Source organism: Equus quagga, chromosome 5 (genome assembly GCF_021613505.1).
Source record: "Equus quagga isolate Etosha38 chromosome 5, UCLA_HA_Equagga_1.0, whole genome shotgun sequence".
Classification (NCBI taxonomy): Eukaryota; Metazoa; Chordata; class Mammalia; order Perissodactyla; family Equidae; genus Equus; species Equus quagga.
The window spans coordinates 118,003,364-118,147,542 of NC_060271.1; the positions used below are offsets into that span (position 1 = coordinate 118,003,364).

At 40.7% G+C, this 144,179-nt stretch overlaps 1 protein-coding gene across 1 annotated transcript; it reads right to left on the reverse strand.

Moving 5' to 3' along the window:
• Positions 1-30,721: 30,721 nt before the first annotated feature.
• Positions 30,722-104,081, reverse strand: RAB10 (RAB10, member RAS oncogene family). Its single transcript, XM_046661372.1, has 6 exons — positions 103,952-104,081; positions 55,371-55,431; positions 41,586-41,724; positions 36,693-36,782; positions 35,949-36,050; positions 30,722-33,229 (listed from the first exon to the last, which is right to left on the reverse strand). Exons 1-6 carry the CDS (start codon positions 104,076-104,078, stop codon positions 33,146-33,148), a joined length of 603 nt encoding a protein of 200 aa, XP_046517328.1. The 5' UTR covers positions 104,079-104,081; the 3' UTR covers positions 30,722-33,145.
• Positions 104,082-144,179: the final 40,098 nt, after the last annotated feature.

The following is a 144,179-nucleotide window of genomic DNA, read 5'->3' on the forward strand; positions in this document are numbered from 1 at the left end:
CGAGCGCCAGGTGACAGCCGGGGACCGAGGCCGACGCGAAGCGGGATCTGCAGAGTCGGGGTGGGGGTCGGCCTCCGCGCCCCCCCGCCCCGGTCCCTCGCCGCGAGCGTGTCGAGACTCCCTTCCCCGCGGAGCGGCGCCTCCTCGCCGGCTCGTGCCTGGCCTCCGGGAGTCGCCGCCCGCCCCGCGCGGTCCTCCTCCGCTTCCCAAAGCTCCTGCCTCGACTCAGTGCTGCGATTTCAGCAGCGGTCGCTACCTCTACGACGTTTGTCACCTCCGGCTTCACACAGCCCAGCGAGACCGCCTCATTCACCCCATTAACTGGTGAGGCTCAGAGAGGTCAAGTGGCAGCCTGGACTCTAACCCGTGTTTAACTACGAATCCTACTGCCGTGCCTGGTTGTCACTGCGGCCTAATACCACCCTCTCGGCCCCCACTCTGGAGCACTTCCCAAATTCCCAGCACCCTCTTACCGATTGTCACAAGTCCTGTGAGCCGTAGCTGCAGCATGTACACGGCACACGGTACGTGGTCGCTCTCATCCTGCACATGAGGACCCTGAGGTTCTGGCACGTAACCGGCGGTGGAGTCCTCTCTCTCTCACTCTCTCTCTCTCTCTCTCTCTCCCTCCCTCTCATTCTCTCTCTCAAGCGGTCCCTTCTGTCATTACCTTCTCCTCATTCGCTCTTCCTTTTCTGTTCTCCTCACCTCCTCCTTCCAACCCCTCCGGCTCCTACTCCGGAGCTTCTCTTGGGAAGCCCTTCCCAGAAGCTGCGGTGGCCTCAGGCGGGCCTCCCGGCCGGAGGGCTCCCTTCGCCCCAGATGGGTCTGCAGCGCCTTCTGCAGGTGATCAGGGGCTAGTGCAGGCCTGTCGAGGGGCCATCTGGCCGCCAAGAAGTGAGCCTTCGCCCCCAGGCCGGTCCTTAAAGGACTCTGGGCTTCAGCGGCTACCTCAGTGAGACCCTCACACACCTACAGACAAAACCGTCTCTTCCCAGATGACTGACACCCCCATCGTATGACCTGAACGCCAAGAGAAACGGCACCAGATGAGATGAGCTGAACTTCTCAGCAGGAAGAGACATTTCAGATCACTTGTTCCATCTCCAGCTTTTGCAGAGGAAAGAAACGCAGACTCCAAGAGCAGAAACGCTTTGCTCCAAGGTCACACAGCAGGGAAGAAGCGGGGCTGTGATTAGAACGCAGGCCTCCTGCCTCCAGCCAGTGCCAACTCCACAACCCACCCTGGCCCAGCACACAGAATTCCTCACCCCCGTCCCCTGGGGAAGGCTGGGCGGCCAGCCCTCAGGCTTTCTCTTCCTTCAGCCACCACAGAGGTCTGACTCCGGGTAACCCAGATGGACAGGCTCACTTGGGTCTGTGGGGTGAGGCTGGGTTCTTCTCTAGAAACGTGGGAGAGAGAAACGTGGCAGAAGGGAAGGACAGAGAAAGGTGAAAATATAGGAGTCTGAGGAAGGAATGGAGGGTCTGAGGTAGGAGGATGGGGAGGCGGGGAGAGGCAAATGATTGAAAAAGGAAGGGCCTGACTTAGAGTCAATTTTCTTTCCCTCTCCTGCGGTCTCTCTCTTGAGTGGGTGACCATATAATTTGTCATCCAAACTGGGACACTCTTGAGAGTGAAGGAGGTGTTAACTGGGACAACAAGCGTAAACCAGATACTAGGACAGCAGATGTAAACCCAGGCTGGGCCCCATGGCCACCCGACCTCTGAGAGACGCCTCTGTGCCCTGGACGTAGGCGCCGCATCTACAGCGGTTTCTCCTAGTCAGCGTCTCCGGCTCACCTCAGCTCTGGAGCCCAGTTTCCAGCTATGCCCCTCCACCCGCACCGAGGCACTCACAGAGAGTTCACTTCAACGATCGCACTTGAATTTGGTCCTCTTTTATTTTCTATCCCAGCTAAAGATATCGCCTTTCACCTGGTCCCCCAATCTGGAAATCTTCTAACCCGTACATGCAACTGGTCACCAAGTCCTTGTAATTCTGCTTCCACATGTGTCAACCCTGCTGTCCCAACCTGGCTTCACTTCCTCCTCCGATCTTCTCTCCCCCAGGCCACCCTTCATTTCATACCAAAATCCCTTTACCGCTGGATTTCGGCTGAGCCAGGGACCACACAGGTGTGAGACATCAGGCAGAGCCACCTAATTGGTTAGACCCACTCCTAACTGTTGTAGAATATTCCAGAGCTTCTCCAGGGCTTTTTAACTGTTCACAAATCTCCAGGGACCTGACACAAGTGCCCAGACACATTCATCGCTTGATTTGCTTGGGGCTCAGGAGCCACACAGGAGGGAACTCATCTTCACTGAGAGTCAGAACCGCTGAGAGCGGTGCTTGGGCTGGGATTGCTGGAGAATGGCTGGCAGGACAGAGAGCCAGGAAGCACCATGAGGGAGGAGGATGTTCAGCATTGAGGCCAGACTGAGCAGCTGGGTCTGGAAAGGAAAGAGTCAGGGGGCCTAAGTGTGCATGAGGGTGCACCTGAGCTTCCCACTTGAGGGAGTCTGTATGGGGGAAAGAGAGGGCTGAGGGGCAGAGGCAAGAGTGGGTCACTGGGGGGCCGGCCCGGTGGCGCAGCAGTTAAGTTCGCACGTTCCACTTCTCAGCGGCCCAGGGTTCGCCAGTTCGCATCCCGGGTGCAGACATGGCACCACTGGGCAAAAGCCATGCTGTGGTAGGCGTCCCACATGTAAAGTAGAGGAAGATGGGCATGGTATGCCTCAGGATCAGTCTTCCTCAGGAAAATGAGGAGGATTGGCAGCAGTTAGCTCAGGACTAATTTTCCTCAGGAAAAAAAAACAAAGAGTGTGTCACTGGGATCTCAGCTGTTCTGCTGTGGTTTCCACCTCCAACAGGATTGGTAGTGACAAGTAGAAGGTGGTTCCCTACTGGCTGGAGGGGAAGACACACAAGAGGTCAGTGGTCTGGAGGAGGGGGCCATAGCCCTGGCAGAGGTGCACTGTTGGCCCAGAGGCCAGGCTGTGGCAGAGGTTGGCCAGTTGCTCGTGAGTGGGCAGAGTGGTCAATGGAGTAGAAAGATGGTGGAAGATGCCAGCAGTGGCTCGGGTTGTGTGTAAAACAACCCCCACCCCACCCCCCACCCCATCTAGGGGACAGATGGCCTTCTCTGAGCCCATGAACAGGGAGAGGCCAGAAAGGACTTGAGCAAACACCTCTAGGTATCCAATTTTTCTTTCAGGAAATTCTAAATGTAAACAAAAGTAGAGATAACAATATTATGAATCCCTATGTACTCATCTCCCATCTTCAGCGGTTATCAGTCCATGGCTGATCTTATTTCTGTTTACTTCCCCTTCTCATAGAAGTTTTTTTTTTAAACATCAACTTTATCGAGATATAATTCACATACTATACAACTCATCCACTTAAAGTATACGATTCACTGTTTTTAGTAAATTCTCTGTCTTGTGCAACCATCACCATGATCTAATTCTCAAACATGTTCCTCCCTCCCTGAAAGAAAGTCTGTCCCAGTTAGCAGTCAGTCCCTCTCCCCAGCCCGCCCTCTATCTGTACACAACAACCGGGCTACTTCCTGTCTCTATAAATTTGCTGATTTCGTACATTTTCATATGACTAGAATAATCAAATATGTGGCCTTCTGTGACTGGCTTCTCTCACTTAGCGTAAATTTCAAGGTTCACCCGTGTTGTAGCGTGTATCAGTGCTTCGTTCCTTTTACCACTGAGGAACAGTCCAGTGTAGGGGTATATCACGTTTTATTTATTCACTAACAAGTTGATGAACATTTGGGTTGTTTCTACTTTTTTGGCATCATGAACAATGCTGCTGTGAAGATTTGTGTACAAGTTTTTGTGTGAACGTATGTTTTCATTTCTCACCTGGTGGTAGAATTGCCAGGTCCTATGGTAACTCGATGTGTAGCTTTTTGGAGAACTGCCAGACTGTTTTCCAAAGTGACTGCAGCATTTAACATTCCCGCCAGCAATACATGACAGTTCCGATTTCTCCACATCCTTGCCAACACATTGTCTGTCTTTTTAATTATAGCCATCCTCGTGGATATGAAGTGCTATTTCATTGTGGTTTTGATTTACTTTTCCTTAGTGACTAATGGTGCTGAGTATCTTTTCATGTGTTTATTGGACATTTGTATACTTTCTTTAGAGAAATGTCTATTCAAATCCTTTGGCTATTTTTAAACTCAGTTATTTGTCATCTTATTGTTGAGTTGCAAAAGTTCTTTGTATATTCTGAATGTAAGTCTTTTATCAGAGAGAGAATTTGCAGCTATTTTCTCCCGCTCTGTGGGTTGTGTTTTCACTCGATGGTATTATGTGCAGCACAAAAGTTTTTAATTTTGACGAAGTCTATTTTTTTTTCTTTTTTGCCTGTGCTTTTGGTGTCATATCTAAGAAACTATTGTCTAACTCAAGGCCACATTTACTCCTACGTTTCCTTTTAGCTCTTCCATTTGGGTCTATGACCCGCTGAGGTAATTCTTGTGTACAGTGTGAGGGAAGACTCCAACGTCATGCTTCTGCACGTGGATGTCCAGTTGTCTCAACACCATTTGTTGAAAAGCCTATTCTTCCTCCCATTTAATCGTCTTGGCATCCTTGTCAAAGATCAGTTGAATATAAACCTCCTCACAGAACTTTGAACAGATCTTGGATATCATTTCATCTATAAATATTTTAATATGTGTCTCCAGACAGGAACTTTTTTTTTCTTACAAAATATGACTACAGTAATATTACACAACTGAAAAACGAACAATATTTTCCCCATATCATAAAATATTTAGTCAGTATTCATATTTCCCCAACTGTCTTGTTGGGGAATTTATTTACAACTTATTTGAATCAAGGTCCCAATAAGATCCATACATTCTTTTCCTTGCAATTTATTTGTAGAAGAAACTGGAATGTTTGTCCTGTAGTGTTTCCCACAGACTGGATTTTGTTGATTCAGTCCCTTAGGGTAGTTTAATATGTTGCATTTGGTAGTAGAATGTAGGTAGTCAATCAAATCCAGAGTGAGTCCTGTTTTTTCGTCATAACTACATTCTAGGAGGAGGTGGGTCTTCTCTCAAGAGGCACACAATGTCAGGTTGTCTCCATTTCGTGATGTCAGCAGCCATTGCTGATCATTGCCTAAGTGTCACCCTCCCTTTAAAACACCTAATTTCCCGAGATAGGACTGACTCATCCTTTCTAAGTGTGCACACCACACGCTAGCATAGAATTTATTATATTGTCTTATGGTCATTTACTTATATACCCCTCCCCCATTGCATCTATTCACATTTCATTCTCCACAGGAGCCGACACAGTATCTGGCCTACAGCAGACATCCACAGACAAGGTGACACGGCCCTGGGGCTCAGAGGATGGCGCTTGAAGTCCAATGGCTGTGCAAGTTACTTCGCCTTTTTCCAGTGGGGGCAGGAACCAATTCTCAAAATTTCAGGAACTTCACAAGTGTGTTATTAAGCACAGCGATTATTAAAAATTACATTATAAAAAGTTACAAATAAATTATATTAAACAACCATAATAAATACTTAAAACTCGTCACTTCCCCATTATTTCATTACGTTTTACTGTTTTCTGTGCTCTTGAGGTTCTTTATGTCTCTTGTGTCTGTAAGGTGGGAAAACCACACAATGGTGTGCTGCTGTCCATCTCTTCCTAACTCCGTGTGCAGTGACGTCATGTTGACAACTTGAAATCAGCCGTGATGGGAATATTTACACCACAGAAATTGGCAAATGCTATGAATCAAGATTTTTTTTTTTCTGGAGAGTGGTTTTAAAACATTTACCAGTATACCATTGTCTCCCGTTGTTAGATGGGGATAAAAATAGTGCCCACTTCATGTAGGATGTGTATAAAGCACTTAGCACAGTGTCAGATACACATTTTAATAAATAGTGGTCATAAATATTATTATTTGTATCTCCTCATCTCTGGGCTGTACTGTCATTAGGCATTTCTAAGGCAAATGCACCATGAAATACTATGTACCCATTGGAAATGATGCCTACAAAAGAATTGTAGTTATTTGACAAAATTCTCATGGTGTTATGTAGAAAAGTCAGGCTATAACGTTTTTTTAAACAGATTTATTTTTTACTCACAATTCTTTTTTTTGGTGAGGAAAATTGGCCCTGAACTAACATCTGTTGCCAATCTTCCTCGTTTTGGGGGTTTTTTCCTCCCCGAAGCCCCAGTATGTAGTTGTATATCCTAGATGTAAGTCATTCTAATTCCTCTAGATGGGAGGCCACCACAGCATGGCTTGATGAGCAGTGCGTAGGTCCACACCAGGATCCCAACCGGCAAACCCCGGGCCTCCGAAGGGGAGCAGGGGAACTTAACCACCCGGCCCCAGGCTATAACATTTCACAAATGACCCAATGAACTGTAAGAAAAGGAACAATCAAGGGAAACATGCTCTAATGTTAAAAGTGTTGGTCTGGGTCATGGAAGAGGTGATTTTGTTTCCCTGCTTTCTAAATGTTTTCCAAAGATTTATACAGTGGAGAGGCATTTATTCGATAATTAAAAGCCAGTTCAAACTTTACAAATGAGGGAATGGGGCTTGGTATCGAGGCCCTGCCGGCCCCCAATATTCTGATTTAGGAACATTGTCCAAGCAGGCGTTTTGCTGCCCAGGGGACAGAGCAGCCAGGCCTCCCAGCAAAGCTGGGCCCCTCTGGGGTAAAGGCCTGTCGGGCCCTGGGGGTGGCAGGTACTCCACAGCGGGGTGCAGCCAGCTTGCCCCCTCATACCTCATAGGGCGCCAGGGAGAGTACCACCCTGTGTCCTCATTCAGCCTGTTTCTTTGATAAAAGAAATTCTTTCACGACCTCTTTATTTCAGGTTTATTACTTGCATTAAACATACATAACCACTTGATTTATTTGGAGCTGTCTTTCATTTCACTCACAATCACTAAATAATTTCCAGAGATAGAGTTCAACGTTTTGTCCAAACTGTGGTTACTGCTCTCCCTCAGACTGTCTTTTGCAATATTAAGGGTCAGACAACTTACGGGGCATGCGACTTAAACAATAGAACCATTTCTCTCAACGAGCAGCTCAGCCAGACATGATACAGACTCAGAATTGTGACCGTGCCCTCAGGTGTCTCTCAGCCGAATGCTCTCAGGGTCAGCAGCAGGGCTGTGGTCACACCATCCCCATGGGCGTCGCCTGCGATGTGCAGTGGAAATAGGTATCAGTTTTATATGGAATCGCATGTGGACATCAGCTTAAGTGGCATCATGGTTCTTATTTATTCCAGCGATATTTTAGCATCCATATAGAGGATATCTTCTATTTATTCCCTATTGGGCAATTGGATAATATATATCAGGAGCCTTTAAAATGTGTATATCTTTCAGAATGGGCTAGGTTAGGGTGGAATTGCAAATAACATCAAAATCTCAATGGCGTAAATCAACAAAGTTTTATTTTTCACTTACACTACATCTTCACTGCAAGTCACCTGGGGATCTGACCTGAGACATCTTCCCTCCTGGACCCAGGCTGATAGAGGAGCCACAATCTAGAACATTACTGATCAGGGTGCAATGGGAATGTGGCCATGGGATTCCTAGCAAGCAGGGAAGTTCAATCCTACCACGTGTCTGGAAGGAGAGCTGGAAATGTTGGTGAGCGGCATTAACAACTATGACAATGTACTTCACCTTTGACCCCTCCAAAATCAAGAATTTATGCTGAATATATAATGACGAATTGGCTCAAAGATTTAATTACGTGATGTTGATAACAATGTTGCTTGTGATGATTGAACTTCAGAAACAATCTAAGTGTCAATCAACAGGGAAATGGTTATAGGACCTCCATCCAGCAGAGCACTATGCAGCTGTTAAAAGTGATATTGCAACAGTAAATATGAGTTGAAGTCCTAAGAAAAAAAATAGTGAACAAAAATATTTTCACAATATGAGGCCGGCCCTGTGGCCGAGTGGTTAAGTACACACACTCCACTGGCGGCCCAGGGTTTCACTGGTTCAAATCCTGGGTGTGGACATGGCACCACTCATCAAGCCATGCTGAAGTGGTGTCCCATGTGCCACCACTAGAAGGACCCACAACTACAATATACAACTATGTACTGGGGGGATTTGGGGAGAAAAAAGGGGGTAAATGTTGAATAAGAGGTGAAAGTGACATCCTTGCCTTGTCGCTATCTTAGAAGGAGCGTCTTTGGTCTTTCACCATTGAGTGTGACGTCAGTTGTAGGTTTTTCGTAGATGACCTTTACCAGGTTGAGGAAGTTCCTTTATACACCTACTATTTTGTTGTTTTCTCTTCATCTCTTCCGTTTTTCGTTCCTCTGGTTCTTCCTTTCCTGTTTCCTTTTTCTTTGTAAAGAAATCTATTTTATTTTTTCTATCAGCTTTTTAGCTACACTGTGTTCCACTATTTTATTTTTTATTTACTTACTATTTTTTCGGTGGTTGCTCTAGGGAGTACGTTATTCATTCCTAAATTTTCACAGTCTGGGTAGAGTTAATGTTGTACCGCTTCATATTAAACGTAGGAAACATGTAACATACAGATCCATTTATCCCCTCTCCAATATACTATAGTGCTCTCTGTATTACATCTATATGTATTTTATTAACCAAGCAAGACAATGTTGTCCTTATTCCTTCAAAGAGTCATATATGTCATAATGAAATGAAGAGGAAAAAAAGAGACCTTTACATTTACCCATATATTTACCATTCCTGATACCCTGTTCCTCTCTGAGGATTCAAGTTTCTATCTGGTCTTATAACCCTGCAGCCTGTAGGACTACTAGCATTTATTGTAGTGCAAATCTGCTGGCAATGAATTCTGTCTTTTCTTTTATCTCAGAACGTCTATTTTGGGGCCGGCCCGTGGCCGAGTGGTTAAGTTCGCACGCTCTGCTTCGGCTGCCCAGGTTTGGCTGGTTCGGATCCTGGATGCAGACACGGCACCGCTCATCATGAGGCGGCATCCCACATGCCACAACTAGAAGGACTCACAACTAAGAATATACAACTATGTACTGGAGGGATTTGAGGAGAAAAAGGCGGGAGGGGGGAGAAGATTGGCAACAGTTGGTAGCTCAGGTGACAATGTTTTTTTTAAAAAAAAAAGAATGTCTATTTTACCTTTATTCTTGAAAAATATTTTCACTGGCTATAGAATTCTGGGCTGACAACTTTTCATTTCGGCCTTTACAAACTTAGTCTCACTTGTATCTGGTATCTGTGGTTCACGCTCAGGGGCTTCATTTATCTGCTTCTTTGCATCAAGGCCGGAGTTTATCTTTCTTCCTCTGGGGAGTTGCTCTGGTGGCATCTCATTCAACCATCACCAGAAGCAGAAGTGTCCTGATTTTATCTTTCAATTAAACTTTTTCTTTTGAAAAAAGCTAAACCTCTAGAAAAGTTGCAAGGATATTAAAACAAACTCCCACATGTCCTACACCTAGATTCATAATATGATACATATTATTCTTTTTTCTCTGAATCATTTGAAAGTAAGCTCCAGACATCATGCCCCTTTGCCCGTAAACACTCATTCAGTGTGTGTTTCCTGAGAACTAGGACATTGCCATGCAGCCAGAGTTCAATTATTAACTTCAGGAGACTTAATATTGATACATAATATTCAGTCTATTTTTTTTTTTTTTTGAGGAAGATTAGCCCTGAGCTAACATCTGCTGCCAATCCTCTTCTTTTTGCTGAGGAAGACTGGCCCTGAGCTAACATCCGTGCCCATCTTCCTCTACTTTATATGTGGGATGTCTACCACAGCATGGCTTTTACCAAGCGGTGCCATGTCCGCACCCGGGATCTGAACCGGCAAACCCCAGGCCACCGAGAAGCAGAACATGCACACTTAACCGCTGTGCCACCGGGCTGGCCCCTATATTCAATTTTTTATTATCCCAATATTGTCCTTTATAAAATCTTTTCCCAAGATTTAATCTAGGATCATGCATTGTATTTAGTTGTCATGTCTCTAATCTAGAACAGTTCGTCAGCCTTTTTTTAATCTTTTAAGAAATTGATGTTTTTGAAGAGTGCAGACCACTTGTTCTGTAGAATGACCGGTTTGGGCTGATGCATCACTGTCAGAAATATTCAGCACATCACATCAGGGGACATGCGATGTCAGCTTGTCCCATTTTTTGTGATGTTAAGTTGGATCAGTTGGTTAAGTTGGCATCTACCAGGTGTCCTCACCGTAAAGGCACCCTTTTTCCCTTTGTGATTAATAAAGAATCGGTGGGAAGATGTTTGTGACTGGGGACACAGCCTGCTCCCCAGCACACTTGCATCCAATGATGGCATCCATTGCTGATTCCTGCCTGAGTCAGTTATCACCGTGATGGTTGTGAAATGTTGATTTTCTAACTCCATCATTCCACACACATGTATTAGTTGGCATTCTACTGTAAAGAGGAGCTTGCCCTCCCCTTCCCCTTATTTATTATCAATTCATGAATTCTTTCAAATTCTTTATTTTTTTTGATGCTCAAACTGTCCTGTATTTGACCAACAGGAACACCTTTCAGCTAGTTCCTGTGTCCCGACTGCATGGTCCCGTAATTCTTCAGAATTTTCCTTACTTTCTGGAACAGTAGGATAGTCCAGGCCCATTCTGCACTTTGCTGGCCAGGCCTGGAGTCAGCCACCTCTTCCAGGACTGCCGCTTCCTTTGGGTGATTTGTGGACTGTGCTCTGGGCAGCACCACCTGTCGAGTCCCGGGGAGAGATGCCTGTCGTAGTTGAAAACAACTAGGAGATTGTGTTGTCGTCTGAGGGAACCGTGTCCACAATTCTGTCTCATTTCTGCCTATCTCTGTGGATGGAACACGACAGTCACTGCCCTCTCTGCTGGCAGACTGGATAGACCAAAGGACAGTCTGGAAGTCCTTCTTACTGCTGAAGTTTGAGCGCCATATGGATATTGTCATCATATGTTCTCATAAAGGGCTGGCACATTCATAAGAACGTTTGAAAAAATGAGCTCATTTTGTTGCCTTTCAACCCTCATTAAAGTCCGGGCACAACATTTGTTTGTTTCCTTTTCTTAAGTGCCCTACAATGAGGAGCAGTTCATTTAAGACCTTCCTTCTTATTTCTGTGATGTGAATTATAAAATGTCTTAGAATCCTGCAAAGTAGGAAGGAACCAGAATTTGATTGATCTTTGTGATTTACCCACCTTAGTTCATTATGCAAGAAAAAGTAGAAATGAGTCTATTCAAGAAGATTTTTTTCTGGCATAAAAAAAGAAAGCGTTATAGGGATAAAGAAGAATTGAAACCCAATCCTTATCTATAGATTGTTCCTGAAATGCTCCTTCCTAAAAATAAATAACTCATAAAATATTTATTTCAGGAAGCTAGAATTTTAACTTTTGGTCAATAGTGCTGAATACAGTAAATCAAACTATGCCTCTTACAAATTGGGGTTTTTTAATGGATTTGCTTTATTTTCACAAAAATCATGCATGTTTATCCAAAACAAATAAAAAGTTTTGACTCTAAATAGTACTTTAAACTTAAGAAAAAGTAATAAATAATCAATATGTTTTATTGTTTTCATTATTCCCTACTTTTTATTTTGTAAAATTTCTTCTAAGTAAGCTTCACAATCGCTAAGACATTCTTGAACTGAAGCTTCATTATGCTTTTCATCTCCTGCGTTTAAATGGTGTGTGTTTAGTTTCACAACATAACAAGTTTTAGAATCCTTTAAAAATGACTTCATTCAAATTGTTGTCCAAAAGAGAGATATTGTGCTAGCTGTCTTGCATACCATTCAGAGCCACACTTGCCTGAATGAACATTTCAGAAGGACTTGGTATCATCTGGACCCAAGTGACAGCAAACGAGGAAGCAAAGCTGTAGAAATTATCCAACATCTTTTGTGCAAATCAAGTCAATGAATTAGCTAAGCATCTGACAGCTTTGCCTTTGTCTGCCAAGACACATTGTCCAATAATTCCGCTGAAATTCCAATCCGAGCAATAAGACAAATAAACCAATGGAAGAGAATAGAGGGCCCAGAAATAGACACACACAAATACAGTCAGCTGATCTTTGGCAAAGGAGCAAAGGCAATTCAGTGGTGAAAGACAGAATAGTCTTTTCCACAAATGGTGCCGGGACAACAAGACATCCACATGCAAAAAATAAATAAGTAAATCTAGACCCAGACCTCACACCCTTCACAAAAATTAAGTCCAATTTGACCAAAAAATTATCGTCAAAATGGACCATAGACCTAAATCTAAAATACAAAACTATAAAACTTATAGAAGATAACATAGGAGAAAACCTAAGTGACCTTGGGTGGAGCGAAGAGTTTTTAGATACAACACCAAAAGTATGATCCATGAAAGAAAAAATTGATAAGTTGGACTTCATTAAAATTAAGAACTTCTGCTCTACCAAGCTCGGCAGTAGATAGAGCCTGGACAAAATTCATCTTTCTGAAAGACTGTTAGCTTCCTTCTTCAGGTTTAAGAGGTGACATTTTGAAGATGATAACAGATCCTAGGGGTTAATGTACTCACATACCATCTGAACCAGGACAAGAAAAGGAGAGATCCCCATTTCCTTGGGCAATAGAATTATTCCCAGCACAAAGAGCACACCATGGCTGACATTGTTATAATCAGGCAAGCTGACTGATCCTAAACCACAAACTTACCCTGACCACTGCTTTGCTGCTCTTTGCGCTAGCTTTCCCACGACCAACCAGGCAGCAGGGATGGAAGTCAACAACTGAGAGCCCTGGACTTCTGCTGCAATCAAGCCAAGAAGTTTCCAGAACTTGTGAGAGAGTTCCCAGCCAGTCCCTTCATGGTAACTGAGCAGCTGGTAGGAATGCCTTCTTGGTAAGTTGGATTCTTGACCATACACGGGAGGGTTTATTTCTAGGCTCCCGTTTCAGACGTACAACATAATGATTCATTATTTGTAGACATTGCAAAATGATCACCACAATAAGTCTAGTTAACATGCATCGCCATACATAGTTACAAAAAAATTTTTTTCTTGTGATGAGAACTTTTAAGGTCTACTCTCTTAGCAACTTTCAAATATGCAATACAGTTTTTACATTCCACATATAAGTGAGACCAAGCAGTATTTGTCTTTCTCTGTCTGACTTATTTCACTTAGCATAATACCCTCAAGGTCCATCCATATTGTTACAAATGGCAGGATTTCCTTCTTTTTTATGGCTGAATAATATTCCTCCATGTGTGTGTGTATCACATTTTCTTTATTCGTTTATCCATCAATGGACACTTAGGTTATTTCCATATCTTGGCTATTGTAAATAATGCTGCAATGAACACGGGGGCGAATACATCTTTTCGAGCTAGTATTTTCATTTCCTTCAGATAAATACCCAGAAGTGGAATTGCTGGATCATACAGTTGTTCTATTTTTTATCTTTTGAGGAACCTTCATACTGTTTTCCACAGTGGCTGCAACAATTTACAATCCCACCAACAGTGCACAAGGATTCCCTCTTCTCTACATCCTTGCCAGCACTTGTGATTTCTAGTCTTTTTGATAACAGCCATTCTAACAGGTGTGAGGTGATATCTCACTTTGGTTTTGATTTGCATTTCCCTGATGATTAGTGATGCTGAGCATCTTTCATGTACCTGTTGGCCATCTGTATGGCTTCTTTGGAAAAATGTCTATTCAGATCTTCTGTCTATTTTTTTAATCGGATTGTGTGGGTTTTTTGCTATTGAGTCATACGAGTTTATGTATTTTGGATATTAACACTTCATCAGATATATGATTTGTAAATATTTTCTCCCATTCAGTAGGCTGCCTTTTCATTTTGTTGATGGTTTCCTATGCTATGCAGAAGCTTTTTAGTATGATGTAGTCCCACTTATTTATTTCTTCTTTTTTTTCTTGAGGAAGATTTGCCCTGAGCTAACATTTGTGCCAATCTTCCTCTATTTTGTATGTGGGTGACCGCCACAGCATGGCTGCCAACGAGTGGTATAGGTCCACATCCAGGAACCAAATCCGGGCTGCTGAAGTGGAGCATGCTGCACTTAATCACTAGGCCACAGGGCCAGCCCCAATTTCATTCTTTTGCATGTGGCTGTGCAGTTTTCCCAGCACCATTTATTGAAGGGACTGTCCTTTCTCCATTGTATATTCTTGGCTCCTTTGTTGTGAACAACATACTCTTAAATAATCAATGGATCAAAGAATAAATCACAAGAAAAATCAGGAAATATCTTGAGACAAATGAAACAAAAATACAACATCCCAAAACTCGTGTGATATAATGAAAGCAGTGCTAAGAGGGGAATTCACGTACATGCTTATATTTAAAAAGAAGAAAGATCTCAAGTCAATAAACTAACTTTATGCCTAAGGAGCTAGAAAAAGAAGAGCAAACTAGACCCAAAGCTAGCAGAAGGAAGGAAATAAAAAAAATTAAGATAAACAAAACAGAGAATAGAGAAAATCAATGAAACAAAATGTTGGTTTCTTTGGGGGCTGGCCCAGTGGCACAGTAGTTAAGTTTACATGCTCTGCTTTGGTGGCACAGGGTTGACAGGTTCGGATCCCAGGCACCGACCTAGCACCACTCATCAAGCCATGCTGTGGCAGCATCCCACATGAAATAGAGGAAGATTAGCACAGATGTTAGCTCAACAACAATCTTCCTCAAGCAAAAAGAGGAAGATTGGCAACAGATGTTAGCTCAGGGCCAATCTTCCTCAGACACACAAAGAAATGTTGGTTCTTTGAAAAGATCAACAAAACTGACAAATCTTTAGCTAGATTGACCAGGGCAAAAAGAGAAGACTCAAATTACTAAAATCAGAAAGGAAAGTCAGGGGGCCAGCCCTGTGGCCTAGTGGTTAAGTTTGCATGCTCTGTGTCGGCGGCCCAGGGTTTCACCAGTTTGCATCCTGGGCAGGGACGTGGCACCGCTCATCAGGCCATGCTGAGGCAGCGTCACATAGCTCAACCAGATGGACCTACAACTAGAATACACAACTTTGGGGAGAAGAAGGAAGGAAAAAAAAGAAGGCTGGCAATAGATGTTAGCTCAGGTGCCAATCATGAAAAAAATTTAAAACGAAGAAAGAAAGGAAAATGGGGTCATTACTACCGATTTTACAGAAATGAAAAGGATTATAAGAGAATGCTATGAACAATTATATGCCAACAAGTTACATAACCCAGATGAAATGGACAAGTTCCTAGAAGTGCACAAACCCAAAACTGTCTCGAGAAGAAATAGGGGCTGGCCCAGTCAAGCAGCGGTTAAGTTCGCACATTCCACTTCGGCAGCCCAGGGTTCACTGGTTTGGATCCCAGGTGTGGACATGGCACCGCTTGGTAAGCCATGCTGTGGCAGGTGTCCCACATATAAAGTAGAGGAAGATGGGCATGGATGTTAGCTCAGAGCCAGTCTTGCTCAGGAAAAAGAGGAGGATTGGTGGCAGATGTTAGCTCAGGGCTAATCTTCCTCAAAACAAAAGAAGAAGAAGAAGAAGAGGAAGAAGAAGAAGAAAAGAAGAAGGAGGAGGAGGAGGAGAAGGAGGAGAAGAAGAAGAAGAAGAAATAGCAGCCTAAACAAGCCTGCAACAAGTAAAGAGATTGAACCAGTAATCAAAAGCCTCCCAACAAAGAGGAGCCCAGGGCCATATGGCTTCACTGGAGAATTCTACCAAACATTTAAAGAAGAATTACATGCCAACTCTACTAAAACTCTTCCAAAAAACCGAAGAGGAGGAAACCTCAAATTCATTTTATGAGGTCAATATTACTCTCATACCAAAGCCAGACAAAGGTACTACAAGAAAAGAAAGCTATAGACCAGTTTCCCTGATGAATATTGATGCAAAAATCCTCAACAAAATACTAGCAAGCCAAATTCAACAGCACATCAAAAAGATTATATGCCAAGATTATGACCAAGTGGGATTTATCCCTGGGATGCAAGGATGGTTCAACATACAAAAAAATCAATCAATGTGATACATCACATTAAAAGAATGAAGGACAAAAATCACATGATCATTTCGGTTGATGCAGAGAAAGCATTTGACAAAATTCAACACCCTTCTATGATAAAAACCCTCAATGAACGAGGAATAGAAGGAAATTACTTCAACATAATAAAGGTCATATATGAAAAGCCCATAGATGACATTATACTCAATGACGAAAAACTGGAAGCTTTTCCTCTAAGATCAGGAACAAAGCAAAGATGCCCATTCTTGCCGCTTCTATTCGACATAGTACTGGAAGTTCTAGTCAGAGCAATTAGGCAAGAAAAAGAAATGAAAGGCATCCAGATTGGGAAGGAAGAAGTGAAATTATCTGTTCCCAGATGACACGATCTTATATGTAGAAAACACTAAAGATTCCACACACAAAAAAAACCCAAAACTGCAAGAATAAACAAATTCTGTAAAGATATAAAATTAACACTCAAAAATCAGTTGCATTTCTATACACTAAAAATAAACCATCTAAAAAGGAAATTAAGGGCCAGACCCAGTGGCCTACCGGTTGAGTTTGGTGCCCTCTGCTTCAACGGCCCAGGTTGGGTTCCCAGGTGTGGACCTACACCACTTGTCTGTTAGTGGCCATGCTGTGGCGGTGGCCCATATACAAAAAGTGAAGCTGAGTGAATCTTCTTCAGCAAGAAAAAGAATAAAATACTTAGGAATAAACTTAACTAGGATGGCAAAAAACTTGTACAGTGAAAACCACAAAACATTGCTGAAAGAAATTAAAAAAGACACAAATAAATGAAAAGACATCATGCATTCATGAGTTGGAAGACTTAATATTGTTAAAATATCCATAGGACCCAAAGTAATCTACAGATTCAATGCAATCCCTATCAAAATTCCAATGGCATTTTTTGCATAAATATAAAAAGAAATCCTAAAATTCATGTGGAATATCAAAGGACTCTGAATAGAAAAAAAAAAAAACCTTGAGAAAGGACAAAGCTGGAGACCTCACACTCCCTGATTTCAAACATATCACAATGCTACAGTAATCAAAACAGCATGGAATTCTCACTTATATGTGGAACCTAAAAAAACTGAGCTCATAGATACAGAGAACAGGTTGGTGGTTGCCGGGGCGGGGTAGGCAAAATGGGTGAATGGGGGGTCAAAAGACACAAACTTCCAGCTATAAAATAAATAAGTCCTGGGGATGGAATTGTAGGGGAAGAAGACATTTCCTCTACCCTCTCTGGGTTCGTCTGGCCAGAGAACGAATTAAATTCACATGAGACAGAATAGCAGGAGAAAATTAAACAAAGCTTTATAACATGTATACATGGGAGAGGTCAGGCAAGCTGAGCAACTCGCCAAAAGGGCTGAAGCCCCCACCTTAAATATCATCTTCAGCTAACTACAAAGGAGGATGCTGGGGGTGGAGGAGGAGTTGATCTTGGGAGATTACCACACAAGTACAGTAAACAAAATGCAGATTTAAGCCCTTGTCTTTGGCATTGATTAAAAGTTTCTAGAGATAAGGTCATGCCCCCTTCTTCCTGGTACAGAAAGGGAGGCAACTTTACACATGGAGATCTCCTTTACAATGTAAATGTCTCTTAACAAAGGGTAAGTAAATTCTACTCCTCAGAGCCTCCTTTCCTGTCTGCAGTTTATTAAAAGTAACCAGACTAAAATAATCCTCAAGCCAAAGAGACATATCTTGGGGTGGCTAATTCCAGTCCCCCACAGAATGTATGGCATGGGGACTGTAGTTAATACTCCTGAGTTGTATGTTTGAATGTTGCTAAGAGAGTAAATCTTAAAAGTTCTCATCATAAGAAAAAGAAAATGTGTAACTATGTATGGTGATGGAAGTTAACTAGACTTCCTGTGGAGATCATTCTGCAATACGCACCCACATCGAATCATTACGGTGTATACCCAAAATGAATATAATGTTATATGTCAATTAGCCTCATTTTAAAAAAAGAATAAATGAAAAAAAACAGTAGGTTGTTTAATTTCCACATATTTGTAAAATTTCCACTTCTCCTTCTGTCCACTGTGGTTGGAGAAGATGCTTTCTATGATTTCCATCTTCTTAAATTGACTGAGACGTGTTTCATATAACGCTCTTTTATAAATGGCAAAGTGTATTCTATTTCATTTTTATGTAAACACATTATGACAATATTATGAGGAATTAAACATTAATAAAGACATTCAGTTCTGAAAAAAGCAGCTGTAAACTCTACTCAGGTGTGTACAATACGCCCCTGTGTGGTGCAGGGCACGTCCCATATTTAGCAATAAGATCATAGGATACACACTTCTTAGGTTACTTTCTAAAGTTCTGCCTCATTTTTACTGCAAATGTCAGAGTGAAAGCGGCCCTGCATCAGGGCTTGGACTCCACAGGGGAGGGCAGCCCCCGGGTCTGGGAAGCACACTCATGGGGCACTGGGCCTGCGTTTTCCTTCCCGCCAGCTGTGGGGTCCTGGCAAGTCAGGAAACTTTGCTGAGCTCGTGTTTATTCATTTGCCAAATGAGGACAACACCACTTACCTCACGGAGTGCGCGTCCTCAGTCAGGATTAGCTGAGGTCAGATTGTGAAAGTGGGTGGCACGGCAGGGGACTAGGCTGCATTTTGTGCTGCCCCTTCCCTGTGAGGGTTCAGACAAGCATCTTTGGGGACACTAGGAATTCCTCCATCACCCTGAGAAAATGCAGCAAGAAAGCCTGCTTTGCTCTCCCCTTTGCTAGTGGAGAATTTCCCATAGGAGGTAGGGGCGGAGACAGCTGGTTCATTCACTCAGCAGGACTTACTGAGTACCTGCGGTGTGCCAGGTGCCATTCTGGGTGCTGGAGACACAGCGGTGACTAAGGCAGAGCCCCTGCCCATGTGGAGCTTCTATCCCAGCAGGGAGACAGGCAACAAACTACTGAACAAGTAAGTTTTAATATGTTAGATGGTGGGAAGAAGTACGGAGGCAAAAAGAAAGTAAGGGGAGGATGGGGACCAGGGCTGGGGTGGTGTGGCTGCCCTCCCACGTAGAGTGGCCCGAGAAGGCCTGCATGATAAGGGACATTTGGGCAGAGATCACAAGGAAGTGACAGTGTGAGCTGCCCTGATATATGGTGGATGAGTACGTCAAACAGAAAGAACAGTAAGTGCAAAAGCCCTGAGGCAGAGCTTGGCCTTTTTGAGATCAGAATGGGAATGGGGGCAACGGGAACGTTTTAAGGACTTTAGTTTTTCTTCTGAGTGAGATAGGAAGCCTTTGGAGTATTTTCAGAAGAACCGTGACATGGTCTAAACGTTTTCACAGGTCGTTCTGTAGGCTGTGTTGAGGAGCCTGTGGGCGAGGGAGGAAGCCGACCCCTTAGGGCTCTGCCGTCATGCCTTTTCTGGAAATGACGGGCGCCCGCCTGGGGAGAGCTGTGGTGGTGGTGAGATGTGGCGGGTTCTCCGTGTATTTGGAAGGTACAACCAAGGGGATTAGCTGACGGATTGGACGTGAGGTGTGAGAGAAGGACGGGGTTAGAGCAACGGGAAGGATGGCGCTGCCCCTCTCCGCGCGGGGAGGGCTGTGCGAAGCGGGGCGGGCTGTCAGGAGTTTTCGGACAGCTCGGCAGCGGGTGGGGCTGAGCAGGCGCGGGCTGAGCGTGGAGCCGCGGAGTCCTCGGGACGCGCGTGGTGTGTAAGCCATGAGCTCGCATGAAGTTCCCTGGGGCACGAGTGTAGATATAGGGGAGGGAAGCGCTCTGAAAAGCGGGTTCTGGGACACGCTAACACCTAGAGGTCGGGAAGACGAAGACGACAGCGAGACGGAGGAGGGCTGGGGAGGCAGGGAGAGCGGAGCCGCAAGCCAGGCGAAGACAGCGCTCAGGAAGGAGAGACGCGGGAGCCCACACCTCGACACTCTGACCCGGACGAGAGCGCCCCTGGTGCGCGGTGGGGACGGAGCCCCGCGTCCGGTGGATTCGGGAGGGCAGCAAGAAGGCCTGGCGAGGAGCACAGAGAGCCCTCCCAGAAGTTTTGCTGGAAAAGGGGGCAGAAATGGGCGGGAGCTGGAGGGGGATGTGGAGCCTGCCATCAACGGCGGTGGCTTGTATTTTTGGTAAGTATTAGAGATATTTCAGCATTTTCCAAGTTGTTTCTCCTGCTCTTGTGTGAAACACTGTGCCCTTAAAAGAGATTTCCCCTATTCTAAATGATCTGAAACCGCTTCTCTAGAAGGCGTTTGCTTTCAGAATGATCCAGTTTTGCCAACACTAAAGATTTGCTTGGAGTAACAACTTCCTCTGTAATTGTTGCAGCCGGTTTAAAAAGGGAAACTCAAGGGGCGGTTCCACCCCTGCTTAATGCATCTCATTTAGGGCAGGATGTATGGCCGCCCTGAAGTGAAGGTTCTAGTTCACCACGATGCCTGGACTTTGTTCCGTTAGTTCTCATGTAAGTGGAGAGGCGCCAGGGTACGGTCGAAACAGCCCGGAGCGGAGGCGAGCAACCTGGGCTCCCCCAGCTCAGTCACTATCAGCCGTGTGACCGTGAGCATGTCATGTTGCATCTCTGGGCATCTGTAAATCACAGCCCTGCCATATGATTTCTAAGTGACCTAGCTGTCCCTCAGATTGTCCTTGCTTTCTTGAGAACTCAGCTATGCATTTAAAATTATATTTATCCTGCGTTTCGAGGTGTCTACATGGGGAAGGGGAGCTGACCTGTTTATCGTGGGGCTTAAAGCAGGGACATGAAGCTTGATCAGCTCTCGCCCGTGCAATCATTCACTCACTCATTTAACATTATGTCCTGGGCACCTACTGTGTGCCAGGACCAGTTAGGCACTGGGCATCAGTGGTCAACAAGGCAGACTTTATCCCTGCTCTCAGAGAGCCTGCTCCCTGGCTGGCAAGAGGGCTTTCCTCCTTATTTTCACGTGGCGCATTAGATACGCAACACACCTGTCGACATGATTTCTCCTGCTCGTCCTCCTGGAGACCAGGCCTAGGGTTCTGCTCGAGGTTGGCGCTTCCTGGGCCAGCTGCATGGCCTGCTGGGCTGCTTTCCTGGGGCTCAGGCCTCCCTCCTTCTCTGCGCACGTTTCCATTTTGCTAGAGGATGTCCTCTAATAGATTCCTGAAGAGGGGAGCATGGAAGGAAAAGATCGACCTCTTTCCCTGTCTGAATAGGTCATTTCATATTTGACAGGTAATTTGAACGACTGTAGAATTCTTCCGAGAACGTCCTTCTCACTCAGAATTGTGAAGATATTGCCCATTGTTCTCTAGGGCTCTGCATTACTTTAAGAAAATTTGCATCTTTCAGATTCTTGATTCTTTTTATGTAACTGTTGACACAAATAATCCATAACCAACCTATAAATCAAAATTGGGGTGAGTTTATTATGAGCCAAAGTGAGGATTAAAACCTGGGAAGGCCTTAGAAGGTGTTCCAGAGAAGCATGAGTTTCAGTACAGTCTTATATCTTTTTAGAACAAAGAAGATACATTAGACACATCCAGGATATATTTTCAAAGAGGTATTCAGTTGCAAATTAGCAGATCAACATGACCTTGATGCCAGGAAAAGGACTAATCCGGGCGTTACCAATAGGGTGTTGTTACCGATAGGGCGATAGGGCATAGGAGGGGAAGTCTGCATTCTTTATCTCAAGAGAGATTCTTTAATGGATAAGCAGATGTACAATGTATGGTAGGCCATAAGTCAGGCTTTCTAGTTCAAGCTGAATCAGTTTTGAACTCGAATAGTTACCATATACCTCAATATGTGACAATCTCTTGTCATGACTATTTTTTCCCTCTGGATGCTTTTTTAAATCCTTTATCTTTGGAGTTCTGAAATGCCATGAGGCATGAGTTCCTTGGCGCAGGTAAGTTTTTGTTCTTTTGTGCTGGGCGCTTTCCACCTGGAGACTAACATCTCTCAGTCCTGGAAGCTTGCTTGTCCTCTCTCTAACAATGTTCCTTTCTTCTACTTTCCTCTAGTTTCTTTTTCTGCGCCTCCTTTAATCAAATTCTGGCCTTTGGATTGGCCTTCTAAATTTCTTATCATCCCCTCCTCTTTTCCATCCCTGTCTTTCTTTTTCTTGTTGGCTTGTGTGTTTCACTTTCTGGGAGATTTCCTTGACTTTTGTATTTTATTTCAGTTGACAGTTTTTATTTTAGTGAATTCCATCTGATTCTTTGTTTCTCTTTTTTATAGCATCCTATTCTTGCTTTGTGGATTCAATATCATGTCATAACCAAGATTATTAAAGTGAGTTTGGGATTTTTCTTTGGTTTTCTGCATTTTTTTTGGTTTCCTTTTTCTGTTTTTTTGTTCGTTGTTTTACTCTCTTTTTTGGTTAACATGAAGAACTGACTATCTGCTTGAATGCAAATATGTGTTAAACCTGGGTGTCGGGTATGTGGATTTTTATTAATTTTTCTTTACTTCCCTATATGTTAGAATGATTTCATATATATGTATGTTCAGGTAGGTTGGAAACTTCATGTGTACTCATCTGTCTTGATGATTGGAGACCTTCGACACAGAATAATCTGCAACGAGCTGGCCTTTTAGTTGGTAAACCTCCAACTGACAGTATTTGTGAGTCTTTTCTCTTGGGCCGGGTTTTCCAGAGAAGATGTTTCTAATCCTCTGCCTGGGTGCATATGTCTGGCTGCCAGAATTCTGGGGACGGGAGGGGAGGAAAGAGTCTAGGAGCCCACTGCGCAGGTGTTCACCGACCGCCTTGTTTTTGATGCTATGGCTCATCTCCACCCTTCCCTCTGCCCGGGGTCCCCAGCCTGGGGGCTGTGTGGTCCCATTTCTGCAGATCATAAACCTCTAGGAGGGGTGGGCAGGGACACCTGGAGATCCTGCTATTTCTTAGACTTTCTACTCACACCGATTTTTAACCTACTGCCACAAGCCTGACTTCCGAGGGCACTTGGTGCCTCCAAATCTTGGGACCCTTGAGCTTCAGGGACAGTCTGCTCGCTCTTTATTGGCCTCCCCCTTTGAAAGCTTCAGGCCGGAACTCCTGCTCTAGGACACTTACCTCTGTTTGCCATCTCCCATTTTTAAAAGACTTACTTCAATATTTGCAAAAACAAAAATTTTAATTCTCACAAATGTCTCGCCTTTTTTTTTTTTTTGTCTTTGTAGTCTTATACTTTTTAAAATTCCCTTCTTCCATTTCAGTAGCGGTTGGGAGAGAGAATTTAATTTTGTGCGGCTTGTTTACTGTAAGTTCATGACAATGGCCCTCAGACTCATGGGCTCTGGGGAAGTTTCTTGAGACACACTGAAGAAATGCAGGGGCCACCCCGGGTCCCGAGTGGTTAAGTTCATGCGCTCCGCTTCGGCAGCCCAGTGTTTCGTTGGTTCAGATCCTGGGTGTGGACCTGGCACTGCTCATCAGGCCATGCTGAGGCAGCGTCCCACATGCCACAACTAGAAGGGCCCACAACTAGAATATACAACTATGTACCGGGGGGCTTTGTGGAGAAGAAGAAGAAAAAGGAGGGGAGAGAGGGAGGAGGAGGAGGAGAAAGATTGGCAATGGATGTTAGCTGAGGTGCCAATCTTTAAGAGGAAAAAAAAAAAAGAAATGCAGTTCCCAGGAATGGTCACAAGGTGGCTCAGTGACTCCGTTTAATTTATAGTTTCTCCACACCCACCCCCGCCAGTTCACAAGAGGGAGAGTATGGCTGTCTTGGTTAATCCTGCAGAGGGGAACCACAGAACCCCAGGATATTTACATTGGACTAGTCTTCGAGGGCTTGCTGGTCCACTTCCTTTTAGAGACAAGGGAATGGAGATCCACAGGAGTCAACCAATTTATCCTGTACCTGGAGGGGGTCAGTAGGAATAGACCTGGACTTGAATTTTAAAGTTAAACTTGAAGTTGTCTTTAAGTTGGAATACAGATGTGAGGGCGTGAAAGTGGAGGTGGGAACAAGGAGGCCAGTGCAGCCCCTGCTGAATGTGGAGGAGAGAAAAAAGCAGAAGGAAAGTCATGGGCTCACTTACCACGCCCCTGAGCTCCTGCCGGGTGGGCAGCAGTGTGCTAAGTGCTGTGAAGACACAAAGGGGACAAGATAGGGTCCCTGCCCACCAGAGCTTACAAGCTGGTAAGGAGATGAGCCAACGGAAGACAATTAACCACAAGCAAGGAAGTCTGCAACAAATGCTCCAGGAGATGTAGGTGAAAAGTGCTCTTCTCGGTGTGAAGGGAGAGCTCACTTCCTTGCTCAGCAGTGGGGCATCTCCTTGCTGGTGGGACTTGGCTGGCCTTGGAAGAAGAGTGTAGAGGAGCCCATCTCAAATTAGAATGTGCATACGCATCGCCTAGTGCTCTTGTTTAAAGAAAGATTCTAATTCAGCAGGGGGGTGTGTGCTGCGATTCTGCATTTCTAACAAGCTTCCAGGGAACTCCAGTGCTGCTCATCTGAAGACCACACTCGGAGTGGGAAGGGTGTAGGCATTGGCTCATGAACTTGGCTGCACATGGGAATCACATGGGAAGTTAAAAACAAACCAAAACTCACTAACACTCCAGTCTTACCCTAGGGATTCTGTGTTAAGTGGGCTGGGGTGCAACCTTGGCGCTGGGATTTTTAAAAGCACTTCCAAGGTGATTCTAACACGCAGTAGAGTTGGAGCATCTCTGGCATGGGGGAGCTTGGTTGTTTTTTTTGTCCACCCAGCACCTGAATCCTCCGCGTTAGAGCCAGAGCCCACCCCCACTATTGAAGCTGAAGACAACAGACTCCCTTTCCCCGGCTTCCCTGGCTTCTGGGGCACGGGCACGGACTTGGGGCTTCACCACCAACCTGCCACCCGACTTTGCAGCAGAAGCTACTGAAACAAAGGGGTGGAGGCCGCACAGGATCGATCTGAGCAAAGGTTTCTCATTGGTGGCGGCTCTATTGTTTCCAGAGGCAGCAGTGACAATTCTTGGGGCACAGTGTTCAGTGGTAGCGACCGATTCTGCTGAGCCTGATTTCGAGCGCTGGTCTTGGCTGCACAGCCTCTGAAACTGGTTCTGTGGTCCTGGAGACTGTGAGCTACCCAATATAATTTTATACACACACACAGAGCCCTTTGTGGTTAAATATAATACACACTTTAAAACCTACATAAGACAAATTGTAGATAATCGATTGTTATAAGGCAAACATCTTTGTAAACAACATCCAAGTCTGAAGATAGGATTTCGCTATCCTCGAAACTCTCCATGTGCCTCCCACCATTTATAGCTCCTCCCTCTCTGCTAAGAATCTCCCTACCCTGACTTTTGGGTTAGTCATTTCTTCAATTTTCTTTACAGTATATTACCTCTCTACTTCCCTAAACACCTTATGGTTCAGTTTTGGCTGCTTTTTTTCCCTTTCAGTCTTTTGTTAATTTACAGTCTCTCCCCACTGAAATATAATTGTTGAAGAGACTGGATCAGTTGTCCTGTAAAATATACCAGCCTGGATTTTGTTGACTAATGTAGTTTAATTTAATGTTCCTCTGTCCTCAGATTTCCTATAAATTGGCAGTTGGATCTAGACCAGAGGTTTGATCTGTCCGAGGTTTGATATTTTTTGGCATGGCCTCCTCATAGCAAGTATTGTGTTCGTGGTCAGAAGGTACATAAATGGATGTCTCTATTTTCTTAGATCTCTCTCTTTGTGATCTTAGTAGCCACTGATCATCCCTAGATCCATTTAATTCACTAGAGGCTGCAAAACAGTAAAATTCTATCATTTCTTCTTTATTTCTTTGTTGTAATACTTCTCTATAGAAAAATTTTAATTTATTTACTATTGTTGGGGATTAAAACTTTTGCCACTTTCTTAGGTGCAGTGTTTGGAGGCTGGCAAATTAAAGTGACAAAACATAGATTAGCAAGAGAAAAACAAATTTTTATTCACTATATATCTGGGAATTCAAGAAGAATGTGTCTCCAGAATTTGGGGCTTATATCCACCTTCATAGGAGATGGGGAAGGGCAGAGAGGCACTCGTGAGAGAATAAAAAGACTTCTTAAAGAGGGAAGGGAGAGAAAGAACACATAAAGCAAACGGCTTTTTGGAAAAATAAGTGGACCCTTGGGAGAATAGATGGAAGATGGAGTTTTGTGACAATGTTTTAGGGTGGTACAAATCTCTCCAAGAAGAGATTAGAGTTGCTCCCTAGGGGGTTTTTATGACGTATTCTTTTGGGAAGCTGTGCTTTTAGGCAGATAAAGGATTTCAGGAACTCAAACGCCTTCAGCTCAAAATCATTTTTAAGCCACAGTGGCTTATTCTGGCCCGCTTCACTGTTTAGTTACCCAGTGGTGTAGTTTGCATAGGGAAGCCAAGGCCAATTCTTGATTTTTTTATTACGTGGAGAGGGGTCAAGATAGAGGTTTCCCAGGCATCCTCCAATAGTGACCAATTGGGGGGTGTGTGTGTGTGAGTGCACGTGTGTGGCATTATGGACTCGTGGATTTAAACATATTTGATGTGTTCATCATGTCCTCTCTTTGGCCAGAGTGGGCCTGTGCGATTTGGCTCCCAAGCCCTATTGACACAGCCTTAGATTTTGAGAATTTCTGTCCAATGTGACAAGATATTTCTGGCTCCTCCTATACATTTCCAGCCACAAATGTGGAATCTGTCATTTCTTCAAGAAGCCTTGGTTTCTTTGTGGGAAAAGGGAAGTTCTTAGGGGCCCAACTGCTGGTCTTCACGGAGCGTATGTCGGATCCTCTGCACGCACTTGCTACTGGAGTGTGCGAACCCCTTTGGGTTTCGGCCGCTCTCTAATTGGCTTGGAGAGCCATCAAGTACCTGCTGGTTATTTCAGAGTCTCAGATCCATCAGATGCCCATTTCTTCCGTTTCCTTCTGCACAGATGCTGGTATCACGCAGCTCCCGTTTCTGTTAGAGGTTTGTCCCTACCTGCTTGTGTTTGGGCATTTGTGGGGCCACCTTGTCAACTAATTTTGCTGTACACGTTGCTCATGGGTTTTGCTATCCTAGTTGCTGTGTTTTTATGGAGAGATTTGTGGAAAATGAAAAATTATGCCACTACTGCCACCTTCTTATAAAAATCCAATTTTAATATCTTTTGACTAATATCTTTAGCCAAAGTTGGTTTTTACTGTCTGCAGCTAAGCACCAAAACTGATACAGAGGGGTGTCAATCCAGCAAAGGGGTGTCAGAAGCACCGATTTTTTTGCCTGACCCGTTGCGAGGGCTGCGAATGGCTGAGTAGATTTGTGCAGCACTTCAGTGGAGAGTTAAGGCTGTAGCAATGGGCTGGGGCCTGGAGGTCTTCAAATGTCGGGTCAGGTCAACGCATTGCTTTACTTCCCTGGAAGTTTGGACAGTGACCAGCTATGCTCAAACTGTGACAGATCCTTGCTGTAGGCAATGGGGCCACTGTTGATTCTTGAGCAGGAAGTGGAGCATTCAGAAGATGGACCTTCTCATCTGTGCAAGATGGACGAGGGGTGTGTGAGCGAGACCGACACTAGCTGATCAAACTAATGCAGTGGTCTAGAAGAGAGGTACAAGAGCCAAAACTAGGGCAGCAGGAATGTAAAGGGAAGACAGGACACAACGTACAAAAAGTGAACAGTCCTGGGTGATAGCCAAAGGAAGAGTCATCAGCAGTTGAGGTCTCAAAGCTGGGTGATTAGAAAATAAGTAAGTAAAAGAACGTTCATGTAACCTCCCACGAGTGACCCAGACTTTAAAGTGGAAAAGTGACCCCTATCCTAGGGCGTTATTCTTTAAACAATTCTCATTTATTTCCCAGGCAGTACTTAAGTGGCCTGTTAGGAGGAGGAACAGCGGAGGCAGTGTTGGTGGGGAGGGCGGAGTGAACGGCCCCTGCTGTGTTCTCAGCCTGCAGGCATGTGGAGGACGCAGAGAGGCACAGGCAGCAGCCCCAGGCACCCTACAGAATGACCTACATCTGTCTCCCCCATCCCAGTGAGCTCGCCTGGAGGAAGCGCTCCTGTTAGCATCTTCATCACACAGGTGGTTTCTGCCTTTGAAATCTTCCAAACCTAAGTTGTTCCTGTGATGGACACCGTGAAACTTAGGAGGCTTTACTGGAATACTTCAGGGACCTCGAAGGCGGCACAGGTGAAACGGCCTCTCCTTCGAGCCCTGTCATTTCCAAAGCAGTATCAGCTCTGCTACCTGCACATCTGGCGTCTGAAGCAAACGGACCTTTTTCATTTCACACTAAAAACCTGCACGTCAAGCACTCACCAGAGCTTCATCTTGGACTGACTACTCTCCAGCTTCAGTCAAAAGACCAAGTGACACCACCTTACAATCTAATGAGACTGTGAGCTACATTTCTTTAAGAAGCATTAAACGGTCCACAGCCAAGTCAAATCACCATAAGGCTACAAACCGAGACTTTATTACTTAAGATCCCTGTAGAAACGTCACCATCGACTTACCATTTGCTCTTGCATTTTACTAAAACTTTTTTAAAAGATAGAGGCATACAGGCAAATTTATGCATTTTATGAACTTGCGTTGGAGACATTTTTCCTTTGTAGTCCAACGACCTTTAAATAGAAGTTTCTGGATTTTGTGCTAGAGATTTTCTTTAGCAACTGTTATGTTCTCTTTAACCAGATACAACAGGAACACACCAGCTCTCTTTTCGTCTTGGTGCTGAAAATCTCAGGCCTAAATTCAGTGTCTCACCAGAACACTCTCCAGCTTGGGGCAATCATGTCCCCTACGTGGCTCTTGATGTCCTACCAAGCAATACCGCACTACTCATTTACTATAAACTGTCCCAAATCCAGCTGGTACGTTGGCATTTCCCTTCCCCTATGTTTTTAGTTCTCCCATTACTCATTGCTGTAGCCATCAATAAGCAACGAAAGTCCGCCTCAAAGTAAATAGCCTCAGAAAGCCCATTAAGAAAATTGTGAAAAGCCTCATTTACTTTCAGCCAAAAGATGGTCTGAAGCAGGAGTAAACACAAAATCAGCAGGTGGTGAGAGGTTAATACAGGTTAGCAAAAATAAGTAGTAAACCGAGCCAAGTACTTTTCAAGGGCACTACTCTTTGTTAGAAGGTACCAAGGCTGGGCTAAATGGTTACATTAACTAGATTAAGACCACACTCTACCATTCTATCTTCCTACTGGCTCTGGCACATGTTTATTACCCCATGATCATCATCATAACCAAACCATACGAACTTACCCCAAGAAACTGACATGGTGAAGGTGGAAACAGAATGAATGGGCACTGGCCTCAAGCTTGGTTTCAAAATCCAACTCCAGCACCAAGTGGCTGTGAAACCTTAAGCAAATTACTTCATCTGAAACAGTTTACTTTGTAAACTGGGTAAAATGGGTAGTTCTTCACCAGGTTGTTGATATCAAGAACCTAGACTACTGCCACAAGCACCCAGGAGACTTCCTACCAGGCAAGAAATATTCTTTCCCCTTCACATATTCTCCTGAACTTTAGATCTCCATTGCCCTTCGCTATCATTTTAGTCGGGTCCTATCAAATCTAAATTAATGCCAACAACTTCCTAGGTGATCTCCACAACCCTTGTTTCTCGTCTTCCAACCTGTCTAGGCTTCGCTTTCTCCAGCACCCTGCTCTCACCACTCTCAAGGGCTGGGCTTCCTAGGACTCCCCACTGCCGACGGCATGGTCCAGTTGGACTTGCCATTCCTCACACAAGCAAAGCTTGTTTCTGATTTGCCCGTGCTCCCTTCTTACCCTCCACTTAGCCCTGGCCAACTGCTCTACGTATCTAAGAACCAACGCATGTCCCCACTCCCTTAAAAAGCCACCCCAACTGTTCTCACCAACTCAACTTCCTCTTTTATTAACACAGCACTTAAAATCTGGACCACAACTATTTGTCTCTTGTGTATGTTTAGTTGATTATTAATGGCTTTTTTGCTTTCTAAACTAGACCATAAATCCACAGGGAGAGAACATGGTCTATTTTCCTACACCGATCTCAAAAGCAGAATCAAAGGCCCCATTCTAGACACACAAAACAGAAACATGTTGGAGGGGAGGGAATGGGGAGGCATTAAAAACACTCCAGGTGATTCCTATAAACACCACAGTGTGAGAAAACCTCTACATATCTCTCCAGCAGAGATAATCCTGTCAACAAATCTTTATTTATTGACTAATACAGCCTTAATATGGGATTGAACATTTTTTTCACCATACTACACATAAAACCAAAGCTGTTACTTACGGTTCACAAAAAAGTAGGAAATAACTTGACATTTTTCTGATAATAGGACAGTCACTGCTAAAATCAGGAGTCATCCTCCAGTATGGCTGGCCCACCTTGGTGCCCCTGGGTAATCAGCTGACTCCAGTTGTAGTTGGCCTTTGGCACATTCTAGTATTGTTAGCTGGGGAGTGACTAGGATCGTGCTCTTTTGACACGAGAACGATTCTGCTTTGGTGTCCTAGAGATAATTCTATTTTTCTATGTAGTTTCTTACCAAAGAGAGTTCTTGAAATTGCCTCCCCAGTTTTCCCGAGGTTGAGAGGGTATCTCCCTTTTAGTTCTGCCCCTCTCATACTCAGTTTGCTACTCTGCATTATTTTCAGAAGCACTCCTCCGTCTTCAACCCTATAAATAAATGAAAACCAAGCCACACAGTTGCAAATCAAGTTTTGTTTTTATATGAACAGAAGTAGACCATCTAGAAATATTTCAGTTTATTTAAATTGTTAAGTAGAATATGAAACCGAATTTGTAGCTAGTACCAGAGAATGGACTTAACTGTTTGGTGTTTAATGAGAACAGCTTCTACACAGGATCCCAAGAGACTTACAGAAAAAGGGGCAAGGCCCTAATATTAAGCAAATAAAACTCATGTTTCAAACAGGTTATACAAAAATTGATTTATACTCCATTTCCCTTTTTTTTGATATTTAGAAAGTGCAGATTTAACAAAAGGTAGCCATATCCTTTCTATGTACAATGCCGATTATAATTATGCAAACAACAAAACTGTCTGTTACCCAAAATCCCAGTGTTTAGCTCTCAAACCTTAAGTCACTGAATTGAATAAGGATTAAAGAGGTTTAAAAATAAAAAAGCTACTGCCACATTCCAGATAAAGGAAAGCAACAAGACAGTAAAATTAATCTAACAACAGTAGGTTTAACCTAAAACTTTTCGAGAAGCTTAACATCATTTCATTATTATTTTTAGTGGAAAATTAGGGATTATTTGGCAATGCTGCTTTTACTAGTAGTAAACAATGATAAAGTCAAGTGAGGGAAAAACCTAAGAACAACCACCAGTGAGGCATATAAAATCATTTTTAGGGCACTATCTGAAAAATTCATGGATGTTCATAGCAGATTCGTCCCTATGTTGTTTGTTTATGTGAGCCAAGAGGGCATTAAAATGCTATCCACGACACAGAAAGACTTTTCAATGGAAGCTGCTGTCCTAAACTCAGCCTCTGCTAGAAATGAATCATGCTATTCACAATTATTTCAACAAAGGTATCATCTTAGGATGCTAGCAGCGTAGCAAACTTAACTCACCCTATCCTAATGATAAGGAATGAAGCAAAACTAGAAAAACAAAGTGAAAAAGGACAGGGTTAGACATAGCTAGAGGTCTTAGCTTTACATGAAAAGCCTTTGTTGTCTTTTTTCCAAATCCATGGTAATACAAGTTTTCCAAAGAGATGTGAAGACAGAACTTAAAATTAATAATAGTCAAAAACATTTCAAAATCTTAAGGTAAAGACAACTTAACACTGAAAAAGTGTTCTTCAAAGGCCAAATTTCAATATATTTGGCAAACCTGTTAATCAATGTCACTCCTCCTTCCCACCTCGCTTGAAACGACCTTACTGGGCTACCAAACTGCTAGAGGAGTTGCCAGAATGGAGACTACTCAAATTTAGGGTAAGAGATTTATTCTAGGAAAGTGAATAGGCAATACACCTACTTAGAAAGACAAACCACAACACCCTCCAAACACTAGTGCATGCAATTAACTCTTCCATTTCATAAACTCAATGGCTAGACAGGAAGGGAACAAAGAGGGGAGGAGAAGAGGAACACGAAGTCAAACAGCCAAGGAAGGGGTCTGGGACAGAAGATCCAGGGGAGAGAAAAGGAGGGGAGACACAATTGACTATTTGATAGTAGGCAGTTAGGACTCATCTTTCAGTTTACTTAGCAAGTTAAATCAGTGCTTTATGTTAAACTTGACAAACCTACCAGTTTGTCCCTTTTGTTTTTAAATAACTCATAACATGGGGTGGGGGGAGGGAGAAGCAAATAAAGCAGCATGCAGAAGACAGACACGAGGAGAAAGTGGCCGAGGAGAAGAAATGGCGGCAGGAGCAGTTTGAAATATCAAGGCCACTTAAAATGAGACTCAGCAAACCAAAGCTATCATTTCTGCATTACCCTTCATCCTCAGTTAACTACTTTGAAAATTACAGCCAAGCAAACCACAAACATGTTAATGGTTTATGTTTGGATGATATGTCTCCTGCACATGCTTCCACCAAACAAAAAAGGAAAAACCAAAAAAGTTCCTTTCCACATAAGGCACAGGACAAAATTAACCCCATTTACATATTCAAGGCGGAAATGAGTGTTTTCCTGGCTTTTGTTTCTTTTGCTATCACATGTCTATAGATTATAGGGACTCAAGCACATTATCCATGACAGAAAATTCCACTGTTGTACAAAATAAAATTGTTAATTCTAACTTTTATTCTTATACAATTTGCAGAATAGAGTTGAAATGATTGCTATAGGTTTTAATGTTGATAAGAAGAACTGGACTATAATACAACTGAAATGCAGTGGTGAGCTGAGCAAGTACATTAAAAATGAAGTCACAGACATGATTTTTCTATACATTTTTTTCTTTGAAGAAAATTATAAAGTCAGCAAGCAGAGATGAAAGAACAAATAAAACAGGTGAATTGGATAGTTAAGATGAGGAACAAAAATATCTGTTTAGAGTTAAAAATGGACAGAGTGGTTTATTTTGCAGCAAGAAGAGAAAACAGGGTGGATGGCAACTGATGGAACAGGAGAGCGCTCAGCAACATTTGCTCTTCCAGCCTGTCACGCCGCCTCCACTGCTGATATCTACATTTTCACTGTTGGGCTCTTTTACAGGGGTCTGGAACAAACACACAAGAAAAGCGACCCATGAAAACACATTGCCATGGATTAACCAAGATTCAACAGAGAGATTCTCTTAAACGTTAATTTAAGTAACAAAATGCAATTACAGTACAAGAGATAGGTTTTCTCCCCCGTGCGAAGCAAAGATTTGGAAGCTTTGTTTTTGATCTTCATTTTGCCTGCTTTCTCCAAGCTGTGAAACGTCTAGAGGCCTCCTGGCGTCCCTTTATAAAAGCTTCTGAACTCTCTCTGCCCTAACTCTTTGGAACAGACGTTTATTATCTCCTAGCCCTGAGCCCTGAGTACTCAGTACTTACAAAGCATTATCAAACATCTGTATGAAACCAATGCTGGGTCGGGTCTAACTTCAGGGAACTGGAACGGCCCTCTTCTGCTTAGTTACTTGCTTTTTGAGACTGAAGCTTGTATTACGTACCAGAACTTCCAAAAGGTCATCTCAACCATGATATAGTGACACTAAGTGAAGGAAAAAGGGTGGGGCAGAATGCAAAGTTGTGTAATTAATGTTAAAAATGGATACAGAAAAAGTCAAAAGGAGAGACACCAAAATGTTACCAGCAGTAACCTGTAGGTGGTGGGTTTGTAAGAGATTTTATTATCTTCTCTGTATAATCCTCTGTTCCCCCCAACACCCTAAATATTACTTTTAAAATCGGAAGAATATACTTGTTTTGGTGAGGAAGATTGGTGCCGAGCTAACACCTGTGCCAATCTTCCTCTATTTTATGTGGGATGGTGCCACAGCACGGCTAGATGAGCGTTACTAGGTCGGTGCCCAGGATCTGAACCTGCAAAGCCCAGGCCAACGAAACAGAGCACACAAACTTAACCACTATCCCATCAGATATACACTATTTTAAATGGATAACCTTTACTCTATGTATGAAAGGAAAATTGTGTTTTAGAGACAGCTTACGTACTGTAGAGTATACATATCTTAACTGTACTTGATGGATTTCAGACACATACTGTGGAACCATCAGATCAAAACATAGAACATAATACCCCCAGAAGGTTCCCTTATGCCCCTTTTCAGTCCATACCTGCCTCCAGAAGATCAGCAATACTCTGGGTCCTATCACCATAGATTCATTTTTTTCTGTTGATGACCTTCACATACATGGAACCATATGTTATGTATTCTTTTGTGTCTGACTTCTTTCACTCAGTATCAGTCTGTAAGATTTAGCCAGGCTGTTGTGTGCAACAGCAGTTCATCACAAATTAAATTTTAAAAGCTAGGATGTAACTGAGAACTTATTCTCTCATGGAAACAATATAAAGTTGAAGTAGCCCAAGGCGGGGCTGGCCCCGGGGCCTAGTGGTTAAGTTTACGTGCTCTGCTTCAGTGGCCCCGGGTTTTGCTGGTTCGGGTCCTGGGGGCAGACACAGCACGGCTCAACAGGCCATGCTGAGGTGGCATCCCACATGCCACAACTAGAAGGACCCACAACTAAAATATACAAATAGGTACCGGGGTGCTTTGGGGAAGAGAAAGGAAAAATAAAATCTTAAAAAGAAAAAACAAAAGTAGCCCAATGGAAAAAAAGTTAACATATTTAAAAACCTTGTTTAACCCAAGAGAAGCCTGCTTAACTCTCTACCTGCACTCTGAGCTCACCTCCCTACTCTCACTGCCTTCTGGGATTCCTCTCTTCACCATATGGTAAAGATCAAGCTTCACATCAAAAAGATGTCTGTGAGTTTTCCTGAACAATTAACTTCGCTCCTAAAACACATCTTTAAGAAAAATGTACAGAAGAGAAAGAGGGAGCTTGGCACGCAGCCCATAGCAAGGATAGAATACGGTTGCACAGGAAATACTCCCTCTCTTGGAAACTTCCAGGTGTGGGCCAGTTAAAGCTATATGGTGCTTGTAACCAAGGGGGCAACTTAGCACTTACTCACTTAGCACCTTACTCAGAGTCCATCCTTTTACAATTTAACTCAGATCCTTGAAAGAGACTCTCTCAGAATTATCTCATGCAGACTAAAATGTTTTAGAACCAGAGTATTAATCAAGTTTATTAAATACGACTTTAAGCTGGTTCCTCGCCAAGAAGAAAAAAGCCAGGGACCAGCCCCATGGCAGAGTGGTTAAATTTGCGCACTCCGCTTCAGTGGCCCGGGGTTCGCAGGTTCAGATCCCGGGCATGGACCTAGCACCACGCATCAAGCCATGCTGTGGCGGCATCCCACAAAAAATAGAGGAAGATTGGCACAGGTGTTAGCTCAGCGACAATCTACCTCAAGCAAAAGGAGGGAGATTGGCAGCAGATATTAGCTCAGGGCCAATCTTCCTCACCAAATAAACAAACAAACAAACAAACAAACAATCTACGGGAATGCAAAAGATGTGTAAGAGAAATGAAGACAAAAGTAAACAGAAGAGCCACAACACAATGGACCAGGCAAAAAGCTAGAAAAAGGGGTACAAAACAGGGGGCCAGAGAGTGAGTGTGGAAGCTCAGAATACTGTTAGCAAGGACTAGATCCTACAGATTTCTAGATAGCTTTCTGTTCCCCTCAGTTCCTTACTTCACTTTGGAGGATTAGATATTCGTGATGGGCAAACATTTAGGAACAATACCACCCAAGCTCAGTTTCTGTATGTAAATCCAGTACTTCAGAAAAGACTAAGTGTTCAACTGCGCCAGTGGGCACCTTAGCAGTAAGTCAAAACAGGAACTTACCTTTCGAAGGATATCTTCAGCTAATGTGAGGAACGCCTTTTCGATGTTTATATTTGCTTTTGCACTAGTCTCAAAAAATCTAATACCATGCTCCCTTGCAATCTAAAATAGAAGCAAAACATCACAAAATTATGAAGTACAGGTTGCCAAGTGATGACTTTAGCGTCTCAGAGGAAAGAGTAATATTCTGCTAAAGGCAGCACTCTCAACTAGATTATATAAAGCAAACAGATTACTTTTTAAGTGGGTCAAGATTCAAAGTGTCAAGCTCTTTCAAAAATACATACATAAATAAATAAAGCAAAGTAATAAAAGAATCCTCTCCTCACTCCAAGAGTTTACTTCAGATATTCAAAATGAGGCATTTACTTAGGAGCAAACGTAGGAGAAGTTCAAAGTGACTCAGCAGTATCTAAAGTGGTGTGTCACAGGCGACTGATTCTCAAACTATGGAATCAGAGTAACTGATACATTTCTTTAAAGTCTCAAGTTAAAAAATCGAGAAGCACTGATTTTATTTTCCCCTCTTTATATTTAAATAAGACTAAAAATACTACTGCCACCGATTTGATTCTCCCATACCTACTGGATATACACTGAAAAAATTCACTCAAATGATAAGCTATTGTTTCCGACAGCATTTCTAAAGCATGACGAGCGCAGCCCCCTCCCTGACCACTACCGTAACAAGGAAGCGCAGCCTCTGCACAAAGGACAGCACGTTAGTTTCATTCAGGCTTTTACCTGTTCTCCTTTTCCTTTAGGTACAACTCTTTTATCATCCATATCACACTTGTTTCCTAGTAACATTCTTTCCACATCTTCATTGGCATGCTAAAATAGAATAAAAATTTAATTTACACATTACCATAAATTATGGTTTAATATTCTCTAAAAATGACCTTTTTTTAAGATTGGCACCTGAGCTAACAACTGTTGCCAATCTTCCCCCACCCCAATTTTTCTCCCCAAATCCCCCTAGTACATAGTTGTATATTTTTGGTTGTGGGTCCTTCTAGTTGTGGCATGTGGGACGCCACCTCAGCATGGCCTGATGAATGGTGCCATGTCTGCACCCAGGATCCAAACTGGCGAAACCCTGGGCCGCTGAAGCAGAGCACACGAACTCAACCACTTGGCCATGGGGATGGCCCCTAAAAATGACTTTATTTTTCTCAATTTTAGGTGTCATTTCTATAGACTAAAAGTTCAAAGCAGTTATCCTGAAACCACACCATGCTAAAAGCCAACACAAACTCTTCAATTACCTAGGAAAAACCCCACAATTCCTAAGATATATCCCTGTCAAATAATGTTCTCCCCTCTACAGGAGACTGTCTATTTTCTAGATATGTTCTCATCACAAGAGAGATATACTGTCTACATATTTAAAGGCAAAAGATCTGAAACTGGAATCTCTTCTGCATAATCTAAATTCAAGATTTTGGATAATGATCTAAAAAGATTTAGATAATCAATGGATCATGATTTTACATAATGAGTAGAAGCCTTAATTAAAAAACTCTAGGTCCAGCCCTGGTTGCCTAGTGGTTAAGTTCAGTGCAGTCTGCTTTGGTGGTCCGGGTTTGGCTCTGGGGTGCGGATTTACACCACTTGTTTGTCAGTGGCCATGCTGTTGCAGCAGTTCACATACCAAAAGAGAAAGATTGACAAAAACATGTTGGCTCAGGGAGAATCTTACTCAGCAAAGAAAAAAAAAAAAAGAAGAAGAAAGAAAGAAAAAAGTTCTATAGAGCCCTTAAAGTCTCAAAAAACTACAGTACTAGGGCACAAGGAGATTGACTCTATGCAGAAAAATCAGTTAAAAAGAAACATTTGCTCCATCCAAATTCTAAAGACATCTTTTGCACAAATAGAAAAATCTATCCCTAAAATTCATATGAAATCTCAAGGGACCCTGAACAACCAAAATGATCTCTTCAAAAAGAAGTACAAAGTTGGAAGATTCACACTTTCTGATTTCAAAACTTACTACAAAGCTACAGTAATCAAAGCAGTGTGCTACTGGCATAAAGACAGACATATAAACGAATAGAACAGAGAGCCCAGAAATAAACCCTCGAATACAAGGTCAAATGATTTTCGACAGGAGTACCAAGATCATTTAACAGGGATAGGACAGTCTTCGCAACAAATGGTGTTGGGAATACAAGATATCAACATGCAAAGAAGACTGAAGTTGGACCCTTAACTTACATCTATAAAAAATGAACCCAAAATTGATCAAAGACCTAAACATAAGACCTAAAACTATAAAACTTAGAAGAAAACGTAGGGGAAAAGTTGTATGCCACTAAATTTGGCAATGATTTCTTGGATATGAAACCAAAAGCATAGGCAACAAAAGAAAGAATAGATAAATTATACTTCATTAAAATTAAAAACTTCTGTGTGTCAAAGGTCACTATCAACAGAGTGAAAAGGCAACCCATGGAATGGGGAATTTATTTACAAATCATTTATCTTTGGTCCAATGCACCTTTCCCTGGACATCCTACAGCCAAGGTAGTCACATTCCCTGAGTAACAAAAGTAACTTATGAGATTGGATTTGTCTTAAATTTGAATCCATCACACTCTTCCCACCCGCCCCATTCTTTTCTGGGTAACTTCTACTCATCTTTTTGGGTCTCAGCTTAAATGCCATTCCTCATTTCAAGATTGCTTGGCCATTCTGGGTCTGTTGCATTTTCATATGAATGTTAGGATCAGCTTGTCAATTTCCACCAAAAAAATGGCAGCAGGTGGGATTTTGATAACGACTGCACCAAATCACTTTAAGTAGATGCTATCTTCACAGTATGAAGTCTTTCAATTCATGAAAGTGGAATGTCTTTCCAATTTTTTAGATCTTCTTTAATTTCTTTGGACAATATTTTATGATTTCCAGTGCACAAGTCTTAGACCTCTTTGGTTAGGTTTTTCATCTAAGTAGTTTTTTCTTTTCGATGCTATTTTAAATGGAATACATTCTTAATTTCATTTCAGATTACTCATTGCTAGTTAATAGAAGTACAACTGATTTTTGTATACTGATCTTGCTTCCTAGAACCTTACCGAACTTATTTATTAGTTCTAATAGTTGTGTGAACTCCTTAGGATTTTCTATATACAAGATCGTATCATTTACAAATATAGCTTCACTTTCCAAGCTGGATGACCTTTTTTTGGCACCTAATTGTCCTGGCTAGAACCTCAAGTACAAGGCTGAACAGTGTGGCCACAGCGGGCATTCTTATCATGTTCTTGATTGCATGGGGCAAGTATGATGTTGGCTGTGGAATTTTCATACATGTTCTTTATTAGGCTAAAGAAATTCTCTTCTATTTCTAGTTTGTTGAGTGCTTTTATCATGAAAGAGTGTTGAATTTTGTCAAATGATTTTTTGTGCCTGTTGACATGATATGGTTTTTATCTTTTATTAATATAGTGTATTACATTGATTGATTTCATACGTTGAACCACCTTTGCATTCCTACGTAAATTCCTCTTGATCGTGATATATAATCTTTTTTAAAGTGGTGCTGAATCAATTCAGCTTCTTTTCATTTAAAGTTTTAGCTTCTACAACAAAGTGAAAATTAGTCAAAGCCAATCTCTTACATGTCAGAAAAACAGATTTTCTTTTTAATGGCTGGATTTTATGTATCTTAGTTCTCATGCTGGGAAACTTAAGCCATCCAGCCTACCAAGTTAAGTGTATACGCCTGTGGTATAATAAAAACATGCATTTGGTCTTTGTCCCCATTCCTGGCACAGTACTCCTAACTTCCTGAGAGCTAAGACTGTCTTTCCTTAATCATAACAGGCCCCTTTCTATTTATCTAAGTTTAAGCTAAGGAAGGACTCATGGAGGGCCTCTACAGAGCTTCATAATGGAGGCTGGTCACCAGAGGAACCAAATAGCATGATTAAAGGGTTGGAACTTTTGCCCAACCCCCACTTCCCATGAGGCAAAGGGGAACGGAGATTAAGTTTAACCACCAGAGACCAATGATTTAATTAACCATGTCCATGTAAGGAAACCTCAGTTAAAACTGCAACAATAAAGTCAGAGGATCTTCCAGGTTGGTGAACACATCAAGGTGCTGAGAGGATGACAGGTCCAGAGACGGTATGGAAGCTCTGTGTTCCCCAACCTCCATACCTTGCCTATGCATAGCTTTCATTTAGTTGTTCCTGAGTTGTATCCTTCATAATAAAATTGTAATTGTAATACAGTGCTTTCCTGAGCTTTGTGAGTCATTCTAGCAAACTACTGTACCTGAAAGTTGGTCATGGGAACCCTCAAATTTGTAGCCAAGTCAGACAGAAGTGCAGGTAGGCTGGGGAACCCAAGACTTGTATCTGAAGAAAGGGTAGTCTTGTGGGACTGAGTCCTTAAACTTGGGGAATCTGACACTAAGGCTGGGTAGTTAATGTCAGAATAGGACTGAACTGTAGAATACCCGGTTGATGTGACAGAAAAGGAAACGAGTTGTAGCTGGAACAACACTGAATAGTCTCTATATGAACTGCTCTTATTACACATGCTACTTGGACAAACTATAAAATAAAGGCTAAGGAAATCCAAAATGGGGGCTTTTTTGTTTCAAAATATGCATATCATTAACTAATTATTAAAAACTAAGAGGCTGGGGGCTGGCCCCGTGGCTGAGTGGTTAAGTTCGCACGCTCCACTGCAGGCGGCCCAGTGTTTCGTTGGTTTGAATCCTGGGCGCGGACATGGCACTGCTCATCAAACCACGGTGACGCAGCATCCAACATGCCACAACTAGAAGGACCCACAACGAAGAATATATAACTATGTACTGGGGGGCTTTGGGGAGAAAAAGGAAAAAAATAAAATCTTAAAAAAAAAAACTAAGAGGCTTCTCTTTGAAAATTTATTGTAGCAATGGAAAAGTTAGTAATGAGCCTTTACGATTGCTACCGTTGAAGATATCATCTTGGGTCTAATTTTGGCTTAAGATTTGGTCTTCATGTATCCAGTCAAAACTTGCTTTAAAGAGTTGGTTTTAAAGCAATTCAAAGCCTAGAAGGCAGCAATGAGACATGAAAAATAATTCCAACAAGAGGCTACTTATGCTGTAGCACAGAAACAGACACGCTTTGACACATAACTTTACCTTATAAAAACTGACGTCCTTACATGCAATGATATGGTACTATTTTCTTGGTTAGGTTTTTACCGCATTAGTACTCTGTATCTTTCAAAATGTCAACAAACAATATGACACTTCCATAACCAAAAATAAGTTTTAAAATTACTATTGAAAATAGAGTTGATTCATTCCATAAAGTTCACCGAGAGAGAACTCATTTAGAGAGAGGTGTGTTAAATCACTGGTGGCTTCTAGTCGGGCCATCTTACAACACGGCTGTACAGTTGTAGAGTAATTTAATAACTGCCTTGGGTGGAGTTCTAAACAGACCTGCCCAAAAATTTAAGAAAAAAGTAGGCAAAAAATAACATTAATCTTTAAAAAGTAGAAATACTCAATGACTTCAATAATGAAAGAAGATTATATCCTAAATATCAATTAGAATACTTATTCTTCTCAACCAAGCACACAAATATGTGTTTTGAAGGGTTTATGCAATTTCTAGGTCTTACCTCATCTATGTTTCTAAGCCATTTGCTGATGTTTTCAAAACTTTTACCATTGGTGATGTCATATACTAGCATGATACCCATTGCTCCTCTGTAGTAGGAGGTTGTGATGGTGTGAAATCGTTCCTGGCCTGCCGTATCCCTGAAATAAATAGCAATAATTCGTATTAAGCATTTTGATATTACTACATTCTAGATAAAAGGCAAAACAGTACAATAGTTTGGCAAGATAGACAGAGATTAAAATCCACTATAATACACCACAAAGCAAAACAGAACCACCAGTCACTTAATTCTTAAATATTAAACAATTATGGTTATTCATAAGCATATATATACCTTTTTATATATGTTAATGTCCTTTTTAATCAAAGGAAATTAATGACCTATCTATACTGAATGAAAATCTGGAAGGGAAAACAGCAGAAAGCGACAGATAAAACTCTTGAAGTTATTTAAAAATGAATACCAGCAAATGTGATAAAAACTCTTGGAATTCCATTTTATTTAGTGATCTAGTTTCCATAATGTAATACAAAAGCATGAACAATTTTTTACAACATTAAAGAACTACATCGTACAGCCACATTTACCTTTAGAATCATTTACAAAAAGTTGTAAAGATAAACTTCATTTCTAAATGACAAGACAGAAATACGTAAACAGTAGTATTTTTCAATGTCTTCAAGCCAAAGATTTAAGATATATATTTTGCTCCTGTAATTTTCTCCTCGTTTGCATCACTAATTTCTTCCTTTTATGGATCATTCTCATTGGCATATATACATGTTTTAGTATCCCCTATCTTTTCTAAAAGAGTAAAAATAAAACAAAAAGCCCCACATCCCACCAACATCCCATTTCTTTGTTCCCATTCCCAGCAAACTTTTTTTTTTTGCCGAGGAAGATTCATCCTGAGCTAACATCTTCTGTCAATCTTCCTCTTTTGGTATGTGAGCTGCCACCTCAGCATGGCCACTGGCAGACGAGTGGTGTAGATCTATGCCTGGGAAGGGAACCTGGGCCGCGGAAGTGGAGTGTACCGAACTCAACCACTAGGCTACCAGGGCTGGCCTTCAGCAAACTTTTTAAAGTTTCATTTAAAAAAAAAATTATAGCCCCACAGGAAGTTCCAAAAACAGTACAAATAAGTCACATGTACCCTTCACCCAGCCACTGGGGAACAATGGTAACATTTTACATCATATTATAAAAGCTAAACCAGGAAATTGACATTCCACCATCTACAGACCTTATTTAGAGTTCACCTTTGTTTACATGCACTTCTGTGGGCACATGTACGATAGTTCTCTGCAATTTTATCACATGTATGGATATGTGTAATCATCACCACAAACAAGATAGAACTGTTGCATCACTCCTCCACCTCTAAAGCCCCTACACCCTGGCCAATAATCTGTTTTCCATTTCTATAATTTTATCATTTCCAGAATGTTATAAAGTGGAATCATGTGGTATGCAACCTTTCAAAACGGTCATTTTTCACCATAATGCCCTTGAGACCCATCCAAGTTGTTGCACGTAATACTAATCTGTTCCACTTTATTGCTGCGATGTACTTGGATGTATAGCTGTATCACAATTTGTTTAATTACTCACCTATGGAAGGACACTTGGGTTGTTTCCAGTTTGGGGCTATTACAAATAAACTTGCTACAAATATTCATGTGTAGGTTTCCATGTTAACATAAGTCTTCATTTCTCTGAGATGAATACCCAGCAATATTACTGCTGAGCTATATGATAAGTAGGTGTTTAACTTTATAAGAAACTGCCAAACTTTTCTAGAGTGGCTATGCCACTTTATATTTCTACTTGCAATGTATGAGAGATCCGGTTTCTCTGTATCCTCCTCAACATTTGGTGTTGTCACTATTTTTATTTCAGTTGTTCTAATCGGACATGTAGTGATATCTCATCATCGTTTTAATTTCTATTACTCTATGGCTAATGATGTTGAACATTTTTGCCATCCATATATCCTCTGGCGAAATGTCTGTTCATGTCTTTTGCCCATTTTCTAATCGGACTGTTTGCTTTTTCTTTTTTTTAACTGTTGAGAATTCTTCTTACATACAAGTCCTTTGTCAGATATGTGGTTTAAAAGTATTTTCTCCAAGTCTGTGACTAGATTTTTCATTCCCTGACAGGTCTTTTGTAGAGGTAAAGTTTTTAATTTTGTTGAAGAAAAATCAATAAATTGGGCTTCAATCTGCATAGATCATAGCTTTAGTTTATATCTAAGAATTCCACCTAGTCATAGGTCCCAAAGATTTTCTCCTCTGTTTTCTTCTGAAAGTCTTATGGTGGTGGTTGTTTTTTTTTTTTTTTCTTTTCTTTTAGATTTTATTTTTCCTTTTTCTCCCAAAACCCCCTGGTACATAGTTGTGTATTTTTAGTTGTGGGTCCTTCCAGTTGTGGCATGTGGGAGGCCGCCTCAGCATGGCTTAATGAGCGGTGCCATGTCTGCACCCAGGATTCAAACTGGTGAAACCCTGGGCAGCCAAAGCAGAGCGTGCGAACTTAACCACGCAGCCACAGGGCCGGCCCCTCCCAGTAAACTTCTTAAAAGAGTTATCTCTAGTTTCTGTCTCCCCAAATTCATCCCTCAACCAATTCTAATCTGACTGTTATTACTACTCTACAAAGACTGTTCTCCTTCAAAAGGTCTCCAATAACCTTCTGACTGACAAATCCAATATTTAGTTCCTTTTTACATACAGTCAGGTACCACATAATGATGTTTTGGTCAACCAAGGACCACATACATGACGGCAGTCCCATAAGATTAATACCATAACAGCCTAGATGTGTAGTAGGCTATACCACCTAGGTTTGTGTAAGTGCACTCTATGTTTGCACAATGACGAAATCGCTTAACGATGCATTTCTCAGAATGTATTCCCCTCATTAAGCAACGCATGACTGTATCTTAACCATTCACAGCAAGATTCCATAGCTGACCACCTTCTCTTCTTGAAATATTTTATTCTCATGACTTTTTGGACATCACATGTTTCTATGTTCTATGGCACTGGCTGCTCATTCTCAGTATCCTTTGATGACATTCTAACATTAAGATGTATAGAAGGTGACACTCTCTACACAGCAGCCAGAGTGATCTTCTTTAAATATACATTTGATCATATATCATTTTTCTGCTTATAATTTCCAACAGCTTCAATGAGGAAACAATAGGCTTTCCAACAAATGGTGCTGAAACAACTGGCTATCTCCATGCAAAAGAATGAACTTGGACCCTTACTTCACATCACATATAAAAATTAATTCAAAACAAATCTAAGACCCAAATGGAAGAACTAAAACTCTTAGAAGAAGACATAGGGCGACACCTATCTGAATTTGGCAACTGTTTCTTTGATACATCACCAAAAGCACATGCAACCAAAGAAAAAATAGATAAATTGGGCTTCATCAAAACTAAAAAGTTCTGTACTTCAACAGACACTATCAAGAAAGTGAAAAAAAAAACCCACAGAATGGAAGAAAATATTTGCAAATCATTTATTTGATAAGAAACTTGTGTATTCAGACTATATAAAGAACTCTTACGACTCAACAATAAAGGATAAATGACCCAATTTAAAACTTAGCAAAGGATCTGAATAGATATTTCTCCAAAGATACACAAAAGGCCAGTAAGCATTTCAGAGGATGCTCAACATCATTAGTCATTAGGGAATTGCAAATCAAAACTGCACTGAAATACCACTTGAGACGCACTAGGATGGCGGACATGATTGGCTCCTCCTCATCTTCACATTTTAAGCATCACCTTATCAGCGAAGCCTTCTCTGACCATCCAATTTAAATAGCCATCCAATGTCTCTCTGAATCTCCTTACTTCACTTCTCTGCATAGCACTTATTACAGATTTGTTTATGTACTGTTTGTCTCCCATGCCCTCTAAAAGCTAGTTCCATCAGAGATTTGTCTGTCTTGTTCACAGCAGAATCCACATTTACCTACATAGTGAATGAGCACCATGTTTATTAATCAGTCAGTATTTCAGAATTTCACCTTGCAGGTTCCCTATTAAATTTTAGAATCAAGGCACTCCAAGTCAGTTAAATGACCCTTAAAAACATACATATTTTAAAAATAAAGCTTATATACCTAAAAATATGAGTAGCGAGGAATATAACAGAACTACCAATACCTCAGTATTCCTTACATTCAATCCTGGTACGCAATCAACATGTTCATATATCTGCCTTCTATCCATTTATCCATCAATTCATACATGTACTGAGCGTCCACCATGTACTAGGCATTATGCAAAAACGCAGACAGAACATGGGTTTGAGTCAGATTTGAGTTTACCCTCGAAGGATAAACTCACTGGAAGGATTGGAATCTTTCCAGCTGGGTGACCTTGAAGGTATTTTTTCATTCACAAACAACTTGGAGGGATAACTAAAGTAAAATTCTATTACTTATTTGTATTTGTTATAGATATCTCCAAAGCAACCTGGACTATAAAAACATGCAAAGATGTAATAATATCATTGTGTGTAACTGAAAAACTGTTTTTTTAAGATGTTCTAAATCAAAACCTTCTTTGTAGATGCTCTAGGGTATTCAGAGCTCTCTCAAGTTAATATCTGTCTGTGTTTAAGCTGTACTGAAAGCTGCTTCAGGGGCTGGCCCAGTGGTGTAGTGGTTAAGTTTGTGCACTCTGCTTTGGCAGCCTGGGGTTTGCTGGTTCAGATCCTGGGCATGGATCTACACACTGTTCATCAAGTCATGTTGTGGTGGCGTCCTACATACAAAATAGAGGAAGACTGCCACAGGTGTTAGCTCAGGGACAATCTTCCTCAAGCAAAAAGAGGGAGATTGGCAATGGATGTTAGCTCAGGCCAATCTTCCTCACCAAAAAAACAAAACAAAAACCCTGCTTCATCAGGAAAACCTTGGCTTTGCCTGCAGCCTATTTCTGCATAAAGGTAAAATAAAATGGTTTTTGACTTAGCCGAGTTAAAGAGACCTGGCTGGACTTTCCAATCTTCTTAAGAGAATCTCACCTCTAGCACTTGCTAATCTGATCTCAAAGTATACGGATCTTCCCTTTAAAATAACTCAAAATCCCATGTATTCATACTGCAGGTATTTGCTGAACAAATACTGTTTGCCAGACACTACTCTATGCACTGGAGAAAAAGCTGTAAACAGAACAAAAATTCCTCCCCTAGTGGAGTTTGTATTCTTATTGGAGGTAGACAACAAATAAAAAAAACACAATTTCTGGAATTACACATTTTCAGAGGGTGAAAAGTGCCAAGAAGACAAAAACTAAAGAGACTAGGGGTTCATGTTGGGGATGCTGCAAGCAAGTGAAATTTTGAACAGGGTGGGGAGGGAAGGCCTCGATGAGAAGGCACAGGGAATAAGGACGTGATATAAAGTCCTGAGGCGGGGCTGAGGAATAGTAAGGAGGTAAGCGCGGTTGGAGTGGAGCAAGTGAAGTAGATTAGTACGAGATCAGAGAGGTAGGGGCTGGCAGTGGAGATTGTATAGGATCTTACAGGCCTCTGCTCTGCAAGGACTTCAGCTTTCCCTCTACGTGAGATGGGAAGTCTGTTGGAGGATTTTGCGAAAAGAAGTAACTTAACCTGGGTTTAAAAGGAATCATTCTGTCTACTGTGTTGAAAATGGGTGTGTATGCAGAAACAGAATTAGGACATAATGCAATAATTAATCCAAAAAACTGCCAAAAGAAATATCATTTAAGAAAAACCATCTGAGAGACACGCTACTGTCAATTCTTCTAGGTTGTATCCTTAAATCAGGTTAGATCAATAAGAGGTTACACACACAGGCACTCGTGTTTGTATTTATATATTTATTTACATCCTTAGACCACAATTTTTATCCCCATTACCTTTGTTTTTTTAAAATTTTTTCCCCCTGCTTTTTCTCCCCAATTCCCCCCAGTACATAGTTGCATATTCTAGTTGTGGGTCCTTCTAGTTGTGGCATGTGGGACACCGCCTCAACGTGGCCTGACCAGCAGTGCCATGTCCGCACCCAGGATCCGAACCAGCGAAACCCTGGGCCACCACAGCACAGCGCACAAACTTAACCACTTGGCCATGGGGCAGGCCCCTCCATTACCGTTTTTTTTTTTTTTTTGAGGAAGATTAGCCCTGAGCTAACATCTGCTGCCAATCCTGCTCTATTTACTGAGGAAGACTGGCCCTGAGCTAACATCCGTGCCCATCTTCCTCCACTTTATATGTGCGACGCCTACCACAGCATGGCTTGCTAAGCAGTGCCATGTGTGCACCCAGGATCGGAACTGGCCAACCCTGGGCTGCCAAAGCGGAATGTGCGAACTTAACTGCTGTGCCACCAGGCCCGCCCCCCTCCATTACCTTTAATATTATGTTAACTTATTAAGAATCATTACAAGAAGTAGCTTTATGAAAGCTTATTCTGTATTTGTCGTGATCTGGTTTTTTCCGCTATTATTTCTGAAAAGAATAATGTAATTTATTGTGGGAAGCCCTCCCTCACTACCCCCTTTTTTGCCTTGCCTGCCAAGAAGTTTATAGGTAAATCTTACAAATTAAGCGTAGGAAATGAGTTGTCCTTTAGAGAGAGTATATCTACATCTTCCATTTTTCTCAATTCCAAATTCTTGTTTTATCTTTCACTAATCTTGTCTATTTAGTCACAGGTGACTTAAATCGGTATAATTATAAATGCTTTCATGAAAAAACAATAAAAAATTTATCTCATCACAGTAGAAATAGTTTAGTTGTTTTCTGAACTGGTAAAAAAAGAAGTGTAAATTAACTAATAATTCTATCCTCTTAGAGAGGGGTTAAAGTTTCCTACCTAGAACTCAGGCTGGAAACATACTTATCCAAGACAGAGCGGACAGGACCTAGGCTTCCAGCAGCGCCTAACAGCTATTGTGTAGGAGGGGTACAAAACTTTCATTTCAATTTTGTCATAAGTAATAACAACGTAGGGAGACGATCTTCCACAGCACTCTACTATGAACACCACTCCCAACACTGTCTAGCTATTACATGCTTTCTTCCTCCCCATTCATTCACATTACACAATCAGCAAATTATATACACATTTCAGTGTCAAAACTATGACTAAATTCTCCACCAAAAAAGAGCACACAGCAAAGAAACTACTTAGCTATATCTAAATCAACAGCACCTAGAGAGCAAGTTTTATGTTATAATGCTGGGTTAGTTATGAAATACCGATATAAAACATATTGAAATATTAACGACCCCTCTGAAAAGAAAGGATATTACTATTAGGTTCAAAGTCAGCTTCTGTTTTGATCCATAGCATACAACTCCATGTTCTTTGATTTTGTCTCCTCCATCTTCCAAAATCTCTTACACACAAATATCTTCCCTCTTTTTATATGCTTTCCCTGCTAAGTTTTTTAAAGCTTTCTATGTCCCATTTTCATTTACACATTTCATACGTTTACACTTTTCAACATGACTGCATCTGCCCCACAAGATGATCTGGCTCCTTGACCCCTTGATCTCACATTATCCTTTTCCTGGGTCCTTTCTGGATGTTCATCACATCAGCCCTTACCAGTTGTTAAGGCAACCAACAACTCATTTCAAACTAGGAGCAGAGTCCTTGCCTCGCTACTTCTAGCCCTTTACCTAGGGCTAAAAATAACCACAGCTGCTTATTCATTGGGCGCATTATGTTTAGTCCTGCATACACATACACCCGAGTCTAAGCAGACTGAGGCCAAGAAACAAAAGCAGGTGTTAAATATCTGAAGAGCAATTAAACAATGTATATGTTCACAATATCTTTTTATGTCACCATAGTTTTAAAGCCTGTTTCCAAAACCAATAACTTCATTTTCTTCTCCTATTAAAATTTTTTTCTTTGCAGCCCACGTAGTATAATCAGGTTTCTGAAATTATAAACCACTGACAACAGAATTTTCCTTGCATAAAATAATAGATACATAGCTGAGAGAATGTGGTGAAATCCTATTTTTTTCCCACTGATATATTATAAAAGGAGTGATACGTTCCTAGCAACTAAAACACCTTATTTTCTTAATTATTAGTCCCACACACAGGGTCAGGGAAGCTGTGTACTCTGGCTGCTATTATGACAGTTATTTTTAGTCTGGGCACTGACAGCACCGGAACAGGCCAGAGACAACATCAATCTGCTGTGCAAGGCAGAGACCCCAAATTTCCTAACTTTATATTTTGCGTAACATAATGAAGTTATTCCTTACTTTATAAATTAGGATGTGAAATTTCTCACATTGAGTTTTATTTTAACAAAACTTGGAATTCCTCATAGACGTGATTTCTCGACATCCAAAATACCATGAGTTTAAATTATGCTTATCTGCATCCAATAAATAAATAAAGTGAAAAGTAAAAAGCCTGCCCTCACAGAGCTTACATTCCAGTGGGGACAGGAACACACAAGTAAATAAATATATAATCCCAACTATGATAAATGCTAACGAGGTAAACAGAGTGGAGTGGCAAGAATGGGGCAACGGGGAGGGAAGAAGTAATCTAGATAGAATGACTCAGGAGGTCCTCTCCACAGACGTGATGCTTAAGGTGAGTGAGAAGTGAAGTACAAACAGAAATCAACCAAAGTCATTCAATCAACAAACAGTTACTGAGCATCTGGATGCCAAGCTCTGTTTGAGGTGGTGGTTATATAACCATAAATCACCCAGATGGAATCCTCACCCTCAAAAAGCTTACATTCTAATGGGGGGACAATAATGAACACATTTAAAAAATACGGTAAGTTTAGATACTAAAAAATATTCTGACCAAGGTAAACTAGGATAAACGTGCTCGTGCCTGGAGGCCTGGACTGCTTTAGCCAGTCACCACGCAAGGCCTCTCTCAGAGGCTAACACTGAACTGAGATCTGAAGGAGAGAAGGCAGCAAGCATTCCAAGGAGGGTCTGGGCCCGGTGGCGCAGCAAAGTTCCCACGTTCGGCTTCGGTGGCCGGGGTTCACAGGTTCGGGTCCCGGGTGGGGACATGGCACCACTTGTCAAGCCATGCGGTGGTATGTGTCCCACATATAAAGTGGAGGAAGATGGGCACAGATATTAGCTCAGGGCCAGCGTTCCTCAGCAAAAAGAGGAGGATTGGCAGTAGCTGTTAGCTCAGAGCTAATCTTCCTCAAAAAAAAAAAAAAAAAAAAAAGGGCATTCCAAGCAGAAGGAACAGTTGAAGTACAAGGCCCTGAGATGGGAACATGCTTGGCATGCTCAAGGGAGGAAAAAATGGCCATAGTGGCTGGAGCAAAGCTGGTGAGAGACGAAGTCAGAAGGGGCGGTAACTAGAACCTGGAGTTTTCACACTTTATTTCTGTTAAAATGGGAAGCCTCTGGAACGGAGTGGTACTTCAGAATGCTCAGTCTAGCTATGGGGGGTTTAGGGGGAGTGCTGAGGGGCTGAGAGAGGTTCTCAGGGCATGTACAAAGGTCCTAAATTGGAAAAGAGCTTGCCATGTTCACGGAATTGAAAGGAGATCAGCTGGGGGTAGAGAGTATACAGAAGTGAGCAGAAAAATGAGGTCAGAAAGGTGGGCAGAGGCCAATCTCTGTAAACTGTGGTAAGGGATTTGGATTCGGAATTTGAACTTTTGTTTGAAATGCAATGTAAAATCAAAATGGTTACAGACAGGGAAAGGAATGACAACCATGAGCAGATTTGTATTTGAAAGAGGTTTACTCTGGCTGTCACGTGGAAGAAGTACTGGAAGAAGGCAAAAGGGGAAGAAAGGGCTGTTAGGACATCAAGAGCCTGCTGCACTAGTTCAAAGAGGCAGTGGTGGTTTGGACTAGGAGGGAAACAGTGGAGATGGGGAGTTGTGCACGTATCGCGGACACACTCTGGAGACAGAATCAGCAGGCCTGGCTAAATTGGTTGGTGGAGTTAAGGGAATGGAAAGGATCAAAGATGACTCCCAACTGCCTGGCACCTTAGGTAGGCAGATTCTTCTACAATGTGACACTACTGGTTTCTAGCGACCGTGTTGATGTCAAATTTGCTGCTGGTACAAGATACAGATGCTGACAGTGACAAACATTTCTGAACCCCCTCCCCTTCAAAAAACACAAAAGGAAAAAAAGAAAAGACAGACTGGAAGTAACCCACTATGGCTGTTTTCCTGGCAGGTCCCGCTACTCTATGGAAAATGCAGATAGCAAAAAATACTGTGATGGCAACTTTCTAGAAATCTGGGATTTAAAAACCCACAGCTGCTTCTCTATCAGCCAAACGAGCTAATTTTAGGCCTACACACATGTGTCTTGGCCAGGGCGAGACCAATCTCCACCCTTATGCAACAAATAGACTAAAAGATTCCTGGAAAGAAAGCAAGAAGTGAAGATCATTCGAGTAAAGAAAAATAAAACAAAGCTCTAGCACAGACTGACCAAAGTTTCCAAAACTAATATTCAATCACAGAACAAGAATTTTTCATGTTGAAACAAGAATCTGAATCTATCCATTCAAACTAGAAAGAGATAAAAATCACTGTGCTTTTTAGTAGCTAGTGGAAGCAAAGCATTAAAGTTGAGGATAGATTGTAAATTATGAGTAATGGGTTTCTCATGCTAAAAGCCTTCTTGAATTACTGTAGCAATCCCAGATCTCTTCACCTGGAGCTACACGGCTTCTTCCTGGAATGTTAGCAATGTCATCTCAAGCAAAGACACAAAATCAGTTGGCATCATGCTAACCTCTTAAAAACTATTAATTGTAACTTTTAACCAGTCACTTATTCCTAATCTTTATAGGAAAATGAATTATTTCAAATTAAAAGCAGTCAACTGTATACATGAAAACCTAGACTAAATCAAATTTTCCTTCTGAAACGTTTTACCTGAGAGAGGCTCTAGTAAAAACGTCTAAAAATTAAACAACTCTAACTTTGAAATGTTATTTCTGTGCTATTCTTGAGCTTTATAGGCACAACAGAAATATTTTCTAGATTAATCCTGAAGGCCATTAATCTTTTTTAGATCAATCTTGAAGACTTACTGTTCCAAACAAGCATCTTCTGAGGAAGGCTCTCTTTCTAAAAACAAGTGTTAGCTCTTACTGTTTACTTCTAAAAACTAGAGACTAAAATGATAAAAGGAGGGGAAAAAGTTTAAAGCCATAAGGTCAAGGAACAGAAGAAGGGAAAGTCTGTGGAAGACAGAGTATAGGAGGAGGAACAGGACAGATTTAGTATGATAGTAGGAAAGGTTTTACATATTATATAAAGAAAAATATATCTAAAAAAAGTTTTGCGTGCTTTTGTTTTTGTTATACACACACACATACACACACGTACATGTACATTTAGTCACAATGTAAAACGTACCTCCTCCTGTCAAAAAAAGCTTGAAAATTATTGGCTTAAAGTGTGTACAGAGGGGATGCAGTTCAGAAGAGAGCAAGTCAGTACAGCAGAGCCTATGAGTGACCTGGAACACAGACCACCATGTAGGGCCAAGATCAGGATAGGGTGTGGGGCTAAAAAAAAAAACTAAAAAAGGAGAGGGGAGCTGGCTGAAATTCAGAATAAATAACTGACATCCCTTCCTTTGAGATCAGCTTTAATTACAATCAAACAGAATACGAGGCTTAGATCACTTGCTGAGTTACTTTCAAGGTAAAGTAGGGAAAAATCAATGATCATCAAGTGGATTGTGCTTCAAAGAGAATCATTAAATTTAGGAAATGCTTTAAAATGTCTAAATTTTATTTAAATTGTATTCTATTTTAAAGATGTTATAAAGATTATAATTCTATTACACGGTCAGGTAATGAAGACATTCTGGTTAAACTTCTTCTAATTATCAGCTTCCTTGAAAAGAGTATATCTAACTTTTTGAAACTGTCTTTTGAATTCATTCTTCTCTCCTAATTCTTCTTCTAACTCTCCAAACATGGCTTTGCAATCTCCTTTGCTAACTTCCTTCTCTGTTCATACTATTCTTAGGGTTCTATCTTCATAGTGGGAGATCCCCAAATAATAACAGCTATGATTTACTGAACATTAATTATGCATCAGACATTGCTCTAAGTGCTTTAGATGTATCACTCATCCTCATAACCATTCTATGATAGGTCCTGTTACAGTAAAACTCAAGATAACATGAATTCAAATTAAACACAACTGTTGACTGGCAATGAAGAAAAAAAATGATAGTAACTGGATAGAGCAGCAAAAGCAATTGACAAACTGCTCTATTTATAGGAGGCAGTACAGCAATTAAGAATGCCACTCTCGACTCCACATTCTGAGCATGTAATGCATCCCAGCTCTGCTATTTACATGCTGTAAGACCTTGGTTAAATTATTTCAAAATGCCTCTGTTTCATTATCTGTAAAACAGGGATACTCCAAGGGAAAAGAAAGCATACGCCTGCTATACAAAGATCTGTAGCAGCTTTATGATGAATAAGTAAGCTGTGATATATCTTAACAATGGAATACTACTCAGCAATAAAAAGTAATGAACTTATTGATACACATAAAATTATCGATAATTTTCAAAATAATTATGCTGAGTAAAAGCAAGACCCCTCACACATACCCAGAAGATGAAAAAAAAAAGAACATGCTAGATGACTGCATTTATAAATAGTACTAGAAATTGAAAACTAGTCTATAGTGACAGAAAGCAGAAGAGTGGTTGCCTAGGCCTGACCAGGGAGGGAGGAAGGAGAGATTATAAAGAGGCTTGAGGAAACTTTTGAGGTGATGGATATGTTTATTATCTTGATTGTGGTGATGGTTTCACAGGTTTACACATATGACAAAACTTACCAAATTGTACACCTTAAATATGTGTAGTTTACTGTTATGTCAGTTATACCTCAACAAAGCTGTTAAAAAGGAATAACACATATCTCACAGGGTCATTGTGAGTATTTAATGGGTTAATACACATAATATATGCAAAACACTTAATATTCACTGAAAAATACTGCTATTATAATTTTAAAGTCTATGATTCATACTTGAATACAAATTTAAAGAATTTTATTATACTTCTATGGGGGCAAACCCTATACAAACTAATAATGCTTATAAAAAGTTATAAACACATTAAAGAAAATAAATATTTTATAGCTTAAAACTCAAAGCAACAAAAGGATTATGACTTTTTTTTTTTTTTTTTTGGGTGAGGAAGACTGTCCCTGAGCTAATATCTGTGCCAATCTTCCTCTATTTTGTACATGGGATGCCACCACAGCTTGGCTTAATGAGCAGTGTGTAGGTCTGCACCCGGGATCCGAACCTGCAAACCCTGGGCTGCCAAAGTGAGGTGCCCGAATTAAACACTACACCACTGAGGTAGCCCCAATTCACTTTTTTTTACTGAGTGTTTGTGAGCAAAGTATTGAGCTAAAGGCTTTACAGAGATATTTCATGTAATCCTTATAACAATCTTTTGAGATAGGTGGTATTATCTCCAATTTACATTAAGAAGATATAAGAGCCTCACAGTGAGTATGTAACTTGCCCAAGTTCATACAGTTAGTGGAAAAAGTAAAACAGCCCGATCTCATGGACTCCAAAGTCCCTGGCAACAATTTTTTTACTTCACTGAAAGGAGGTCACCGATTGCTGGCTTTAGAAAGGGAAGTCTCACAGAATCTAAACCGGTAACAAGGAAGGATTTCACTGCCAAACCTTCAGGAACTTGGCATTCTACTATATAAAGTGAGTAAATTAGCCATCACTTACCATATCTGTAGCTTGATCTTCTTTCCTTGTAACTCAACTGTTTTGATCTTAAAGTCTATTCCTATAACATAGAAAAGAAAGAGGTAAATTGTATCTATGACTCTGAACTTGGCTATAGTAAAATTAATTGGAGTAAAAACTCTTACACTTTTAAAAATGTGTGTTTGTTTAGCTCTGGATATTCACTAAGTATGCAATTCTGACCAAATGTGTCCAATTTTAAACTTGAGTGATACATACAGGATCCAAGATGGTAGAAGAAATAGCAAGTTTTTACAATTAGGAAATAAAAAAGGAAACTTTAAAATATCTAATATTTTAATGCAAAAGAATAAAAAGATGTTTCCTAGTAGGAAAAAAATATATAGTCTTCACTAGCTTACAGAACAAAAGAATACTACCAGGGATAAACAGGGTCAATCCATTAAGAAGGCATAAAAATACAAATGTTTATGCATCTACTAGTCGAGAGCTTCTAACTATACGAAGCAAAAGCACTGCAGACCTTCCGAGATCTGTCTGCTCTTTAACCAACCAAAATTTTCAGCTTGGCTTCATTGTTTTCCATACCCAAGCAAAGGAAAAAGGGCCATTTGCTTAGCATTTATAACCCTCAGCCTGTATTTTTTTTTTTTCTCTAGGAATTATTGAGAAAAGTTTTCTAAATGACCTGGTTGTCAAGACCAACTCTGAACAAGACTAACAATTCCAGTTAGGCATATAATTTGTTAAATAATCTTAATGACAAACCTGACAACCAATACTATTTCAGAAAACTTTCCCGAAGAGAGGTGAAATTAGGACACAGTCTGAAAGTTCTAAACCGTTTAGGATGGAAATCAGGTACAACTGGAAAGCTCCTAACAATTCAGGCTGTTTTAAGCCACCGATCTAATTATTCAAGATAGAAATCTCATCCTAGACTCCTGGAGTTTCCCTCTCAATCTTACGCTGTGTTTCCGCAAACTAATTAGCAGAAGCTGAATGAGTTCTTCATTCTTTTCCGCACAAAAACTCTCCTGGTTTCCCTACCTCTCTGGCCACTCTTCAATCTTCATTACTGGTTTCTCCTCATCTCTCTGAGCTTTTCTAAAAATTGGAGTGAACTTCTCTTTTCTATTATCTCTCATTCTCTTGGTGATTTTCCCTAATTTCAAGGCTCTAAATTCCACATACACACTGATAACTCTCAAATTTATATCATAGCCCAGACCTCTGCCCTGAACTCCAAACTTATGATACCCAAATGCTTATTGGCTGTCTCCAAATCCCATCTTTCACAAACACTAAAAGCAAAAGTCCTTAAAGTAGTCCTAAGGCCCTATCCATTCTACCCACTTTCCCCTTTCCACCCTGACATCATTTTCTCTATCACCTTATTCTGATGGAGCTACCTGTATTGGCCGCCTTGTTCCACACAGAGGTGAGGCAGATTCCCACCTCCAGGCCTTTGCATACACTGTTTTTCCAACCTGGAATAATCTCCATCACGGCTCCCTTCCCTAGCTACCACCCTATCCTAAGCTGCAACGTTTCCCCATGTCCATTGTCTCCCTATCCCTCTTCCTTACTTTTTATCTTTAACATTCTTCAAATATACCACATTTACTTATTCCTGGTATTTACTGTCTCCCTCCCTTTGCCAAAATATATTCAAGATCGACAAGGGCAGGGACTTTTATCTATTTAATTCAGTTAACTTCCCAGCACCAAGAGCTATGCCTGAGATATAAAGTAGGCATTCAAAACATATTTGTTGAATAAAAAGATAAATGATGTTTTCTAGAGAAAGGAAGAGTCCCTGAGAAAAGACAGAAACTTCACCCTTAAGGTGAAACTCACCACTTGACAAGCTCCACACTTGTCCACTTAGCTTCCAATCAGCTTTTTAGAGCCTCTCAGGCCAAAACATGAAGGACAAAGGTTCCAATGAGATACCAAAACAAACAAACAAACAAAACAAAAAAGGAGAACCTGAAGGAAACAGGGGCAATGCACAGGAAAAAAAAACAGTTCCTTTATCTTCTCAGAATAAGATGAAAAACACGGGGGGGGGGGGGGGGGGAGGAAGGAAAAAAAAAAAACCTGAACCAGAAAACTCCTGGAAATTGAAAAAAATAAATAAAAGACAGAAATAATATATTCAACAGAGGAGCTGTAAGAGAAAATTGAGATCTCCCAGAAAATAAAACTTAATGACAAAGCATAGAATATATGTGAGATATGACAAGTTAATGTAAGATCAAACCAGGAGGTCTGACATCTAATTAATAGAAGTTCGAGGAAGAACACAGAAAATGACATACAGAAAATAATAATTAAAAAATTATGCAAGAAAACTTAACAGAACAAAATGAATCTATTTTAGACTGAAAGACCCACCAAAAAAGTGCCTAGTGTAATGAATAAAATAAGATCTACACCAAGTAACATCCTCATAAAATTTCAGGACACCAGGAATATAGTATTATAAAAGCTTCTGCAGAGAAACAAACCAGGTCATATTAAACAATCAAGAATGACAACTCTGAACTTCTCAGATTTCTCAATAGCAACACTAGAATCCAGAATACTACAAAAAGATAATGTCTTTAGAAAGCATTTTCAACCTATATGCAGCCAAAATCAAATGAGAGAGTAGAATAAAGGCATCTCCAGACATGAAAGATCTCAACCTATGCAGCAACCACACATTTTTTTTAAGACACCTACTAGGAGAGACTGCTTTACCAAGAATAGGAAGAAAAGAAATCCAGCAAAGAGTGAGGTAAAAGGCAGTTGGAATAGGCCTAGAGAGCAACCAGTTCACAGAGAATGAAGACAGAATAAAATGAGAAAAATGTTCCAAGAGGTATGCCTCCTAAGAAGGGAAGCACAAGAAATGGTATTACTGGACTATGTATGAAAGCAGAATTCAGAGGGTTTGGCAATTCTGTTGGAGAGTTTGGGATAAAGTATGGATAGCGGCCTGAATCTCAGCAAATGTAACAATGAAGGAACTGTAAACTACAGTAAAAACAAAAAGTTGTCCAGGAAAGGAAATGCAATTATAGTACACTACTTGGTTTAACAGTGAACAAAAACATGTGATCTAACTATTTGAGAAGATGAAGGAAGAGGCGCCAGGGAGAAGAGTATTCGATTTTCACTTTCCATAACAAGAGAGACTTTCTAAAATTAGTTTTTTTTAAAGTTGAAAGCATATGAGTAGGGAATATGGGGTTGAATAACTTAAGAAAAAGCCAAAAAACGTTTGGGGAAAGTAACAACACACAGGTGGGCATGGGGCAAGGATTTGTTGTTGCTGCTGCTGTTGTCATAGACCTTGAAGTACTACTGACTTCTAATATTCTATACCTGTCACACTGGTAGAAATAAAAACTAGGTTAATAGAGAAGGAGGTATGTTTACAAATACATTTCTCTTCACTACTTAAACAGTTCAACTTGCTCGTAGTATTTCTAGCAGGGCCCCAGGCCACCCCTGCAGCCGCATTCCCTCCAGCTTCCTCCTGTAGTCATACTCAAGCACAACTTCTACCACTGTACACTGTTTCCAAAAACCACCTTTGTCGCTCCAGCAGGCACTTTCCACACTCCCAAACATACACATACCTAAATATGGAAAAACTCACACTTTAGAGCAGAAAAATTTTTGATAAAATTTAGGGATTAGAACAAAATCAATAGCTCAGCTGCCAAGAGAAGCTAGCAAAACCTATCACCCTTTAAGATTCTGCCAGGAGGAAGAGCAGAGTCTCCCGCCACACTATCATTTGCTAAATTACCACAGACTAGAGCAATCACAGGTTTGAGCGAACCAGTGATCTTTTTCAGGTTTTGCTCATGTAAAAACACACTAAAGAAAATCCCCACATCATACAGATTCCTGGGACCCAGCTCAAGAGAGTATTTCAATTCACTACAGTCTAACTCATTTATCAATTTTCAGCTGCTCAGGAAAGGGAGAAACAATATCAGCCAAACAATTTGCCTTAACGATGTGGCAGAAGCACCATCCAGTGGCAAGAGGATTAACTGCAACCTCGAGACACTATAATATTAGTTTTCCAAAGCTTGGCTTCTGATGACACACCAGTAAATAGTAATTAATGCAGGCAGAAACAACCTATATAATAAAATCTAGACAACCAAAGTTTAACAACTTATAGCTAAATGATCAATATCTTTCTTTTTTCTTTTTAAGGAAGATTAGCCCTGAGCCAACATCTGCTGCCAATCCTCCTCTTTTTGCTGAGGAAGACTGGCCCTGAGCTAACATCCGTGCCCATGTTCCTCTAGTTTATATGTGGGACGCCTACTACAGCATGGCTTGCCAAGCGGAGCCATGTCCACACCTGGGATCCGAACCGGCAAAACCCGGGCTGCCAGAGCAGAACGTGCAAACTTAACTGCTGCGCCACAGGGCTGGCCCCAACATCTATGTTTTTTAACAAGTAAAAATCAAGTCTTTTCACCACACCTGGAGAGGAAATAAGAATCATATATCTACAATCCTTTGAACGTAGTAGTAGTGGAACTTGAAAGACCAGGCTCTATTCCTAGCTGTTTGTCATTGACAATACAAATTTTGAAAAGGCCATTTTCCAATACGGAAATTAGTTTCTTTATTTAGATGCAGATGTGAAAAAGCAGAATGCAAAAACGTTCCATCTAAGGATTTTTTCATATAGTAGTAATAACTTAGTAAACATTTTGAAAATTTACAATGTGCCAGGCAGTTTTAAACCCTTTACATGGATTAACTCATTAAATCGTCAGAATAATCCTAGCCCATACTATTATTTCCACTCTACACATGAAGAATAAAATAAAAACCAATAGCAGCAGCAAAAAGGCAGTAAACTAAGCATTTCACAGATCCCATTTAATATTCACAAAAATCCTCTGAGAAAAGTACTAACATGCCTATTTTACAGAAGAGAAAATTTAAGGTAACTTACTCAAAGTCACAGAGTTAAGAGATGGCAGGAACTAGGATTCAATTCCATGTGTGTCTGATTTCAGACCACGCATGCTCTTAACCTAGATTAAGTTCAATAATTCCATTTTTATTTATTTTCTATTGAGGCGAAAGTCACATAATATAAAATTTACCATTTTAAAGTGAACAATTCAGTACATTCACAATGTTGTGCAACCATCACTTCTACCTAGTTTCAAAACGTTTTCATCATCTCAAAAGGAAATTCCATACCCATTAAGCAGTTAGTTGCTTTCCTTTATCCCCTCCTGTGAATCCCTGGAAACCACAAGTTTGTCTTCATTTCTGTCTCTACAGACTTACCTATTCTGGATATTTCATATAAATAGAAGCATACAACGTGTGACCTTTTGTCTCTAGCTTCTTCCACTTAGAATAATGTTTTCCAAGATCCACCCACATTGTAGTAGTTATCAGTACTTCATTCCTATTAACGACTGAATAATATTCCATCACATGTATATACACCGCAACTTTGTTTATCCACTCAGCTGCTGGTGGACATTAGGGCTGTTTCCACCTTTTGGCTTTTGTGAATGGTGTTGCCATGAACCTGCTGTTTTATTTGAGTATCTATCTTCCATTCTTCTGGGTATACACAAGGAGGAGAACTGCTGGGTCGTGTGGTAATTTTATGTTGAACTCGCTGAGGACCCACTGTTTTCCACAGCAGCTGCACGATTTCACTTTATCATTAGCAAAGTATGAGGGTTCAATTGTTCTACATCCTCACTGATGCTTATTATTTCCCTTTTTGTTAACTTTCAGCCAGCCTAGTGGGTGGGTAAGAAGTAGTATTTCATCGTGGTTTTGATCTGTATTTCCATAACAGCTAGTGATGTTGAGCATTAATTCACGTGCTTCTTGGCCATTTGTAAATCTTCTTTGGAGAAATGTCTATTCAACTCCTTTGCTCATTTTTTAATCAAGCTGTTTGTCTTTTTGTTGCGAGTTGTAAGAGTTCTCTTTATGTTCTGAATACCAGATATATGATTTGCAAATATTTCCTCCATTGTGTAGGCTGTCTTTTAATTTCCTTTGATGCACCAAAGTTTTTAATTTTGATGAAGTCCAATTAAATTTATCTGTTTTTTCTTTTGTTGCATGCCATAACTCCATGGATTTTAATTTTTGAAATGCATGATAGGAGAAGTTCCTGGGAACTGAAAAGTTATTGACAGAACCAAAGCTAAATTCAACTTTTTCCAATTACATCCTAAAATATAATAGAGAAATAAAGCAGGCATTTCTAGTGCAATGTAACATATATGTCTATATATGTACTGTCTATGAGCTAGTTCACATTATAGTAATGTGCGTTTCAGCAGAATAGACCACACTTACTATATAGTTAGCACTGAATAATGTAGACAAAGTCCTTCAGTTGAGGGAATTTACCTTCCAGAGAGAGGAAACAAAAAAAATAAGTAAAATCTTTAAGGTGATAAATAATTTAATTTTTAAATTAAATGCTATAAACAACAATGGAAGGAAGAACTATTTTATATGGAAATGCCTCCCTGAAAGACCTCTGAGCAAAGCTCAAGGAGGTCTGGGAACGAGCTATCTGGGGATACTGTTTCAGGCAGAGGAAACAGCAAGTGCAAAGGGTGTGAAGTGGAAATATGTTTGGCATGTTCAAGAAACATATGTAGGGTTTTGAGTACAGTGACAGGAGCCTTCTATTCCATGAACATGGTAGAGTTCTCTGTTTATTTGGGTCTCCTTTAAGTTCTCTCAGCAGTATTTTGTAGTTTTCGTCTTGCAATTATTTTGTTAAATTTATCCCTACTTCATTTTCATTTTTTGAATGCTATTGTAAATGATACTTTACTTTTCTTTTTTTCTTTTTTTGAGGAAGATTAACCCTGAGCTAACATCTGCTGCCAAGCCTCCTCTTTTTGCTGAGGAACACTGGCCCTGAGCTAAGATCCCTGCCCATCTTTCTCTACTTTATATGTGGGACGCCTGCCACAGCATGACCTGCCAAGCGGTGCCATGTCCACACCCAGGATCGGAACCAGCGAACCCTGGGCCACCAAAGCAGAATGTGCACACTTAATCACTGCGCTACCAGGCCAGGCCCTAGAATACAATTTATTTTCGTATATTGATCTTGTATCCTGTAACCTTGCCACATTCACTTACTAAAATTCTAGGTGCTCTTTTCTGGGAGGCACTGGGGGTTGCTTAGAGTTTTCTATGTATATAATCAGATTGTCTGCAAAAAGGCACTTCTATACCATCTTCCTGTTGAACCTCTATGACTTATTTCTTTCTCTTGCCTTATTGTACTAGCTAAGACCTCTAATACAATGCTGTTTTGTACTTAAATCCTTAAGAGAGAAAGCCTGGGCTGAAAGCTTCACCATTAAAGTATCGTGTTCACTGTACATCATTTAGCAGGTTGAGGAAATATCCTTCTATTCCTTGTTTGCTGAGGTATCATGATACAAACTGAGGTTGCATTTTGCCAGATGCTTTTTCTATACCTATTAAGATCAGCATGATTCTTCTTCTTTACTCCATTAAGGCAGTTAATTAAAATTGATTTTGAATGTGAAATCAACCTTGGATTCCTGAAATAAAGCCCATTTGGTCATGATATATATTCTTTTATAAGTTCTTGAAATTGATTTGCAATTATTTAGATAAGGATTCTTATGTACATGTTCATGAAGGAGATATCAACGTTCATTAGGGATAAGTCGTATCTTTGTCTGGTTTTAGTATCCAAGATAAGGCTGGACCCATAAATGATTTCAAAGTGTGCCCTCCTCCTTTATTTACTGAAATAGTTTAAGATTGGTATTTTCTTCCTCAAATGTCTGATAAAATTCATCAGTGAAACCACCTGGGCCTTGATGTTTCTTTCGGGGAAAATTCAAATTAAGATTCAATTTCTTTAATATGTGCTTACTTACGCCATCAATTGCTTAAAGAGAAATGTTGGAACATCCAACTACATAATTGTGGATAGCCTGTTTCTCCTAATTCTGTCAGTTTTTGCTTCAAGTGTTTTGAAACTCTGTTATTACGTATCTAAATAGGATAAATTGACATCTTTATCATAATGAAAAGACTTTATTACTGGAAATATATCCCTTGCTCTGAAATCTACTTTTGTGTAACATTAAAACAGCCACTTGAGCTCATTTATGATTCTTAGCTTATTAAGTGTACCTAATTTAGTTTTGGCGGTTACACCACGGTTTATAATATACACCTTTAACTTAGTACAGTCTACCTTCAAACAGGATTACATCACTTCTCACATTAATAGAAGAACCTTAGCACAGTATACTTTTACCTTTCTTACTTCTAAATTTTACATCTAAATATTATAAACCCTATAAAACATTAAAATTTTTGCTTTAAACAGTCAACTGTCTTGGAAATTAAAATTGAGAAAAAAGTATTTTATATTTCCCCACGTATTTACCATTCCCTATCCTCTTCATTCCTTTGTGTAGATCTGAGTATCCCTCTAGAATAACTTTCTTCAGCCTGAAAAACTTCCCTTAACATTTTTTTTATTGCCAACTTTTTTTTTTTTAGATTTTATTTTTCTTTTTCTCCCCAAAGCCCCCTGGTACACAGTCATATATTTTAGTTGTGGGTCCTTCTAGTTGTGGCATGTGGGATGCGGTCTCATCGTGGCCTGATGAGCAGTGCCATGTCCACGCCCAAGATCTGAACCGGTGAAATCCTGGGCCGCCAAAGCGGAGCACATGAACTTAACCACTCAGCCACCGGGCTGGCCTCTCCTTTAACATTTTTAATATCACAAGATACTGACAAGAAATTCTGTTTTCGTTTGTCTGAAAAATGTCTTTACTTTGCCTTCATTTTGAAAGATATTTCTGTTAGGATTGAATTCTAACTTGATAGTTTTTTTCCTTTCAGAACTCTGAATATGTTATTCCATTGTCTTCTGGCTTACATTGTTTCTTTTTTCCTCCCTCTCCCTTTGGGAGAAATGTAGATTTAAGAAACCTTTTTTTTTGTTTTTTAATGATTTTACAGAAAAGTTGCAAAAATAGCACAGAGTTCAAATACCTTTCATCTGGCTTCTCCTAATCTTAACACTTACATAACCATAGTACATTTATCAGAAACAACAAAGTAACACTGGTACCTTGCAAATAACTTAAATAGAAAAAAATCCAGTTTTTTCACTAATATCTTTTTCTGTTTCGAGATTCAGTCTCGGTTCCCACACTGCATTTGGTTGTCATGTCTCCTTAAGTCTCCTCCGATGTGTGACAGTTACTCAGTCTTGTCTTTCATGAACCTTGATACTTTTGAAGAATACTGGTCAGGTGTTTCATGGAATCTCCCTTAATTTAGGTTTGTCTGATGTCTTCTCATAAATAGAATAAAGTTTTGCATTTTTTGGCAAGAATATGATGAACACCACAGATGTAATGTTTTGTCTTTCTTAGTTCTTTATATCAGGGAGTATATATTGTAAATATGCATTATTCACACATATTTTATAATAAGAACCTTGAAATTAGCCATATGAAATTGTGACATTAACCTTGATAACTTGGTTAAAGTGGTATCTACAGTTCCCCTCCACTGTAAATTTATTGATTTTCCTTTTGTAATCAATACATTTCTTGGAGAAAATACTTTGAGACTATGCAGATACTTTGTTTCTCATCATATCTTCACTCACTGATTTTATCTTCCATCAGTGGATTATGCCTGTGACAATTATTACCATAATATTTGCCAAATGGTGATTCTGTGTTTCACTCATTGCTTTACACTTAATAACTGGAATTCTTCTTTTATGATTTGTCCCTTCTACTCATTCATTTACTCAATTTTTTATTTTCACCAATACAGGCTCGTGTATATTTTATTCTATTGGTTATAATGCAACAGTGTAATTTTTTTATTCCAGCTTTGGCTCTTTCAGGTTGGCTCTTACGTCCTTTTGACAAGTCCCATCCTTTTTAAAGCACTTCTTTGGCATCGAAGATGTTCCAGGATCATCTTGTATTTCTCGTACCACAGCTCTGGAATCAATCAGTTCTTAAGAGAGCCCTGGTTCCTTTTACTGAAGAACTGTATGTCGAGTCCAAGATCTGGGCACTACATATGCTCACTGCTACTGGAACGTCATTGCTTCTAGGCTTTCCCAGAGGACAAAGTGAGCAAATATATTTGGGTACACTAACCTATGCACGTACACGCACTTATAGTTCCATCACTGTCTACCTGTATGTATAATATGTAAAACCATGAGTTTATACTGATTCCTCTGATTCCAATCCAACACGAGAGAGTTCGTTCTAGCCACCTTCTTTTCCTTACTTGCAACTTCTTTAACAATCAGAAACTTGGCTCTCATTATCTAAAATTTATTTACTTATATGTTCAACTCTAGTACAAACATAAAGTAGTTTCAGACTTGTTAACCCATACCCTTATGACACACCAGATTTACTAACTAGAATACTTGTACACAGTTCTTTTATCTTTAGTCTTAACAGTATCTAGTCAAAATACTGTTTTCTAAAGTTAATTTCATTATTCTTTTCTTCCTCCTCATTGTGGTTATGTTCTTCATTTGTAATAGAGTTAGGTTCACTTGTTGACTTACATTGTTTCTCATGAAAAGCCAACAGTTGTTCTTATCTTTGTCCCTCTCTATATATAACATGGTCTTTTTTTTCCTCCAGCTTAAGATTTCTCTTTATAACTGGTTTTCAGCAATTGGATTAGGATATGCCTCAGTGTGATTTTCTTTGTGTTTGTCCTATGTAGGTTCATTAGGTCCACAGGATTATAGCTTTCAATGTAATTGGAAATTTTTCAGTCATTATTTCTTCAAATATTTCTGCAACTGCAGCCACCCCCTCGCCCATCCTGGGCTCCAAATGCATGTATATTAGACTACTTGATAATATCTCATACATCACTGAGGCTCCTCCCCCATCCCCTACAGCCTTTTTCCCCCCGTGCTCCATTCTGGATAGTTTCTATTACCCTATCACTGATCTTTTTTTCTGCAGTGTCTAACCTGCTGTTACGCCCATCAGCAGAATTTTTCATTTCAGATACTGTATTTTTCAGTTCTAGAAGTTCCAATGGGTCTTCTTAGATCTCACATTTCTCTCATGTTCATGCTTTTCTTTAAATGCTTCAACGTACCTCTGTCTTCTAAATCCATCGTCTCTGTCATTTCTGGATCTGTTTCCATCAATTGATTTTTCTCCTGGTTAAGGGTTATATTCCCCATTTCTTTGTATGTCTACTAATTTTGGATTAGATGAATATTTTGTTATTTTGTTAATGTATGGGTTTTTTAAACGTTGAGTTTTGTTCAGGTGGGCAGCTAAATTAGTTGAGAATCAGCTTAATCCTTTTGAGACCTGTTTTTCAGCACAGATGTAAGATGGGGCTAGAGTAGCCTTTTCTCTAGAGTTACTTTAGCCCTACTCCTAAGGAGCACCATTTCTGAGGTCTCTTGCAAATGGCCCTGATATTCAACAAGGTCTCTCCACTCTGGCTGGTCAGAACTAGAATGTTTCCCAACCCACTCTAAGTTCCAATAGTTCTACCAGCTCTCTGGTAGTTGTTCTTTGCCCAGTTCAGGGATCCCCACTCAACTCAGTGTCCATCCAAAGACTCAAAGAGACTCCTCTGCAGATTTCTGGATCTTAGTATCTACATCACTCCATCTTCTATGGTAATCACCCTGCAAATTCCAGCCTCCCCAGTCTCTCTATACTCCTATATCTATCTCCTTGGCCCAGAAAGACTGCCTTGCCCTACTTAGATCCTGCACTGGAATCCAGTTTCAGACAGAAAGCCAGAGAGATCGAAGGGCTCAATTTATTTGTTTTCCTTCTCTCAGGAACTGCAGCTCTGCCCTGCCTGTTACCAAATCTCTAAAAACAGTTGTTTCATATGTTTTGTCCAGTTTCCCAGCTATTTATGGCCAGAGGGCTAGTCTGGTACCAGTTACTTTGTAGTTTCCAGAAGTGGAAGTTCTTAACAGCTTTATTATCTTTTAAAGCTTAAGCAATCCATAATCTTTTTTGGAATATGTTCCAAAACATTTGAGAACTTAATGAAAATCATGGATCCTCTGCCCATGCCCTTACAACAAGGTGTATACACACAAAATGTGGAGTAGAATTTCAGGGAGTTCACAGCCTCTGCCCCAGATCCCCTGCCTTCTACTATCCCAGAGGGTTGTGATTTATACAACTGGTGTACTACACTATCACTCTTTCAAGGTTTTAGGGCCAATTTTTGTTTACTGAAAACTTGCTAAGGCTGGAATTAAAGTATTTGATCCAAGGAAGTTTAAAAAAAAAAAAATCCAGCTATTATTCTATCTCCACATGTGGCAGATAACATTTCTCACATATCTTCATGATGATATACTGGCAGTTTGATACTACAGACTGAAGAAACAAAGCCCTAATAATCTGGATTTTGTGCCCCATTTCCTAATTAACTTTCTTTCATTACATAATTACTAAAAAGCAAATTATTTTCTTTTATATCCATGATCTAGCCACCAGCAACAATACTGATATTGAATTACACATATATATATTTCATATATATATATATACCTATTCATTATTCTCTAACTGCTGTTAAAAACGGCATTCCCCTAGGTTACTAGTTCTTAGAGCACAAGCCAGCTCTGTTAAGCCAGAGGTATGCAAATAAATATCACCTCAGAAATCCTAACCCTAGTCCTATGTACTCAGCAATAAATATCTGTTGATTTAAGCAATAGAAGGAAGTTGAGAGGATAGAGACAGAAAGGTAAATAGGAAAGGAAAGCCTTTTAGGGTGCTTGATATTTAATTATCAAAAATCAACTGACCAGAATGGAAGGGTTTATTTCTGGACTCTAAATTCTATTCCAGTGATCCGTAGGTCTCTCTTTAAGCTATTACCTCACTGTCTTGATTATTGTAGCTTTGCAACCAGGTAGTGTCTCTTCCAACTTTCAGCTTCTTTTTCAAGATTATTTTGGCTATTTTGGGTCTTCTGCATTTCCATATGACTCTTAAGAGCCACTTGTCAACTTCCGCACACAAGCCAGAGAGGATTTTGGTAGAAGCTGCATTGAACCTATAGAGACATTTGGGTAGTAGTGCCATCTTAATATTGTCTTCTGATCCACCAACATTGGGCATCTTTCCATTTACTTAGACCTTCTTTAATCTCTTTCAACAGTGTTTTCAGTGTGCAAGTCTTACACTTCTTTTGTTAAATTTATTCCTAAATACTGATTCTTTTTGATGCTACTGTAAATGGAATTATTTTCTCAATTTCACTTTTGGATGTTTCATTGCTAGTGTACAGAAAGACATTTGATTTCTGTATATTGCTATTGTATTCCATTTGCAGACTTTTAAAAAGCAAAGTAGTTATCCTACTCTGAAGTACTTGTACCTTAAAATTATATGATCAATGACAACAAAAGTCATTCTAACAAAAAATAATTTCATCCAAGTAAACAAAAGAAGTCAATATATATAACAAAGCCCAAGAACTGCTGAATCTATAGGTAAAAGTCAGGATAAGGAAGTCTTATTTGTTATGCCCTAACTTTAGAGACTCCTCTAATTCATAATGTCATTAAGGTTCTTGGAAGTAATGTCGCTAGAGAAGATGGCTTGGAAATCTGATGAATTCCACAATACCAGTTAATAGACAATAATATAAAAAAGCAAGAGATGCAATACCACAAAAACAGAAAATTAACGTTTCTCTATGCACAAAAAATGTATGCCTTTTCTCACCCTGCAAGAGTAAGTTAAATTTTTTTATTTGAAAACTTAAAATTTCCTTTCAGACCTGTAGTTGTAATATCCATGTAGCATTTTAAGTATTTAATTGGCATTTGCGTTTTCCCACCTACCCAATTTAGTAACAGTGAAAAAAAAAAAACCAATTTATATTTATTTCACGAGATTTCTAAAAATCAAAATCTCTGAAAAAGTAAAACACAGTCACACTTAATTATTTTGAATTCAAAATTAATGTAGCATAAATTAATGAGTTTTGCTTTGTTTCACAGAAGTCATAAGATTTATTTCATTAGAGTCATATTTTTCCAGAGAAACTTTTAAATCTGGCCTGTGTAGTTAATTCCCTGAGTCCCTAATGAATTTCTTCTATTTCCTTTATTCCTGAGCTCTCTTTATCTGCTCCTTTGACACTTTTCTTAAAAAGGATGGAGAACCTTTTTCATGTCAAAGAACTGAGTAAGCGATTCTGTGATGCAACATCACTTTGCTGCTTTTGCTGTCACTTCCACTAACCCAAAACTTTGGGGGCACCTTCCAGGGGGGTGGTGTTCTCCAGAATATGGCACTATCTTCTTATATTCTTACTTGGTTCCACACCATCAAGAGTAACCTGCCTCAAATAACTACAAAGCTACTCCAATCACATTTTGATGATCTGTTAGGTTATAAACTACACATCAATAAGCTAATACAAGCACAGTGTTGACAGCGAATTCACCTTAGCAATTACGAAAGGCAGTATGGAGAACAGTGATTAAGAGGATGCAGACAAACATGGTCTCTGGCTCTGCCACATACTAGCTGTGTTGCACTCGGCGCAACTTCAACTTCTCTAGACTTCTGTTCCCCCCCATCTACAGTAAGAATTATAATTTCCATCTCCAATATGTTGTGGGGATTAAATGAGATGTGTAGAAAGCTGAGGAGGATACATTAAAAAAACCTCAAGTAAGCTATTAAATTGGTTCTAAATACTACTCGTATCTACTCAATTTCAGCCTTCTTCCAGGCTAATGTTTTGCCGCTAGTGAGTCGAACTGTCTACCCTCTTTTTGGCCTGCCCTTATCTCATTCTCCTGATCCGCCTCCTTGATCCAGCCCAAACTGTCTCCCAGGCAGCAGCATGACTCTCAGGTCAGCACCTTTTTTCTCCATTTTCCCAGAACGTGCTCACTTATCTCCTAACCTTTTGCTTGTTTTCTACCTCCCTTCCCCTTTTATGGAAATTTACAACTTTTCACTTATTAAAAGTTTTTATAAATCGTTATGAGTTCATATACTATCTCTAAAGGCCACCACATCTTCAGAATCGAGTACCTGTTGATTAACTCTTTCAAATTTATTCAAGTATAATTACAATCCACACGATATCATGACAACTTGTCATTTGGTCATGATACTTTCACATCAGAATAATACTTTGCAATGGTACTTGTTTACTCTGTATTAGATAAAACATAGCTATTTTAAATTCCTGCTAATTTTTTTTGGTCTCAAAAACAAACAAAAGAACACCTTTCAAGCAACCTCTACTGAGCTTATTTACCAGAGAGACAAAACATCTGCTTAAACAAGTTAAATCTGCGCCGATCCATTCATGATACCGTAACCTGCCAAAGCACAAAACCATTTCATTCCAACAGAGAAGTGGGAGGATCTTCAAATAGCAGCAGGCAATAAAGGACTTAATGATGGAGGAGAGATGAGGACTGTTTTCCGTCCTGGAAAATGAAAAGACAGTTCTACTTTTGGCACTGAAGAATTTAGGGGACAATGGCTTGTTAAGAACGTTTGGTGTGGGAAAAGGCGAGGTACTAACAAAATTTGAGCATAGGGGCCGGCTCCGTGGCCGAGTGGTTAAGTTCGCGTGCTCCACTGTGGCAGCCCAGAGTTAGGATCCTGTGCGCGGACACGGCACCGCTCGTCAGGCCACACTGAGGCGGCGTCCCACATCCCACAACTAGAAGGACCTGCAACTAAGATATACAGCTGTGTCCAGGGGCGGGAGGGGGGGCGGTTAGGGGAGATAAAGCAGAAAAAAAAAAAAAAGATCGGCAACAGTTGTTAGCCCAGGTGCCAATCCTTAAAAAAAACAAAATTTGAGCATAATGTTTTCTAATTCCTTATCAATATTCTATCTTTAATTATCTCATCTTGGCATCTTTTTTCTTCTACTTTCCAGGAAGCCTGTACTGTCATACTGCTGCATCTAGCTGCTCTGAAATTTAGAACTAGGTCTGTCTCTTCAAGAGGTCAAAATTAATCTGTCTCTACTCCCAACAAATGTGGGAGAAGAACCTCTGCCTTTCCCCTCCTAACTTCTTATCCCTCCCAGAGATCCTTGGTGTTTGTTACTGTTTTTGTTTTATTTAACAAACATTTATATAATGCTTACTATGTCCAGACATGTTCCAAGCATTTTACAAACATTAACTCATTTAATTCTCATAGTAGTAGGGTTTTGTGGATGGGAAAAACTAAAACACAAGAAGGGTAAGTAATTTACCCAAAGGCACGTGGCTACTAAGTGGCAGGACTGGCATTTTAACTCCATCAGTTTGACTCTCAAGTCCATGCTCTTAACTATGAATGCTACCGCTCCCTTTTTTAACCTTAAAAGAATAAAACCTGGGGCCGGCCCCCTGGCGTAGTGGTTTAAGTCTGGTACACGCTACTTTGGCAGCCTGGATTCGCAGGTTCAGATCCTAGACACAGACCTACACCATTTGTCAAACCATGCTCTGGCGGCAACCCATATAAAAATAGAGGAAGATGGGCAACAGATGTTAGCTCAGAGCAAATCTTCCTCACCAAACAAATAGGCTTAAAAAATAAATAAAATAAAATAAAATAAAACCTGTATCTTATAGAATGCCTGTACAAGAAATTAGAGCAAACAGTTATCCCCTTTTATAAGATCAACCTTAGGTTGTATCCAGAGACGTTACATGAGGAAAAGAAGAGAAAAGACTTAAAGGGGCAAAGAGTACTCAGGATCCAATATAACATCACCAGTGCCACCACAACCTTTCACTTTATTGTTCCCTTCTAAAGCCCCAGAGTAGTATGTAACTTATTTTGCTTATCATTTAAGTCACTCTTCTCCCCAATCTCTTAAAGAAATGTTCCTTTATTCACTCCCAAAGGCCTTACTGCTGGTACACCGCTGTTTCTCCATACGTAGAACTCTAAAACCATTTCTCAAACCATGCTAATATAGGAAGTACAAAGACAATCTATATAAACCACTTAGGCTAACTACATGCTGGGAATTGTATTAAGTGTTAGACCGTGTTATTTTTATTATGAACAGTAAACAAAAGCCAAGAGATGAAGTCATTTGACTATTATTATTTTTAAAGATTTTATTTTTCCTTTTTCTCCCCAAAGCCCCCTCGTACATAGTTGTGTATTTTTAGTTGTGGGTCCTTCTAGTTGTGGCATGTGGGATGCTGCCTCAGCATGGCCTGATGAACGGTGCCATGTCTGTGCCCAGGATTTGAACCGGTGAAATCCTGGGCCACCGAAGCGGAGCACACGAACCTAACCACTTGGCCATGGGGCCAGCCCCTTGACTATTTTTTTAAATTTATTGTTAATAAAGCTAGTTTTCTCTCTCCAATACAAGATCCCACCTACTACTTACACTACCAAAAGAGTACTACAGTCCAGAACAAAAAAAGAAAGTATTCTAGTTTATAGCCTCTGGAATTAGTTTAAAAATCCAATAACTGATTCAGTCAGTCAACTCTCAATCTCTCCATTCCAGAATTTTCATCTCCTTCTACTCTTTGTGCTATAGAATGAAGAGGGAAGGCACAAATCTAAATTCAGGCCCATTTCTAACTCACATTGGTTTATATCAACCTCCTATTAACTGGTTATCTTTCATTGCAAACCTAGAGGAGATAAGGAATTGTTTTTCCAGTTGAGAGGTCCTAGACTGCTAAAAACAAACAAAGCATTGTACTTACAAACTTGTACAACTAACTCTATTCCTATATCAAACAAATGAACAATTGCAATAACAATATAGAAAGCATTAATTCCAGATAGGCTGAAAGGAGCATCCTCATTTCCCACTTACATTCCTGAAACACTCCCCACGTCACATTAGGCTAAATGCTTCTGCTGAGTGATACCACAGCATCCCTAGAGGAGGTCTTCCTTATCTAGACTTCAACTCACAAGGTCACAAAAGCAGCAAAGTTTTAACAAATTGAGAATACCTAATAAACAGACACTTTACTAGCATCTAATCCTCACCTATCACATGGACACTGCTGGTATGTCTCTCATAAGATGTTCCAATAACGCAGTATAAACTTAACTACAAAGTGAGACTGCAAATCCTGTAAAAGATGTGGTGAAAAATGATAGGGGAGAACTGCTAAGCCATTGACAATCGAGGAATGGATAGTTAACAGATGAACAGAAACAGATGAGGATGACAGTACAAGTCGGCTTACAATTACAATTATACGAACAAAGGATTAAGAGAGTCACCTTGAAGAAACAATAAGACTTTTAAATATATTTTCAATGACTCTTTAAGTTCATACTGTGAAAGTCAAAAGTAAGATTAAAGGATTTTTTTTAACTATTTTATTTTTTATTTTTCCTTCTCCCCAAAGCCCCCCAGTACATAAGTTGTATATTTTAGTTGTGGCACATGGGACACTGCCTCAGCATGGCTTGACGAGTGGTGCCAGGTCCGCGCCCATGATCTGAACTGGCGAAACCCTGGGCTGCTGAAGCGGAGTGTGCGAACCCAACCACTCAGCCACGGGGCCAGCCCCTAAAGGATCTTATTTACACAATTTTGTCCGAAAAAGTATGCCAACCCTTCCAACACTAAATTCCTTCTCTCGGTGCTAAACAGTAACCAAGAATTAAAATTATAATCTAAATTTTGTCAAATATAAGATAAACTGAATTTCATAAATTTTCATTTCAACAAGTTCCCAATATTTTTGTTTGTTTTCCATTATTGGCTAGGAAAATTTGTTTACTGTTTTGAATGGATTCCCTTTAAGTGACTTTTCTCAGTAGCATTGTTTCATATGTTACTCTATCATTTCACTTTTCAATTTGTGTCGGTTTCTCCTACTAGATTATAAACTGAGTTAGTAGGGACCACAGAAGCAATGCAAGAGGTACACCACTGGTTTTCAAACCTTTTGTTCTGAGGACCCCTTTACACTCCTAAAATCACTGAGGATCCCAACAAGTTTCTGTTTAGTGGGTTATGTCCACTTAAATTTACCATATTAGAAATTAAAACTAAGAAAAATGTTTAAATATTAATATATTTTAAAACAAGAATAAACCCATAAATAACATTTTAATGAAATGAAATTTCATTAACGAAATGAAATGTTTAATGAAATGAAATTTAATGAAAATAACTGTATTTTCCAAAACAAAAATAAACTTAGAAGAGTGGCATGATCTCACAGTTTTGTTAATTTTAATGCCCAGCTTAACAGACAGCAATGAGATTCTCATCTGTCTGCTTGTGCATTCAGTCCGTTGCAATAAGCTGTTTTGGTTGACAGATATGAAGAACATGAAGTATACAAATAAAGTCTAGTTGTGTACAGATATGTAATTGGAAAAGGAAGGAGTATTTTAAGAGCCTATTCAGATAATTCTAAATATTCTTCTTTGATACTACAAAATTCAACAAGTGGTAATTTTTAAGGACTAGTTGCAATGTGAAATCTGAAACCCTATCAATTAACTTTTCATATTCTATTACATTAAATCCATCAGTTTCTTTACACTTTGAGTGAATCTTTTTATCCACGCATGATTTTATAACATCACGTATTGGTCATTTGGAAAATACTGGTTCACTAAACTACACGGTTTTTCCAAATGTTGACATATCTCATTACACAATATGAAAAAACCATGTTTGTTAATATCACCGTGGACCTCATCAGGAGAATCTCCTAAGTAGTGGAAAGCTGTCAAGCTTATGAAGGCAGACACAAGTTGTCCAAAATTCTAATTTTCATTTAAAAGTATGAATCATCTCATTGGCAACAAATACTATCATTTCATTCATCTAAGAAAGTATCTGCCAAACACTCAAGCTTGACAGCGTGTCAGTTGTTCTTTCCAGGATAAACGGTGTTCCATGAAAAAAGGAGGCAAATTCAATTTCACAAATGATGTTCCTTGAGACAACCACCACCGTCTCAGAATGAGACAGAAGTGTTTTATATTTACTTCCCATTCCATCCCACAGAAAAAAGGTGTATGCTCAAGAGTCAAAATAAAATTAAAATTTCTTTCTGCTTCATCAAGGACATCCTTAGGTGAAATTAAGCTTTTTTTCCTGTGAGTCCACGGTGGTGAAGAATACAATGACCAGTCCAGCTTCATGTCATTATCTTAATTCATGCTGAGGCCAGCAATTCTATACACCACTGCTTCTGCACCATCAGTTTAACTGCCAACATGGTGAAAAATGGCAAATAACATCTTAGAACTACTATGAAAATAGTTTTGACTTTCTGGTCAAAACAGATCCCCAGGTGGGGTCTGTGAAGATCCAAATTTTGAGAACCACAGAGGTACACTAATATTTGTTGAGAATTTACATGCCATAAAATGTGTTGGATGCTTCCATTTTGTATCTCATTTGTTCCTTGCAACAATCTTGAAAGACCTTTTTTTAAACTAATGAGGAAATTTAGGTGGAGCCAAAAAACAAATCCAAATGTTTCTAATTCCAAAGTTTTAAGAACTGACTTTGATGTATTTGACGTATTATCAAGGACAGGTCATTAAACTCCACTTCCTTACTTGTGAAACGATAATAGTTACCTACCTTGCAGTCTTCAAGGCATTGTGAAGAAAAGAAGTAGTAGTCTAAAATTTTTCCTAAACTATATTAAGTATTATCAAACAAACAAAACTCAATTCTAAGAAGAAAAAATAATCCTTAAGGTTCAAAAACCATAGTCACTTTACACCTGTTTTAAAACAAGTAAAAAACAGATAAAACCAGATTTAATACTGTTTTTGATCAAATCACAATTTCTTGATTTAATCTAGTCTTTCTCACCATTTCCTTTTGAGCTCTTCAGCCTATCACTCTGGAGCAAGCCCTAATTTGTGAACTTCCCAGAAGAGCCAAATGCAAGTCCTCTACTCTTTGGGGAAAAGCCAGGAAGCCAAACCCAGAAAAAAAAGAACCTTGAGGCCAAGAAGGCCAACTCCTGTGGTAAAGCAAGATGCATAACTTCCAGTCCAAGGAGCCTGATCCCTAAAACCAAAGAGCTCTAGCAGAATACTTGGAGCCATGAATCCATTACATTGTCAATAAAGTAGAGACAGACACACACAGAAGTACAGTGCCCCCCAAACACAACTGTTACCATCAAAACTATCTGGGCAGTTAAAGTTTTTTAAATACTTTGCTACTTAAGGCATTAATATCTTCAAGATATGCCTCAGAAAACTGGGATTATGGAAAAACAAATCTGTTAAGTCCTGAAGAACACTGCAATCTGCCATTATTCCTGGGACAGTTAGGATTATTATTATTTTTTTAAGATTTTATTTTTTTTCCTTTTTCTCCCCAAAGCCCCCGGTACACAGTTGTATATTCTTAGTTGTGGGTCCTTCTAGTTGTGGCATGTGGGATGCCACCTCAGGATGGCTTGATGAGCGGTGCCATGTCCGCGCCCAAGATTCGAACTGGCGAAACCCTGGGCCGCTGAAGCGGAGCACATGAACTTAACTACTCAGCCATGGGGCCGGCCCCAGGATTATCTTTTTTAAATACAGAGGCAAAGATGCAGTTTTACTGATGCAACTAGGCAGGTGCCTGCTACTGGTGACAGGACCACTACCTTCAGCCATGGTTCTGTTGCAGAAAGACCACCTCTATTAAAGCCAACACTGGGGGCAGAAAAATTCCAAAGCATCTTAATGCCGTGTAGAGGAACAAGAGGGACACTAAGAACGTATTATCAGCTGAAGGTTTTTTTTAAAAATATGAGATTATATAGAGGCATAAGGTGAATCAGGAATTCTTAAATTCAAACTGCCACTGAAACGCAAGGAGGTGCCTCAGCAGTTCTGACTCCTAGCTATAATGTACTGTATTCTCTCCGCAATGAAGAATCTCCATGAACTTATACACTAACTGCTCTGCAAAAAAAACTTTTATTAGAAAACAGTAAGTAAAGCAATTCTTTCTTTCCTCTGATTTCTACAGAAGAGGTATGCGTAGCTGGCTTTAATTAAGCCTTGCCTACACAGTCTGAGAAAATGACTCAGCAAGACTCAGCCCATATGTTAACTAGAGTTAAGCAATTAATACAGTTAAGTTAAATACACATTTCTCTAACATGCCCAATTTACAGATAAAGAAAGAGGCTTAGGGGTTAAATGACTTACTCAGGCTCACAAAGCAAATTAACTAGAACCCTGTCTAGTTAGGGTTCTAGTTAGTTAATCTAGGACTAGATTAGAATCCTGTCTCTTGGTTCAATATTCTGTCTAATATACTTGGCACTAAAAGAACATTTTCAAAAAAAAGTAAACGCTTATATGGTCACAATCACTGATAGGCACTTTCACATACAGTCCCTCATGATCCTTAAAATCACTTAATATACAAATAAGACTTTAAATGCATTTTTTATAAGTCTTTAAACTAGAAAATTCCAACTCCAACCCATTCTACACATTGTCTGGGCCAGCCATCTTTTCAAAATTGGAATTTAACCATGTCACATCCCTGGCTGAAACCTTCAGAGGAATTCAAATCCTTAGCATGGACTACCAGGCTGTGCATGATCTGGCCAACACCTGCTTCTTCAGTATCTACTGCTTCTGCTCTTCCTACCTGACTCACACCTGGAACACAGACTTTCCTTTGGTTCTTTGGACTCTATAAGCTGCTTTACTCACCAAGGACCTTTTCAGGACTATTTCCTCTGAGTGGAATGTTCTTCCTCCTCTCCTCTCCTAACTTCTAATAATGTCTGAGTTATCAGCAGAAATGTCAATTCCTCAGGACAGCATTCCCTGACCACCTCCCTATGCCCTAAAATAGATTAAGAATAGAATTTCTGTTTACTCTGATTTTACAATGTATTTTCTACTCAGAGCAATTATCTAACTAGAGAATTATACTGGTCTGGTGTTTCTGTTTGTTTGATGAATATGTATCACCCCCACCAACCTGCTGCAAATACGGTGATCATTAAGTCTGTATGACCAGAGCAGTCTTCATATTTATATTTTCCAATGTCCTGTTCCAAATTTACTATGCGTCTCAGATTTTATATTTTTAACAATGTTCCATTAAAGTAAGTGGAGAGGGTTTGGTAGATCTTGAACTGGCACTACTAACTTCTGCCAAGGTCTACCTTGTTATGTGAGACAAACACGCAGTGTAAACAGTTATAACTTTTTGTTTTTTTTAAAGATTTTACTTTTTCCGTTTTCTTCCCAAAGCCCCCTCATACATAGCTGTGGATTTTTAGTTGTGGGTCCTTCTAGTTGTGGCATGTGGGAGCCACCATGTGGCTCGATGAGTGGTACCATGTCCATGCCCAGGATTCAACCCAGCAAAACACTGGGCCGCCGCAGCGGAGCGCAGGAACTTAACCACTTGACCCCAGCCGGACCCCAGTTATCACTTTTTAACACACAGTTAAATCTCAAAGATAACCAGTAATAACCTGTGGCTCTTCCCCAACCCTTTACAAATGCAAAACAACTGACACTTCCCCTTCCAGCACAGCAAGCTGATATCAAATGCAGTAAAAGGCAGGCAACTCCTGGTCTTAACATATGCTAGAAGGAGAATGTTTGAGGTTGCTGCCTCAACAAGACAAGAGAAGTCATCAGGCAACCAGCCAGTTGGGATAAATGGGAAACATGGAAAATAATATGTATATGTGAAAACGTGCAAGACCAGTCCTTTCACACAGCATAAAAAGAGTATAAATGCTTTTGCTACAGTGATTTTATAATTTGTTATACAGTGTATATCTACAACTAATCTATATATTTTTCTATAAGTCTTCTAAATTTTGATTGCATTTTTTTAATTATTTGGGAGTATTTAATCAGACTATTCAATGAATTGAAATGCCAAAAACATCTTCAGGTTTTGAAGTCTTGGCAAATTGCAGTTATTGAAAATAAAAGCTTGCAAACAGGAAAGTGCCAAATCAAAGAGTGAACAATTTCCAATACATCAACCCTAAAATATAACTTAGAAGACTGCAGGAAATTTGTTAAAAAAAAAAAACACAACCTATACCACTCGTCAGCCATGCTCTGGTGGTGACCCACATATAAAGCGGAGGAAGACTGGCAGAGATGTTACCTCAGGGCTAACCTTCCTCAAGCAAAAAAAATGGGAAGATTGGCAACAGATGTTAGCTCGGGGCTAATCTTCCTCAGGGGAAAAAAATATTGAAGTTTGTTTAAAGTAAGAAAAGGCTGGAGAGAATACGTCAAGGAAGCCTATTACGGCCATGTATGAAGTTGAAAAAAGAAAAGTCAGGAAAATGCTCACTTAATCATGTCTATGTTAACACAATACTGGCTACTGAAATGTGAAAGTAAGCTGGCCAAAGGGCTTCTGGTCAGAGTTTTTAGCTCTTAAAAGAAGATAAAAAAGAATCAGAGAAAGATAAACATCTTTGCAACCCAAAATGTAATAACTGATGCACTCACAGATCAAACTGCTGGGTAAAATGTTACTGGAGAATAATGTAGTCACACAGTCTCAAAGCATCACCCTACCTACCACTTATTAATTACAAAAGGGAAAAGTATCTTCAGTGGAGAAATCTGGCAGACTATATGCTAACCCAAGGACTCAAACTTACTATTTCTAATAACAGGACAAAATGACATTACACACCTCCTGATGTGACACATTGAGAAAGACATATCACCTAAGTAGTATTTTTGCCAAACTGTTTAATTTGAATCTAATTATGAGGAAACAAATCCAAAATGTGGGACATTCTAATAATAAAATATTTAGACTCATTCAAAAACGTCAGTGATGATCTGATTTACTCTAGCTTAAGGAAAGTAAAGAGAGAGGACAGCTAAATTCAATTCATAATCCTAAATTGTACTCTGGACACCTCCATCACCAACCACCCCCCAAAAAAGGCAAAATAGTTGAGTAAGTTTGAATAAAGACTATAAAGCAGATAATATTTTTGACTAACACTAAATTTCTTAAGTATAATTATGATACTGTATTTATGTAAGAAAATGTTCTCCTTTTGTGGAGATATATACTAGAGTACTTAGAGATGAAGTGCTAAGATACTATCTGCAGCTTACTTTCAAATTTTCAAATGGTCTAGTAAAGAAATGCAAACAACACAGCATGTGTGTGCACAAATGCAGCAAAATGTTAACAGTTAGAAAATCTACCTGAAGGGTATATATGTGAATATAGTTGCACTATTCTCCCAAATTTTCAGTAGGTTTGAAAGTTCGCAAAATAAAAAGTTAGAAAGGAAAACAAGTGACAAAAGGAAGAAATGGTCCCTTTTCTTCCAGATGATTTTATGTCTCAATATGTCTGGAGCCTAAATTTTCTGCAGCTATCTCCATACCATAAGGAAACCTAGCCTGCGGGCCAACTGACTGAGTGGCAGGATAGAAAGTCAACTTCGGTTCTTGGTGAGGTTGCTAAGCCACTTAATAAACTAACTCTAGAAGTGACACATCTTCAAACTTTTTGTTGGTGTCTAAGCCAGTTTGGGGTGTTTTGGGGGGAGAGGAGGGGCTGTCATTTCCTAATGCATAAATGTATTAGAAAGAAGTATGTACTGCCACCAAAATTACATTGAGGATATGGAGTAAAGGATAGGCAGCAAAGAAGAGGGACATCACAGTACTTATCCCTTCTAAGTTATAAATTCTAACACTAAGTTTTTAAACTGATAGGCATTACTTTTAAAAATTAAATTTTAAATAAACCTAATTCAAATAAAAACAACTGCACCTGTTACTGGAAATCACTTTCCTGACCCAGGGGTAAGGGCTTACTATAGCAATTTACCACAGGATAAAAATATTCTAAACCAAAGAAAATGTCATATACAGAAACCCCAACTCCACCCCTTTTCTGAAAGCTCCTAGAACCACAAACTCTTTGTGGTTAGAAATTTTGAGGTTTCAGTGGGTTCCATTTAAATAGGCGTATAATGGTTGATCTGGAGAAGAAAGACGGCTGCTTAAAATTATCAACAGAAAAGCTCTATGAAAAAAACAGCTAAATATTAGCTCTTTGAATTGCAAATCAAGTTCTTTGTCTATAAAGAAACTACATCTAGTCTGTTTATAACAACCCCAAAATTATGTATCCAAAGAAATCACTCAAGTAAAAAATATTTTTCAATAAAGTCTGAGTCATGAAATGGTAGCCCTGTAGCCCTTGCACCAGTATTTCCGGTTTGGCCAGCGTTGTTTTCTTTTAGTGACTTCACTTTTTAAACATCCATATTTCTAGATTCTCTGGTACAATGTACTGGAAAGAATATTGGCTTCGGAGTCTGACAGACATGGATTAACAATTCTGGTTTCACCACTTAGTCGCTGTGTGACCTTCTTGGCTCAATTATCTAATATTCCTAATCCTCAAGTTTCTCATTAGCAAAATGGAGATATCTAACTTTCCTCAGAGGATTCCTGTGAGAATGAAGTGAAATAATGAATATAAAAGCACTTCACACAGTGACAGGCACACAGCAAGTGCTCAACAGTTCATTTCCTTCTCTTTCTCCCTCCAAATTAGAGCATTCATTGCATTCATATGTACTTAAAAACTCTGAATCCAAATAAGCTTCTCCAAACTCTTGCCAATAAGGAAGATTTTGGAAAATATTGTCACTGTCAGTTATCTGTTCCTACCTCCCATTCTAACTATTAAGTGAGCTCAGGACATGACCACAGTGGCATGGCCTGAACTATGTATGCTACCAATCCCAACCCAGTTGTGATCATCCTTTTTTCAATTGTGGTAAAAAACCCCTATCATAAAATTTACCATCTTAACCATTTTTAAGTGTACAATTCAGTAGTGTTAAGTATATTCACACTGTCATGCAATAGATCTCCAGAACATTTTCACCTTGCAGAACTGAAACTCTATATGCATTAAACAACTCTCCTTTGCCCCCTCCCCCCAGTTCCTGATAACCACCAATGGACATCTGGGTTCATTCCATCTCCTGGCTATTGTGAGCAGTGCTGCTATGAACACGGTTGTACAAACATCTCTTCAAAACTCTGTTTTCAATCCTTTGTGATATATACCCAGAAGTGGGATCGCTGGATCATATGGTAGTTCTAGTTCTAATTTTTTGGGTAGTTATGACAATCTTAATCCCAAAGTACTCACAATTTTTGTCCCAATAAACCCTTGGAATATTTACCATGTACTTCTCAAATTTTGCATGTTGGTTAAAAAAAAAAAAATCCCTAAAACTAAAGGTTATTCTATGTGTACTTTGTTTATGCTACTAAATGTTAGAAGTGAGTTATATTCTAGTATATTGTGTATGCTTAGGTGTATTTGTTTATTTTCTAAGTCCATCTCCCCCACTAGAAGATAAATTCCATACGAGATTCATTTGGTTCACTGCCATATTCCCAACATCTAGCACACAGTGGGAACTCAAGCATTTGCTGAATGAATGAAAGAATGCATTAATAAAACAAACAAAAATATATTGCTTCTCTAATTTCAAGTTTGTTGGGGATCCTAAATAAATAGTGCATGGTTAATGACCAGGAAGTATAGGTTTTCAATTGGCAATTTCGAATTGGTAAAGCAAAGAATTACCAATTAGTGCTTCATGTTGCAACATCAACCAACTTTTAGAAAGCACCTACCTACTATGTGCAAGGAACTGTATTAGATGTACACAAAACTGTGTTACAGATGTGGTCTATGATTTGGAGATACACTAAAAACACAAATTGAATGACTATTTTGTTCTTTCAAATATCTGAGAATTTACAGGAATTATTCTAGGTGCTAGAGATACAGAAGTGGACAGACATCCCTACCTTCATGCAGATCACATTCTAGAGGTGTGAGACGGTCAATTAACAAAACAAGTAAATATACAGTGTATCAAAAATGGTATTAAATAGTATGGAGAAGTCAGGTAAGCAGATAAGGTAGACAGGGAAGACGTCACTGATAAAATATTTGAGCAGACACTTGAGAAAGAACTGAGGGAATAAGCCATGCAAGTATTTAAGGAAAGTGGCTGAAGACAGAACAAATGCAAAGGGCCTAAGGCAGGAGTATGCTTGGCAAGTTCAAAGAACAGCAAGACAGGTGAAATATTGGAGAGCGAACAAAGCTACATGAGTTAGGAATAGACGATGAGAGCAAAGAGGTATCAGGAGATCCAAGGACATTGAGTCTCATATGCACTGAGATGAAAGTCACTGGAAGGTTCTGAGCAGAAGACTGACAAGATATCAATTAAATGTTAAATGAGTCACTGTAAGTGTCTTGTCATGAAGAGACTATAGAGGAAAAGAAAGGAAGCAGAGAAACCAGTTAAGAAGTGTCTACAATAATCCAGGCAACATGATGATGTCATGCACCAGGATGGGAGCAGTAGAGATATAGCCATGTGTTGCTTAACAACGGGGATGTTCTGAGAAATGCACTGTTGCAGTTTCATCGTTGTGTAAACATCATAGAGTGTACTTACACACACTTAGATGGTATAGCCTACTACACATCTAGGCTATATGGTACTAATCTTATGGGACCATCAAATATGCAGTCCATCATTAACCAAAAGATTATTATGCAGCACATGACTGTAGTAAGAAGTGGGGAGATTGAGAAAGTAGGGCCAAAAGAACCTGCTAATGTGGGATATGAGAGAGGCATCAAGGGTAATTCCAACGTTTAATCCAATCAATTTTGCCATGTAGGCATAAGCCCCTGTCTAAAGAGAGATTCAGAAAGATTTAAAAACCTGCCTGATACCATACGATCCAGCTATCCCACTACTGGCTATCTATCCAAAGAGCTTGAAGTCAGCAATTCCAAAAGTCCCATGCACCCCAATGTTCACTGCAGCATTATTCACAATAGCCAAGACGTGGAAGCAACCTAAGTGCCCATCAACACATGACTGGATAAAGAAGATGTGGTATATATATGCAATGGAATACTACTCAGTCACAAAAAAGAACAAAATCGTCCCATTTGCAACAACATGGATGGACCTTGAGGGAATTATGTTAAGTGAAGTAAGCCAGACAGAGAAGGACAATCTCTGTATGACTCCACTCATATGAGGAATTTATACATGAGGACAAAGAGAACAGATTGGTGGCTACCAGGGGAAAGGTGGGGTGGGGGGTGGGCACAAAGGGTGAAAGGGGTGCACCTACAACACGACTGACAGACAACAATGTACAACTGAAATTTCACAAGATTGTAACCTATCATTAACTCAATAAAAAATTTAAAAAATAAAAAAAACATAAAAAGCACACAGATAGACAGATAGATATACAGACCTAACACAAATACAATGTTATCTGTTAATTATATCTCAATGGCAGGAGGAAAACGTAAAAAAAAAAAAAAAACCTGCCTGAAGTTAAACAGCAGCAACACAGACATCAATAAATCCTTGTTCTTTGCACTATACCATCCCCACCTTATCATTCTGGCCAGTACTTCTTAATTTTCTTGCTGGATTCCTATCCTGTCTACACTTAAACACTGGTTTTCCTTACAATTTTTAGAGGTCTTCTCTTCTCACTCCATATTCACTGAAGCCACCTAGACTTCAACTGCTTTTATTTCTCCAGGCTAGATTCTACTCCTTACTCCCAGACATGACATACAGATGTCTACTGGACATATTGACCTAGATATCCTAAAGGCACATATCTCAGCTCAAAAACTCCTTATCATGCCTCTGAGACTTTCTCCTATTTGCATATTCCCTAAGTTAATGGCACCAATCCACTCAGCCAGTGCCAGCATAAGAAATATGTGGCATGGATCTAATCCTGCCACTTACTATCCCTTCTACAGGATGAAATACAAGCTTATTGCCAGATCATACAAGGCCCTTCACAGTTTGCACCACACAGTTTCTAACCACCTGACATTCCAGACTCAAAGTGTCGATAAATAGGAGACTGGTTGACTAAATTGTGATATATCTAATGGAACACTATGCAGCAGCAAAAAAAAGAAAAAAAAAGAAGAAAAAACTATTTAACACTGATGAGGAATGATCTCCAAGATACATTCCAGAGGAAGAAAGAAAAAGACTAAAATACACCTATTTCTGTGATGTATTTATTTAACAGAACCACCTTGGTTCTCAAACTTTAGCTTGTATCTAAATCATCTGGAGGGCTCTCGAAACAGATAGCTGAGCCCTACCCCAGGAGTTGCTGCTTCAATAGATCAGAGGTAGAACACAAGAACTTGCATTTCCGGCCAGTTTCCTGGTGCTGCTAAGAGATCCATGCTTTGGAACCACCGTCTTCAGAGCCACTGCATTCTCTGTCATTCTTTATCATCTTTAAAGAAAATCAACCCACCACAGACTATCCAAATTCAAAATGGCTGAGGAAGGCCAAATACTGCCTAAAAGCAAATCATCCACTGAAGCAGACCATGGCACTTATGTGAGAAAATTTAACTGACAAATAGCAAGGAAAATGAGTCAAGCTGTAATACTACCCTACGGTGCATTTCAAAATCTACAAAACAACATACAAACATGCAATACTAAGCAGGCACATGACACCATTGCTTTCAGGAAGATGTGTTTTACAGTAGAAGAGTCAAGAACAAATTAACAAAATTTTAAATTATTTACTCTTGAAATTAAGTTAGCTACAATGCTTTCCTTAAAATTAATGTTTAAGACTTCCAATTCTCCTTTTCCAGCTACTCGTTCCCATTAATCAATAAGTAAATTTACCTAACAGCAGACGATAAAACAATCTGTACTTGAGAATACAGTTCCCTAAAAAATTCTCCCTCAACTGAGCAATTTTAAACTCAGTAAATCTACTAAAATTCGATAGAAGATCAGGAAAAAAGGCAAAATGACTTAAGAAACAGACCATTTGACACGAACATTTTTATGAGGCTAAAGCAAAGTATTCCAAGGACAGACAGAATGTCAAAGACGGAGATGTTACCCGAGACCGGAGAAAGTGTTGAAAGGGCAAACTGTGTTTAACTAAATCACCACCGGAGTTGGAAATCATCATTAAACAGGAAGACCACAACCTAGGGAAAAGGGTAAGAGCATTCATATACTTAGACTGCCTCATCACCAATGATCTAAATAAACAGTGCCTGCTAAAGAGCATAATCTAGAAAAAAATCAAAATCAGCTCAAGAAAATGTGTGTTGAGGGCTAAAGAAGAACGTTTAAAATGCCTTGTATTTAAAAAAAAAATGTCCTGCGATTTGTGGCCTCTATATATAAAAACATCTTAATAAAGAAAATTTTCCAGAAGAGAAATTGAAGAAAAATTAAAGCGGAGAAGTCATATTATAGTGTAAACATTAGTTACACTGGTGTTTATCAGGTTGACAATGAAATTATTTTTTTTTCCCTTAAGCACACATTAACCATTAATCACAAATAGCCCAACAAAGTAAACAGTCCACATGCTGCATAATTTATATTTATCTGTGTTATATATTACTATTTAATATTTTTACTAGAATATTTTATTGTACAGAGAAACACAAACTGCCAAACTCTGTCTGACTTATGATCCAAAAAGCTCACTATTCTTGAGGGAGGCATATTAAGTTAAAAGCATGGCTGACCCCCGCAAAGTCTATCTTAAAGGTTAGGTATAAGCCAGTTTCACTAAGATGCTATTTATGGTTCGGACATTCACACATCTGTGCAGACCCTCTTTTCATTTAAAAGAGAAATTACTTCTTTAAATCTATCATTCACTATGGAAAAATCCTTCTATTTATCCCCAAAACTCACTTTTCAAAGGATAACCCTCCAACAATTCTAGTACATGAGAATTGGTAAATAAGTCTTAAATTTACGTTCCCAAGGCTCATAATTTTCTCTTTGGATTATATTCACCCTCAGGCTTCACTTTTCCATCAACGTATCCCAATTTTTAAAAATCCTTCTGAATATGAGAAATTATTTTTATTATTTTATAGTAAATCATTTATCCAACATCTTGGGGAAAAAATATTTCACAAAAGTTAAACTGATTATACATAAGACACTAAAACTTAGTCATTTTTTATTATGTCTCCAAAATACATCAAACTTTCTACCCTGACAGAGACTATTAAAAACATAAGAATTTCTTCTCATTGATCATAATCACCAATTCACAAATCTCTATCTGTATGTATAGTAATATAATAGTTAATCTTCATTTTCGTTTTCAGGTCTCCTCCCTAAATGTCTATCTGGTCTCATTTCCGGTGGCTGAACATGCTACCTGCATACCAACAAAAGTCTGCTGCTTCTCAATTGCTTTGGGTTTAATAAAATGGGGTTAAAATCAAAGTCAGTAAGGCACTAAGAAAACACCAACTACTGTATGTGGCTTTAATTTAGGGGATTTGTGAATATATGATTTGTTTTGGTCTAGATTATATTCAGAGATTGATGTAAGACTAGTCTCTAGATAAACATAGTGTTATTCGCTGGTTGGTTAAAATTTTCTATCTTAAAAAAAAAATTCTACATCTTTCTTGAAGTATAGCAACCATAACTATGTAAGATAAGAAAAAACAGAAAAATAAGATCTCTTAAAAAGCATGAAGCTTGTATTTCCCACAATATGAAATGTCTTAGAAGAGCAGCAAAGGTATTGAGAATCAGATTCTAACTTCAGGTGCTGAGAAAGCAGTGGTACACTTCAAAATGCCCCACTAGAGCTGAAACTCCACAAGAGCAGGCGCCAAGACTGTATTACTCACCGCTGTATCCCTGGTGTCATACAGGGGACCTGACACATTGTCAAACCTCAACTTCTTTCTTCCTAAGATTTTATTTTTCCTTTTTCTCCCCATAGTCCCCCGGCACATAGTTGTATATTTTTAGTTGTGGGTCCTTCTAGTTGTGACATGTGGGATGCCACCTCAGCATGGCCTGATGAGCGATGCCATGTCCGCACCCAGGATCCGCCCCAGAGAAAACCCTGGGCCGCCAAAGCAGAGCACGTGAACTTAACTACTCGGCCACGAGGCCGGCCCCAATTTTTTTCTTTTTAATAAACAGCAAATACAAGGGTTTATAGATAAACTTTCTAGTTTATTTTTTTTAATGACTAAGTTCCCCTTGAAATACACATCTTTATTTTGAATCAGACACCACATCTTACACAAAATAAACTCTCAAGACATAAAAAGCAAATGTAGCAAAATATTGGCCATTGAATCTAGCAGAAGCTCAGAAGGGCATTCATTGTAATAAGCACCTCAACTTTTCTGTAGGTTTGAAGATTTTCAAAAGGAAAAAAAGTTTTTAGAACTCATTCACTTAGGCAAAGAGCTAACGTATGAAAAATTATTTTGATATATTTACCTTCCAAAGCGCTCTTGCACCCATTTATTATGCTAAGTATATATCCCACATATAAAAATATGCAAAAAGACACTATTGGATTTTTTTTAAATTCACCTTTATCCATTAATATCTAATTTAAGGAAGGCAAAGGCATTTTTTGTAAGACTAAGAATATATAAAGAAGTAGAATAACTCAATGCTCACACTTCCTAAGGACAAATGTTTACTAGGAGGTTTCAAACCAGCAAAAATCAAGAGTGAGAAACCTTATCATTCAACGCCAAGTGCTCTAATACATGGGACACACTGAAATCCTCTGGTAGATTACGAATTTGCTGAATCATTTGTTGTTCAGTAGCCTACAAAATAGTATACATCAAAAGCAGAAGACTGAAATTTAAGACTATAGTCATTCTTCGTCCAAAAAACAAAAATACTCCTTTCCCCCCACAAATAAATCAGCCAAGAATTATACATCTAAATCAAAGCTGTTTCCTTTAAATTACACTGTTCTGAATAGTAGTGGAACTACTGTAATTTTCCACATTTAGTTCACTATCTTACATAACAAAAATATCAGTATTTTGAGGATGGACTGGATATTTACAAAAAGAATAGCAAATATCATTCATCCCTAACTCTATTGGATGTTATGAGTTAAAAAAGGAGTCAAAAATCATCTGGAGTCAAAAATTACTTCAAATTCCAGTTAAGATAGTGGAGAAAGCTCTTTCTAACTCCTTCTCTCCAAAGACACAGCAAAACAAAAAGGAAAACAGGAAATATAAATTCCACCTTAATTTCAATGAATAGACATCGTAACTCTAACCACAACAGACGAAGACAAGCTTATGACCTCACAGCCCACTGAAGAAGATACCAATGAGGAACAAGCCAATTCCTGTCTCAGAACCCTGGAAAAGTTTAGCAATAGGAGGTATCAGGTACCGAGCAGAAAGTGAGGGCCTGATTAAAGGCTTATATAAGGACACCCCAGGACCTAGCCTCCATCTCACATAGGCAGATATTATCACTCCCCAAGACTTAGTAGGAGTCTAAAGGTTTATTCTCTGGAAAATCTGAAACAGACACACACTGAATTTAGGTGAATAAGTGACTCAACAGAATGTGGGGACAAGACTAAAAACAGGGAGATTAAAAAGCCTCACCCAGGCTTACAGAGCTTGCAAACATCCTTTTTTAATGACCCATTCTTAATTATGAATGTATACCCAGAAATCACCAATCATTTGAGGAAAGGCTCTAAAATAAAATACAGAGTAAAACAGCTTGGGGTAGGGGTTAGGGGGGAGGCATAGAAAACTTGAAGGAAAGAGACAACCAAGAAATAGAAGAAAATGTCAAACAAGTTATCTTTCAAGAAAAGATACTGTATTCATGAAACGAGAACAGAATGCTTTAAAAAACAAATTTTAAGGAATAAACAATACAAAGCAACTAAAAATTAAAAAATACAACATTTGAGGGGCTGGCCCCATGGTCGAGTGGTTAAGTTTGTGCGCTTCGCTGTAGGCAGCCCAGTGTTTCGTTGGTTCGAATCCCGAGCGCGGACATGGCACTGCTCATCAAACCATGCTGAGGCAGCGTCCCACATGCCACAACCAGAAGGACCCACAACAAAGAATATACAACTATATACCAGGGGGCTTTGGGGAGAAAAGGGAAAAAAAATAAAATCTTTAAAAATATGCTATTTGAAATAAAACCTTCAATAGAAAAGTTAGAAGATAAAGTTGATGAAATCTCCCAGAAAGTAGAACAAATTAACAAACCTGAAAAATAGGAAATTACACAATCAATCCAGGAAATCCAACATTCAATTAAAAACAGAAAATAAAGGGAAAAAGTTATAAGGGGGAAAAACACAAGAAAAACGTCAAGAAGTGAAGGATCTGAAAAGGCCCACCAAGTATTCAGAACAATGGATTTATTTAAAAAGGCCTACCCACTAGGGTACATCAATGTGAAATGTTACCAGGAATTCAAAATATTTAAAGATCTAAAAACTTACAGGGACAAACTAGGCCACAAATAATGGATAAAGAAGCAGAATGGTATTGGACTTGCCAGCAACATCAGAAGCTAGAATACAACAGAGTAACGCTTTCAAAATCCTAAAGGAAAACTGTTTTCACCCTAGACTCCTACGTCCTGTCAAACATTCAGTTGAGTGAAAGGCAAGAATTAAGACATCGTAAAGCATGGAAAGCCTCAAAAAATTTCCTTTGCCATGCACCTTTTTGCAAGAAGCCACTAGAAGATGCTATGATCCAAAGCAGTAAACCAATTACGCTATTACACACAAGATAAAGGCAAAAGAAATTCCCAAGGCAGTAACTGCAACAGGCCTAGTTAATAACCAATCCATTACTGAAGAGGGAAGGAGAAAAGATCTAGGGTGGGAGGGGGGAATTCTCTCTCTGATGGTTTGACTGTATAGAAAATCATTTTGAGAAGTAGTTGGAGGATGCAGGAAGACGTGACAATGGATAAAGGAAATTAACCAAATAAAGAACTTTTTAACTTCAGAAGAAAGAAATAGTCAAAATGGCCTATTTGGCTTGACAAGAAATATTTACCTGGGCATATTAAGGTAACCACTGGATATCAAGTTAACAAAAAATTGAGCTAAGTGGGATGAGATTATAAAAGGTTAAAATTCTCATCTAATATTAAATCAATGACTCAAGAGATGGCTGTATAAGCGTATCATTTGAAAATACAGAGGTATAAAACACAAGAGCTAGAGGATGCCCCTGAAGAGCAGGACTGGGGATGGAGAAGGGATGTGACAAGAGATTGCTTTTTTTGTTACTAGAAATCTTTCAGGATTATTTTATTTCAAATATGTGTATATATCACTGATAAAAATTAACTTTAAAAACAGTATAAATTATTATAAAAGAGTAAATCACTAATTTTCACTCCTAGAGGGTCAAATGGAATCTCTGAAACCTTCAGAACATCTCCATCATCTGACTGACTACATGATATTAAAAAAAAAAGAGACTGCACATTCAATAAATGGTACTTGAACTGGATATCCAATCCACAGACCAAACATAAAAATAAAAATAGGATCAAAATACATCATAGGCTCACATGTAAACGTAAAACTATAAAACTTTTAGGGAAAAACAGAAGAAAATCTTCAGGATCTAGGACTAGACAGAGTTCTTAGACACCAAAAGCATGATCCATAAAAAAATTAATAAATTAAACTCCATCAAAATTAAAAATTTTTTTAACCTTCAACAAAACGAAAAGACAACCTAACAATTGGGAGAAGATATTAGCAAACCATATATCTGATAAGGGGTTAATATCCAAACTATATGAAGAACTCATACATCAACAACAAAGGAACAACCCACCCAATGAAAAAATGGGCAAAAGATCTGAACAGATATTTTTCCAAAGAAGATATACAGATGGCCAACAGGCATATGAAAAGATGCTCAATATCCCTAATTATCAGGGAAATGCAAATCAAAACTACAATGAGATATCACCTCATGTCCATCAGAATGGCTATAATTAACAAGACAAGAAATAACAAGCTTTGGAGAGGATGTGGAGAAAAGGCAACTCTCATACACTGCTTGTGGGAATGTAAACTGGTGCAGCCACTATGGAAAACGGTATAGAGATTCCTCAAAAAATTAAGAAGAGAAGGACCATATGATCCAGCTATTCCACTGATGGGTATTTATCCAAAGAACATGAAAACACAAATACGTGAAGATATATGCACCTCTATGTTCATTGCAGCATTATTCATAATAGCCAAGATTTGGAAACAACCTAAGAGCCCATGAAGGTATAAGTGGATAAAGATGATGTGGCATATATGTACAATGGAATACTACTCAACTATAAAAAAAGATGAAAAATATTTGCAAATCATGTATTTGACAAGGGGTTAATCTCCATCACATATAATGAACTCACACAACTGAACAACAACAAAAAGACCCAATCAAAAAATGGGCAGAGAATATGAAAAGAAATTTTTTTCAAAAAAGATATACAGATGGCCAATAGGCACATGAAAAGATGTTCAACATCACTAATCATCAGGGAAATGCAAATCAAAACTACACTTAGGGGGCTGGTCCTGTGGTATAGCAGTTAAGTTTGCACACTCCACTTCGGTGGCCTGGAGTTCACTGGTTCAGATCCTGGGTGTGGACCTATGTACCACGTATCAAGCCATGCTGTGGCAAGTGTCCCACATATAAAGTAGATGTTAGCTCAAGGCCAGTCTTCCTCAGCAAAAAAGAGGAGGACTGGCAACAGATGTTAGTTCAGGGCTAATCTTCCTCAAAAAAAAAATTACACTGAGATATCACCTTACACCAGTTAGAATGGCTATAATCACCAAGACAAAAAATAACAAGTGTTGGAGAGGTTGTGGAGAAAAGGGAACCTCACACACTGCTGGTAGGAATGCAAACTGGTGCAGCCACAACTGAAAATGGTATGGAGATTTCTCAAAAACTTAAAAATAGAAATACCATATGACCCAGCTATCCTGTTAGTGGGTATCTAGCCAAAGAACTTAAAATCAACAATACAAAGAGACTTACGTACCCTTATGTTCATTGCAGCATTATTTACAATAGCCAAGACGTGGAAGCAACCCAAGTGCCCACCAACTGATGATTAGATAAAGATGTGGTATATATATACAATGGAATACTACTCAGCCACAAAAAAAGACAAAATCGTCCCATTTGCAACAACGTGGATGGACCTTGAGGATATTATGTTAAGTGAAATAAGCCAGACAGAGAAAGACAAACACCATATGATTTCACTCATATGAGGAAGATAAACAAACACACAAAGACAACAGTTTAGTGGTTACCAGGGGGAAGGAGGTTGGGGGTGGGCAGAAGGGGTGAAGAGGCACATTTACATGGTGACTGACATACTAATGTACAATTGAAACTTCACAATGTTATAAACTATTATGACCTCAATAAAAAAAATTTAAAAAGATGAAATCTTGCCATTTGTGACAACATAGATGGACTTTGAGGCTATTATGCTAAGTGAAATAATTAAGATGGAGAAAATCAAATACCATATGATCTCACTCCTAAGTAGAAGATAACTACAACAAACACACACACAGAGACAGAGATTAGACTAGTGATTGATTACCAGACGGGAAAGGGGGAGGAAGGAGGGCAAAAGGGATGCCAGGGCACACGAGTATGGTGATGAATGGTAATTAGTGCTCGGGCGGTGAACATGATGCAGTCTACAAAGAAACTGAAATATGATGTACAGCATCTGAAATTTACATGTTATAAACCAATGTTACCTCAATTAAAAGAATTAAAATAAAAAGATATAAAAAAATTAAAAATTTTCATTCTGTGAAAGGCCATGTGAAGAAGACAAGACAAGCTGTAGACTGGGAGAAAATATTTGGAAACCCCATATCCAACAAAGGACTAGTATCTAAAATGTATAAAGAACTCTCAAAACTCAACAGTAAAAAAAAACCCCCAAACAATCCAATTAGAAAATGGGCAAGTGACATGAGCAGACATTTTGCCAGAGGATATACAGATGGCAAATAAGGATGTAAAAAGATTTTGCAACACCTCTGGCCATCAAAGGAATGCAAATTAAAACCACAATGAGATTACCACTACACACTTACCAGAATAGCCAAAATACAAAATAGTAACACCACCCAATGATGGTGAGGATGCAAGAGAAACTGGATCACTCCTGCTGGTGGGAATGTAAAACGGTACAGCCACTCTGAAAACTGGTAATTTCTTATAAAACTAAACATGTGATTACCATGCGACACAGTAAATTGTACTATTTATATCAGATAAATAAAAACTTACGATCATACAAAAACCTATACACAGATATTCACAGCAGCTTTATTTATAACAGCCCAACACTGCAATCAGCCCAGATGTTCCTCAACAGGTGAAGGGTTAAACAAACTGTGGTGAATGCATACCACGGAACACTACTCAGCAACAAAAAAGAACTGATGCACACAACAACTTGGATGAACCTCCAGGGAATTATACTGAGTGAATAAAAGCCAACCCCAAAAGATTAGATCTCATATGATGCCATTTATATAACATTTGTGAAATGACAACATTTTATAAATGGAGGACAAATTTTGGGAGGGGAGAAATGGGAGAGACCAGAGGAAAGAGGTGTAGTTAAAAAAACACATGGAGGATCCTTATCCCTTGGAAGTTCAGTATCTTGACTGTGGTGGTAGCTACACGAATGTTCAAAGTGACAAAACTGTAGAGAATTTAATACACACACAGACACACACAAGTACAGGCATACCTCGTTCTACTGCAGTTTGCTTTACTGCACTTCAGAGATACTGTGTTTTTTACAAGACCTTCCACCAGCAAAAAGATTACAACTCTCTGAAGACTCAGATGATGGTTAGCATTTTTTAGCAATAAAGTATTTTTTAATTAAGGTATGTACATTGTTTTCTAGACATAACACTATTGCACATTTAATGGACTACAGTATAGTGTAAACATAACTTTTATATGCACTGGAAAACCAAAACATCCATGTGATTCATTTTATTGTGATATTTGCTTTATTGCAGTGGTCTGGAATTAAACCTGCAACATCTCCAAGGTGTGCCCGTACAGTCATGCATGACATAACGACGTTTCAGTCAAAGACACACCCTACACACAACAATGGTCCCCTAAGATTATACTGGGGCCAAAAACGCCTATCAGCCTAGTACCCTTGTAATATCGTAACACAACGCATTCTCCATATGTTTGTGGTGAGCCTGATGTAAACAAACCTTCGCTGTCAGTTGTATAAAAGTATAGCACATACAATTATGTATAGTACATAATACTTGATAATAATGATAAATGACTGTTAATGGTTTATGTATTTACTATATTTTTATTGATATTTTAAAGTAAAAAGTTACAGTTAGCTAAGGTGAATTTCCCATTGAAGAAAGAAAAGTATTTTTTATCAATTGAGTGCAGCCAAAGTGTAGAGTGTTCATAAAGTCTACAGTAGTGCACAGTAATGTCCTAGGCCTTCGCATTCACTCACCACTCACTGACTCACCCAGAGCAACTTTCAGTCCTACAAGCTCCATTTATGGTAAGCGCCCTTTACAGGTGTAGCAATTTTTTATCTTCCATATTGTATTTTTACTGTACCTTTTCTATGATTAGATAAGTTTAGATACACAAATACCACTGTGTTACAAGTGCCCACAGTATGCAGCACAGTAACATTCTGTATAGGTTTGTAGCCTAGGAGCAACAGGCTATACCATACAGCCTACATGTGTGCTAGGCTACAGCATCTAGGTTTGTGGAGGTACACTCTGTTACGCACAATGATGAAATCGCCTAACAGCACATTTCTCAGAACACATCCCCGTCATTAGGCAACGCATGACTGTACAAGTAAAACTTGGGAAACTTGAATAAGACTGGTGTACTGCATCAGATGTTAATATTCTGATTGTGATATTATACTATAGTTTCACAAAATTACCATTGACAGAAACTGGACAAAATGTACAAGTGATGCCTCTGTATTATTTTTTACAAGTGCATGTGAATCTACAATTGCCTTAATAAAATTTCAGTTAAAAAAAGTCTGCATAAGCACTGCTACTGATATGAAAGAAACAAATCAACACTGTTCTCTGTTCTGATTTTGATACGTTGTACTTTTTCGGTCTCCACAATAACGGTTTTTCCATTTTCTTATGTTTTACAACCTTGGATGTTGTTTCTGGGTCATACTGGAAACAGTGTTCCATCACCAGTTGCTGTTTTCCTCAAAAACATATTATTTTTCATCTCTGGAAAGAAGGACAAACATCAAGCAATCACTTTTGCTTGTAACCCACAACATATGGCACTGTCTTCAAAGAAAACTTTTTTTCTCATTTCAGACTTCTCTTCAGGTGAATTTTTCTAGCCATCTTTTCAAATTCTTTTGCTTATAATTCAAATTTAAAGAACTTATTCATTAACCCCAACCTTCATCTATCTGAAGGAAGCACACTCCTGACCTTTTTTAGACTTTCATCAGTCTTACGGGTTCAGACAATGTTCTATTAACCTGAACACTCTCCGTAGTTCCTTTAAACTCTTCCTTTATGACAGAAGCATCTCCATAAGCAGTTTTCCAAGGCAGATCTCGTTAGCAATCAGACAATTTATATTTGGTGCTAAATAAACATCTCTTATTTGTAAATCATCACTCAACAAGCCCCTACTCCTCTGTTAATCACAGCTGCTACCACAGCACTGACTAGGCAACCTGGTACCATTAAAAGTTGAAAGAGAGTGCCACTATTTCTCCTATCATTCTTTCCCTTTTACAAACCAAACTGGAATGTCACTATTTCTTTTGCCACATCTTGTACACCATTATACACCATAATTCTTGAAAAGAAAATAAATATCCCTAACATTATCAGCTCAGGTCTGCTCTGTTACGCTCTAAGTTTACAAAGTGCAAGTACCCTGAACAAACCCCTTGATATCTGGTGCTAAGACTTGTTACTTCCCCACTCCTGTCCAAAACAACAACAAAAACACCTGCAACTCCACTTTTCAAATTGAAATTGATGAGTAGGAGAATTATCTTATCATTAATTGTTTTTTAAACAAAATGAAATTCTCAGAATGAGAAACATGGTCACAAACAGGACTGGATCTGGATTCCAGTCAAAACTCTTTCACTAAGTAGCCACATCTTTTGGAAGTTACTTCACCTCACCAGTCTCAGTTTCCTGACTATTAAAATTCATTGCAGGCTCTTTCCTGCATTTTTATTCCATGATTCTAACATTCCAAGGAGTTCTAGATAGATACACACAAAAAGACAAACCTGCCTTCAATATCTAAAAGTCTAGACCAATGATACTAAAGCATGGAAGAGTACCATAAAGGATCCTCTTGACTTAATGACTACTGGTTAACAGTAGCTATCACTTGGAACAATGAGGAGCCATCTGTGATTACATGCTCTTTTAGAGAGCTGGGTCAAGTGTAGGATAGTTTTTGGGTTATTTGGAGGTTTTTTTGGGGGGGGGAGGTTGTAGTAAAATATAAAATTTATCATTTAAATCATTTTTTTAAGATTTTATTTTTTTCCTTTTTCTCCCCAAAGCCCCCAGTACATAGTTGTATATTTCAGTTGTGGGTCCTTCTAGTTGTAGCATGTGGGATGCCGCCGCCTCAGCATGGCTTGCTGAGTGGTGCCATGTCGGTGCCCAGGATTCGAACCAAGGAAACACTGGGCCGCCTGCAGCGGAGCAGGCGAACTTGACCACTCGGCCATGGGGCCGGCCCCCAAATCATTTTTTTAATTGTGGTAAAAAAAACACGTAACATAAAACTTATCATCTTAACCAGTTTTAGTGGATAGTGCAGGAGCGTTAAGTATATTCATATTGTTAGACAACAGATCTCCAGAACCTTTTCATCCTACAAAACTGAAACTCTATACCCACTAAACAACTCCCTGGGGCCGCCTGTTGGCGCAGCGGTTAAGTGTGCATGTTCTACTTTGGGCCTGGGGTTCACCAGTTCGGATCCCGGGTGTGGACATGGCACCCCTCAGCAAGCCATGCTATGGTAGGCATCCTACATGTAAAGCAGAGGAAGATGGGCACGGATGTTAGCTCAGGGCCAGCATTCCTCAGCAAAAAGAGGAGGAGTGGCAGCAGTGAGCTCAGCACTAATCTTCCTCAAAAAAACAAAAGAACCGAACAACTCCCTATTTCCCCCTCCCCCCAGTGCCCAGGGGACTATCATTCTAGCTCCACCATTCTACTTTCTGTTTCTATGAACTTGACAGCTTTAGACATCTCATATAAGTAGAATATACAGTATTTGTCTTTTTGTGCATTTTAACCACTTAAAAGTGTACAATTCAGTGGTATTAAACATATTCACAGTGTTATACAACCATCTCCACTATCCATTTCCACAACTTTTTCATCTTCCCAAAGTGAAACTCTGCACCCATTAAGCAATAATCCCCCAATGACTGAAACTCTGTACCGATGAAGCACTAACTCCCCATCACCCAGTCTCCAACCACTATTCTACCCTGTCTATGAATGTGCCTATTCTAGGTCCCTCATAAGTAATTCCATACAATACTTGTCCTTTTGTGTCTGGCTTGCTTCACTTAGCACAGTGTTTTCAAGGTTCATCCATATTGTAGCATGTATCAGAATTTCACTCTTTGTTAAGGCTGAATACTTCACTGTATGTATATACTACATTTTGTGCATCCATTCCTCCCTCAATGGACATCTGGGTTGTTTCTACCTTTTGGCTATTGTGAATAATGCTGCTAAACAGACAATAATGAGTGTTGGTGAAGGATGTGGAGAAACTGGAAGCTTGGTGCAGAGCTTGTAGGAATGTAAAACAGTGCAGTCACTGTGGAAAACAACATGGTGGTTTCCCAAAAAATTAAAAATACAATTACCATATGATCCAGCAATTCCACTTCTAGGTATATATTCAAAAGAATTGAAAGCAGGGACTTGAACAGATAATTATATTGTAAAGTTCATTTTTGATGTCAGTCATCCTAAGGGGTGTGAAGTGACGTCTCATAGGGGTTTTTATTTGCATTTCCCTAATGATTAGTGATGTTGAACAGGTTTTCATGCGCTTATTGGCAATTTGTATATCTTTGAGAAAACATTTGGGAAGTTTTTAACCAATCCTAAAAATATCTGTTCAAATGAAAGAAATTCATTAGGACCTCTGGCATTCCTGCACCATGAGCCGCTGGCTGCCTCAGTATCATGGCAAAGTCCAGATAGAATTAATATGACAGAAGTCTTGCTCATTTCTCTAAAAAGCAGGCTCTCCATATAAAATGGGCTCAGCTCAACTTAATTAACCAGTTCCTTTTTTTTTTTTTAAGATTTTACTTTTTTCCTTTTTCTCCCCAAAGACCCCCGGTACATAGTCATGCATTTTTAGTTGTGGGTCCTTCTAGTTGTGGCATGTAGGATGTCGCTTCAGCATGGCTTGATGAGCGGTGCCATGTCCACATACAGGATTCAAACTGGCGAAACCCTGGGCCGCTGAAGCAGAGCGCGCGAATTTAACCACTCAGCCACGGGGCCAGCCCATCAACCAGTTTAAACTCAGGTTAATGGAACCATCGTACTCTTCCAAAGCTCAGCAAAAACACTCAGAAAGACAACAAAAAGGATGCATACATTCTACCTCTCACAGAAGCAAGAGCCTTTACCAATTTCTTGCATGGAGCCCAGAGACTCTATTTCCCAATGAAAAATAATCCCTATGGAAAAAGTAATGAGAAGTCTAGGGGTGGAGGGAGGATTAACAACACCAAAAGGGAGCATTCAGTAAAACAGCCCGCTGAAAGTTTCTGCTTTGGGACAAGTCCATGAAACTACCACAACACTAAAGTGCAATGCTTTCCTGAGCTCATACTGCCAAGAGGGTTATGGTCAAATCAACCACTGAAATCTGCTCATCCAAAACCAGTAACTCTCTTTAGCAAATACTTTTCAAACAATCTTTGAATTTCCAAGACCAGTTTTATCCTAAAATTACTATATTAGCCAAAGAGCTAATATTCTTAAGTAAAATCTGATCTCAATCCACTTCACATATCTAATGCTCAGAAAGTAGGTAGAAAGGAAAATATTAAAATAAAACTGGTCCCAATTCTATGTTAGAGGATCCTGATTGTACAGCCTGCCTGTGTGCCTTCATTATCACGCACCCATTAAATGCATGACTCTTCTAGGTGCTTACCATATATCAGCAAAACAAAAAGACAAAGATCTCTGCCCTTGTCCAGCTTATATTCTTGTGTCCCTGGAGTCACTTTGAGGTTGGTGAGTGTGGAACATACCAGTAATACGTTTTTGCAACTCTGTCTGTAATAAATCTGACCATAAATATCATACATAATTTTGGATATAGATGTGTGGGGACTGAAAGTATACAGAAAAATTTAAATACAGAAGTCTTTGTGAGTACTACAAGTAAGCACCATAACCCTATAAAAATTCTTCCAAGAATCAATAACCAATAAGTAACTAAAATGATTGTGCCTGAAATAATGAGGGCCTCCCTTATATTGGCAGTTGGGCCCTTCCAAACATCTGCAAGGCTAACTACTTCTTCAAACCTCAGGAGGTTTTAACAATCAAGTGACATCTCAAATTTCACTATCATTCATAACTAGAGAATGCTCTAGATTTGAAAAATGCAAAACAAAACAGAAACAGAAACAACTCCAGTCAAGTGACAAAAATTAAAATGTCCTAAAAGTATTCAAAGTATTTCTAGATATCTGCACATTAGCCCACTGGCTAGTTTAGACTGTTTAGACATGAACTGTCCAATATGATATGACAGCCACTAGCCACATGTGACTATCAAGCACTTGAAATCTAAAGTGAAATGAGCTGTAAGTATAACACACACATACTGGAGAAAAAGAATGGAAAAGATCTCAACAATTTTTTAATCTTGATTACATAATAAAATGATAACATTTTGGATAAAAATGAGTTAAAATATATTAACTTCTTTTACTTTTTTTAATGTGGTTACTAAAAAATATCCCTGTGGCTCACATTTTATTTCTGGTGGACAGCACAGATTTAAGACAACAGTAGACTTCTAAACCTACACAAAGCTGACATATGCAATGTGCTGGAGCTGTACAGTACTGAGAATTTTATATTTACATATTTATTCATTTCTCAATTTACACTGTTCAGCATATCTTCTATATCAAAATATCAACCATATCAGACATTTTTATATCAACACATGAAAGTTTCAGAGTCTAAAGTGAAACTGTTTAGCAGAGAACTAACAAGTATTTGGATGACCACTGTCTGCAGGGCATTCAATCCCTACAGTAGTAACTTGTTCTGCCGCACTTCAGCAGCACAAGTCACACAATCTCTACATGGCTAATAAGCACTGTGCTCCTACAGTGTGCCTGGCACAATGCTCTACTCTCATAGACCCACAAAACCCTCACAAACACCGTACTTGTAGATACTATTATTAACACTATTTAAAGAACAAACAGAAGCAGAGGTTAAGCAACTTGCCAAAGTCCCACAACCAGAAACCTGTAGAACTAGGATTCCAACCCGGCAGGCTTAATCCAAAACCACCACAAATTTTCCCTAGTACAAGGAGTAAGCAGATTAAGTCATTCTATTACAGGATTGCATTTAGTGGTGGGTACGGTACTGTTACAAAAACACAAGCACTTGGAGTTAATGCTTTGCTTCCTACCCTCCATCCCCACCCTTCTCAACGGCACATTAAAGTTGACCGCCTGAATTAAATCCTTGATTTTACTACAGGTCTCCTCTACGCTCCCTTTCCCAGGAAGACCCTATCCCATCCCTCTGGTCCAAATCCTGTTTGTCCTTCAGGCTTCATTTAGCCATCATCTCCATGCAAGCCTACCCAAACTCCCCACGATTTAAGTTAGTCACCCCTCCTCCCTATGCCTACCTCTGTTGTAGCACTTCCCACAGTCTACTGTGATTGTCCTCACTAGATTGCTCCTCGAGGCGGGTACTGGCTTCACCACTTATTCCCGGTGCCTAAAACCGAGCCTAGCATTAGGTGCTCAATAAATATTTGCTGAACTATCTCACCACCTGACCCACCCAGCTACAGGTAAAAGTGGAATATTAAAAGCAAACTTAGTGGTAGGAAGTGCTAACCCACAGGCAGAGAACAAATTCTAAGTTTCATGAAATTCATAACAGGCCAAGAGAAGAGTACAATCATCAGGAAATAAAGATTATGATTACCATGACATCCCTCCTCCCCAAAAAAGGGAGTAAAATCAAATTCACTTTAAAATGATCACTTGCCCAATTTAATTTCAGTACAATTTGTTTTATGAGAACCAATTAAGCAGCTGATAAATATCTGTCATAAGAAATCCAAATGAATGATTCCAGTAATGTTACAGATTATGTGAAATCAGTTTTAATTTTTAAAATTAATTTAACTTTGACAATTTCCCAAAGTTCAAAGCAGACTGCAGTTGCTTTTTACAACTGTCTCAACATAGACCCAGTTACACTTAAAATGGGTTCAAATGGGTTTCCTTGCACTGCCCCAATGCTGACTGTGAGCTCCAAGTGACAGAGGCAACCAAGCGTCCTTTAAGAGATATACTGCGTGGGGGGAAAAGATGAGTTTCACATACAATTCATTTAACACAATTCATGTTAATGCCACTAAATTTTCTAACCAGAATCGAAAGGGACTTTCCTAGAGCCTTCCCTTTTCTTTTCCTAAACGGGAAACGGATTAAAAAGGTCAACCTTTAGCTCTTACTTCCACACTAAGTAATTCTGAAACATAAGGTGAAAATACATTAGAAGTCCTAGGGCTGTGGCTCGCTGAACACTTTCCTGTAAATTCCAGCGTAAAGGGAGAACTTCATTCTTTCGGGTTTGAGGACAGAAACTGATCGTCTCTCTTAGAATACTGTTTCTGTGGATGTCTCGAAAAGCACCGAGAGGTGAACAGGCCACAGAGTCGCACTCCAAGCACGAAGAGCCTCCGATTGTTTGACACATCAATGGATTAGTCAACGCGGGGCAACTCACTTTTCCCCTCTAATTTGCTTTAATTATTCCATTTACAAATCCTCAAGTTTACTCCAACTTAGAGCCACACGGAATTCTCTCTTTGCCCTGAAGTATAAATTCAGGCCCTTAGCAAGTGACTACTACTGCTTCAATCCCAACCACTAAAACAAATCCCTTACATATATCGTACATCTAGTAACGCCACATAAATACGGAAAAAGCCAGTCTAGTCGCTTAAAGAAACACGATTCTGGAACGCTGCTAGTGCTGCATATTTTGCAACAGCATGCACAGAGCAGAGTGGGAGACTTGAGAGCGAAACACCGGATGGAAAGCATGGGAAGACCCCGCCCCAGCCAGCTCGATGCCGATTCAAACAGTAACTTGGGTCTGTCGCTTGGAATCGCAATCACTGAAACAAAGGCGTATGTTACGGGAAGCAAGATGTCTGGAGCGAACAAAACGGTTTGCAGCTACAGAGACCGTCCACCATCCTCCCACAGGTCTTACCTATAGTGGAAATAAACGTGGTATTGAAGGCATCATCCGAAAAGCGAAAAAGGACGCAGGTCTTCCCCACTCCCGAGTCCCCGATCAGGAGCAGCTTGAAAAGCAGGTCGTACGTCTTCTTCGCCATTGGGAGGAGCGGCCCAGGCTCTCGCCGCCGGCGGCCCCAAGGGATCGGTCCCTCTCACTACTGCCAACTCCTCGCTCGGGCGTTCTCAGGCCGGAGGACCGGGAAAGCGTGGGAAAAGGGGTGCTCGAGAGGACGCGGGCGACCTAAGAACGGCCTCGCCGAGGCAGCCCCGACGGTGCGGCGTCCGGTGCCTCCGAGGGCGGCGACCGCGGCTCCGCAGCCTCTCCCAGCCGCTCCGCCCGGTTCCGGGGAGTCGGTCGGGACAAAATGGCCTCCCCTCCCCCTTCAGGGCTGCTCGGCCGGGACGCTCCCACGGGCGAGCGAGCAAGCTCTGCCGTCGATGGAGCGCGGTGGGCGTGAGGACAGCCTGTCTCCTGAGCAGAAAGTCCGCGCTAGGACGCGGCGATGGCAGCGGAGGAGGGCCCACAGCCGACGAGCTCAGCTACATAGCCACAGGAAGCCGAGCCGCCCAGCCAGAGCCACCTTTTCCCCGTGCCCTCTCACGCCGGCGTGCGCGCTGCCTGAGACGCACGCAAGGACGTACGCCGGCCCTCCCCTCGCGCCCTCGCCCTGCGGCCGGCCTCTGCGCACGCGCGCCAGAGGGTGTGGGGGCACGCGGGGGCGAAGGGCGGAGCGCTCGCGTCTCGGAGTCTCTGCCTAAGGCCCGGCGGAGAAGAGAGAGGGGAGGGGCGAGAGAGGGTGAGGCCGCGGGCGCGCTCCCTGTGGCCGCCTGATAGGGTGCGCGGCGTTACGAGCACGCCCCGCGAGGAGGCACTGCCTAGTGACTGCGCAGGCGCGGCACGCTGGAGTAGCCCTTGACCCCTTTTCCCTCCTGGGGGTCGTTCTCCCGCCTGCGCTGCGGATGCTTTTGGTCGTGTGTGTCGTTTGTGTCTAGCTGAGGGTCTTGGCGCAGTGACGGGCTTGGGTAGCCGTGTATTCCTGTGTAACGCGTGAAAGCGAGAAAAAGTCGCGCCCTGAGTCATTTAATAGCCTCTTTGCTAAAATGAGATGCATCCTGGAGTTCCCTCCCTCGTGGCTAGTCGTGACAGAGGATACATTAGGGCTCTATCCCGGTTTACTTAAGAGTTGGCGTTCAAGAGAGCAGGCGTTTGAAATGGAAAAACTGGCCACGCTGCTCAGGTTGAGATGATGTAATCTGCTTTCCAGGGCAAGAAGAGGAGGGCTCAGGAACACCTGGGCGCAGGGAGAACCTCCCCGCGAAGTGAAACCTTCGGTGCTGTGCTCTAAGCAGAGACCGCGCTCCAGGCCTTGGCCGTCCTTTTGGAACACGGGGGAGCCCAAGAGCGCTATACAGAGGAGGCAGGGCCCCTCCCCGCCCCCTAAATGGACCACCGGGGTCCAAATTGAAGGATAGTGAAGCCAATCCCAACCTGAGGCTCTCTTCCTTGCACTTTCTTTTCGTACGTCTTACAACCTACCTTCCCTCTCTCCCCATCAGTCTCATTTATACGTCCCTCTTCCTCTTCTTCCTTTCTGTAGTTTAAATATTCGTACTTAGTCCTGCCCTGTCATTCTCAGTGTGCTTCATCGCTCCAAAGCACACCTAGGATGTGATGGCAGAGTAGTTGAACCCGGTGGGCTGCTTCAACCAGATACAGGAGAAAACCCTGAGACATCTGGAAAGCAAGAAACAGGGATCGAGAGACAAGTAAAACTACGTTTTTACACCCACCGTCACCACCAAATGTTTGTGTATTTAATATGTAATTAAAATTAGTCTTTCAGGCAGTTAGCGTAATCATATTTCAGTCTCCATCCTTCAAGTACTTGTCTTACATTCGCCCTTCCCAACCACTCCTAAAGCTTCATCACTGAAGATGCTTGTCTCCTCCAATACATCTCGCTTTTCCCTTTGTTTCTGTGATTGCTCTTGTCCCTTCAACCTTATGCTCCGTGAATCATTCTTTGTTCAGTTGGGAATGTCTTATGATAATACCAACAATTCTAAAATAGGCTAGCTATGCAAGTCACAAAATGGGCTATGGTCAGTGCTTCACAGGTTTGTCATCAATTTAGAGGCATAACACTGAGCACCTCAGGAAAATCTTCAGTGTTAGCTTAATTTTTTTCTTTCAAAATAAGTTAGAGCAGGGGTCTAGCCAGGTGGCCTAGTGCTTAAGCTCACATGTTCTGCTTCTGCCGCCAGGTGTTCAGGGGTCCTGATCCCCGGTGCAGACCCACATACTGCTCATCAGGCCATGCTGTGGCAGCCTCCCACATGCAAAATAGAGGAAGGTTGGTAGCAGATGTCCTGAGCTCACACACACACAAAAAAAGTTAGATTAACTCAAGCCCCAATGTTGTAAAGCATTTTAGAAATGTCATGATTTTTAAATGTAGAAAGCCTAATTAATTCCACTACATGAATTTTGGGGATAATGGGCAGCTAAAAATGAAAAATAAATTTTTTTAAAAACTTCATCCTTTATCCTGGTTGTTTCCAACGGTTTTATCACTTAAAGCCTTTTCTCCATGGACTCCATGTTCTGAAACTTTAGGAGTTATTACACTCATTGAGAAATTTTATTTGTTATTGGGTCTGGATCGTAGAATTTTAGAGCTGTCGTATCTTTTAAATCATAATTCAACTGCTGCACATAATTTACAGATGCCTGAGGCTCAGAGAGGTTAGAGACTTGCCCCAGGCATCACACTTACTGGCAGAGCCAGCACTATATGGGCAGGGGAAAAGGGAAAAAATCTCCACAGGACATCATATCATGTGAAGGTGAGAGTTGGGAGGCTGAATTACTTAATATTGGGCTTCCCTACAGTTAATTAAAGGTTTTGCCAGAGTGAGGCCTAAGCATCAAGCCGTATCTGCCACTGAAGGTGCCTAGTGTGATCAAGTCAGGGAAGATCTCTGAGTCTAGAAAAAAAGAATAAAATGGGGGTCTATGTAGGCCTAAAAGGTAAACCTAGAGTTGTGAAGTAATATTTGATGAAAGTTGAAAATTAGTGAAGAAAAAGCCAATTTAGTACTAGCTTAGGGAGTATGCTTTTAAAATTGCTCTATAAAGAATCTAGTTCTAATATTTGCAAAGCCCAGAAAGAAAGTAGATATATTTATGTTTATACTACTAATTAAGTATTATTTCTATATTTTCTAGAAAATGCACAGCTGACCAGCTCATGGTTCCAGTCTTCAGCTACAACTTTCAGGCTGTGCCTCTACAGCTTATGAAAAATCCCTGCCTCAAAAGATATTGACTCAGAACCAGCCTTGATTGTCTAGCAGTTAAAATTTGGCGGCCCAGTTGGGTTCTGGGCATGGAACCACGCCACTCATCTGTTAGTAGCCATGCTGTGGTGGTGGCTCACATAGAACTAGAAGGATTTACAGCTAGAATATACAGCTATGTACTGGGGCTTTGGGGGAGAAAAAAAAAAAAAAAGACAAGCAACAGATGTTAGCTCAGAGCGAATCCTTTGCAGCAAAAAAAAAAAAAGATATTGACGCAGGGCTCAGGATCATTTTTATCCCTTTTCCCGCATATACCTTCCAGTTTTTGTACCTGATTTCTTCCTCTTTAATCCCTCCTCCCCTTGCTCTCTCTGTTCTTCTCAAGAATGGAATCTTCCCTTGAATGTCTGCCCCACTGCTATGTCATCACGGTGCTCTGAAACCTACCCCTCCAGTCTCAGGGACTTTGCCTATTAGCTACTGCCTATTCCTGTGTTCACACTCCAATCTCCCTCAGGCACTTCCATGAGGAAGGTCTTTGTTAGACCTTCCTGATGCTGAGTACTGATTGCCCAGAGGCTACAACTGTTCTTATCACCATAGCCTGCCAATATTCCCCTCTGCCTGCATGTCTTGACTCACTGCTATCTCAGGAGCCTTCTCCAGCCCATTGGATGTGTTTGTTCCAGTCTTCTCCAGGGATACCTCAGTTCTGAAATGCTGGCCTCCTCAGTTGGCACTTAAGGGGCACCAGGCCCTAGCCAAAGGGCTTTATTTCCTATCCTAGCTTCCACAGACTAGTCTCCAGCTGAGCTAGTCATCTTTCCCACAGTTACCATGTATCTTTGAAACCAGTAAACAGTTAGCCATTGATGATTAGGTAGCTAGTAACAAAAGTTTTTTCTGCAATTACTAAGTATAGGTTTTAGTTGTTCACTCATCCATTGTTAACCGTACTGCCCAGGCAACATACTATCTGACGCCCACTAGGTTCCTTTAGATAACTTCTCCCTGGTGCCTGGGTCACCATGGTAATGGATGTTTGAGCTGTTTTTCAGGAATTAGGACCCCCTTGTGCAGTTTAGGACAGTTGAGACCACCAACCCATCAACTGGGCCTGCGCAGGTGCCCAATAAGTGACCTTTTGATGTTAAGACGCTAAAAACTCCATCCTCAGATTGTGCTAACGTGACCGTTTTGTGAACGTGTCCTATGAAGAGGCTTAAAGTTTTGACTACACTGTGCAGATCATCAATTACCTCACCTCTCTTCACCTCCAATCATCATCTCCACACTTCAGACCACCTTGCCCCCTACCCCATAAAGATCCCTGAGTCCCCATTTTCCAGGAGGTGGATCTGAGACTCGTTCTCCCGCTTCCTGACTTGGCTGCCTTGTGATTCAAACCCTCTGTCTGCTGCAATCTCATTGTCTCAGTGATTGTCTTTCTGGGCAACAGGAAAAAAACCTGGATCGGTAACGTCTTCTTGATTTCATGCTTAGTTTAATGTGCTTCTTTCCATGCGAAATGCACCCTCTCATCACCCCACCTACATCCCTTCAGACTTTGGCTTAAGTGTTCTCACCATAGTCTGTCTTCCCCAACACTCTTGCCAGAAGGGACTTGTTTCTCCTTTAAATTCCCATAACATTTTTAAAAACCACTTGTTTCCGCCTATTTATTTATCAAATAATACATATTTATTTTTAGAACTTAGAACTTACAGAAGCAAAACGAGAAATTTTGATTGTTAAAAATTCTGCTCCCAGAGATAACCCCTATTAGCATTTTGGTGAGTAGCCGTGTGGATATCCCTCTTCCCGTAGCTCTTAATTCAGAATCTCTTTTCTTTTTTTCTCCCCAAAGCCCCAAACATAGTTGTATATCCCAGTTGTAAGTCCTTTTAGTTCTTGCGTGTGGGATGTTGCCTCAGCAAAGCTTGATGTGATGTGTAGGTCTGCACCCAGGATCCGAACTGGCAAACTCTGGGCCACCAAAGCGGAGAGCATGAACTTAACCACTTGGCCACAGGGCCAGCCCCAATTTAGAATTTCTTATAACTCATTTTCTACATTTGATTAAAAATATTTATGTACGTATCTTATTTTCTCAAATTGGAATGCCCTTGAGGGCTGTGACTGTTGTGTGCATCACTTTGCCTGGAATATCTCAGAAAGTCAAACATATTTATGAAGGAAAAAGCAAAGGAAACTCAGAGAGAGTCAGGGTTTTTTGTTTTTTTTTTTTTTGGCAAGCAATACTAATTTGGAGAAATTTTCAAAGTGTTGGGAAAAAATTGAAAATTCAAAAGAAGTAAATGGGAAGATAATATCTTTGAAGAAATATTTTATTAATTTAAGAAAATGTGTGAAGAACTCACCTAACTCCGTTATAGGGTTTCTTTCTGTGAACAAGAAATACTGTTAAGGCTAGTAGAGCCACTGTGATATAATAGAATGAACGTTAAACTAGGAGTCAGATAATGTGGACTCAAGAACTAGCTCTCAGGGCTGGCCTGGTGGTGTAGTGGTTAAGTTCGTGCACTCCACTTCGGTGGCCTGGGGTTTGCAGGTTCAGATCCTGGGTGCAGACCTACACATTGCTCATCAACCCATGCTGTGACAGCATCCCACTTACAAAATAGAGGAAGATTGGCAACAGATGTTAGCTCAGGGCCAATCTTCTTCACCAAAAAAAAAAGAATCATCTCTACTCTGACTAGCTTTGGGACAATGGTGATCGTTTAACCTCACTAAGAAAGCCTATTTTCCGCATATATCAAAAGAATATAGTACTTCATAAGATCATATTAAAAACTAAGTAAGATAATGCAAGTAAATGTACCTTATATAGCATAAAACATTATGCAAATATAAGTGATTACTATTATTGTTATGAGTTAAGAAGAATAAATTGCACCATAAGGAAAAAGAAAGCAGAAAAGTTACAAGTAAAGTTAGAATACCAATAAATGATCAAAGCAACAAGCCATCCTGGAAGAAAAAGATACCAAAGGAAGTTGAACTCAGAACAAGAAGCGGTCAGAAGGAGAAATGAAAGACTAAAACTGGGAGAAGCAAGAATTGAAACTGACTTGAGTTGCAAAGATTTAATGGTATCATCAAAAGGAGTAATGAGACCAAAAGAAAGAAATTCAACGGCAGAAGGCGGCACACTGTCCCCTCCCCACAAAAACTTCATACCATCCACTCCAGCAGGTGAATCCCGACTCACCCGTGTTGGAACAATTGGTCCAGCACAGTGGTTAAAAAGATGGGCCTCGGGGCTGGCACGGTGGCGCAGCGGTTAAGTTTGCACGTTCCACTTTGGCGGCCCAGGATTCGCCGGTTCGGATCCCAGGTGGGGACATGGCACTGCTTGTCAAGCCATGCTGTGGTAGGTGTCCCACATATAAAGTAGAGGAAGATGAGCACGGATGTTAGCTCAGGGCCAGTCTTCCTCAGCAAAAAAAAGGAGGATTGGCAGCAGATGTTAGCTCAGGGCTGATCTTCCTCAAAAAAAAAAAGGGGGGGGCCTCGAAATGGCTAGACCTAAGGTTCTATATCTGTCACTTTGTTAAAAAGAGACCTTGAGTAAGTTACCTAACCTCTCTAAACCTGTTTCCTCATCTGTAAAGCGGGAACAACATAGAAACTACCATAGAGTTGAGTGAGGACTAAATGTGACACAGTGTTTGGCCTTTAGTTAATGTTCAGAAATGTTATTACCACCACAATAACTGAGAAAACTTTTCCATTTAAGGATTATTGGCTTGTTGAAAAAAGCAAATCTAGAGGGACATAATTAAAAAGCAAATCACACATTTTGAGATGTGAAATGCATTCTATTAATCCATGGGGATATCCTAGAAGAGAAAAGATTTTCCCTAAATCCATCTTTGCAACTTTATGCCTCTTCTAAAAGTGATTATGGATCAAGGAGGAACCCTAGCCAGGTGAGGGACAGCGTATTTACATGCCAAAATGTAAACAGGTAAGTTAACCTCTTTTTTCTAATATCTAAAAGAAAACAAAAGAATCATCCAAGACAAAGGATGATTATCAATTTTCTAATAATTAGCTATTCCATTTATATTAAAGTTCAATTCATGCTACTTAGAAAATGGAGAACAGCTGGAAATAAACAAACATAGTGGTTCTCTTTTAACATGACGTTGTGCATAGTAAACCCCCTGATGGATCAATGCAAAACAGGACTCTAAGTCACACTTTGTCCATCAGAAGAACTGGGATGTTTGCGGCAGCAGGGGTCAGAGCTCTGAAGAGCAAAGAAGGCTTCACATAAACTGAGAGAGAGAGAGGAGCAGAGAGCACAGGGTATGGCAACTTGACTTGTATGAGAGGATTGGGAGAAAATCATAGAAGCACCTAAAAGGACAGAATAGTGCTGGAGAGAAAAGGCACTTCCTAAAGGCAGAACCCAGGGGAGCCCTCGCACAGTGCTTGGGGAGAGACTTGGAACCCGAGGGAACAGAAGCAAATTCAACCTTAACTATATCTCCAGGAAACTGTATCCTCAAGTGTCAAGACCTGGAGAAATCCATCAGACTTAAAAAGACAATGACAAGAGGGGAATGCTTTAACCCTGTGCCAAGCCAAGAAATATGAAGCTACCTTTATGACTTACAAATTCATAGACTCACAGCATGATATTAACGGAGTCACAGTGATCTGGTCCTGAATCCCTGTTTCGTCTCATTTTAGCTGGGTCATCTGTAGACAATTACATATTGTTCTGAACTTCAGTTTCCTTATCTGGAAAGTGTGGTTATCAGTAGCTACCAAATCAAGCTCTTGTGAAGATTAAAATAATCTATGCAAAGAATCTGGCAGGAGGACAAGCAGTTCATTAAATATTGATTCTCTTTCCCCTGTGAGATATAAACCACCTAAGGAACCACTCTTCTATCTCCTATAATACTAATCCAGTGTCTTGCATGCAACAGAGGATCCATAAATATTAATTAGATTGACTTGCATCTGTATTAGAAGAAATCTTGGAAGTCACCTGAACTAGTTTTCTGCTCCGTACAGAAATGCCCTAACCAACCGATGGCCTGTCCAGCGTCTGTGTGAACACTGCCAGTTAGCTTGCTCATGCCAAGAGGGCTGATGGCAGGGCTGGGTATTTCTGACAGAAGAGTGTGCCACATACTGAGTCCAAGCGTGCTTCCCTGTAACATCATTCATTTGTTTTTAATTCTGTCCTCTGGAGCAATGTAGAATAAACCTTTCCCCACATTCACATGACAGCTCTTCAACTATTTGAAGATAGCATTGGTATTTTCTTCTAAGCTGCTCCAAGCTAACACTTCATATAAGATGACTCTCAGTTAACCATTAGCACCACCATTCTGGTTTGCATATGTGGCACCCATAATTGAACACTGGACTTAAGTTGAGGATATGACTCTATGGAAATGCCCAGATCAGGAGACCATAGCAGGTTATAGAAGGAAGAGTCAATTGGGATACTCTCTAAGACTGAAGTCATTTAGTATCTGATTGAAAATAAACCACCTTCCAGATCAACCTCACATTGTAACCATTCTTTAGGTTACTAAGGCTATTCAATAGATTATCATAAAAATTACATCTTACATTATACAAATTAAAATAGACAAAGAAGAGGAACAGGCAATTCACAGAAGTATAAGATGAATATATGAAAAAAAGGCTCAAATTTACTGGTAATCAGAGAAATTCAAATTAAAACAGCAAGATAAAGTTTTCTGCCCATAAGGATGGCAAAAATTAGAAAGATGGATAATACCAAGTGTTGGTGAGGATATGGAGAGACAAGACCTCTCATGCATAGCTGATGGAAGTACAATCTGGTCCAGCCATTCTGGGAAGCAATCAGACAATATTTAATAAATGATGTGCATGCCTGGGACCCAACCATACCGCTCTTGGGTATGTCCAAGAGAGATTCTCATATAAGTTCACCACAGCTTTGCTTGTGGAAGCTGGATGTCGGGATCAATCTAAGCATCTGTTACTAGGAGAATGAGTAAATAAAATGTGGTGGATGCATATTGCATTAGTCCAGATAATAAAGGGTTGGCTTGGGTTTGAAAAGTGGCTAATGTGACAACTCAGACCCAAGTCGATGTTGTTTATCACTTCAGTTTACTAATAAACTAGTAAACAAGCAAAGCAAAGAACAATGCCTTCCTAGCTCCTCATAGAAACATCTTCAAATTCTGGCAATCACTGCAGGCCATTCAGAGGGAGAAATGGGGTCTAATGAGTTTGGAGTCAGGACTAAGTTTCTATAAGATTAGGCTGGGGGAGGGGTTGGGTCAACATTCTGGGTCTACCATGTACCATGTAAGGAAATTCCTGTTGTGCTATTAGGCCTATAGCAGGCCTGCCCATGGCCCAACCTGCATGCTATAGAACACTGGAGAGCAATATTATGCTGCTAACTAGCTGCACATTCAGCAACATAGAGAATCAAAACAAAGGAAAGAGAAAATGATTTATAGTACAATGCCATTGTTGTAAATTAAAAATGTGCAAAACTCTATTTTGTGAGTTTTCATACATATTTAGCAACATACATCAAACACATTAGAGAATAAACCTGTAGAGAGGGATAGCAAAGAGAAGGGAAGAAGGGAAAAATATGAAATGAAATAAAATGGGAGGGACCTTGCCTGCACTAAAGATTTCAGAGGTCAGGGTGCTGAGAAGGAAGATGATTAACTCAGTTGTCTGCCTGCCAGATCTAAATTGTTAAATAAAACAAAATTGAGGAGGGGATTAAGTTGTACGTGGAGATAGAAGAAATCGATATTGATACTCCTTATAGATATTGGAATAATAGCAAAGTGAGAAAAAAAAACGAAATGTTTAGTTTGGTAAAAAGAGTACAGATTCTGGCTGTTTGCTTTTATGCCTAATTGCCATATAACATAACAATAGTTATGCAAATTTTTTAATTTGTGACAGATTTATTTGATCATGGAAGCTCAGACTCCACGGAATTTTTTATTCACGACGCTTGGTGCTCAGCTCTCAGCTGTCACCTGTCAGCCCTTGCCCAGCCTGGTCTGGTTCCAGCTGTTCAGACTAAGCACCCAGTTATTTGCGGGCTGCCCCACCTCTTTCCTGGAGCCAGAGAGAGGTAGAAACACAGGGTATCAAAGCCCTCACGATAGATACCAATTGAGTTGGACACTGCCAAGACAATATGCGAGCACAGCTATCTCCATTGTCCAAAATACCTCCAAGAGGAAGGCAGGCCCTTGCCCATGTAGCTTGTGCATCCAGCCTCCCACTATCTTTTGCCCGGCCTCAGCGCACTAGTGTCGCTGACAGCCTGGTGGAGAAGCTGGTTCTTTGCCTTGTTCATACCAGTGCCCATCCCTCACCCTTCACCCATATTCGCACTCACTTCCTTGTGTAAAGGACGTTTGTCAGGTCTTTGGCTGCCCAGCACTGACCCCGCTTCCTTTGACTAGGAAACGCTCCACTACGAGTTTTCAGTATGCAGAGCCCTCCTCTCACTATACTCCCTTCCCCAGCACTCGCCCCCACGCTGCACCACCAAACACACGTCTATGCTATGGGGACATAAGCTGGGCTCTCCTAATCTGAAGCACCAGCCTAAAACCTTGACACAGGGGCCAATGACATAAAGAAGCAGGCACAGTGGGGTATGTACTGAGAAGGCAGTAGGGTATAGCAGTGGTTGGTTTCCAGGGCATCTTTGTGCCCCAGAGCCAGATGGTATCCCAGGTCCAGTGCTGGCCACAGTTGTGTTGCAGGCTGCAGAATTTCTTTGGTGCCCAGTGGGTGCAGCCATGGCCTCATTGTCTGGCCTCAATAGACTGCGTGTATGGCCTGTTTCTGCCCCCCAATTCCTTAGCCTGGTTCTCCAGCCTTCATAGTAATTCTGAGAGTTTCCCAATAGCATTTCAATAAATTTATTTTCTGCTTCTATTTGCCAAAATCAGTTTGTTTTGCAAACAAAATTCCCTGACTAACACACTTACTTCTGATAGAATTCATAGGGTGACTCCAACTTTGCCTGACATTCCCATCATGTCCACTTTCTCTTTCTCATCTTTTGTTGACCTTGCCACTTGGACCTGCCCTACCTCTGCTCAAACTTGGTCCTTGTCTGCCAGTCTCTCTCCAAAGGCTGCTGGACATTTGATCCCCCTTTCTCATGTCTCCACTGGCTCCCTCTAGCCCCCTCCGTTGGGCTCAGGCACCCTGTGCTCCTAGCCTGTCCTGAGGCCTGGACAGCTGGGCGGTCATCCTAACCCTGTCGTGATGTCAGCACTGGGCCTGGTGCTGACAGAGGAGAGATTCCTTAGATGCTAGAAGGAGAGGTCACCAGGAGGAAAGAGGGGCACAGGCAGAGAGATGGGAGAGTAGCAGAGATTTTCCTATTTTTCTGTTTTATCTAGTGATACAAGTTGTCATTTACTGAGTTCCCGCATTTTATTGGCCGTTTATATACATGACCTCACGTTAACACATTGAGGTAGGGACTATTATAATCCCCATTTTCAGATGAGGAAATGAGTTTAAAGAAGTTAAGAGGGATGGAACAAGATGATGCCTGGGGTCTCCTTCAAAATAACTGGAGAGATAGGGGATGAATGGGATGTAAATGAAACAAGATTGGCCATTGTTTGATAATTGTTCAAGCTGGATAATAGGTATATGAAAATTCTTTATGGTATTGTGTCTAATTTGCATATATTTGAAAATTTCCATAATTAAAAGTACGTTTTTGGTTCCAGTTAAGAAACTTGATCGAAGTCATACAATTAATAAGTGATAAAGTTAGGTTTTGACCCCAGGCCCTCTTCACTTCAGGCCTGCTGTCTTAACCTCTACACTGGATTCCTGGCAATGTACCTAAAAGGAACTAAGAGGAAAACATTAGTGATTTTCAGAGGATTCAAAGGGGATGCAGAGGCCTCTTGACAAATTTCTACTCCTGTTTTCCCCCAGGTACGTTACAGCAAGGATCAACAGAGTATGACTGGGTACTAATTCCCCACTCCTGGAGCTGATTATAGAGAAGATGCCCTTGCTTTCTCTGCCCGCTTCTGAGTAGGTGCAGAAGCAGCCCGTGAGAGACTCTTTGGCAGCCAAAGTTTTCTAAAAACACCCAGGCAACAGCTGTCCTTGCGCTGTCGCATGACTTGCCAGGCCCTGAGTCAGCACCACTCCTCCACCCATCCCCCCCTGCTGAGCCAGATCTGACTTGCCCTTTCCTGGCTGGGCTGAACCGGTTGGGCCACCCCAGCCCTGCCCTGTCCCAGCATCCTCCTCAGGGGGTGGCTTCTTGCTCCCTTACTCTCACCTGGGGTTCCCGCCCTTGCACTGCACGTGTCATCCAGAGTAGCAACCTCATGCCTGAAACTTTAGCTCTGAAGGGAGCTAAAAGACCACCTCCAAGCTGTGGGAGACATGAACAGGGCTCTGGAATCTGTCCCTGGGTAGAAAGGATGAGCTGGGCACCAGCATCTCCTACCATCTGCCAAGGAAACTCCTCCTTCTCTGAATGAGTCTGGGATCTGCTTTAGGAGAAAAGCAGCAGAAAATATAAAGACACCGTCCTCTCCTATAGAGGAGGATTCTACCTCTAGTCTCAAGCCCAGGGGAGACCAGGGCTGGGGCAATATGGAGACCAAATTCTTGGTCTTTGTTTCTGTGGAGAAGCTCTCATAGGTCCTCTCATCACACCGTTTTCTTGGTCTAGAGGTGAAGCTACAGAAAGAGCTGACAGGACATATTCCCCAGGGGCTGGTGCACACTGGGCCTGGCACTGTGACTGGAGGGTACAGACACTGACCCCATTGCTAAGTCACTAAGGTTAGCTTTCTTGATGCCAGCTCCGTTCCTCAGGCCTCCAGGCCAGCCGGCTCTGAATCCTGGCCCTGCCACTTAGGCATGCATGACCTTGGGCTAGTAACTAACCTCCATGAGCCTCAGTTTTTGTCATCTGTAAAGTAGGAATAAAATACCTAGCTTGCAGGTTTGTTGTAAGGGTCGGATAAAGTGGAGTATGTATAACATTCAGTAGGTGCACAACACTCAACGGTTTCCTTCACTTCGACTTGGGGTTGGCTGCTGCTCAAATTGGACTGATACCAAAGCTTCAAGCCTGAATCCAAGGGCTGCTCTGGCTCTTATGTCTTGATCCTGGGCACTCATACGATTCCCACCTGGGCCGGTCGTTTTCTGATCATCTGCCAGCCCAGACCACTCCTGACCACTATCCTGACTCCTTGATTCTACACACCGTCATTTGTCCCCTTGGCTATCACCACATAGTCACACCTGATTATTTCTGTGTATTCTCTCACTAACCCAGTAGCTTCTTCTTCCCTTTCTTTAGCTTCAAAACTCCCGAATGTGAATATTCCAGAGCTCCTTCTCCCAGTGCCATCTGCTGTACACACCCTCTGTCTAGGGACCTACTGTGTTGAGTCTCCACACCCGAATAAACAGCCAGCTCCCCAACTCCCTTCTCCCCTCGCCGCTCCCTGGCCAGGGGAGGGGTGTTACAGCTGTCTTACCAGGATCAGGGCTCTGTCTAAGCATGCCAGGTTTTCAGTCCCTCTGAAAAATTGGATTGGGAGCCGCAGTCAGGACGATACCCCAGCATGGTCTGACCTGGGATGGTGGGAGGGACCACCACATCTTACAGCGTGCAGTAGGCACTGGGGTTAATGCAACCTAAGTAGATATTAGGACTTTGGCAACTGCGGCATAGTGCTGACTCTTAGGTTTGTGACCAACTGAAAATCCTAGACCTTTTTTCACAAACTGTAGGTAAGTCTCCCACATTTTGTATTTTTACAGCTGATTTTATAAGATCGGACTTTAGTATTACATCTACTTATCTTCATTAAATATCATCTTGTTATCAAGATTATTTTGGTTCTTTAACAAATAAATTGCAAGGAAAAAGTGGAGTGGCACAGGAGCAACTTGTAGAATAAAAGAGACAATGGTATATCAACCAATTGCAATGTATCAGCTTTGTTTGAATCCTGATTTAAACAAATAAACTAAAAAAATGTATGTTTATGAGACTATTGGAAATTTGAACAATGGGTATTTGATAATGATAAGGAATTACTGAGGTTTCTGTTTAGGTGTGATAATAGAATTTTGTTCTTAAAAACTAACTTGCTTCAAAATAAAATGAAGGAGAGGAAGTTGGTGGGGGTTTAGGAGAAACAAGATCGGCCATGAGTGGAAAACTGTTGAAGCTGGATGATTGGAACATGGAGTTTACTATACTACAATGTCTACATTCATGAACATTTGAAATTATCCAAAATAAAAATTAAAAGAGGACTATTTTGGATCTTGCCTCTGCCCTTCAACATATTAATTACTCTTAGCCCTGTGCCCTCCCTCCATCTAATAAGCATGATTTCTGTATCTATATCTAAATAGTTAATAAACAAGTCAACCAGGTCAGGATCAAGAGCAGATCTCTGTGGCCTACCGAGATCCACTAGGTTGACCCATTAGTCAGACCTTTTTGGAAATGGCTGATCAGTGAGCCATGATTCCACGTAAACAATTATCCAGTCTTCATTTACAAGGATATCGTGAAAGACCTGTCTAGTGCCTTGCAAAAATCAGAAGGCAAAATTCCAAGCATTACCTCGATCTGCTACTTTTGCAATCTGTTTTTTTTAATTAAGAGTTTTGATCCATTTGTTCTAAGTGAATTAATGTTGGTTCCAGATATCCATCTTCCTCTTCTAAAACACCCAAAGGTCACTTGTTTTAAATAATCTGATTTTGAAACATGGAGCATCAACAATAATGCCCTATATGTGATTCCCACCGTAACCTCAGCCCATCACCCTGGACCCCCATCCTCACACCCTGGCCACACACATGACCAGGCCATGACAGTCAAAGTCTAATCCTGGTTTTTGGGGGGAAAGGCATTTTCTTTCTATGCTAAATTGGAAGGTTGTAACTCTGTAAGACACTGGTGGCCATCTTGCCAGTACTTGGGGAGAGTCGGCCTGAGAATGAAGCCAACACAAAGGAAAGCAGAGCTGAGAGATGGAAAGGAAGGGATTCTTGGATTACATCATTTGAGCTCTAGATTTAGCTATGCTTAAAGCCAACAACCCCTATAATTTTCGGCTATGTGAGCCAATACATTCTATTCTTTTCTTAAGCCAGCGTGCTGGATTTCTGTCGCTTGCAAAAGAAGTCCTCACTAATACAGCGTATGTGTTGGTTGAGCAATGGAATGCGTAATCTAAAATGTTCTATTTTGTATAAGAATTTTTGTATGATCATACTGTGTATTCCACATTATTATTATTATTTTTTAAAGATTTTACTTTTCCTTTTTCTCCCCAAAGTCCCCTGGTACATAGTTGTATATTTTTAGTTGTGGGTCCTTCTAGCCGTGGGCACGTCACATGCCGCCTCAGCACGGCCTGATGAGCGGTACCATGTCCACACCCAGGATCCGAACCTGCGAAACCCTGGGCCGCCGGAGCGGAGCGCACAAACTTAACCACTCAGCCATGGGGCTAGCCCCATCAACATTATTTTTATAACAAGTTTATTGAGATATAATTCACACACCATAAAATTCACCTATTAAAGTATCCAATCCAGTGGTTTTTACTATAGTCACAGAATTGTGCAACTATTACCAGCATCTTATGTTAGAACATTTTCATTGCCCCCTAAAAGAAATTGTATCCATTAGCTATCACTTCAGTCCCATCCCCCCACCTTCCTTTAATCTCTAGCAACCACTAATATCCTTTCTGTCTCTATGAATTTGCCTGTTCTGGACATTTCATATAAACGGAATCATACAATACAGGGCCTTTTGTGACTGGCTTCTTTCACTTAGCATAATGTTTTCAAAGTTCATGTTTTAGCATGAATCATACTTCATTCCTTTTACAGATGAATATTATTTCATTCTATGGATTTACCCTATTTTGTTCATACATTCTTCGTTGATGTACCTTTGTCTTGTTTCTACCCTTTGGTTATTACGACTTATGCTGCTATGAACATCACGTACAAGTTTTTGTGTAGACTTATGTTTCAATTCTCTTGGGTAATACCTAGGGATGGAATTGCTGAGCCATATGGTAACTTCATGTACAACTTTTTGAGGAACTGCCAAACTATTTTCCAAAGTAGCTGCACCATTTTAAATTCCTACTAGCAATGTATAATGGGTCTTGTTTCTCCATATCCTCAGCAACACATGTTATTGTCTGTCTTTTTTTATTTTAACTGTCCTTGTGTTGGGGGAAGTGGTATCTCATTATGGATTTGATTTGCATTTCCCTAATGACTAATCACGTTGAGAATCTTTTCATGTGCTTGTTACCATTTGTATATCTTCTTGGGAGAAATGTGTCTTCAAATCCTTTGCCTGGTTTTGAATTGGCCGTGTTTTTAATTTGTAAGAGTAATTTACATATTCTGGATACAAGTCTGTTATCAGATATATGATTTGCAAATATTTTTTCCCATCCTGTGGGTTTTCTTTTCACTTTCTTCATGGTGTCCACTGAAGCACAAAAATTTTAAATTTTGGCAGAGTCCCATTTATCTTTTTTTTTTCTCACTTATGCTTTTGGTGTCACGTGTAAGAAACCATTGCCTAATACAAGGTCAAGAAGATTTACTCCTAGGTTGTCTTTTAAGAGTTTTACAGTTTTAGCTCCTACGTTTAGGTCTATAATCCATCTTGAGTTAGATATTTTTTAACATGGTATGAAGGAGAGATCCACCTTCATTCTTTTGTATGTGGCTATCCAGTTTTCCCAGCACCATTTGTTGTATTCTTTCCCCATCGATGCAACATTATTTTTGTAAACATGTTTTATTTAGAACAATGTTAAAGTGAGTTTGCATTCTCTGAGCACACCCCAACTGCCTTTGTCAGCAATGTTGCATGCTGGAGATTGGGGAGGAGAGCGATTTTTCTGTGAGTAATTAAAGATTTGACTATAGAACATGATGAGTGTGTGCACAATGGTATCCAAATGTTGATGTGCATCGTAGTCATCTGGGGAAAATTTTTTTATTGGAATTCCCAAGCCCCACCCCAACCTGCTACGTCAGAATTTCCTAGCAACATTCTGCCTCTTCCATATGTAGAATCACAGAACATTGGAGCTGGAAGAATCCATAGGGTCACATAATTCTCCTCTTCGTTTTTAAATTGATAATATAACCAGAAGATGACTGGCTTTTCCTCTCCTTCCGTGTACACGCCAAGGCCAGACTGAACACTTTGTTTGCATCTCCCCAATACGTTCAAATTCAATGGTATTTATGACTAATGAGATTTTACTGAAGGCTTCATGGGAGGATGGAGAAGAGGATTACATCACACACCAAAGGAAAACTTAATTAGATCCCTCCATTTGCCTAGCTAGGCCTGTTCTTCCTCCAAAACTCTCTCCTTTGCCAGTCTCTTCTCTTTATTCCTCCTACTACATAACTTCTGAAGTTCCCTCTTTTTTTTCCAAACCATTCAGCTGTGGTCTCAAGTTTATATACCACATTCAACCACAATAGTTAGCTGAAGAGCAACCAATGCTCCTTTGGAAAGTGGGCAGGTGTGTCAGTTCATTCTGTGGGCTTAGAGCCCTATCAATAATAAATATTTCCTGAAGGCTTATTAAGAACAAGACACCATCTCACAAAATGACTTACTTAATGTCATGTAGCTCATGTAGTGGCAAATCTAATATAGAACTTTAATTATAAGGGTCAAAGCACAATGTCTGAGCCACACATATTCGTCATCTTCAGTTTCTTTTGCTTAACAGCCCTGTGGGATACACGGAAAAGGTGTTATTATTTCATTTTCTAAAGATAGGGAAATTGAGGGACAGTGACATTGAGTGAATTATCAACTGAGATAATGGAAGATCTTGATCTGGGGGTATAGCATTGTTTCTCTTTAGCGGAGTATGTGAAATTGTGGCCAAAATCTCATTGTAAAGCCACAGTGGAAAATGTAACCAGTAAGTGACACTGCGTAATCCTGGACACTGCAATGCGAGGTCAAGCCTAAGGACTGAAGCATTAGGACTAATAAGGAGCGCTCAGAGGGGGACTGGGTGAGGGCAGACTGTCAATGCTTCTCCCTCAGTAACAGGAAAGAGACGGCAGCGTTGGGCAAGGCAGGATCCTGTTTCACAAGGGACGTCTGTCCCGGTGTGGGAGAGCATGACTCACCAGGGTGCCACAGCTCAGTGACACAGTCTCTTAAGATCTTCCAAGTCCCTTTAGTCCAACTCTGTATTTATCAAGCACCTCTCGGATCTACTTTTGGCTTCTGAAGTACACGTTCCCACAGAGTAAAGAATATGCTGACTGGGGTTCTTCAGGCCTATTGTCAATTATGTTCTACAGATTGAATGAATAATGCTGCATCTGGCCTCTCTCGTGGGTTTGGTTTAGAGTGAGTTTACTCATTCAACATTAATTCAACAAATATTTATCGAGTGCCAGGCATTGGTCCGAGCCCTTGTGATACAAGTCAGATAAGATCCTTATCCTCATGGAGTGTACACGCTTAATGAGGGGTGACATGTAACAGAAAAGCAAACAATCCATAGATAATTTCAAACTGTGAGACTCCATCCCTAGCGTTACTGAATTCCTTCAACAGGCTCAGCGGTACCCCGTGTTCTGCAACCCTCCCCCTCTCACCCACACCAGGAAGCCCCATCTCCGAGGATTCAGCATCAAATTTCCCCCCTCATCTGACCTGGACCCTGAGAGGTTGTGTTTCAATGACTAGACTTAAGACCCACTATTTGAGCTTAGTTATGAAGGGCAAAGTTTTGCCTGACAGTGCAGGCAGGGAGGAGAAAGTCTTTGGTTAAGACAACTGTCTTTAGGTATCTGGTTTGTCTTTAAACACCGGATGTAATAGATAAAGACATGAATGTATGTATTTGTTTTGTTCACTAAAGGATCTCTGGCATCTAGTAGTTACTCAACATACATTTGTTAGTTAAAATAAAAAAAGGAACAAGATGTAATGGGAAAAAATGAGCCTTTGAATATTAAAACATAAGAATGCAATTCCTGCTTTGAAGCCCAACATCTGCAAGATTGAAAAGAGAGTGTCCTGGGAAGGGGCATGCAAGACCAAGGTCCCCTGTCATTTGTTGGCACTGGCGTGAACTCCAGAGATGGATGTTCATGCTGTTCTGGGATGGAAGGTGTCAGAGGGACGAAGGAGGCTTCTGGGTGGTCAGGTGTGAGGGCCAGAGGAGGCTCCGCCTGTTGTATGAAGTGACCTGGGCTCCAGAGATGGAGGCAGCCAATAAAGGATGTTCATCTCCCCCCCCACAGCTCCTCCTGGTACTGTGTGGAAAAGTTGGCATGGACACCTTGAGTCATTTAGGATATAATTGGCATTTGAGAAAGTGTGGGAAGAAAAGAAATTTGACACCCCCACCTCCTACTTCTTCTCAAGTGACTAGGAGAGGTCTCTCCTCAGGAAGAAGGAGAGGTTCTAAGGATTCTTACCCAGGGCCACCAGGTCCAGTGGTTCAGATTGCGCACTGCACAAAGGCACCACAATGAAGGAGGCAACATTCGTGGCCGTAAATATACCAAACTGAATGAGAACAGGCAAGCAGTTGTAGATGCTCTAGGCCTCCTGTCTAGAACAGTCCCCATCTTTATAAATCTGCACTACAGACACAGCCATGCACACACTTGAGAGCAAATGCTTGCACACACCAGCACACAGCCAGTGCCCAGCCTTATTTGTCTCGAATGCACTGTGGTTGTGCGTGAAGTCTCTTTTCTTACCACTTGCAGCCCTCAGAGGCCCAACTTTTAACACCCACCCCTCCTCCCACTCTAAACTTGACGCACTCAGTTCAACCTTGGAGGCTGGGGGAAGGGTGAAGTTGTGGCGGGCTCAGAGCCGTGCTGGGCTATGTGTGAGAGAGGGAGGGTGTGAGTATGCCTGCGCCCAGGCAAGAATGCTCCATGCTAGGACCCTGGAAGCCTGCCTGGGCCAAGCCACAGGGCTGAGCCACCACATGCCACTGTACAGGTGGTGCAAAAATATACTAACTTAAAATGTTTTTACCTTGAGGAATGAGATTTTTCCTAATTGCAGAAGCTAGTGGCAGCCCTGGCCTTGCCCTGCATTTCCCCTCCCCTCTTTTTACACCTTGACAAGTTGTATAATTTCTGCTCCCTCTTGGGTTCCAAGAAGACAAGTTCTGAAAAGCAAATTCTCATGTTTCCAAATTTCAGCTAGCAGAACACATTAAATAAAGAATACGAAAGAGCTTTGAGAATATAAAATACTAGTCAGGGATTGCAAACTCCCATGCATGCAGGAGGTGAGAGGAGGCAAGCAATTAACCTACATGTGTAAAGTGAGCCTTTTATTTCTTTTAATTTTTTGGTCAGTTTTATCAAGGTGCAGTTTACCTGTGATAAAATTACAAAACTTAAGTGTATAGTTCAACGAGTTTTGATAATTGTGCACAGATATGGCAACTACCACAACAATGAGATGTAGAATATTTCTATTACCCAAAAAGTCCTCTTGTGGCCCTTACGAGTCAATCCTCTCCCTCCAGCTTCTGGCTCCTAGCAACAACTGACTACTGTTTTACTTTTTCCAGAATTTCATAGGAGTAGAAACCATACATTATGCAGCCTTCTGTGTCTGGCTTCTTTCTCTTAGCATAATGCTTTGAAGATTCATTTACGTTGGAAATGTATCAGCAGCCTGTTCCTTTCAATGGCTAAGTAGTATTCCGTTGAGTGGGCGTACCATGATTGTTTATCCATTCATCAATTGATGGACATTTTGGATTGTTTCTGGTTTTTGGCTATTGTGAATAAACTTCCTACAAACCTTTGTGTACATATTTCTGTAAGACACATTTTTCCTTTTCTCTTGGGTAAATGTGTGTTTAATTTTATAGGAAACCCCAAAACTGTTTTCCAAAGTGGCTGTACAATTTTTGCATTTCCAGAAGCAAAAACTGAGACTTGCGCCACATTCCTGACAACACTTGGTATTGTTACTGGTTTTTTTTTTTGCATCTCTAGTGGGTGTGTCATGGTATCTCATTGTGGTTTTAATTTACATTTCCCTAACGACTAATGACAGTGAGAATCTTTTTATGTGCTTGTTGGTGATTCCTATAACGTCTTTTGGGAAGTGTCTGTTCAAATCTCTTGCCCATTTATTTTGGACTGTTTGTTTTCCCGTAATTGAGTTTTAGGAATTCTTTATATATTCTATATTCAAGCCCTTTGTTGAATATACGTGCTTTAAAAATTTTCTCACAGTCCATGGTTTGCCTTTTTATTTTCTTAACCATATCTCTTGAAGGGTAAACATTTTTAATCTCTATGAAGTCCATTTATTGAATTTTTATTTTATAATTTGTGATTCTGGTGTCATGCTCTTTGCCTAATCAAATATTACAAAATTTTTCTCCTATATAGTCTTCCAGAAGTTTAATAGTTTTAGGTCCATGATCATTTTGAGTTAAGTTTTGTGTGTGGTGTGAGGTATGTATCAAGGTTCTTTTGTTTCCAAACAGATATCCTGTCATTACAGCACCATATGTTAAAAAGATTATCCTCTCAACGTAACTGAATTACATTAGCACTTTTGTCACAAATCAATTGATCTTATGAGTGAGAGTCTATTTCTGGTCTCTCTGTTCCATTCTTTTGATCTATATCAGGGTCAACGAGTACTCCCTACCCTTGTTTTTGCAAATAAAGTTTTATTATAACACAGCCATGGTCATCCGTTTGTCTGTCATCTATGGCTGCTTTCATGCTACAATGGCAGAGTCGAGTAGTGTCGATGAAAATAATCCATAACCAATCTATAAATGAAAATTTGGGAGAGTTTATTCTGAGCTGAAATCTGAGGACCATGGCCCTGGGCCTTTCTTCCCAAAGGAAGAAAGGGCACCGAAGAAGTGGGGTGTACAGAGCAGTTATATACCCCCAAACAGGGTGTTTCACATATGATTGAAATGTCCCTCCCACAATAGTCACAAGATTGTCCTGTCGGCACAGCGCTTGATGGACACAGCAGGAGGCAAGTCTATTGTCTTGAGCTGGGTGGTCACAGGTGAGCACAGCAATCAGTTCCTAGCCTAAGGAAAGATGCTTAATCCTTAAGGAAATGCCAACGTTGGGAGAGGGAGGGAAGTTGCACCTTTATCTCAAGGGCCTTTGTTCTTGCCATAGGGAATATCTAAAGCAGGTATACAGTGCATGCTCAATGGCCACGGTCAGGCCCTTTTGGAAAGACAACGTCAGGCCGAATTAGGTTTACACCAAATGTCTTCCTCATATTCTCCAATATATCCTATTGCTTGCCATTTTTATTTGTCAGTAGTTGTGACAGAGACCATATGGCCTGCAAAACCTAAAATTTACTATCAGGCCCTTTAAAGAAAAAGTTTGCTGACCTCTGATCTATATGTCTATCCTATGGCAGTACCACACTCTAATTACTGAAGCTTTACAGTCAATCTTGAAGTCAGATCGCGTAAGTCCTCCAGCTTTGTTTGTCTTTTTCAAAATAGTTTAGCTATTCTAAGTCCTTTGCCTTTCCATATTAGTTTAAAACCAGCTTGTCAACGTCTTCAAAGGGACTATTTAGATTTTGATTGGGACTGCATTAAATCTAAAGACCTGAGGAGGGTAGCTATCATAACAATATCGAGTCTTCCAAACTGTAACATGATATTCTCTATTTATCTATCTGTTCTTTAATTTCACTCTGCAATGTTGTTTTCAATGTACAGAGCTTGCATAACTTTTTGCAAAATTTACTCCTGTTTTTTTAGTGCTTTTATGAATGCAGTTGATTTTTAAAATTTTTATTTTCTAGCTGTTTGTTGTTGGTTTGTAGAAATACCACTGATTTTTTGTATATTGACTGTGTACCATGTAAACTGGCTTAATTCATTTATTAATTCTAGAAAGTTCTTTTTGATAGATTCTTAAGTGTTTTTTTCAAACACGGCAGTGTTGTCTACAAATAAAGACAGTTTTACCAAATATAGAACTATTCAAGCTTCCTATTTTTTCCATCCAGCTGTTTTATCAATTATCAAGAAGGGAGAGTTTAAACTTCCAACTATGATTATGGAATTGTGTATTTCACCCTTTAAGTTTGTCAATTTCTCTTCAAGTATTTTGAAGCTCTGTTATTTGGCACCTACAACGTATGATTGTTGTATCTTTCTGTTGAATTGTCCCTTCTGCAATTTTGAAGTGTGCCTCTTTATCTCTTGTAATATGTTTTGTTTTGAAATCTATTTCGTCTGATATTAATATAGCCAATTTAGTCTTGTATGCTGACTCTTTGCACGGAATATCTTTTCCCATTAATTTACTTTCAATTTATCTTTACTTTTACATTTAAAGTGTGGTTTTTATAGGCAGCATAGGGAAGACTACTTTTCTGTTTTGTTTTTACCCATTCTGACAATCTTTGCCTTTTAATTGGAGTATCTAGTGCGCTAACTTTCAATGTAATCATCAATATAGCTGGATTTGAGCCTAACATTTCTATTTTATTTTTTGTTTTCTAACAGTCTCTTTTGTTTTTTATTTCTCTGTTCTTTTCTTCCATTCTTAAAAAGATGGTTTTAATATATTTTAGAATTCCATTTTAGTTTTCCTGTTTGCTTTTTAGCTATTTACTTTAGCATTTTGTTATAAAGTTGCCCTAGTAACTAAAACATATATTTTTAACTTTTCACAGTTTAATGATTTACTACTTAATAATTTACTACCTCACATAAAACATGGAAGTCTTACAAACTTATAGGTCTATAACCCTTCATTCCTCATGTAATAGTTATTATATTCAATATATCCACACATATAATAAACCCCAGAAGATAATGCTATAATTTTAGTTTTAGTTATATATGGTTTATAAAGAAATTAAGGAGAAAAAGACTTTAAAAAATGGGGTTTTTGCATTTACTCAGGTATCTTCCATTTTTGAAGTTCTTTTCCTTTTCTGCCAATCCAATTTTCCATCTGAGATCATTTCTCTTTGATCTGAAGAATTTCCTTTAGCATTACATGCATGGAGGGTATGTTGGCAACAAAGTCTTTCAGTCTCCTTTTTTTCCAGAAAATATCTTTATTTGTCCTCCATTCTTGAGTGATATTTTCACTGGATATAAAATTCTGGTTGACAGTTTTTTCTTTCAACATTTTAATGATATTGTCTCACTTTCTTCTAGCCTTCATGGTTTCTGATAAGAAGTCAGCCTTTAAGCAGATCATTGTCATTTTTCTCCTGTTGCTCTCAAGTCTTACTTTTTTCTTTGGTTTTCAATAGTTTGACTATGATGTACCCTGGCATGGGCTTCTTTGTGCTTATTTTGCTCAGTGTTTGTCATTTTATCTATATATTTCTGTTTTCTGTAAAAACTGGGAAATTTTTTTTTAAAGATTTTATTTTTCCCTTTTTCTCCCCAAAGCCCCCCAGTACATAGTTGTGTGTTTTTAGTCGTGGGCCCTTCCAGTTGTGGCATGTGGGACGCCACCTCAGTGTGATTTGATGAGTGGTGCCATGTCCACACCCAGGACCTGAACCGGCGAAACCCTGGGCCCCAAGGCAGAGTGCGCAAACTCAAACACTCGGCCATAGGGTCAGCCCCCAAAATTGGGAAATTTTTTACCATTATTTCTTCTAATATTTTTCTTTCCCGTTCTCTCTTTCTTTTACTTCTGGTTCCAACTACATATACCTTTGGCCAGGAGAGATCATCTAAGAGATCCCTGTGACTCTTTTTTTTCAGTATTTTTCTCTTTGTTATTCACCTTGGATAATTTTGATTGATCTATCTTCAAGTTCACTGACTCTTCTCTCATGTCTGTCCAGCTGCTAAGTCCCTCCAGGGAATTTTTTATTTCAGAAATTGTATTACAAACAATTCCTGACTTACAATGTCTCAACTTACGATTTTTCGACTTTATGATGGTGCAAAAGCGATACATATTCAGCAGAAACCTACTTTGAATTTTGAATGTTGATGTTTTTCTGGATAGTCATATGTGATATGATACTGTCTCATGATTCTAGGGAGTGGCAGAGAGCCTCAGCTCCCAGTCAGCCATGCAATCATGAGAGTGAACCACCAATACACTTACAACCATTCTGCTTTTCACTTTCAGTATAGTATTCAATAAATTACATGGGATATTCAACACTTTATTATAAAATAGGCTTTGTGTTAGATGATTTTGCTCAACTGTAGGCTAACATAAGTGATCTGAGCATGTTTAAGGTAGGCTAGGCTAAGCTATGGTGTTTGATAGGTAGGTGTATTAAATGCATTTTCAACTTACTGTATTTTCAACTCACAATGGGCTTATTCACATGTAACCCCACTGTAAGTTGAATAAGATTTATATACAGCTCTAGGGTTTCTACTTGGTTCTTTCTTATTGTTTCTATTTCTCTGATGAGACTTCCAGTTTCTCTGCTGAAATTGTGCATGCATTGAAAACAAACTTGTTTTACTTTATTGAAGATAGTTATAATAGCTGCTTTAAAATCCTCGTCTGTTATTTCCAACATCTGGTTCATCTCTAGGTTGTACTTGATTGGTCTTTATCTTGAGAATATGTTTTATTTTCTTGGTCTTTCATTTGCAGGTAATTGTGGATAGTTCATTTTATGAGTGTTGTGAATGTTAATTTGTGGAGATTCTGGATACTGTTATTGTGATGGTGACTTTTATGTGTCAGCTTGGCTGGGTCACAGTATCTAAATATTTGCCCAAGCATTATTCTAGATGTTTCTGTGAAGGTATTTTCTGGATATGGTTAACATTTAAATTGGTGCACTTTGAGTAAAGCAGATTACTCTCCATTGTAAGGGTGGGCTTTACCCAATCAATTGAAGGCCTTAATAGAACAAAGACTGACTCCTCTGAGCAAAAAGGAATTCTGCCAGCACACTGCCTTGAGACTCAAAATGCAATTCTTCCCTGGATCTCCAGCCTGCCAGCCTACCCTGCAGACTCTGGACTTCCCAAGCCTCCACACTTACATGAACCAATTCCTTAAAATAAATCTCTTTCACTTGCTCTCCCCCTCACACCACACGCAGAGTTGGTTCTGTTTCTCTGAAGAACCCTGACTACTATAGCTATTTTTTTACCAATGAGTATTATTTTCTTTGTTTTAGTGGGTAATTTTCTTGACTAGGCTGGAATGGCAAATCCTGTCTCTGGCGTGAAACTAGGGGCCAGCTTGCTGTAACTATATTCAGTTGTCTGTTTGCAAAAGTAGTTAGATAATGCATTACTGAAGCCCACTGTATAGATAACATCTCTGCATTTGGGTCACTGTGGTAACAGGGGCTTAAGTTGTTTTTCAGGAGCTGAGAGTTGACTCCTCGTCCAGTTCAGGTGGGTTAAGATGCTCATCAACTCAGCAACTGTGAAAATGCCCGATAGGTGACCCTTTGACATCAGGAGGCCAAAAACTCCACACTTAGATCATGCTAACGCCACCATTCTGTGAACGTGCATCCCATGAAGAGCCATGATGCTGGACTATACTTGCACAGATCCTTGATTACCTCACTTCTCCTTACCTTCAATCATCTATCCCCACACTTCAGGCCACACTGCTCCTTTATCCCATAAAGATCCCTAATCCCCATTTTTGGAGAGGCAGATTTGAGACTTGTTCTCCTGTCTTCTCGCTTGGCTGCCTTGTGAATAAACCCTTTCTCTGCTGCAAACTCATAGTCTCAGTGATTGGCATACCGTGTGATGGGCAAAACAAGCCTAGTTTGGTAACAGGTGCAGCATCTTCATTCTCTGTTCATATGAATTGTATTTAAATGAAGTCCCTTGAGTCTATTCCACATGTGTATCATTCAAGCATCAGTCAGAGATATGGGTAGACAGAGTGTGGAGATCTCCTCTCTAATTCTTTTCTTTCTGAGGTTCCACTCTCTTCAGTCTTCACTGTTTTCCTGGCTTCTTTTTTCTGGTTTCCCAGGCCATAAGGACTGTGTGTTTTTCCTCATTACTCCATGCATCCTTTGTGTGCAACATGGGATGTACTTAGCCCTGGGCTACAAGTCTCAAAGACGAGAGCTTCTTTGTATAGCTCAGTCTGTCTGTTTCTGTTCACTCTCCACTGCCTGCAGGGCACCAGCTCCAGCTCAGTTCAGTTTGCCTTTGGCTGGGCTGCTTTGCGTCTGCTGCATTCTTGAGTCACTGGGATGGGTTGGAGAGATAGGTAGAGACTCTGTCTGATTCTGTACTTTTCCCGGTATCTTTAGGTTCCTCCTTTTTGTATTAAGCCCAGGTTTTATCATTGTTTTCTGCAAGGAAGATTCAGGTGGTAGAGTCTTAATCTATCACACTCAGAAGCCATCTCAGCTTTTGTATTTCTGAAAAAGTCTGTTTCACCTTCACTTTTGAAAAATAGTTTTGTTCTTGGTTGGCAATTGTTTCTTTCAGTACTTTGAAGGTATCTCTCTGCTGTCTTCTGGTTTGCAATGTGTCCAACAAGATGTCTGTCACCATCCTTATCTTTGTTCCTCTGCATGTAATCGGGTTTTTCCCTCTGGCTACTTTTAACATTTTCTCCTTATCATTGCTTTTTAGCAATGATGTGCCTTCATGTGGTTTTCTTCATGTTTTCTCTGCTTCAGGTTTGTTGAGTTTCTTTGATTTGTGGGTTTATAGTTTTCCTCAAGTTTGGAAATTTTTCAAACATTATTTCTTCAAATTTTTTTTTGTCTTCTTCACTCTACCCTCTCTTTCTAGGACTCTAGTTACGTGTATCTAAGACTGCTTAATGCTGCATCAACTCACTGATGCTCTGTTCATTTTTTTAAATCAGTCTCTTTTTCTATCCATATTTTATTTTGGATTATTTCTATTGCTATGTTTTCATAGTTAATAATCTTTTCTTATTTAATATCTGATCTGCTATTAATCCCATTAATCCCAATGGATTTTTCATCTCTGGAATTTTTATTTGGGTCTCTTTTATATCTTCTATTTCACTCCTCATGATGTTCATGCTCTCCTCTACCTTCTTGAACATACAGAATATATTTATGACAGCTGCTTTAATGTCCTTATCTACTCTTAGCTGTATAATTTCTCGATCTCTTTCTATTGATTGATTTTCTTCTGCTTCTTTGAATGATAGGTAATTTGTTTATTGCAAGCCAGATATTTTGAATTTTATGTTGTTGAGTACTAGAGTTTTTTTTTATTTTTGAAATATTTGGAGATTTTAGTATGGGATGCAATTAAACTACTTGGGAACAGTTTGATTCTTTCAAGACTTGCTTTTAAGCTTTGTGAGGTGGGTCCAGAACAACTCAGACTGGCTCATTTGGCCTGGCTATTGAGGCAAATTCCTTCTGAGGGCTGTCTGCCCAGGGTGTTGGGAGATCTTTCTACTCTGGCTAGTGAGAACACTGACTCTTCCCAGCCTGTGTAAGCTCTGCTGACTGCTCCATCTCCTCCTCCTTTACAGTGCTTCTTTCCCCAGTGTCGGTCACTTCTGCACACACATGTAGTGATCGGTGCCCAGGCAAAAATTCAAGGTGACTCCTCTGCAGATCTCCAAGAGTTCTCTCTCTCTGTGCTGCAGTCTGGAAACTCTCCACACAGTGATCTGGGACACTTGTTGGACTCATCTCATGTGTTTCCCTTCTCTCAGGGATCACTGTCCTGAGCTTCTGGTTGTCCAATGTCTTAAAACCATCATTTCATATCTTTTGTTCAATTTTGTAATTGATTAAGTCACATGATAAATCTAGATCCTGTTACTTCATCATGGCCAAAAGTAGACATGGCTTTTATTCTTCTAAGTAATCTTTTTTTTTTCCTTTTTCTCCCCAAAGCCCCTGGTACATAGTTGTAGATTTTTAATTGTGGGTCCTTCTAGTTGTGGCATGTGGGACGCTGCCTCAGCATGGCTTGATGAGCGGTGCCATGTCTGTGCCCTGGATCCGAACTAGCGAAACCCTGGGCTGCCGAAGTGGAGCGCACAAACCTAACCACTCAACCACGGGGCCAGCCCCCTAAGTAATCTTTTTTATTGAAGCATAGCATACACACATAAAAGTGTGCAAATCCTAAATGTACAGCTCAATAAACTTTCACAAAGTAAACACACCTGTGTAATCTCCCATATTAATAAACAGAACATCACTATCATCCCAGATACTTCATGTCCCTTTCCAATCATTGCCTGCCCCCCAGGGTAACCACAATTCTAGTTTCTAGCACCCCAGCGCCAGTTTTTGAACTTTGTATAAATGAAATCATATAGAATGTACTCTTTTATGTCTGCTTTCTTTCATTCGACATTATGTCTGTCAGATTCATCCATGTTTTTAGGTGAAGCAATAAGTAATTCATTTCCTTTGCTGTGTAACATTCCATTTTATGAATATACCACATTATTCATCTATTCTACTGTTGATAGGCATTTGAGTTACCTCTGGTTTGGGGCTATGAAGAATAGTGCTGCTATGATCATGTTTGCACATTTTTTTGTGTACGTATGTTTGTATTTCTAGGAGTAGAACTCCTGAGTCATAGGCTGGGCATCTCTTCTACTTTACTACATAAAACCAAATAGTTTTCCAAAGTACTTGTCCCAATTTACATTGCTACTAGCATTGTATGAGAGTTCCAGTTGCTCCATAGTCTCACCAACACTTGCTATTATGTCTTTTTCATTTTAGCCATTCTGATGGATTTTACTTACACTGCCTTTCAGAACACCCCACAGGCATAATAAAACTACCATGTGGAATGACGTAAGTGTGCCAGTTTTAGACTCCTGTGCGTAAAGTATTTCTCCCCAATGGCTTTGAGCATTTCCAAAAGCATTCAGTTGTCACATATATGTTGTTCAATATTATTTGAACAGAATTTGAAAGCTAAGTGTTAGATGATTCACCAGGTGAAGATATAGTGGGAGGGAAGGCAAACAAGGGCGTTCTCGGCAGAGGAAGCAATACATGGAAAGGAAGTCATAAAAGGACCTGGCTCAGGGCTGCCTGGTACAAGTATGCATGATTCTTCGAGTTGCTATTCATTCCTTTGTCTATGGGAATGGCACCTCCAGGAACTGTGCAGGGCAGAACCCACAAAGCTGTACACAGCAGCCAAGCCTGTCGGCCGGTCCCATGACGGTCAGGGATAACAAGAAATTTGGTACAACTGGAGGGCAGGGCGAGTAGGGCAGAGAAGCAGGAGAAGCTGGATCCAGAGTGGAGCAATACAACTGACTCAGATTTTGTCAGAGGCTTACTTTAAAGCTCCACCCCACCCCCACCCCTACTAGATGAAGGATTGTAGAAGCTTCATCCTCTTGAATCCCTCAGCCCTCTGAGCCAACAGGGCTGCCACCGAACTGCGGCTGAGGGGAAACCCAAGCCAGGAAGGAGAAATGCTGAGCACGCTCCAGCTTGTCTTGCTACACCACTCTGGTCTCAACAAGTTGAGGAACCAACGCCCCGTCCTTCCTCTATCTTGGGCTTCCTCACTTGCCTGTAGCCTCAGCACACTCCCAGGGAAAACTGGATAAACCTGGGATGGGATCTCTGCCCCAACTTCCTAACCCCTACGTTCATGTTACTGAGTCACCAGGGGTGGTTTCTGACGGCACAAGAAAGCGAAAGGAAAATCCCAGGATCCCCACGTATCTTCCCCATGGCCTGCCAGAGTGGTGGGTGTCCCTCTGAAAGAGACTCCCTGGGTTGACACTCTTTGTTTCTTTGTTGAGGTTGGGCCAGAAGGAATGATCCACAGTCTGTCAGAGAGGGCAGGGTCTCTTCTGCAATGTCAGGTTCATGTCCAAGCTCTGCCTTCCTTCCAGGTACTTGGATAAAAGCGTATTCCTTAAAGTAGAAAACGGAACTGATGGAAGGGTTCCAGAGAATGGCAGAGCGAGACTCTCTTGGCTCTGTATACAAAGGGAGCAGTTCTGGAGAAGTAAGTAGTAAGATGGCACCTCCCCAAAGAGGAGACAGGAGCCAGGACAAGGACTTGGGAAAGGTGCAACCCGTCATTGCACCAGGATGCTGAGACTGGAGCATATATCATGAGACCAGATGTCAACTGGACATTTGTGGGCCCTGGGACTAAGTTAATTATGTTATGAGTAGAAACCTTTCCAACTTACGGTTTTGGCTTATTTTTCTGCTTTTTCACAAGGGTAACTTTTAAATCAGTCAACAGGACATACAGCACACTTAAAGTGTGTTCACTGTGGTTTGGGCCTTATGAGGAGTAGAGAACAAGAGATACAGGTTCCCCCCTCAAGGAGGCTACTAAGTAACCAGGGAGAGGAGAACAAGGCTGTGAAACTCCTAAGGAACAGTACAACTGATATGATTTTTTGTTTCTATTTTAAGCCAAAATTGAAATTAGCATGAACTCCCTGAGCAGACACCAGCTGGGCAACACTGAGAGTGTTATGGGTCCCAGGAGGAGAGGAGGAGCTATCCTGGGCCTCAAAATTGTTTCCAGTTCATCCATGAGTGTTGATGATCCCTGTGTGAACTATCAAATAAACTGTAATATTCCTAAAAACCAAATAAACAAGATGATGAAAGACCATATCTAATCAAATGCTAAACTATGTGGGCTGAGGGGGTCCACAGGCACCCAAGCGGCTCCAGGCGCTGGAGAAGGTCCAGTTGTCACTTGATGGGGGGCTGAAGGAAGAGGAGGCTTTGGTTAAACAAACAAGGGGCTTTCTGGTCAGGTGAACAGTGTGGGGAAAACGCAAAGAAATCATCACCTTCAAAATCACTCCCATTTCTATTGAGTTTTAAAGATCTCAAAGAACCTTCATAATCCCGAGCTTTTTTTGATCTTCCCAGCAGTCTTGAGCATTTGGCAGAATGGAAATTCCCACTTACAAGGAAAGCGAGAAGTAGAGAGTGTCTGTTGATTTTATTTGCTCAGCATCCCTCTCTCTCATCTTCTGCAAGTAGGATCCTGGTTTTCCTTGGGAAAGCATTGCTCTTCACTCTCAGATCAACTAGGGTTCTGACTCCACCCCTGAATCCAGGGTGGGTCTAACCAGACCAGGCCCACCACGGGCCACAGGAGTTCAGGGATGGGCATGGGACCCAAGCAGGCCAATGAGACTCACATCCAGAACCTTTGCCGGAACAACTGGGAAAAAGAATAAAGCCAACACAGAAGAAAGCAGAGTCCAGAAACCATTTTCTGGTGACGTTGTTTGGGTCCTTAGATCCAGCTGCGCCTTAAGCCAGACTTATTCAAGGATTTTTCAGAAAGGTGAGCCACTATATCTCCTTCTTGATTTACACCAGTTTGAATTTGGTTTCTCTTACTTGCTACTACAAGAGTCCTGACTAATTCAGAAAACTTAGACAATATATTTAAATACAGACAGCTAATGAATGACAGAGAGGGGACTAGAATACAGGTTTTATGTTTCCGATCCTGTGCTCTTAGATGAAGGGTAATGATTAGAGTGAGGGTGGTGTGGGAGAGGGTTATTAAGCACAGTGGGGCCAGCCTATGGGACTCGACTAAAAGACATGCTGGGGAAGCTAGACAAGGAATAGGGAGCCTCAGAAGGTTCTTGGACAATTTAAGAGGCATTTAAAGAAAATAATGATCCAGGCAGTGTTCTGTTTCTTAACGTGGGGGATGGTTATGATCCATACACATTCACTCTAAATTGTGCATATAGGTTTTGTAAGTTATTCTGAATAAATACGTGATAGAATGTATAATTTTTTTAAATGAAAAAGAAAATAAATGTGGTGGCAGTGGCCTACAGAATGGGATGAAGAGAGAACCTGGAATCAGAGATACAGGAAGGAAGCTGGTGCTGAGAAGGAGGCTTCGGGTAAGGAAGGTTTGGAGTGGAACAGGGGGAACGGGGCTAAGAGGCATTCATGCATGAATGAGGACGTGAGCAAAATGTAATCCCAAATAGCGGCAGTGATGACAGAGACAGGGTAGTTGAAAGTGAAGGACCTAGTTGGGGGGGAGGGGGTGAGGTTACATTTTGAATTTGCTCAGGTGGGAATGTCCAAGCTGTGGGTCTGTAGTATCATTTGGTTGGAAGGAGCAGAACCCTCCTCGAGCATGCTCAGGTTGGGAACTGGAAAGTCAGAAACGGGGCTCCTCCCTCCGTATCTCCGGGGTGCATGTGGTCTTTCTTCTGCTCTTCTCTGTGTCTGCAGACCAGGTTCTTCTGCTTTCTCAGAGGAGCGGGCACACCTGGCAGAAGCTGGGGTGCCCTGGGGACCCTGCAGAAAGGCCGTTATTAAAGCAGCTGAGCAGGGGCACCAGCTGGAAAGGCTGTCAAAAATGACTGGAAGCAACCAACTGGGTGACAAACAGGTCCTGGTGTGGGTGAGGTGTAAGATCTGTGTTCCAGGGAAGCAAGAGAAAAGAGAGACAGATTTTAGTCTGGGAAGGGGAAGCAGCAAGGTCAAGATCTGAGACCAGGCAGTGCCCACGAGGAGGGTGTGAGAAACCTGGTAGTGAGTGGCATTCTCTCCAGGACTCTTCCTCTCAACCCAAACAGGCTCTCCATCCCCACCTGCTCCTGCTCCTCTGTGGCCTCCTTTCCTTCCCTCCAGACTCCTTCAAAGCTGCCAAAGCCCCCTTGCTCACCTCCTCCGCACTCCTCCACCCTCGGCACCGGGCTGCCCTGCTGGCAAGCCTTAGAAATGTCCTAGCAAGGTCTCCAAGGACCTCCCGGTTACCATATCCAGGCAACAGATGCTCTTCAGTTCTCATCTTGTTTCATTCATTCATTGTTCATTCATCATTTATTCAAAGAATATTCGTTAGGTGCCAACTACTTGCCCAGTGCTGGGGATATGATATTGAGCAAGATCAATTAGGCAGAGGCTCTCTATAAAGACAGTGTACTGTCTTCCTCCCAGGACACCACACACTCATGCATGCGTGCACACGCACGCACACACACACACACACACACACAGGCAAGCAAACGCACTCACTTTGTCTGTTTACATCTTCCCGGAAGCTTCTGACTTGGGACACAGATAAGTGGGAGGAAGTTAGGTCAGTAGCCCAAGGAAGCTGGGGAGCCAGAGGAGGCAGAGAGCCTGGAGGGGGCAGCCCAGGAGGTACTCATCTGTCCCCTGGCCTTTTGCAAGTGGCCTGGGGAGTGTGTAATTCTGAATGGCGAGCACCCAGTGGAGAAGCACCCACTGCCAGGGTCTTAGGTTCGGGGCCACTTCGGGCAGTTCTTGAGGCAAGACCCTTCCCAGAGGGCTGGGGAGGGTTTCAGGGGCCTGATTCTAGCCCTTCTGGGAGGCAAGAAGTCTGTGACACATGCCTGCTACATTGTACTCCTTTACTGAATCCTGGCCTTTCTCCTGGAGGATGAAGCTTCTAGAACTGCCCCCACTTCCCCCGTGGAGAGGGAGTCTTGGGCAAGACCCCTGAGTTCTGGGCAGGACGCTGGCATCCTATAAATGCAAGGAGCCAGCCCATCAGGGCTCCAGCTGGCTGAACGTCCAAGGGTTCTGGTGATGGAAGGTCCCAGAATTTTCCTTTCTTTCTCTTCCTAGGGAATTATACAAAGTAAGTGAAGGATAAAGAGGAGAAGGAGAAAGAAGAGAGGGGAGGGAGAAAAGAGGAAGTAGGAAAGGAAGGAGGAGGTAGAGAAGGAAAGCATTTTTTTAAAAAAGCACAGCCCTGATCATAATATTTCTCTGCTTTTAATAACTTCCCATTGCTTGTTAGATAACCGCACCCCTTCTCCCCTCTTCTCCCCCTCCCTCCCCACCCCTTCCAGCCATATGGGGGTTCTGGGGCCTGCCAGGAGGTGTTCACACAGGTCTCGTGGGAAATTGCCCCATGGGGTTGCAGCAACTGAAACAGAGGCAGCACCATAATGGAGCCCTCGTAAGGAGCATAGAGAGCTACAAAAGGGGGTTTTAGTCCTAGGTCTGTGACTACAGGACCATGGGAAAATCATGGTCTCTAAGCCTCCTTTTCTTCACCTGTTTAGTGCTCAAGGAGAATAATCCTTGGCCTGCCTGCACGGCTGGGTTATTGTGAAACCCAGGTGAGATAATGAGCCTAGAAGCCCTTTGTGAATTATCAAGTATTCAACAAAGAAGGGATTGTTCCTACTACTGAGTAAATTACCTTGAGAAGTGTCAGTGGCCTTCCCCTTTCATCCTGCAGGGCTTTTCTTTCTAATGGCTCTTCATGTCATTATAACACTTGAAGCTTTTCAAAAAGTGCTTATATATATATTGCGTCATTTGCTCTGACACCATCTCTGTGCAGTGGCTGGGCAGCGCTGCCCCTTGCTGGGCATGTAAGGGCACAGGCTCAGAGAGGGGAAGTCCCCAGGTGGCCCAGTGTCACGGGGCGCATTGTGACCGAGCCAGGCCTGAGCTCAGGTTTCCTGACTCCAGCTCAGGCCTGCCCCCAGCTCCTGGAGCCACTCTGCTCCCAGCACGGATCAGCTGTCGTCCTCTTTAGATTCAAAACCTTCAGAGGGCACAGACAGGATCTTCTTAGGGGATTAATTTCCTCATCGATGTTAGCATGGCCTTTGGGTGGGGCGATTTCAGACGACACTTGAGCCTCTGCCAGTGAGACAGCTTGGGTTTTGAAAATCTACTCCCCCCAGGCCCGTGAGAGTTTGCCCTGGTTCCTTTGTCACTCCTCTGTGACAGTGGTCAGCCAACAGTCAGGCCAGAGGTGTGCATTTTGGACCATTCTGGAATCCTTCCTCCAGGTATGATTCTAAACACAAGTGTGCTGATGCCTAAGTCCTCCACAAACACCATCTGATAGTTTACACTCACAACTAGAGAGTGTTACCCGTGTGCAACCACTGAGTTAGGGAGAGGCAGAGAAAAATACATGCATGCTCCCGGGCCTGCAGCTGCTCACAGCTGGAGAATAACAGCAAAGAGGATGGCGGGAGCCCTCTCAAGGGGGGACACGATGACCCTCCAGGACAAGAGACACTGTGTACTCAGAAAGGCAGAGATCTCTGGGGACTGGGAAGCTCTGAGAAAGCTTTCTGGCTGAGGACACCCGCGCCCCCCTCCCCCAAGTCGGTCTCCATGTCAGCCTGAAACATTCTTGCTGTTGGTGAATCACACCAGGAAACCGCCCCTGCAAAATTCCAGGATGCAAAGCCAGGACCTGGGTCTGACTGTCGATCCGTGGTGTGAGTCAGGGGAAAGGGCACCAGACGGGCAGTCTGGAGCTGCTGGACTCAGCCTTCATCTGCAGACAGCCAGATGAGGCAGAGAGATTCAGGCATTTTTCCTGCCAAGGTCAAATGCCCGGGTGGCTGGAGTTTGGCCTCAACCCAAGTGTCTTGACTTTACACCAGCGTAGAAGCCTCCCCTCCAGTCCTGATGATGGCGAGCATTCCAGAGGGAAGGCGGGCGGGGAGTGGGAGAGCCAGTCTGGAATCCAAGAAAGAGAGCGAGGCTGGAACGTTAGCGGGCCAGGTTGGCAATACCTCCCACCCTACCTCACCCTCCACTTCCTTTTCCTGAGTCCCAGAGGGGCTGAATGAGACTGGAAACAGTGATGGGAGTTGGTCCCACAACATTTATAACAGTTAAAAAAAAAATCAGAGATAGCCTAAATGTGCAACAATAAGGAGAATGATCTGAAATAAATCACTGTATAAAGTCAAGCAGCCATTCAAAACAACACAGCTTTTAGAAAATAGTATAGAATATTTTTGTGACTTTGGGGTAGAGGAAGAGTTTTTAAGCAAAACACAACAAGTGTCAATCAGAGGGCTGGCCCTGTGGCCGAGTGGTTATGTTCGTGCGCTCAGCTTCAGCGGCCCAGGGTTTTGCCGGTTCGAATCCTGGCCACGGACATGGCACCGCTCATCAAGCCATGCTGAGGCTGCATCCCACATGACACAACTAGAAGGACCCACAACTAAGAATATACAACTATGTACTCGGGGGATTTGGGGAGGAAAAAAAAAAGTTTCAATCGGAGCCTGCACTGATGGCCTAACAGCTAAGTTCTGTGTGCTCCGCCTGGACCCTGTTCCTGGGCACAGAACCACACCGCTCGTCCGTCAGTAGCCATGCTGTGCTGGCAGCTCACATAGAAGAACTAGGACTTACAACTAGAACATACAACTATGTACTGGGGCTTTGGGGAGGGGGAAAAAAAGAGGAAGATTGGAAATAGATGTTAGCTCAGGGTGAATCTTCCCCAGAAAAAAAAAAACAAAGTGCCAATCAAAAAACAAAATTGATAATATGTCTACATTAAAATTAAGGAATCTTGGGCTTGGCCCGGTGGCATAGTGGTTAAGTTTGCAGCACTCTACTTCAGTGGCCCAGGGATTGTGGGTTCAGATCCCTACACACTGCTCATTAAGCTATGCTGTGGCAGCATCCCACAAACAAAATAGAGGAAGATCGGAACAGATGTTTGCTCAGGACCAATCTTCCTCACCAAAAAAATAAAATAAAATAAATTAAGGAATCTTGGTTATAAAAAGGCACCATGCAGAGAAGATGCTTGCAATGTGTATAAGCAACAAAAGGCTCAAAGCCAAAGTATAAAATAATTCTATAAAGCAATAAGAAAAAGACAGGCAGCTTGGTAGAAAAATGAGCAAGCAACTTGAATGGGCAATTCACAAAAGAAGACATTGAAATGTCTATAAGCATATGAAAAGGTGCTCAACTTTATTCATCATCAGGGAAATCAAATTAAAACCAAAACGTGGTACTTAATATCTAAAACTAAGAATGCCAGTATTAACTGTGTTTCTGGTGTAAAGCCACTGGAAATCTCCTACACTGCTAGTGGTGCAAATTGTTACATCCACTTTGGAAAACAGTTTGAGGTCAACTGAAATTGAGAGTATGCATTCCCCATGACCCAGTAATTTCACTCCCAGGTATATATGCAACAGAGATGTGTTCAATGTGCATAGGAGAGATGAACAAGGAGGCTCACAGCAGCATCACTTGTAATAACCCCAAACTGGAAACAACCCACATGTCCATTGAGAGTAGCTGACGGTGTTACAGTCATACAAAGAAACATTATGTAGCAGTAAGACGACACACAACGGCCACAGCAACATGGGTGAATCTCTCAAATAAATGAGAAAAAACCAGATACAAAAGAATACATACTGTATGAGTTCATATAAAGCTCAAAAATGAGCAAAACAAAACTGTATTCTTTAGGTGGTAAAAGAACAAAGAGAAGCCAGCAAGGGATTATCATAAAAGCCAGGAGGGTGGTTACCTTAGAGAGGAAGGAGGGAATTGTGACTGAGAAAGGTCCTGCAGGGGATTTCTGGGAGGCCGGCAATGTCCTATTTTTGGCCTGAGTGGTCGGTAGAGAGATGTTGTTTTATAACAATTCTTTAAGCGGTATATTTATGTAATGCAACTTTCTGAGTGTGTATTTTGTTCAGCCGAACTATGTGAAATTGTCAACATTCAACCATTTTTAACCTACAAAATAGTAATTTCATATTTCTAATATTTCACAATAAAAAATAATTTACACTAAGTTAAGCAGCCATTCAAAATGATTATTGTGTAGCCAAGATGTGGAAGCAACCCAAGTGCCCTTCAATGGACGAATGGATAAAGAAGATGTGGTCTATATACATACAACGGAATACTACCCAGCCATAAAAAAGTCATAATCGTGCCACCTGCGACAACATGCATGGATCTTGTGGGTATTGTGCTAAGTGAAATAAGTTAAACAGAGATAGAGATCGTATGATTTTACTCATATGTGGAAGATAAACAAACAAACACAAAGATAGGGAGAACAGGTTAGCGGTTACCAGAGGAGAGGGGGTGGGGGGATGGTGAAAGGAGTAAAGGGGCACATATGTATGGTGACGGATAAAAACTGGACTGTTGGTGATGAACACAATGCAGCCTATATAGGAACTGAAATATAGCGATGTACACCTGAGATTTACACAGTGTTGTAAGTAAATATGACCCCAATAAAATAATTTTAAAAAGAGATGACTGTGAATTCTATTAATACCTTCATTCAGTCATTTCTTCACTAAACAAATATTTTCTAGTCGATTCTTATGAACCAGGCATATTTCTAGGCACTGGGATACAGAACAAAATTCTATCATGGGGCTCACATTCTCATGGGAAGATAATCCCTAAACAGATATAGAAACATCTAGAATGACATATTGTGGTAAGAGCTCTGAAGAAAAAGAAAGCTGAGTGAGGATAGTAAGAGTTAGAGAGTGAGGAAGAGATATTTTAGGAAGCGTGGCCAAAAAGGCTCCTCTGAGGAGATGACATTTGAAAACACAGCTGAATGAAGCGAGGCAGAGAAGCCATGTGCGGCCGTGGGAGAAAGCCCGCAGCAGAGGAAGGAGCCAGCCACAGGCCCTATGACCGGAATGCGCTTGGCAGGACTGAGAACAAGGAGGCCAGTGTTGTTGGATCAGAGTGAGGGAAGGGGAGAGTATGAAGACGTGAAACGGGAGGAGTGACCAGGGCCAGATCACGGAAGGCCTACGCGCCTGGCAAGGGACTTTGGATTTTATTCTGAGTGACGGGAGGCCGTTGGAAGCTTGAGAGCAGGAAGTGGTATGATTTGATTTACAGTTTAGAAGGCAGACTCTGGCTGTTCTGTGGAGGGGGGAGAGGAGGAGAGTCAGGGTGGAAGCAGGGATTCCTGTTAAAATGCTACCGCAGTGTCCAGGCAAGCAATGCAGGTGGCACGGACTAGGGTGGCCGTGGTCATGGCGCACAGTGTTTTGGAGTCGGGATTGACAGATTTTGTAGCTTG

Bases quoted from the DNA above. Each gene is read 5' to 3' on its own strand.
- RAB10 (XM_046661372.1), bottom strand. From the start codon at position 104,078: ATGGCGAAGAAGACGTACGACCTGCTTTTCAAGCTGCTCCTGATCGGG. The intron at 55,432-103,951 runs GTAAGACCTGTG...TCTATGTTATAG, and splicing joins CACGTTTATTTCCACTATAG to GAATAGACTTTAAGATCAAA. The intron at 33,230-35,948 runs GTAAGTTCCTGT...TGTTTGTTCCAG, and splicing joins CTGAAGATATCCTTCGAAAG to ACCCCTGTAAAAGAGCCCAA.